The following is a 144,179-nucleotide window of genomic DNA, read 5'->3' on the forward strand; positions in this document are numbered from 1 at the left end:
AACAATGAGGAAGTCTAGTGGAAGAGGTCGTGGCCGTGGGCGGTCATTGTCAGCTGGTAATGATGGTAGTGGTGGTGGAGCATCAGGTGGTCGTGGTAAAAGCAGTACAGCACCTAAGTCTCGAGTTGTTGAGCCAGGTGCGTTGTCTGGCTACACAAGTCCTCGAACGCTCTCTTTTCTGGGAGTAGGAAAACCACTTTTGAAGCCGGAGCAGGAGGAACAAGTATTGGCTTTCATTGCTGACTCTGCCTCTAACTCTTTCGCCTCCTCCTCGGAAAGTGCCAAATGTCAGAGCAGTGCATCGTCAGTGGATGCTCCCGGTCAGGAACAAGTCGCTTCCTTGTGTCCTTCACTAAAAACAACAGTTAAGGATGCGTCAGTCGACACAACAGGTTACTCCATGGAGCTCTTTACACATACCGTTCCTGGGTTACACAGTGAAACAGTTAACAGGCTATGCCCATTAGAAGTTGAATCGGACATGGAGTGCACAGATGCACAGCCACAGCCAGATTACTATGCTGTTCCTTTGACTCAGACCAGAACATTGCCCTCGCAGTGTACTGAGGCAGAATCAAAACCAGCGGAGACTATGGTGCTCCGTCACGAACGCAATACCACCGGCTTACACGGTGACACAGATGAAGTTGCACACAACATAGAAGAGGAGGTCATAGATGACCCAGTTGTGGACCCCGATTGGCAGCCATTTGGGGAACAGGGTGCAGGCGGCAGTAGTTCTGAAGTGGAGGAGGAGGAGCCGCAGCAGGCATCAACATCACAACAGGTTCCATCTACCGGGCCCGTATCTGGCCAAAAACACGTGGCAAAACCAAAACCAGTTGGAGGACAGCGTGGCCATCCAGTTAAAGAAGCTCAGTCTGCAATGCCTGAAAAGGTATCCGATAGTAGAAAGAGTGCAGTCTGGCATTTTTTTAAACAACATCCAAATGATCAGCGCAAAGTCATCTGTCAAAAATGTTCAACTACCTTAAGCAGAGGTCAGAATCTTAAAAGTCTAAATACAAGTTGCATGCATAGACATTTATCCACCATGCATTTGCAAGCCTGGACTAACTACCAAACGTCCCTAAAGGTTGCAGCACCCTCGGCCAATGAAGCTAGTCAGCAACGCTACATCCCTTCCCTCCCTGTAAGCCCACCATTTCTCGCGCCACCTGCAGTATCTGTGCAGCTTTCGTCGCCAGGCCAAAGCAGTCAGGGAATCACCAGGTTAGTAGTAGGAAACACTGCATGTAGGGCACCGGCAAGAATACCGTCTCCAACCCTCTCTCACTCACCCATGTCCACCGGCACCACCGTTAGTTCCACGATCTCCAGCTCTCCAGTCCAGCTCACCCTACATGAGACTCTTGTTAGGAAAAGGAAGTACTCATCCTCGCATCCGCGTACACAGGGTTTGAACGCCCACATTGCTAGACTAATCTCATTAGAGATGATGCTCTACCGGTTAGTTGAAAGCGAAGCTTTCAAAGCGCTGATGGACTACGCTGTACCACGCTACGAGCTACCCAGTCGGCACTTCTTTTCTAGAAAAGCCATCCCAGCCCTCCAACAGCATGTTAAAGACCGCATCGTCCATGCACTCAGGCAGTCTGTGACTACAAAGGTGCCCCTGACAACAGATGCATGGACCAGTAGGCATGGCCAGGGACATTACGTGTCCATCACGGCACACTGGGTGAATGTGGTAGATGCAGGGTCCACAGGGGACAGCAATATTGGGACAGTTCTGCCTAGCCCACAATCAAGGAAAGAGTTGGCTGTAGGCGTTCGCCCCCCCTCCTCCTTGTCCTCCTCCTTCTCCTGCAGAAGCGAGAGCTCGTCCACAGACCGCAGTCGCACATCCACTCCATCCGCAGCTGCCACTGTTGCACACCAGGTGTGCCATTATGGGACAGCTAGTGGCAAGCATCAGCAGGCTGTATTGGCAATGAAGTGTTTGGGCGACAATAGACACACCGCGGAAGTTCTGTCCGAGTTCTTGCAGAATGAAACTCAGTCATGGCTGGGCACTGTACATCTTGAGGCGGGCAAGGTTGTGAGTGATAACGGAAGGAATTTCATGGCTGCCATAGCCCTTTTCCAACTGAAACACATTCCTTGCCTGGCTCACACCTTAAACCTGGTGGTGCAGTGCTTCCTGAAAAGTTACCCGGGGTTACCCGACCTGCTCCTCAAAGTGCGCAGACTTTGCTCGCATATCCGCCGTTCGCCCGTACACTCCAGCCGTATGCAGAAATATCAGCGGTCTTTGAACCTTCCCCAGCATCGCCTAATCATCGACCTTGCAACAAGGTGGAACTCCACACTGCACATGCTTCAGAGACTGTGCGAACAGAGGCGTGCTGTTATGTTTTTGTGGGAGGATACACATACATGGGCAGGCAGTTGGATGGCAGACATGGAGTTGTCAGGTGTGCAGTGGTCGAAGCTACAAGACCTGTGTCAAGTCCTTCAGTGTTTTGAGGAATGCACACGGCTGGTTAGTGCAGACAACGCCATAATAAGCATGAGCATCCCCTTAATGCGTCTGCTGATGCAAAGTTTGACGCACATAAAGGAGCAGGCGTCTGCAACCGAGGAAGAGGAAAGCCTTGATGACAGTCAGCCATTGTCTGGTCAGGGCCGTGTAGAGGACGCGGTAGCGGGCGAAGAGGAGGAGGAGGACGAGGAGGATGATGGGGATGAGTACTTTTTGAATGAGGAAGCTTCTCCTGGGCCAACAGAAATTAGTGGCATTGCAAGGCCGGGTTCTGTTTTTTTAAGGGAGACAAGTGACGTAGATTTGCCTGTAACTGCCCCTCCAACCAGCACAACCGCAGATTTGACAACTGGAACTTTGGCTCACATGGCGGATTATGCCTTACGTATCCTCAAAAGGGACACACGCATTATAAAAATGATGAGCGATGATGATCACTGGTTGGCCTGCATCCTTGACCCTCGCTATAAAGACAAATTGCAAAATATTATGCCACATGAGAACCTCGAACAAATATTAGCAACCAAACAAGCTACTCTTGTAGACCGTTTGATTCAGGCATTCCCAGCACACAGCGCCGGTGATGGTTCTCACACAAGCTGCAGGGGGCTACATGGCAGAGGTGTTAGAGGTGCATAGATCAGAAGTGGCGTTGGACAGAGGGGTTTTCTGACCAGGTTGTGGAGTGATTTTGCAATGACCGCAGACAGGACAGGTACTGCAGCATATATTCCAAGTGACAGGAGACAACATTTGTCCAGTATGGTTACTAACTATTTTTCATCCCTTATCGATGTTCTCCCTCAACCGTCATTCCCATTTGATTACTGAGCATCCAAATTAGACACCTGGCCTGAATTGGCAGAATATACATTGCAGGAGCTTGCTTGCCCAGCAGCTTGTGTGCTATCAGAAAGAGTATTCAGTGCTGCTGGTTCAATATTAACCGAAAAAAGGACTCGTCTGGCTACCCAAAATGTGGATGATCTCACCTTCATTAAAATGAACCACTCCTGGATTTCAAATTATTTTGCCCCACCTTTCCCGGCTGACACCTAGCTTTCCTATAAAAATTGCTTGCTTGTGGACTAGTCTTACTGAGTGTTCCAATCTGTTAATTTGCAGCAGCTGTTTGTCCAGCATACGGCATGTTTACACCTCCCCCAATGGGAAAACTCCCCCCACGGGGCCGTGGTCTCGCCACTTGGCGCAAGCAACCGTTACAGTGCTGTTTGTCTGAAGAGGTGGGTGTGCCCGCTTTTGGTCGACGGCACTGCCACTGGGTCCCTCATAGTACAATGTAGTGTCTCTGGCGGTGATGGTGCGCACCCAACGTCAGACACACCGTTGTAACATGAGGGGCCCTGGGGCGGTACCGCCGGCCACAAGAGAGTTCCCCCCCCCCGCTCAAACTGTGCTCTACCACGTGCAAAATTATCTCGCACAGCTCCACCAATGTTTAGTCTATGCGCTGACATCATTCAATGCCTGGCACTGACAATCAATACCAATTTGTTGACATCTATGATGCTAGTTAAAGTAGTCTGGGTCAGTGTCCTATATTGACACCAGTAAATACTAATTTACTGCCAAATTACTTTGTCATAAACTCTGCAGATGAGCCCACCCCTGCACCTAAGCATGCCACCCTTTTTTTTATTTATAGTTGTTTTGCGAGACATTAACATCTATTTATTTTTTGGGAGTACTAACTGTGTCAGACACTTCTTGCAATACTCCTCCACTGACCACAATGCTGCCTGCCTGTGTATCCATGTAACCGATTTAAAACTGCCATGCCTGCCTATTGTTTGTTATTTTAGGCCTTTGATAGCCTGTCTGCAGCCCCTACTTGCAATACTCCTCCACTGACCACAATGCTGCCTGGAGTGTCTGCCTGTGTATCCATGTAACCGATTTAAAACTGCCATGCTTGCCTATTGTTTGTTATTTTAGGCCTTTGATAGCCTGTCTGCGGCCCCTACTTGCAATACTCCTCCACTGACCACAATGCTGCCTGCCTGTGTATCCATGTAACCGATTTAAAACTGCCATGCCTGCCTATTGTTTGTTATTTTAGGCCTTTGATAGCCTGTCTGCAGCCCCAACTTGCAATACTCCTCCACTGACCACAATGCTGCCTGGAGTGCCTGTCTGTGTATCCATGTAACCCATTTAAAACTGCCATGCCTGCCTATTGTTTGTTATTTTAGGCCTTTGATAGCCTGTCTGCGGCCCCTACTTGCAATACTCCTCCACTGACCACAATGCTGCCTGGAGTGCCTGCCTGTGTATCAATGTAACCGATTTAAAACTGCCATGCCTGCCTATTGTTTGTTATTTTAGGCCTTTGATAGCCTGTCTGCGGCCCCTACTTGCAATACTCCTCCACTGACCACAATGCTGCCTGCCTGTGTATCCATGTAACCGATTTAAAACTGCCATGCCTGCCTATTGTTTGTTATTTTAGGCCTTTGATAGCCTGTCTGCGGCCCCTACTTGCAATACTCCTCCACTGACCACAATGCTGCCTGCCTGTGTATCCATGTAACCGATTTAAAACTGCCATGCCTGCCTATTGTTTGTTATTTTAGGCCTTTGATAGCCTGTCTGCGGCCCCTACTTGCAATACTCCTCCACTGACCACACCAATGCTGCCCGTGTACCCCTGGAACCTATTTAAAAGTTCATAGAGCCTAGTTATATATTTTATTTACTATTAATAAGGCCATGATGGACTACGCTGTACCATGCTACAAGCTAACCAGTCGACACTTCTTTTGCGAGAAAAGCCATCCCAACCCTCCACCAGCATGTAGAAGACCGCATTGTCCATGCACTCTGGCAATCTGTGAGTACAAAGGTGCACCTGACAACAGACGCATGGACCTGTAGGCATGGCCATGGAAGATTACGTGTCCATTACGGCGCAATGGGTTAATGTGGTGGATGCATGGTCCACAGGGGACAGCCTAATAAGTCTGTCTGCAGTCCCTAATTCAAATTGTCCTCCACTGTCTAAATCGGAGCTTCCACCTTCTGGCTTTCGGCCTATAGTATCAGATATTAAACTGCATTTGGCCTTCAACTTTGGTTACGGCCTACTAACAGTGTCTGCCCCTGCCTGGTGTTTTTCCTCAACTGAATAAAGCTGAGCTTCAACCTTCTGGCTCTCATTAAGTGCTGTGTTTTTAAAAATTGGTGGTTAGGGCCTACTAACGGTGTCTGCCCCTCCCTGGTGTTTGCCCTCAACTGAATAAAGCTGAGCTTCCACCTTCTGGCTTTCGGCCTATAGTATCAGATATTAAACTGCATTTGGCCTTCAACTTTGGTTACGGCCTACTAACGGTGTCTGCCCCTGCCTGGTGTTTTTCCTCAACTGAATAAAGCTGAGCTTCAGTCTTAGGCTTTTGGCCTAAAGTATCAGATATTAAACTGCATTTGGCCTATTAGTGTGTTTGGGCCCTTAAAACAGTGTCTGCTGCTCCTGGGTTTGCTACTCCACTGAACAAAGCAATGCCGCCTGTTTAGTCCTGTTACCAATTTTGAACTGCATTTAGCCTACTTTATTCTTTGGCCCTATATCTGTTTCCTCCTCATCCTGCCCATTGCCCAGCCACTGCTAGTTGAGTCTGCTGGTACATTGACCTAGACCACTACATTCCCCTTGCACTCTACACAGCCAGAATCTGACCCTGCTGAAAGTAAGGTTCCCCTTCCCGCATGTTATACTACCTTACACAGGGACAAAGAGGAAGGTGCAGATGAAAGTGCAGGTTCCTTCATCAGGTGGGGGGGCATACTCGTTGGCGACGTCACTGGCACAGGGCCCCTCAGAGTACGCAAAAGTGTCGCTGCTGGTGGGAGGCGCCCCCGCCGTGCAAACACACCGCTGTACTTTGAGGGGCCCTGTGCCAGTGCCGATGCGAACAAGTGTGCCCCCCTGCTTGCTCAGGATCACAGCACTTGCAACGTTGAAATACTTACCTCTCCCTGCTCCACCGCCGTGACGTAGTCCATGATTCCTGAGCCCACTAAAACCTTGAACCAGCCCTACCCCCCACAACTTTTGCCAAATGACCCCCAAGTTCCATTGAACAACTATTATTATAAAGTTAATTAAGATTGACAAGCTTCAGAAACAAGAATGGATGTTTTTGGCATTAAAATGGGCACTGTAGGTGTTTTCCTGGCCTCCACTCACTGCCGACTATGCTTCCCCATTGACTTGCATTGGGTTTCGTGTTTCAGTCGATCCCCGACTTTTAGCGATAATCGGCTGACTGCACTCGACTCGACTCTGGACAAAGTCGGGTTTCACAAAACCCGACTCGATCTTTAAAAAATGAAAGTCGCTCAACCCTAGTCACGAGTCGCCATAAGTGGATTTGCCCATGCAAGAGCTCGGGAAGTGAGCAACATGATAATACATAAAACTTTAGATCAATCACTAAGGAAATGGGTGGCATGCACATCAAAATACAACAGGCATTGGTTTAAAAACCACGAAACTTGTATCAGTCCCCACTGAACCTAAATGGTGGTAACTTTGGAGGATTAATTGGCTGTGGCTGTACTGAGGGTGGAGGTTCCTGTGCAGTCATCTGCCCAGCTACCTGATTACCTTAGTCCTGAAGAGCCTGTCCAAAATGAGCCTCCCAGTTAGCAACCTTGTTTTGCAGTGCCTCAATATCCCCTTGTAAAGAGTGGATCATAGAGAATAACTGATCCATCTTTGTCTCAGTCAATATTTTCCCAGCATATTCCTCTAATGGCCTGAGTATCCTGTAATAATTATATGGGTACTACAAAATCTGATATCTGATAGCATGGGATAAAGCCAGTCTGGGAGCAAAGTTGCAGCAAAAGATGTATTTACTCAAAAACAGAAATGATGTAAACAGAACTAACACAGATATTTCTGCAATTGAAATGAGGTCCTCAGCTCTATATAGAAAATAGCCAACAGGATAGTGAACAAAACATAGTACAGATATTCCTGCAATAGTAACAAGGTTCTCAGCTCTATATAGAAAATCACAGCAAACTGCGGGGCACGACCACTAATGTGAACCAGTCCAGCAAGGAAAAGATGTGGAAGCAAACAAGACGCTTAAACGAGGAAGTCCAATAAGGTTATTAGTGTGAATGCACACAGTACTGAAATGATGAAGTCCAGCAAAACTTGCTCACATGTGCGCACAGTACTTGTCAGTAGGAGTCCAATAGTTCACAGATGGTGCGTTGTGTGAATGATGTCCTGGAAAAGAGAGGACGAGGGGAGAAAGAGGGAGAGCGCTATCTAAGCATAGTAGATGAGTAGATCTTTCTTGGAGAGAAAAGTGCAGCTTGAATCTTGCTCACCTGGTGTGGTTGTGCAAAGATGCACAACACTGGGAAAAGTTTTGTAAACAAAGGAGATCCTTCCACTTGTGTGCTGCCCATCGCAGCGGTTCCAGAGGCGAGAGGTAGCTGAATGGGGTGAGGCAGACCACCGAGCAGTGAGCAGCAGAAGCAGGGAGTTAAACAGCAAACAGGCAGATGCTCAGGAGCCAGCAGCACAAAATACTCAGGCACAGGTGAACACAATACCCGGACTTAAAAAATCAGGACAAACAGGAAGCTCCATGACAGGGCGAGATCCAAGACTCCATTTTGGATCAGGGCGAACAGACACCAGGAAAATCCGGAATCCTTACAATCAGCTTGAGCCAGATGCTGGGACCGACGTCTCTGCTGAGCAGGCTCCACTGCGGCTGGACGAGAATGAGAGACCGCAGCCTACATGGTTCGAGATTCCCCCTGAGCAGTGGTGGGAACTCGACACCTAACATATACCAGACTGATGTCTGCACTTGAATATTTGTTATTATTTATTTCCTCTAAATTACATGTCATGATTTTAACTCTTTCTCTTTGATTAGAGATGACCAAAATGAGAGGGTCTAACAAGAAAGAGGAAGACCTGTCCAGGATATATATATATATATATATATATATATATATATATATATATATATATATATATATATAATCCTTATTCAAAGCAAGAGATGGAGATAGGGGGAAGGGGAGGGGGCAGGGAATAAGCCAGATTGGAATTATCCATATTGTGACCCATTCTTTATTGTTCACTAGAATCTGAATAATATTATCTTTTGAAATGGGTCAGAAAGATTTAAGTGCGGCAGTGGCCACTACTTATCTTGATTAATCATGGTAGATTATGGAAATAGACCGTTTTAAAATGGCTGTACTCAAAATGGACAAGGCCAAGGCAAAAATCAATATTTTTACATAGCAAATGAATAACCAATGTATTTATAGTAGTTTAAATCATAGGCTTCAAAACAACTATATTGGCTAAGTAGTTCAACCTATGGGCAGATAAAAACCTATGGGGTAATCCAAGAAGGGCAGTGGGCAACCGTTATCTTCATTTTTTTGATTCACAAGAAATAGCTATAATTATGCTGTTCATCAGAACCATGGGGGTTCATAGGAAACAACTATAATTGAGTTGTTCATTAAGGCTATGTGGGTGGCAGGTGTTTAGACGAAAAATCCACCTGGATTCACTCTGTATTAATACTTTATCAAAGTCTCCCCCTCTTTATAAAGGTTTAACCTTTTCAATGCCCATGAAACGTATGTCTTTCAAATTACCACCATGTGAACCATTAATATGCCTCGCCAAATCTCTCTCTTATTCCGTACATCTCCAAGATGCTCACCAACTCTCCTCCTGAATTTTCTAATTGTTTTCCCGTTGTAGGATTTACCACAGTCACATGTAATTCTATATATAACCCCTTTTGTTTTGCAATTGATGAAATCTCTGATCTCAAAAGGATCATCCGTATCTTCATTGCAAAACCTTCTGCCTGGTAGGATATCTTCGCAGGCAACGCAATCTGCACATCTACTGTATAGCAGCCTTTCATTTTGACTGGTAACTATGTGTTTTTTGCCACAGGGGACATGAAGTGGCTATGTACCAGACGATTTCCGATTGTTTTACTCTTTTTATATATTATCTGTGATTTTTCCCCCACAAATTCCTTGATATCATCATCCATGCAGATTATGCCCCAGTATTTCTGGATAATCTCCCTAACCATAGGTGCCCCATTGTCAAATGTACAGATCAACCGTGCTCTTTTGTCCAGATCCCTAGTCCTTTCTCGTGGCACCATCAACTCCCCTCTCTTCTGTTGATTTGCATATTAAATGCCTTCCTTAATATTCGGTCAGGATAACCTTTTGAAAGAAATCTTTGGCGTGGATCAACTGCCTTGATTTTGAAATCTGTTGCATCTGAACAGTTTCGCTTAATCCTTACATATTGGCCCTTAGGTATCCCTTTCCTCAAGGAGTAGGGGTGGTGACTTTTCCACCTCAACAACAAGGTGGTGGAGGTAGGTTTACGGAACACAGTGGTGTGAAGAGTGTCCCCCCTCCCCGACCTCGTGATTAAGACATCAAGAAAATGGATGTTAGGGATCGAGTTTCCCCCTCTGCACAGGGGGAATCTCGGGCCATCTCTGCTGCGGTCTCCCATTCTTCTCCTGCCGCAGTGGAGCCTGCTCAGTGGAGTCGTCGGTCCCAGGCTGACTCTGTACAAAGAGTTACTGCTGCTTCTCCTGCTTCTGCCATTGAAGCCAGTGTTGGGCAGCAGCGAGCAGACACTTCTGGGACTAAGTCCTGCTTTTCTCATTCTGAGCATGCCCAGGGTAAGATCTCTCAGTGGAGATCGAGGGTCACATGTTCAGATACTGCAGTCAAAATCTATTGGTCCTTCTAGGAAGGTCCTGTAGGTGTGCAGGCTCTGTAGCAGCCTCTCATTGGTCTTCCTAGGAAGGTCCTGTACGTGCTGCAACTATTTAAGGCACACATGGCCGCACGGCCATCTAAAGTTATGTGCTTTGCGCCAGTGTGGTCATGTGAGTGTGTGTTCAGGGACCCGGCTGAAATAAGCCCCTAGAATGCTGGCACCTCCGGCGAGGAGATTGTGTGTGTATGTATTCAGGGACCTGGCCGAAATAAGCCCTTAGAATGCTGGCACCTCCGGCGAGGAGTTATGTGTGCATGCATGACCACTGACTGCTCTCATTTGGGTAGATAGCCTGTGTCTCTGTGAAGTCAAAAAGGACACAGAGCATTGCTTTTTCGACTACTCTGTGAAACTAACAGAGCTAGTTCATACCGCCATAAAGTGCCGCCGTTTACTAGCAGCAGGTTTTCCTGCACGGTGGACCACGGGCTGCGAACGCATCTACTTCAATAAAACATTTATATTTACTCCCTGCGTTCCGCTAGCCCTAACAGTACACTAACGCCAGGGTCTGGCTAGTAATGGCGGACGATCAGCATCTACAGCAGTACGTACAGCAGTTGGAGGGTAGGTTGGTGGCTCTAGAGCATACAACCTCAGCTGTGGACGTCACTGCTGTCGCTGTTCAGGCTGCAAGTGTAGCTGCAGCCAGTTTGTCCGCTGCCACCCCTGCTCCATCTATGTCCTGTCTCCCGCTTCCAGACAAGTTTGCTGGTGATAGTAAGCTATGTCGGGGATTCGTGAGCCAGTGCTCCATACATCTCGAGCTTCTGGCTGCATGTTTCCCTACGGAACGGGCGAAAGTGGGCTTCATAATATCTCTTTTGTCGGGCAGGGCGTTGGTGTGGGCAATGCCACTTTGGGAGCGTGATGATCGTGTGGTACAGAGTGCTCCTCTCTTCTTGGATGCTCTGAGGCAGGTCTTTTTGGGACCACGTGTCACCCACGATACCGCGCTCCAATTGTTGGCAATTACTCAGGGTTCGTCCATGGTCAGCCAGTTTAACATCCAATTCCGGACTCTAGCCTCTGAGCTAGGATGGCCAGATAAAGTCCTTATTCCGGTGTTTTGGAAAGGACTGGCAGATCATGTAAAGGACGCCTTAGCCACCAGGGAGATTCCTGTCACACTGGAGGAGCTCATTTCCATCTCTACCCGCATCGATCTCCGTTTTAACGAGCGGAGGTTGGAGCGGATCCAGTGTAGGCAGAGGTTTCTGGTGGCTCCCACCTTTGACAAACCTCTAGAATCTCCTGTTCTGGCATCTGACTCCCATGAGGCCATGGAGGTTTCTCGAGCGGGACCTAGGTCTCAGACCGCTCGAGTACCGGTGGTGTGTAAAAATTGCCAACAACTGGGACATTATGCTAATCAATGTCCACGGCGGTCGGGAAAACGATCACGTCTAGTGACCATAGGAGGGGGTTCACTAGACTCAGCGGCCTTTTCCTCCAAGTTGTCCTTTAAAGGGACAATCCTCTTAGGCTCATCCACTCAGACAGTTGAACTTTGTGTGGATTCAGGAGCAGAGGGAAATTTCATGTCCTCTGCTTTTGCTTTGCGCCATACAATACCTCTGGTGTTATGATCTGGTGGCCTAGGAGCAGCATGGACGAGCTCTGGAGTAGGTGGCCTCTATACTGACCGCAGACCCTGAACTTAACACCGCAACTATAAGTAGCCGTGGGATGTTCCTGTCACTCCCTCGACACCTCGTCACAGCCGGAGGACTAATTACCCCTAAAGAAAGAAACAGGAAAATTATTTTGCCTCAGAGAAAATCCCCAAAGGAAAGACAGCCCCCCACAAATATTGACTGTGAGAGGAGAGGGAAATTACAAATGCAGACTGAAAACAGAATTTAGCAAAGGAGGCCACGCTACCTAGAAAGAAAAGACAGGACAGAGTACTGTGCGGTCAGTATTAAAATACTACAAAAATCCACCACAGAGAATACAAAAATCTCCACACCTAACTAAAGGCATGGAGGGTAACCCTGCGACTCCAGAGCTTCCAGCTTGGCTGAATAAATCCTTACACAGACAAAGCTGGACAAGAAAAAACATAGCAATTCACTGAACTATAAAGTCCACCGCATGTGGACTGCAAAAACAAAGCCAGGACTTATCTTTGATGATATGGACAATCCAGCAGGAGAAACCAAGCAGAGATGTGAATCCTCCAGAAAAACAATGGACAACTGGCACTTACTAAAGGGTGAAGCTAGACTAATTAGCCCCGTCCAAAGTGGAAGCACCTGATGACTGCTGTGAAGGACAAACAACAGCACTACCACTTATAACCATCGGAGGGAGCCCAAGAGCAGAACCCACAACAGAATTCACAACAGTACCCCCCCCTTGAGGAGGGGTCACCGAACCCTCACCAGAGCCCCCAGGCCGATCCGGAGGAGCCAAATGGTAGGCACGAACCAAATCGTCAGCATGAACATCGGAGGCAACAACCCAAGAATTATCCTCCTGGCCATAACCTTTCCACTTGACAAGATACTGAAGCCTACGTCTTGAAAAACGAGAATCCAAGATCTTCTCCACAACATACTCCAACTCCCCATCAATCAACACCGGGGCAGGAGGATCAACAGAGGGAACCACGGGCACCACATATTTCCGCAACAAAGATCTATGAAAAACATTATGGATGGAAAAAGAGGCTGGAAGGGCCAAATGAAAAGACACTGGATTGATAATCTCAGAAATCCTATAAGGACTAGAGTTGAGCGATACCGTCCGATACTTGAAAGTATCGGTATCGGAAAGTATCGGCCGATACCGGCAAAGTATCGGATCCAATCCGATACCGATACCCGATACCAATACAAGTCAATGGGACTCAGGTATCGGACGGTATTCCTGATGGTTCCCAGGGTCTGAAGGAGAGGAAACTCTCCTTCAGGCCCTGGGAACCATATAAATGTGTAAAAGAAAGAATTAAAATAAAAAATATCGCTATACTCACCTGTCCGACGCAGCCGGGACTTCAGCGAGGGAACCGGCAGCGTTGTTTGTTTAAACTTCGCGCTATTACTTGGTTACGTGAATTCCCGGCTTGTGATTGGTCAGGTCGGCCATGTTGCCGGGACGCGGACCAATCACAGCAAGCCGTGACGAAATTACGTCACGGCTTGCTGTGATTGGTCCGCGTCCCGGCAATATGGCCGCCCTGACCAATCACAAGCCGTGACGTCACGGGAGGCTGGACACGCGCTCATTTTAAAATGGGCGCGTGTCCAGCCTCCCGTGACGTCACGGCTTGTGATTGGTTGCGCCGCGGTCAACCAATCACAAGCCGGGAGGCTGGACGCGCTCATTTTAAAATGGGCGCGTGTCCAGCCTCCCGTGACGTCACGGCTTGTGATTGGTTGCGCCGCGGTCAACCAATCACAAGCCGGGAGGCTGGACGCGCTCATTTTAAAATGGGCGCGTGTCCAGCCTCCCGTGACGTCACGGCTTGTGATTGGTCAGGGCGGCCATATTGCCGGGACGCGGACCAATCACAGCAAGCCGTGACGTAATTTCGTCACGGCTTGCTGTGATTGGTCCGCGTCCCGGCAACGTGGCCGACCTGACCAATCACAAGCCGGGAATTCACGTAACCAAGTAATAGCGCGAATTTTAAACAAACAACGCTGCCGGTTCCCTCGCTGAAGTCCCGGCTGCGTCGGACAGGTGAGTATAGCGATATTTTTTATTTTAATTCTCTCTTTTACACATTTTAACATTAATGTTGTTGCGATACCCGATACCCGATACCACAAGAGTATCGGAATCCCGGTATCGGAATTCCGATACAGCAAGTATCGGCCGATACCCGATACTTGCAGCATCGGAATGCTCAACACTAATAAGGACCAATAAACCGAGGCTTGAACTTCGGGGAAGAAAGCTTCATAGGAACATGACGAGAAGACAACCAGACCAAATCCCCAACCCGAAGCCGGGAACCCACACGCCGACGACGGTTGGCAAAACGCTGAGCCTCCTCCTGAGACAACACCAAATTGTCCACAACATGAGCCCAAATCTGCTGCAACCTGTCAACCACAGAGTCCACCCCAGGACAATCAGAAGACTCAACCTGCCCTGAAGAAAAACGAGGATGAAACCCAGAATTACAAAAGAATGGTGAAACCAAGGTAGCCGAACTAGCCCAATTATTAAGGGCAAGCTCGGCCAATGGCAAGAAAGCCACCCAATCATCCTGATCGGCAGACACAAAGCATCTCAAATAAGTTTCCAAAGTCTGGTTAGTTCGCTCGGTTTGGCCGTTTGTCTGAGGATGAAATGCGGAAGAAAAAGACAAATCAATGCCCAGCTTAGCACAAAAGGACCGCCAAAACCTAGAAACAAACTGGGAACCTCTATCGGACACAATATTCTCCGGAATGCCATGCAAACGAACCACATGCTGAAAAAACAAAGGAACCAATTCAGAAGAGGAAGGCAATTTCGGCAAAGGTACCAAATGAACCATCTTAGAAAACTGGTCACAGACCACCCAGATAACAGACATCCTCTGGGAAACAGGAAGATCCAAAATAAAATCCATAGAAATATGCGTCCAATGCCTCTCAGGGACCGGCAAAGGCAAAAGCAACCCACTGGCGCGGGAGCAGCAAGGTTTGGCCCACGCACAAGTCCCACAGGACTGCACAAAAGAACGCACATCCCGTGACAAAGAAGGCCACCAAAAGGACCTACTAACCAAATCTCTGGTACCAAAAATCCCAGGATGGCCAGCCAACACAGAACAGTGAACCTCAGAAATCACTTTACTAGTCCATCTGTCAGGAACAAACAGTTTCCCCGCTGGACAGCGATCAGGTTTATCAGCCTGAAACTCCTGAAGAACCCGTCGCAAATCAGGGGAGATGGCAGAAAGAATCACCCTCTCCTTCAGAATACCAACCAGCTCAAGAATCCCAGGGGAATCAGGCAAAAAACTCCTAGAGAGGGCATCAGCCTTAACATTCGTAGAACCCGGAAGATATGAGACAACAAAATCAAAACGGGAGAAAAACAGGGACCATCGGGCCTGTCTAGGATTCAGCCGTTTGGCAGACTCGAGATAAATCAGATTCTTATGATCGGTCAAGACCACAATACGGTGCTTGGCCCCCTCAAGCCAATGTCGCCACTCCTCAAATGCCCACTTCATAGCCAACAACTCACGATTGTCGACATCATAATTGCGTTCTGCAGGCGAAAACTTTCGACAAAAGAAGGCACACGGTTTCATCAAGGAACCATCAGAAGTCCTCTGAGACAAAACGGCCCCTGCCCCAATCTCAGAAGTGTCAACCTCAACCTGAAAAGGAAGAGAAACATCCGGCTGACGCAACACAGGGGCAGAAGTAAATCGGCGCTTAAGCTCCTGAAAGGCAGAAACAGCCTCAGAGGACCAATTAGCTACATCAGCGCCCTTCCTCGTCAAATCGGTCAGGGGTTTAACCACACTGGAGAAGTTGGCAATGAAACGGCGATAAAAATTAGCAAAGCCCAAAAATTTCTGAAGGCTCTTCACGGATGTGGGCTGGATCCAATCATGAATGGCCTGAACCTTAACCGGATCCATTTCTATAGATGATGGAGAAAAAATGAAGCCCAAAAAAGAAATCTTCTGTACTCCAAAGAGGCACTTAGACCCCTTCACAAACAAGGCATTATCACGAAGGACCTGAAATACCATCCTGACTTGTTTCACATGAGACTCCCAATCATCTGAAAAAATCAAAATATCATCCAAATATACAATCATGAATTTATCAAGATAATTCCGAAAAATATCATGCATGAAGGACTGAAACACAGATGGGACATTAGAGAGTCCGAATGGCATCACAAGATATTCAAAATGGCCCTCGGGCGTATTAAACGCAGTTTTCCATTCGTCACCCTGCTTAATACGAACAAGATTATATGCCCCTCGAAGGTCAATCTTAGTAAACCAACTAGCCCCCTTAATCCTGGCAAACAAATCAGAAGGCAAAGGCAAAGGGTATTGGAATTTGACCGTGATCTTATTCAAGAGGCGATAATCAATACAGGGTCTCAAGGAGCCATCCTTCTTGGCAACAAAAAAAAAACCTGCTCCCAATGGAGAAGAAGATGGTCGAATATGCCCCTTCTCCAAAGACTCCTTTACATAGCTCCGCATGGCGGCATGTTCAGGCACAGACAGGTTGAAAAGTCGGCCCTTAGGAAACTTAGAGCCTGGAATCAAGTCAATAGCACAATCACAGTCCCTATGCGGTGGAAGGGAACTGGACTTGGGCTCATCGAAAACATCCTGGAAATCTGACAGAAACTCAGGAATTTCAGAAGAGGGGGAGGAGGAAATTGACATCAGAGGAACGTCATCATGAACCCCCTGACAACCCCAACTAGTCACAGACATAGATTTCCAATCCAACACCGGATTATGTACCTGTAACCATGGAAACCCCAGCACAATAGCATCATGCAAATTATGCAACACCAGGAAACGACAATCTTCCTGATGGGCTGGCGCCATGCACATGGTTAACTGTGTCCAAAACTGAGGTTTATTTTTAGCCAATGGTGTAGCATCAATACCCCTCAAAGGGATAGGACTCCGCAAAGGCTGTAAGGGAAAACCACAACGTCTGGCAAATTCTAAATCCATCAAATTTAAAGTGGCGCCTGAATCCACAAATGCCATGACAGAGAATGACGATAATGAGCAGATCAGGGTCACAGATAACAGAAATTTAGGTTGTACAGTACTGATGGTAACGGAATTAGCGATTCTCTTGGCACGCTTAGGGCAATCAGAAATAACATGAGCAGAATCGCCACAGTAAAAGCACAACCTATTCTGACGTCTGAATCCCTGACGTTCAGCTCTAGACACAATCCTATCACACTGCATAGGCTCAGGACTCCGCTCGGAAGACAATGCCATAGTGTGCACAACTCTGCGCTCACGCAAGCGCCGATCAATTTGAATGGCCAGAGACATAGAATCACTCAGACCTGCAGGCGTGGGGAAGCCCACCATAACATCTTTAACAGATTCAGAAAGACCCTTTCTGAAAATTGCCGCCAAAGCATCCTCATTCCACTTAGTAAGCACAGACCATTTTCTAAATTTCTGGCAATATGATTCTGCCGCTTCTTGACCCTGACACAGGGCCAACAAGGTTTTCTCAGCATGATCCACAGAATTAGGTTCATCATACAATAACCCAAGCGCCTGAAAAAAGGTGTCTACGTTAAGCAAGGCCGGATTCCCAGATTCCAGGGAAAATGCCCAATCCTGCAGGTCGCCACGCAACAGAGAAATGACAATTTTTACCTCCTGGATGGGATCACCAGAGGAATGGGGCTTCAGAGCAAAAAACAGTTTACAGTTATTTTTAAAGCTCAAAAATTTGGACTTATCTCCCAAAAAACAGATCGGGGGTAGGAGTTCTAGGCTCTAAAACAGGAGTCTGCACGATATAATCAGAAATACCCTGTACTCTAGCAGCAAGTTGATCCACCCGAGAAGCAAGTCCCTGAACATCCATGTCAGCGCCTAACTCTTGAGCCACCCAGAGATGAAGAGGGAAAAAAAAAACACAACAGAGTACAGAAAAAAAAATGGCTCAGCACTTTCTTTCCCTTCTTTTGAGATGCGGTTAACTTATTGTTGGCCAGTTGTACTGTTATGATCTGGTGGCCTAGGAGCAGCATGGACGAGCTCTGGAGTAGATGGCCTCTATACTCACCGCAGACCCTGAACTTAACACCGCAACTATAAGTAGCCGTGGGATGTTCCTGTCACTCCCTCGACACCTTGTCACAGCCGGAGGACTAATTACCCCTAAAGAAAGAAACAGGAAATCTATCTTGCCTCAGAAAAAATCCCCAAAGGAAAGACAGCCCCCCACAAATATTGACTGTGAGAGGAGAGGGAAATTACAAACGCAGACTGAAAACAGAATTTAGCAAAGGAGGCCACGCTACCTAGAAAGAAAAGACAGGACAGAGTACTGTGCGGTCAGTATTAAAATACTACAAAAATCCACCACAGAGAATACAAAAATCTCCACACCTAACTAAAGGCATGGAGGGTAACTCTGCGACTCCAGAGCTTCCAGCTTGGCTGAATAAATCCTTACACAGACAAAGCTGGACAAGAAAAAACATAGCAATTCACTGAACTATAAAGTCCACCGCATGTGGACTGCAAAAACAAAGCCAGGACTTATCTTTGATGATATGGACAATCCAGCAGGAGAAACCAAGCAGAGATTTGAATCCTCCAGAAAAACAATGGACAACTGGCACTCACTAAAGGGTGAAGCCAGACTAAATAGCCCCGTCCAAAGTGGAAGCACCTGATGACTGCTGTGAAGGACAAACAGCAGCACTACCACTTATAACCACCGGAGGGAGCCCAAGAGCAGAACCCACAACAGAATTCTCAACACTCTGGTAGTGCTTGCTAAACCAGTAACAGTTAGAGTGGTGAATGGGTCAACACTTCCATTACAAATCACACATCAGACTGTCCCTTTCATGTTAGCCATGTCTCCATTCCACCAGGAGATAATTTCCCTTCTTCTCCTTCCCGAGGGAATGGATGAGATTCTGTTGGGGATACTCTGGCTCCGTTTCCACTCCCCACATATTGAGTGGACCTCAGGGAGGATATTGGGTTGGAGTGAGGCTTGTAAGTACAGATGTGTGAAAGAGTGCGTTCAGGATTCCACCACTGAGATACCTGCAGATCTCTCTTCTCTTCCCAAATGCTATTGGTCCAATGCAGACGTCTTCTCCAAAAAGGCTGCGGAGACCCTTCCACCTCACCATCCCTATGACTGTCTTATTGATCTCTTGCCTGGAGCAGAACCTCCTCGGGGACATGTCTATCCCCTCTCTCTCCCGGAAACAGAGGCTATGTCCCAATACATCCAGGAGAATTTGGCAAGAGGGTTCATTAGGAAGTCAGTGTCACCTGCAGGGGCGGGGTTCTTCTTCGTGCAGAAGAAGAATGGAGAGTTTCGTCCTTGCATAGATTATAGGGGTCTTAACGCCATCACCGTAAAAAATAAGTACCCGCTGCCCCACATTTCTGAGCTTTTTGATAGGCTTTGGGGAGCAAGGGTATTTACCAAATTAGATCTGCGGGGTGCGTATAACCTGATTCGCATCTGTGAGGGGGACGAATGGAAGACGGCGTTTAACACCAGAGATGGGCACTATGAGTATCTGGTGATGCCCTTCGGGCTCTGTAATGCCCCAGCCGTCTTCCAAGACTTTGTCAACGACATCTTCCGGGATATGCTCTCCACCTCGGTCGTAGTCTATCTGGATGATATTCTCATCTTCTCTCCAGATATTGACTCCCACCGGAGAGATGTTGGCAGAGTCTTCGACCTCTTATGGGCAAATTCTCTTTATGCAAAGTTGGAGAAGTGTATGTTTGAGCAGGAGTCTTTACCTTTCCTGGGCTATATCATCTCAGCCCAGGGATTGGCTATGGATCCTGCCAAACTACAGGCTGTGATGGACTGGCAAGAACCCCATTCTCTTAAAGGGCACCTGTCACCTCGTTTTTTCAGTATGAGATAAAAAATACTGTTAAATAGGGCCTGAGCTGTGCATTACAATAGTGTATTTTGTGGACCCCGATTCCCTACCTATGCTGCCGAAATACGTTACCAAAGTAGTCATTTTCGCCTGTCAATCAGGCTGGTCTGGTCAAAAGGGCGTGGTGTCTTCCCCCAGATCTTGCTTAGTTTTCCGTTGGTGGCGTAGTGGTGTGCGCATGCCCAAGGTCCCAAATCCACGTCACAGGGGAGTGAAAAGATCGCGATGTGCTGTATTTCATTGGTGATCGGTGGGCGCGGCCATCTTCCTTGGCCGCGCGTGCGCAGAAGCGGTGCTCTGCTGGCCGCGGCTTCAGGAAAATGGCCGCGGGATGCCGCGCGTGCGCAGATGGAGATCGCAGCGGCCATTTTCCTGAAGCAGAGTTCGCATCTCTGCTTCAGGAAAATGGCCGCCGCGATCTCCATCTGCGCACGCGCGGCATCCCGCGGCCATTTTCCTGAAGCCGCGGCCAGCAGAGCGCCGCTTCTGCGCACGCGCAGCCAAAGGAGGATGGCCGCCCCCACCGATGACCTATGAAATAGTGAACATCGCGCTCTTTTAACTCCCCTGTGCAGTGGATTCGGGACCTTGGGCATGCGCAAACCACTACGCCACCAACGGAAAACTAAGCAAGATCTGGGGGAAGACACCACACCCTTTTGACCAGACCAGCCTGATTGACAGGCGAAAACTACTACTTTGGTAACGTATTTCGGCAGCATAGGTGGGGACTTTGGTAGCTCCCTTGGTAGCCCTCACCAAGAAAGGAGCAAATCCCAAATTGTGGTCTGAAGAGGTCTCCAGGGCTTTTTGTTCTATTAAATCTAATTTTGCTAGCGCTCCCATCCTACATCGTCCCGATGTTGATAAGCCGTTCATAATGAAGGTGGATGCCTCTTCCGTTGATGCAGGAGCAGTCCTCTTCCAAAAGGATGCTCAAGGTCGGAAGCATCCGTGCTTCTTCTTCTCTAAGACCTTCACACCAGCGGAGAGGAATTATTCCATCGGGGACAGGGAGTTGCTGGCAATGAATTTGGCTTTCTCGGAGTGGAGACATCTCTTGGAGGGGGCTCGTTTTCCCTTTCAAGTCTTCACAGACCACAAAAACTTGTTATATTTGCAAACAGCCCAACGGCTAATTTCTCGCCAGGCCAGATGGTCCTTGTTCTTCTCTCGGTTCCACTTCACCCTCCATTATCTCGCCGGGGAGAGGAACATTCGTGCTGACGCCCTCTCTCCCTCGTTGTGTCATCTGAGGAGGAGGAAGGAGAGCCTCGGCTTATTGTCCCTTCGGAGAGCCTGAGAACCATAGCTCCGGTTTCGCTAGAGTCTGTGCCTCCGGGCAAGACTTTTGTGCCCATTAATTTGCAACCGGAGGTTCTCTCTTGGGCTCATTCGTCCAGGGTGGGTGGACACTTTGGGACAAAGAGGACATCTGAGCTGCTGGCGAGGATGTACTGGTGGCCACATATGGTCCAAGATGTCAGAGAGTATATTCAGGCGTGTGTCTCCTGCGCCAAAAATAAGTCTCCTCGACAACGGCCAGCTGGGTTACTCTCTCCCTTGCCGGTGGCAGACAGGCACTGGGGGATGATCGGGATGGACTTTGTAGTGGGTTTCCCAAGTCTCGTGGCTGCACCATCATTTGGGTCATCACCGATCATTTCTCGAAAATGGTGCATTTGGTGCCGCTACCATGGTTACCTTCTGTACGGGCTTTGGCAGCGTTGTTCATAAAACACATCTTCCGCCTACACGGTATGCCGGACAAAATTGTCAGTGACCGGGGTCCCCAGTTTGCCTCTCAGTTCTGGAGAGAGCTTTGTCGTCTTCTCAGCATTGAGTTAAATCTCTCCTCCGCATATCATCCCAAGATGAATGGGTTGGTGGAGAGGGCCAACCAGACCTTGGTCACATATTTGCGACATTTTGTCTCTGTCAGGCAGGATGACTGGGCATCCTTGCTATCATGGGGGGAGTTCGCACTGAACAATGCCGTAGCCGACTCCACTGGACAAACCCCATTCCTCCTCAACTATGGTCAGCATCCGCAGGTATCTGTGCCTATGCTCGTGTCTTCTGCTGACTCCAGGGTGGCAGACTGGGCTGTGGAGGCACGGGATATTTGGGATCACACTCAGGATGCCATTCTGGCTTCCAAGGAGAGAATGAGGTCCTCCGCCGATGCACATCGGCATCCCGCTCCGACCTTTGCTCCTGGCGACTTGGTGTGGCTCTCCGCCCGTAACATCAGGCTACGAGTTGAGTCCACTAAGTTTGCACCTCACTACTTGGGTCCTTTAAAAGTCCTCGAGCAGGTTAACCCTGTGGTCTATCGTTTAGCCCTTCCGCCATGCCTGGGTATCACTGACACCTTTCATGTGTCCCTCTTGAAACCTGTATACATGTCCCGGTTTTCCGAGTCATCTGCTGGGACATCGGGTTCGTCTATGGACGATTACGAGGTGAATGCTATTTTGGGGTGCAAGGTGGTACGTGGCAAAAAATTTTATTTGGTGGACTGGAAGGGTTATGGCCCTGAGGACAGGTCCTGGGAGCCTGCTGAGCACATTCAGGCTCCGCAGCTCATTGCTGCCTTCGAGCGTAGCGAGGTCCAAGGAAGGGGGGGCCCTAGGAGGGGGGTGATGTTAGGGGTCGATTTTCCCCCTCTGCACAGGGGGAATCTCGGGCCATCTCTGCTGCGGTCTCCCATTCTTCTCCTGCCGCAGTGGAGGCTGCTCAGCGGAGACGTCAGTCCCAGAGTCTCGCTCAGGCTGACTCTGTACAAAGAGTTACTGCTGCTTCTCCTGCTTCTGCCATTGAAGCCAGTGTTGGGCAGTGGCGAGGAGACGCTTCTGGGACTAAGTACTGCTTTTCTTGTTCTGAGCATGCCCAGGGTAAGATCTCTCAGTGGAGATCGAGGGTCACATGTTCAGATACTGCAGTCAAATCTATTGGTCCTTCTAGGAAGGTCCTGTAGGTGCGCAGGCTCTGTAGCAGCCTCTCATTGGTCTTCCTAGGAAGGTCCTGTATGTGCTGCAACTATTTAAGGCTTGCATGGCCGCACAGCCATGCGCTAGCGTCTTTCTAAAATTATGTGCTTTGTGCCAGTGTGGTCATGTGAGTGTGTGTTCAGGGACCCGGCTGAAATAAGCCCCTAGAATGCTGGCACCTCTGGCGAGGAGATTGTGTGTGTATGTATTCAGGGACCTGGCCAAATAAGCCCTTAGAATGCTGGCACCTCCGGCGAGGAGTTATGTGTGCATGCATGACCACTGACTGCTCTCATTTGGGTACCATACAATCTACAAAGAGATTTCCGTGGCCAAAACGGAATTTTAACCCCTTAGGCCAATCATATTTACCAAACAACAATGCTCAGCAAGAGCAAAACTACATTTGGGTCCATGTAATGGTTATGCTGTGCAAAGATGATGCACAACACTATAGTTGTATAAAGTCTATACTAGGGATACCCAAAGAAAGCAAGGAGGGGTTAATGTGATTAAACAGTATACTTTTATTAAACATGTATCAAAGATATAACAGGAATACAAAAGAGGGGTATAATTGGTCAAGTGCAGCTAAAAGATTATTGACACCATAAAGATGGCAATATGTGGTGCCAGAAAGGTGAGAAAATAGCGTTTAAACGTGTCTCAATAAACACAGCCACATATGATATCCAGAGCAATAAACCAAATAGTAAGCTCCAATTGGAAGCCTGCCATTATATAGTTAAATTAGCACAGTCAGCTGGGTTAATAAGGGCTGACATCCAGCCAGTATCTCGCAATGAAGGGCTGCTGGTGTCTGAAAATAACCCGTTACAAAATAATAGCAGTAGTTGTTACCTGACAGTTGTAACGATCTAAAGCTCTAGAACAAGGTAACAAGCTATAATAACATACCTTGGGACATGGTGTTCCTTATGTGCTGCTGTGTATGTGAGACTCACTAGCCTCGACACGCGTTTCACCTCCTACGGCTTTGTCAGGAGGCGTGGTTAAAATGTGGGGGTCAGAAGTATATATAGGGAAAAGTGAGGGCCAATCGACATATCAGTGTGCATTATGCGTGAAGTCCCGCCCCATAATGGGATGGCTCGGCGCACAACGCAGGCAGAGGGAGGGAGGAAATACGTCATCATCCTCCCTTCGCAATAGCGACGCGTCCCGGTTCGCCCCAGCGCCGGATCGATGATGCGCATGCGTGAAGCACGTCCCTACCTAAGAGCCCAAGGAGAGACGACAAATCGGCGCGCTATCGCGAGTGATGCTCCGCCCCTCGAGGAGGCGACCCAGTGCATGACGTGACTAATAGGGAGGAGGACAGCCGTCATCACTCCCCATCACCACGGCAATGCACATAGGATCGCTCCCACACTGGGCCGGTGCAGCGCATGCGCGAGGCGCGTCTATGCCAGAATCCGTGCTGTAGCACCTACAAAAAAGCAGAAGTTCCTTAATAATACCGCAGGATAATATGCTTTATATTCCGCAGTAAAAGGCTAGACAAAATACCTATATATATTCCAAAAAGTAATAAAATGCGTTATGTGATAAATTAGTACATTCCCAGTACTGAAATCTCAGAAAAATTGTCAAAGTTAGATATCAATTAATCCAATTGGTAACATCATAGATATCAGACATATATAAAGGGAGAATAATTCATGCATGTCCCTAAAATAAATAAAACATGGTTTATGCTCAAAAGCAATTTATCTATAAAGTCAGAGTAAGTTATTATATCATAGCTATAACCATATTTAAGGGGAGTGCATGAAAGGATAGCGTATAAATAGAAACAAAATACATGCATCAAACATATTATTAACGGTGTTACAACATTGGGTTCAGGTCCATAATATTTATCACGACTCGTCCTTAGTCCGTATGTTTATTAGATTTTTGAATCATCCTCTTGATGCTTTCAAACGTAGTATAAATGCGGCCGGTCCTCATGAAGATGCAATATGATAAATAACGACACTTTGAAAAAATATCTAAAACATAAAATGAAAAGTAAATATCTAAAAGAAGAAAAAGGATAGACAACAACAATCAACACCCAGTTAAAATGGCGCACAGATGAAATTTAAACAAAAGGCTTGAAACTGATGGCTTCATTGAGGCCGCTAGGCATCATAGTATTAAGCATGACAATCCAGCGTGTCTCTTTCTGCAGCAGTTTTTGTTTTAAATTACCGCCACGGATCCCCATATAGACATGATCAATGCCCCGGGCTATTAAGCCTTTTGGGTTGCCTTGATGGACCTCCAAAAAATGTTTTGGGATAGTTTTTAAAAGATGTGTCTCTGGGCATTCTGCTGCATTTTTAATGTCCCTGACGTGTTCTTGTATTCAAATCTTAAATTGCCTTGTCATGCCTATATATATGAGGCCGCAGGGGCAACTGATGTGGTAAATAACTGCCTGTGTGTTGCACGTGATGTGATGCACAATTTTATAGATCTTGTCTCCCTTTGAATTTGAGAATTCCTTTGTTCTTATAATATTAGGACATGCTGTGCAATTACCACAGGGGAAACATCCCCAAGGTGGCCCTTTATTGTTATTGCTCTTGGGAGGTATGTAGTGACTCCTACATAGTGTATCGCCCAAGGTCTGAGATGTCTGCCAGGTAATTGAGGGATAGGGGGTTAATTGTTTTCGCAGGTCTTTATCCGTTAGTAGAATAGGCCAGTGTTTTTTGAAGATTTGATTGATCTCATTCCAGTTTGAATTGAATTTTGTAATAAATCTCGGCCGTGTGTCTGCTGGTAAAGTCTTCTTACGGGGGGGTTTTGATAAAAGACTGGCTCTATTCTCTCGTAAAGCACGGGAATAACCTTTTGCTATGTCCTTAGATGGATACCCTCTATTTTTGAATCTATGTTCTAAATCCTTAGCTTGTTTGTAAAAAGTTACATCATTTGAGCAGATGCGGCGGGCTCGCAAGAATTGTCCTATGGGAATTGAAGTCTTGAGTTTAGGTGGATGCGAAGATGAAAAATGTAGTAATGCATTAGTTGCAGTACTTTTTCTAAAAATGTCTGTACAGATCGTACCGTCATCAGATTTCAAAATTTGTAAATCAAGAAAGTCAATTGCTGTTTGACTATACTTTCAGGTAAGTTTAATATTGAATGGGTTGATATTGAGGAGGCCAAGGAACTGTTCGAGTCGCGACGTGGAGCCCTGCCAGATGAAGAATACATTGTCGATGTACCGCAGCCACGAGACGATGGAGCCGTGACCAACTGTGTCAAGGACTGTACCCCTCTCCCACAGCCCCAGGAACAGGTTAGCATATGAGGGTGCACAAGACACCCCCATTGCTGTTCCCTGGAGCTGTAGGAAGGGGCGGTCCTTGAACACAAAAAAGTTATGAGTAACTATGAAAAATAATAAGTTAAGGATGAACTGTACAAGCTCAGAATCAAGATTGGTCATGTTGAGAAAAAATTTAACAGCCTGGCTGTGGTCAATCAACGTGTATAAAGACTCCACGCCACAAGTCACCATCCACATGTCCTCCTCTAAAATGAGACCATCCAGTCTTCTAAGAACATCTGTAGTATCCTTAACGAAGGACGGTAAGGTCTCTACACATCTCTGCAGGTAATAATCATTTGGGTAGTTAGCCTGTGCCTCTGTGAAGTCAAACAGGACACAGAGCATTGCTTTCTCGACTACTCTGTGCTGCATAGGCAGCATCAATAGTAAATAGTTGGGGACACACAGGGTTAATAGCAGCGGTAACGGAGTGCGTTACACCGCGGTCCGTTACTGCTGCCATTAACCCTGTGTGAGCGGTGAGTGGATGGGATTATAGAGCGTATGCCGGGCAGTGAGTGCAGGGGAGTAGGGGAGGGACTAATCAGACTGTGGCCGTTGCTGATTGTTCACGGCAGCCATGACAGGCAGCTGCTGAGACAAATCAGCGAATGAATAACCGTGCCAGAAGGGCACACAGACAGACGGAAGTACCCCTTAGACAATTATGTATATAGATTTTTATCAAAAATTATAATACAGAAGTGTATTTTAATTTTTTGTCATTTTAGTTACAATTAACTCTTATTTTTATCTTTCAGGTCAAATAATAATACTGAGAATGCCATCTTGCATTGTTAATGGCTGCGTTTTAAAACGTGACAGTATTGACCAGGCCACTCGTTCAATATTACACACTTTTCCAAAGGATATAGTACTAATAAAGGCATGGCTTGGCGCAATGGGCCAGGAATTTGAAAATATTGATGTCTTAGCACAAAAAATTTTAGATGGACAAAAAAAAACACCTATAGATTATGTTCGAGTCACTTTGATGCAAATTGTTATATTGTTGATCAGAGAGGAAGAAGATTGAGACCAGATGCAATACCTTCCATATTCCCTGTGTTACAAGAGGGAGAAACTGTAATTTTTGAAAGTTTAGCAAGGAAAAAGTTTGTTACGTGGAAAAGGCAACGTCAACAACTTCAACCAACACACTCTGTGTCACATGATATTACTGCAACTGTAAACGTGAGTGAAGAATCTGCATGTTCTGATGTTAGTGGTGCTAAATATGTTAGCATTGGCATACAGACCGATTACTCTTTGGGAAATTCAACTATATCATACACAAACAAAGAAGATATTACACCGCATCTCCTACCACAAAATGTTGACTATGGCACTCCAGAAAAGTGTCAACAAGCGCTTGCTATTTCTACTCCGGATCAATCTAATGATTTCAGTTCTCCAAGAAAGAAAAAAACAACTTTATCGCACACCAAAAAAAAATAATTAGAATTTGAAACAGACTTTTTTGGAGGAAATTCAACGCTATCACCATTACCAAAGTTATCCCAAACATTACACACTGTGTATGAAGAAGTTTCAGAAAGCATGGATGATAGTCCTTCCTATAATGATGATTCTGATTTTATTCCAAATTTTACAAGTTTGAATGCATCCGACGTCTGTACTTTGACATCTGTCAGTGGACTTGAGAATATGACGGTTGGAGACGAGGAAAAAACAGCAACTTTAAAAGAAACTGTTGTTGATAGAAAAATACTTGTGTTTGAGTCTTGTTTGGATATTCTACTTAAAAAAGTTAAATGTCAGTATAAATATGGATGCAACCATACTGTTATTTCATTCCAAAAACTGGTTGATGGATGCTGCATCACAGTTACTGGATATTGTTCTGTTGGCCACAAGTTCAAAATTTTTAATTCGCAACCAAAAGTTGGAAGATATGCTGCTGGAAACATTTTGATGGCTTCATCTATTATTTTCAGTGGACTAAACTTCGAAAAAGTAAAAGAACTATTTAACATTTCGGGATTGCTGTCAATATCTTCAAAAACATTTCATAGGTACCAAAATAAGTTCATTTTCCCTGTCATTGATCGTGCATGGAAAGAAGAACAAGAGAAAAACATAAATGACTGTAGAGGCAAGAGCTTAGCCATTTCTGGTGATGGACAATGTGACAGCCCGGGTCACAGCGCCAAATACTGCGTTTACACAAAGATGGACACGATAACGGACAAGATTGTAGACTTTGAAGTAGTACAATGATCACAATGTACATCGTCAGTTGCCATGGAGAAATTTGGTTTCAATGTAACCATGAATCGTTTGCTAAATTATGGTCTGCGCATCAAGATTATTGCCTCTGATCGCCATGTCGGGATACAAAAAAAAATGCGAGAAGATTATGCAAACATAAATCATCAATTTGATGTTTGGCACTATGCTAAATCCATTAAGAAGAAGCTACAACAAGCAAGTAATCAGAAGCTATGCAAGGAAATAACACCATGGATAGACAAAATAGCTTTACACTTCTGATGGTGTATCAAAACGTGTGACAACAATACCGAATTACTTGAAGAGAAATGGCTTTCCTGCTTGGAACACATTACCAACAACCATCAGTGGGAAGGCAGGCTTTACAAACAATGCAGCCATGGTTCAGTGTTTGAGTCAGGTGATGAGGGGCGTATACTATGGTTAAAAAAAGGAACACCGCCATTCCTCAAGATCAAGGAAATTGTGTCTAGCCAACAGATACTAAAAGATTTGCCACACTTGGTGCATAATTGTCACACTGGTTCACTGGAGAATTTTCACAGCCTTGCCTTGAAGTACAGGACCAAGCGCATACATTTTGGTATAGATGCAATGGAGGCTCGGACAAAGCTTGCAGCATTGACACACAACTTTAATGTTGGTAGACCGATAGCAACAGTCAAAGTTGAAAAGAAGAATACAGAGTCTGTCGGAACAAAACAGACTACATTAGTTTGTCCTAAGGGAAATTCAAGGTGGATAGTTCGAGATGTATTTGAAAAAGTTAATGTGGAATACCTGGAAGACTTGTGTGTGACTGTATTGCAGCTTGTAAAGGGTGACATACAATCAGAATGGATGTCCAGAGCTCCCACACTTCCAAAAAATCTCAGCAACTTAGAGCGACCACAAAAGGAAGACATTAAAAGAAGACGTATTGGCAGATTCAATTTGAAACAAACCAAAAAAAAAAAATAAAAAAAAAATTTAGTTTGGAGCAAATAATGTCCAAACAGCATTTTTACCAAAAGTTACATACATTGTCTGTAAAATGTATTTTAAATCTAAGTTGTTTAATTAATAAATAATTTTAGTTTTTTCATCCTTTTTGGTTTAGTAATCTTATTACGCAACATTGTGTAATGCACCACCCATTGTCAGACTCTATAGCACAAGTCAGCCCCTACCATATTAATATAATAAATATTATGCAGACACCACATATGCAGATAATGTAGCACCAGGGTCGTAACTACCGCGGTTGCAGCGGTCGCCAGTGCGACCGGGCTCAGCAGGTCAGGGGCCCGGTCCTGGCAGGTCAGAGGCACCCAACACCGTCCATGTTGCAGTGCAGGAGATTTGCTATCTAATTATTCTCACCTACTGCTGGCGCGCTCCCTGCACATCCCTGCTTCTTCCAGCACTGCATATTCTTCCTGTACTGAGCGGTCACATGGTCCCGCTCATTACCGAAATGAATATGCGGCTCCACCTCCCATAGTGGTGGAGCCGCATATTCATTTCGATAATGAGCGGTAACTGTGACCGCTCAATACAGGAAGAAGATGCAGCGCCGGGGAAGAAGCAGGGACACGCAGGGACCGCGACAGCAGTAGGTGAGTATACAGCGCTGCGCGATATTTACCGCTCCTCGTTCCAGTGCGGTTCCATCATCAGCGTCCTCTGGCTGTGATGCTCAGGTCAGAGGGCGCGGTGACGTAGTCAGTGCGTGCCCTCTGCTGAGCATCAGTGCTGGAGACGGAGCCGCACGAGGAGCAGGTAAAGCGCAGGCGTCCAGAGCGAAGAGAGGTGAGTATGTGTTTTTTTTTTATTATTGCAGCAGCAGCAGCATTATATATTGCACAGCTTTATATGGAGTATCTATGGGGCAATAATCAACGGTGCACAGCATTATATATGGCACAGCTTTCTATGGAGCATCTATGGGGCCATAATGAACGGTGCAGAGCATTATATATGGCACAGCGTTATATGGAGCATCTATGGGGCAATAATCAACGGTATGGAGCACTATGAGGGGGGCTGCGTTGTATTCTATGGGGGTTACATTGAGTTGTATGGCAGGGCTGCAGGGGGGGGGCCATTTGGAAGTTCGCACCGGGGCCCATAACTTTGTAGTTACGCCACTGTGTAGCACTAGAGGTTGGCCCAATTGTAACGCATCAGGTATTATAGAATAGGCATGCCCACGTACTATATTGCCCAGTGAAGTAGTATATTGCACATCAACGAAGTATGCAGCACTGAGCCATGTAGTATATTGACCAATGACCTAGGATACTGTCCAGCCATGTAGTATATTGCCTCGCCACGTATGGCAAATTTAAATAATAAAATAATAAACATACTCACCAACGGATACAAGGGACCCTTGTTGCTTAACATACTCACCATTCTCAGCGCTGCTCAAAAGCGTCCCGTCACTCTTCGCCTCATGGTATCCAACGTCGCTGTGCCGATTGGCACACGGCTGCCACCCTCTTGCTTTCCCAGGTTTGATTGCTAAAATAACCAAGTAAACGCTTGGTTTTCGTGGAAAATTCGAAATGCATAGCTGGGAAAGGAAGATGGCGTCACCTGCCAGCGGCTAAGCGTACAACGGAGTATGAGTATAGCATGTTTATTATAATTTAACATTTTTTTTTTTTACATTCCTTTTTTTAATATTGATGCCGCATAGCCACCATAAATCTTACAAGCTTGGGGAAACACACGGTTAATATCGGTGGTAAGGGATTGCATTCCCCGCAGCATAAGGCCGGCGTCGCACAACCGTGTTTTGAGGCCGTAAGATAGATGCTGAAAATATGGATTGCATACGGTACAATGATTCTCTATGCCCCAGCTCCTATCAGCCGTATTTTACTAATCCGTATTATAAGTTCTTCTACTGCCGTAGAAAAAAGCAGCATGCTGTGTTTGCCACCGTACTGCGCAAAAAGAAACGCCAATGAAAGTATATGGGGCCAGAAAAATACCAATTACACACGGACCAGCAGTGTGACTTGGGAGAAAAACGCAGCGGTGTTACAGAGAAAAGACAGCAATTCAGTGCGGTGTACATTAAAATAACTCAGACAGCTTACAATAGAATAGGTAGAATAAGGCCTCTCTTCCACTTGCGAGGAAAAGGGACGAGTGCAATCAGATATAAAATCGTATTGCACTCGGAACAATGTTATTCAATAGATGACATTCCATTTGTGATTTTTTTCTCATCCTACTTCGGACTGAGAACAAAAATCTCAGCATGCTGCGTATTGCTGCTATTCTCGGACGAGACTCGCCAATGCAAGACAATGGGTGCGTGAAAAAAAAAAAAGGAAAGCACAGCGCTCGTACCATGCTAGTTATGTCCGATTTTTACCCACCGTTGTCCTTTCAAAAGCCAGTAATTCATTGCGGTGTACAGTAAAATCACACTGACAGCTTAGATTAGACAAAATAGAAACAAATAGAATAGGTATATGTAAATATATATGTCAGTGAGACACCTATATATATGTATTGATATTTAATGCAGCGCTAGATAGCTTAAAAGCCAGTAATTCCATTGTCGGCTTTTCATTTCTCCTTTACAAACCAGACATGATATGAGACATGTTTTACATACAGTAAACCATCTCATATCACCTTTTTTTTTCATATTCCACACTACTAAAGTTTGTAGTGTGTATGTCCAAAATTTGGGCTCTATAGCTATTATATGTAAGGTTTAAATCGGTGAAAAATGTGGCGTGGGCTCACGAACAATTTTCTCCACCAGAGTAGTAAAGCCAGTGACTGAGGGCAGATATTGATAGCCAGTAGAGGGTCCAGGGTTATTGCCCCCCCGGCTAAAAACATCTGCCCCCAGCCACCCCAGAAGAGGTACATCTGGAAGATGCGCCTATTCTGGCACTTGGCCACTCTCTTCCCACTCGCGTGTAGTGGTGGGATATGGGGTAATGAAGGGTTAATGCCACCTTGCTATTGTAAGGTGACATTAAGCCAGATTAATAATGGAGAGGCATCAATTATGACACCTATCCATTATTAATCCAATAGTATGAAACGGTTAAGAAAACACACACACATTATTACAAAGTATTTTAATGAAATAAAGACACATGAAAATATCGCAGTACGGATGCCATACGGATTAAATATGGTGGATGCCATGTGCAAAAGACGCTGCCACACCCTGCCTACGGATGACATACGGATCACTATTTTGTGAACTTTTCTGCGTATTACGGCCGTAAAAAAAGGACTGTATTTACATATGCTGAGTGTGACGCCGGCCTTATTTTGTAGAATACCCGATGCGTTAGAATAGGGCCACCATCTAGTATACATATACATTTCAAAATAGATGTTGAAGTATACAGATAGTTATGTATATATATAAGTAGGCATATATCGTTGTATCTTTATGTATAAAAGTATATATAGAGATAGAAATAAATATAAAAAAAAAAAAGTGGACATTACCAACATCATAGCATCAACCTAAGTGAATGGGCCACCACATTGTGTTATGCATCACATTGCTTTTGTAATGTTCCCCCAACAACGTATATCGATCTTTAGTACGGTATAACGCTCCCACATCTCCGTTTATTGATCTACAGTGTGGTATAATGCTCCCACATCTCCGTATATTCATTTGCAGTGTGGTATAATGCTCCCACATCTCAGTATATTCATGTGCAGTGCGGCATAATGCTCCCACATCGCCGTATATTCATTTGCAGCGCGGTATAATGCTCCCCCCTCTCCGTATATTCATTAGCAGCGCAGCATAATGCTCCCACGTCTCCGTATATTCATTTACAGTGCGGTATAATGCTCCCACATCTCCGTATATTCATCTGCATTGCGGTATAATGCTCCCACATCTCTGTATATTCATCTGCAGTGTTATATAATGCTCCCACATCTCTGTATATTCATTTGCAGTGCGGTATAATGCTCCCACATCTCCGTATATTCATTTGCAGCGCGGTATAATGATCCCCCAGCTCCGTATATTCATGTGCAGTGCGGCATAATGCTCCCCCAACATCTATGTACATTCAGCTGCATTGCGGTATAATGCTCCCACGTCTCCGTATATTCATTTGCAGCGCGGTATAATGCTCCCCCCTCTCTGTCTATTAATTTGCAGCGTGGTATAATGCTCCCACTAGTGTTGAGCATTCCGATACCGCAAGTATCGGGTATCGGCCGATATTTGCTGTATCGGAATTCCGATACCGAGATCCGATACTTTTGTGGTATCGGGTATCGGTATCGAAACAACATTAATGTGTAAAATAAAGAATTAAAATAAAAAATATTGCTATACTCACCTCTCCGACGCAGCCTGCACCTTACCGAGGGAACCGGCAGCGTTGTTTGCTTAAAATTCGCGCTTTAACTTCCTTACGCGAAGTCCCGGCTTGTGATTGGTCGCGCGCCGCCCATGTGGCCGGGACGCAACCAATCACAGCAAGCCGTGACGTAATTTCAGGTCCTTCAGGATTTTAAAATTACGTTCCGGCGTTGTGATTGGTTGCGTCGCGGTCACATGGGCGACGCGACCAATCACATTTTAAAATGCGCGCGTCTCCTGCCTCCCATGACGTCACAGCTTGTGATTGGTCGCGTCGCCCATGTGACCGCGACGCAACCAATCACAACGCCGGAACGTAATTTTAAAATCCTGAAGGACCTGAAATTACGTCACGGCTTGCTGTGATTGGTTGCGTCCCGGCCACATGGGCGGCGTGCGACCAATCACAAGCCGGGACTTCGCGTAAGGAAGTTAAAGCGCGAATTTTAAGCAAACAACGCTGCCGGTTCCCTCGGTAAGGTGCAGGCTGCGTCGGAGAGGTGAGTATAGCAATATTTTTTATTTTAATTCTTTATTTTACACATTAATATGGTTCCCAGGGCCTGAAGGAGAGTTTCCTCTCCTTCAGACCCTGGGAACCATCAGGAATACCGTCCGATATATGAGTCCCATTGACTTGTATTGGTATCGGGAATCGGTATCGGATTGGATCCGATACTTTGCCGGTATCGGCCGATACTTTCCGATACCGATACTTTCAAGTATCGGACGGTATCGCTCAACACTAGCTCCCACATCTCCGTATATTCATGTGCAGTGCGGCATAATGCTCCCCCATCTCCATATATTCATTTGCAGTGCGGTATAATGCTCCCCCCTCTCCGTATATTCATCTGCAGTGCGACATAATGCTCCCACATCTCCGTATATTCATTTGCAGCGCGGCATAATGCTCCCACGTCTCCGTCTATTCATTTGTAGCGCAGTATAATGCTCCCACATCTCCGTATATTCATCCACAGTGCGGTATAATGCTCCCCCCTCTCCGTATATTCATCTGCAGTGCGACATAATGCTCCCACATCTCCGTATACTCATTTATAGCGCGGCATAATGCTCCCACGTCTCCGTCTATTCATTTGCAGTGCAGTATAATGCTCCCACATCTCCGTATATTCATTTGCAGCACGGCATAATGCTCCCACATCTCCGTATATTCATTTACAGAGCGGTATAATGCTCCCCCAGCTCTGTATATTCATGTGCAGTGTGGCATAATGCTCCCCCAACATCTACATACATTCAGCTGCATTGCGGTATAATGCTCCCCCAAAAAACAATATAGCTCCACACAGGGCCGGCTCCAGGTTTTTGAGGGCCCCGGGCGAAAGAGTCTCAGTGGGCCCCCCCCCCTTTAAAATATATCACGATTCATGATGCCCAGATACAGCGGAGAAATATAGGTATAGTACAATGCCAGATTTCACTTCTTACATGAGTGATAGCTATTGTAAATTCTGCAGTGTATATATACAGGGGAGAGGTACTGTGCAGTGTATATATACAGGAGGAGTGGTACTGTGCAGTGTATATATACAGGAGGAGTGGTACTGTACAGTGTATATATACAGGAGGAGTGGTACTGTACAGTGTATATATACAGGACAGGAGGAGTGGTACTGTGCGGTGTATATATACAGGAGGAGTGGTACTGTGCAGTGTATATATACAGGGGAGTGGTACTGTGCAGTGTATATATACAGGAGGAGTGGTGCTATGCAGTGTATATATACAGGAGGAGTGGTACTGTGCAGTGTATATATACAGGAGGAGTGGTACTGTACAGTGTATATATACAGGAGGAGTGGTACTGTACAGTGTATATATACAGGACAGGAGGAGTGGTACTGTGCGGTGTATATATACAGGAGGAGTGGTACTGTGCAGTGTATATATACAGGGGAGTGGTACTGTGCAGTGTATATATACAGGAGGAGTGGTGCTATGCAGTGTATATATACAGGAGGAGTGGTACTGTGCGGTGTATATATACAGGAGGAGTGGTACTGTGCAGTGTATATATACAGGGGAGTGGTACTGTGCAGTGTATATATACAGGAGGAGTGGTGCTATGCAGTGTATATATACAGGAGGAGTGGTACTGTGCGGTGTATATATACAGGAGGAGTGGTACTGTGCAGTGTATATATACAGGGGAGTGGTACTGTGCAGTGTATATATACAGGGGAGTGGTACTGTGCAGTGTATATATACAGGAGGAGTGGTACTGTGCAGTGTATATATACAGGGGAGTGGTACTGTGCAGTGTATATATACAGGAGGAGTGGTGCTATGCAGTGTATATATACAGGAGGAGTGGTACTGTGCAGTGTATATATACAGGAGGAGTGGTACTGTACAGTGTATATATACAGGAGGAGTGTTGCTATGCAGTGTATATATACAGGAGGAGTGGTACTGTGCAGTGTATATATACAGGAGGAGTGGTACTGTACAGTGTATATATACAGGAGGAGTGGTACTGTACAGTGTATATATACAGGAGGAGTGGTACTGTACAGTGTATATATACAGGAGGAGTGGTGCTATGCAGTGTATATATACAGGAGGAGTGGTACTGTGCAGTGTATATATACAGGAGGAGTGGTACTGTACAGTGTATATATACAGGAGGAGTGGTGCTATGCAGTGTATATATACAGGAGGAGAGGTACTGTGCAGTGTATATATACAGGACAGGAGGAGTGGTACTGTGCAGTGTATATATACAGGACAGGAGGAGTGGTACTGTGCAGTGTATATATACAGGACAGGAGGAGTGGTAATGTGCAGTGTATATATACAGGACAGGAGGAGTGGTACTGTGCAGTGTATATATACAGGACAGGAGGAGTGGTACTGAGCAGTGTATATATACAGGAGGAGTGGTACTGTGCAGTGTATATATACAGGACAGGAGGAGTGGTAATGTGCAGTGTATATATACAGGAGGAGTGGTACTGTACAGTGTATATATACAGGGGAGTGGTACTGTGCAGTGTATATATACAGGACAGGAGGAGTGGTACTGAGCAGTGTATATATACAGGAGGAGTGGTACTGTACAGTGTATATATACAGGGGAGTGGTACTGTGCAGTGTATATATACAGGACAGGTGGAGGGTACTGTGCAGTGTATATACAGGAGGAGTGGTACTGAGCAGTGTATATATACAGGACAGGAGGAGTGGTACTGTGCAGTGTATATATACAGGACAGGAGGAGTGGTAATGTGCAGTGTATATATACAGGACAGGAGGAGTGGTACTGAGCAGTGTATATATACAGGAGGAGTGGTACTGAGCAGTGTATATATACAGGACAGGAGGAGTGGTACTGTGCAGTGTATATATACAGGACAGGAGGAGTGGTACTGTGCAGTGTATATATACAGGAGGAGTGGTACTGTGCAGTGTATATATACAGGAGGAGTGGTACTGTGCAGTGTATATATACAGGACAGGAGGAGTGGTACTATGCAGTGTATATATACAGGACAGGAGGAGTGGTAATGTGCAGTGTATATATACAGGACAGGAGGAGTGGTACTGAGCAGTGTATATATACAGGAGGAGTGGTACTGAGCAGTGTATATATACAGGACAGGAGGAGTGGTACTGTGCAGTGTATATATACAGGACAGGAGGAGTGGTAATGTGCAGTGTATATATACAGGAGGAGTGGTACTGTACAGTGTATATATACAGGGGAGTGGTACTGTGCAGTGTATATACTTCAACAGCCGCCCAGCCCAGGCCCCCAGCACCTGTCCTGTATATATATTATATACACTGTATCTATACAGGCTGTGCTGGGGGCCTGGGCTGGGCGGCTGCTGTAGTATATATATATATATCAGCTGCAGCCGCCCAGCCCATGGCCGCCCCAGGTCACCCAGTCCCAGACTGTCAGAACATACAGCGATATAGCATTGCACTCACTCAGGTGCTGGTAGGAGCTCCATCTCCTCCATAAGTTCAGCAGTGCACACAGTCAGGAGATACAGAGCAGGAGAACTCTCCGCCCACAATGTCACGCTGGCTGTGTCCTTAATTAACCCCTATGTGTGCCTGGCCCTGCACTGACAGTGAGAAGATGCTTGTGCCAGCGCAAATTGAAAGGGTAGAAAGGGTTAAAGCAGCCAGATGGCTCTATGACTGTGTGAGTGGGCCCCCCTGTCTCGTCAGGGCCCCGGCAATTGCCCGGCTAGGCCGGGTGTTGACGCCGGCCCTGGCTCCACATTGCGGTATAATTGATGGCCACATCATTACATAACTTTCCTGCTAGCTGGGTAAAGATCACCCCCAATTTATTAACAGATCCAGACATAAATAACACACCTAGACACAACACACACCACCTAGCAGGCAAGTTTCCAAAGTTGCTACTTGCCCGGCGATTGCTAGGAGGAGGAGGCACGATCAGCTGTATACTGTATCCAGACGCAGTAAGGCGGGGGACCGGGCTGACAGGATGAAACACGCCGTGCGCATGCCCAGGAATCCCAGCCCCGCACTGTGCATAATGCATAACACAGTGCGGGGCTGGGATTTCAAAGGTGGGTGGCCGCACTGCCGCGCAGGCGCAGTGTGCAAGCCTGGCTTGGACGGCAGACGGCCAGAGCTTACTGCGCCTGCGCAGAACAGTACTACACAGCGCAGGTGCCGGTTTGAAAACGTAAACAGCGCTGAGGGGGCAGCGCAGAAAGACCAAGAAGATGTGAGTGACGGCAGAGGAGCGTTTCAAGCTGGGGAGTGAGGAGCCGCCTACCTGGCTAGAGACAGGAATTGTGGCTAAGTATCAAATCGCTTTTTTGGGGGTATACTTGAAAATAAAACTAAAAGAGCCACCTTGTTAGAACGCAGCATTACTGCTGCACAAGGTGGCTCTTTTAGTTTATAACGGCTGGAGGGGGGTGACAGTGGCTCTTTAAGAGCTTTGCCTTGTCTCTGATATAGGACGGAAGAGAGCTCACAAATGGTCTAAGGACTTCATCGAGATATATGCCTACATTGTGACTTATACTACCAATGCCTGATACAACGGGCCTCCCTTTTAAAAGGGGTTAGCCCTTTGTGTATCTTGGGTAGTGCATAGAATGTCACTGTGACCGGATGTTTTGTGAGGAGGTAGGTGTATTCATCCTGACTAATTAGGTCCTCTGCCTTAGAATGGTTTTAAGCTCATCTCTTATTTCCTCAATTGGATTTCTTGGTACCCGTGCATTTGTAGTTTGATCATCTAGAAGAGAGAGACACATGTTTCTATACCCATCTACATTCATGATTACAATATTACCTACTTTGTCAGAGGATTTCACAACTGTAGATGTATCTGTCTCTAAATCACGGAGCGCCTTAATTTGGTCACTAGTAGAGATGAGCGGTGTTCGAGTCGAACTGTTCGCCAATTTCAAATTCGAGCTGTTTTGGGCGGTGTTCGAGTCGTTCGACGAACCCGAACAATTTGCTTAAAATTCGACTGATCGAGTTTCTGTTCGATAACTGTTCGTTAAAACTGTTTATCATTGTTAATGGACTGTTTCAGTGTAAAGTGGGCGGGGGATAGATCTGTGCTAAAATAACGCCGATGTCCATTTTTTTTCTTTCCCACATTTACAGAGGGGCATTGCAGTCGCTCAGCCTATAAGCAGTGCACACACACAGCAATGTGCATGTGATGCACACAAGCAAGGGCATGTGTCATTGGCTGTGTATGTCACATGTCCTTGCCCTATAAGAACCAGCCATTTGCCCCGTCGCCACCATTTCCTCACTGCTGCAGCTTAGTGTTAGACGGCACCGCTGCTGCTGTGGGCGCAATACAGACTAAGGCCATGTTCACACAGTGCGTTTTTTACTGCAGAACCGCAGCGGTTTTGCCGCTGCGGTTCCGCAGCTGTTTTCCATGCAGGGTACATTACAATGTACCCCTATGGAAAACAGGAACCACTGTGCACACGGTCCTGAATTTCCCTTAAAAAGCCGCGATGAATCGGTGCGGGAAAAAAGAAGGAGCATGTCACTTCTTTCCCCGAAACTGCAGCGGTTCTGCACCCATAGACCTCCATTGTGAGGTCAAACCCGCAGTAAAACCCGCAGATCAAAAATATATCTGCGGGTTTTATTGCGGTTTGTGGTGCAGAACCGCTGCAGCCGGAAGTGCGGGGAAGCGGCCGGAAGTGCGTCGGCGGAAGTGCTTGGGCGGAGAGACATGGAGGCGTACCGTCGCATGGGGATCGTGTCGGCCGTTTGATTGAATTGGTATGTGTGTGTGTGTGTGTGTGTATATATGTGTGTGTGTATGCGTGTGTGTGTGTGTGTGTGTGTGCGTGTCCCCATGCGACGCTAGTGCCACCATTGTGCTAAGTCGCCGTATGGGACTACTACTCCCATCCGGTATTAGGATGGGAGAGTTGTCCCTGTGTCCGGCGACTTAGCACAATTGTAAAGTTACACAAAACACCTACACACAATACACATACATGACACACAGTACAGTACATACAACACATAACATAGAGTGTATACTCACCAAAGGCCCAAGTAAGGGTCGAAACGTTACCTCTACAATACCTACCTCTACAATACCTGAACAATTGATTGTAATCACTGTGGTGTCCCTATTAAATTCTTTACACTTATGATGCAAATCTACATTTCGAGTGCGGTTGTTTTCTTCTAAAATTATACTCACCAACAGCACACTTGTAGGCGAAGCCCTCGATCCTCCAGGAAAAAATCACAAAATAAAAAATCAAATTCATACTCCCTGTCCGCAGAATCCATAAAACGAGTGTCCCACGCCGATCCCCTGCTCTCCGGCGATACACTGCCAGGAGCGAAGCTCCTAGCAGTGTATCGCGTACTGTTCCGGAGTTCAATGACTCCGGCGTCTCGGTTAACAGCAGTACAGCTGCGTTGAACTTTCCCACGCAGCACTGCCGTTAAGCGAGAGTGCCGGGGTCAATGACCGCCGGTAAACTCGCTTGCGCATGCGCAGTGACACACCGACAGGAACTATGGCTCCTGTCAGTGTGTTGCTGCAGCCGTGGAGAGCAGACATGTCTCTGGATGTCTGTTCTCCATGGAAAATCTTCGTGGGATACGTGGCACTTAAATACGTGGCAATTAAATACGTGACACGTGGCACTTATACGTGATACGTGTCACTTAAATACGTGATACGTGTCACTTAAATATGTGGCACGTGGCACTGAAATACGTGATACGTGGCACTGAAATACGTGGCACTTAAATACATGGCACTTAAATATGTGGCACGTGGCACTGAAATACGTGATACGTGGCACTGAAATACGTGGCACTTAAATGCGTGGCACGTGGCACTTAAATACGTGGCACGTGGCACTGAAATACGTGATACGTGGCACTGAAATACGTGGCACTGAAATACGTGATACGTGGCACTGAAATACGTGATACGTGGCACGTGGCACTTAAATACGTGGCATGTGGCACTTAAATACGTGGCACGTGGCACTGAAATACGTGGCACTTAAATACGTGGCACTTAAATACGTGGCACTGAAATACGTGGCACTGAAATACGTGGCACGTGGCACTGAAATACGTGATACGTGGCACTGAAATACGTGGCACGTGGCACTTAAATACGTGGCACGTGGCACTGAAATACGTGGCACTGAAATACATGGCACTTAAATACGTGGCACTGAAATACGTGGCACTGAAATACGTGGCACGTGGCACTGAAATACGTGACACTGAAATACGTGGCACTGAAATACGTGGCACTTAAATACGTGGCACTGAAATACGTGGCACTTAAATATGTGGCACGTGGCACTGAAATACGTGACACTGAAATACGTGGCACTGAAATACGCGGCACTGAAATACGTGGCACTGAAATACGTGGCACTGAAATACGTGGCACTGAAATACGTGGCACTGAAATACGTGATACGTGGCACTGAAATACGTGGCACTGAAATACGTGATACGTGGCACTTAAATACGTGGCACTTAGGCTATGTTCACATTTGCGTTGTGCACCGCAGCGTCGGCGCCGCAACACACAACGCAAACAAAAACGCAGCAAAACGCATGCACAACGCTGCGTTTTGCGCCGCATGCGTCCTTTTTTTGATTGATTTTGGACGCAGCAAAAATGCAACTTGCTGCGTCCTCTGCGCCCGGATGCGTGCGCTGCAGTGACGCATGCGGCGCAAAACGCAAATGCGACGCATGTCCATGCGCCCCCATGTTAAATATAGGGGCGCATGACGCATAGCTGGATAGAGCTGGATCCGCGGGCTGTGATCTGGCCTACGCTCCGCACTCTGCGGAGCGCTGTCATTCAAAACACGTCCACTCATTTTGGTGTTTAGTCCCAAAATGGAGGATGGAAGAAGAAAAGGGTTGGACAAGGAAATGACATCATTTCTTTTTTTTTTTCCCCCACTGCAGTTAAAGCTTTATTTGTGTCAAACACAGACAATCTGCAGAGAAAACTGCATAAAAAACCGCACTAAAAACCGCATCAAAAACGCACCAAAAACGCACCAAAAACGCACCTGCGTTTTCTGCCAAGAGCTGCGGTTTTTGTCCTGAAAAAAAAAGGATTGAAATCAGGATCGTGTGAACATACCCTAAGAGTGTTTTTTTGGAGCGAATTGTCAGAGAGATAGGTTTAGGGAGTCAGGAGGAGTCGGGACTAGTTGTAATATCAGCCCTTTTCAGGGTAGGTTACAGCAGTTCATAGCACTGTTTGCCAGGCAGGTCTGAGCCAGTGCTGCGCAAGTGTTTGTCACAGCGTTTGGTGTAATCTAGCTCAGCCAATCCTTTTGGGCTAGTAGCATTGTCTGATAGTGATCTGAGTAGCCCACCTGTGAAGCTAGCTACACCGCCTGTGTATCTACATTTTTACTGCATCTAATCCAGGTAATAGTTTTGGGCTTAGTAGCAGCGTCTGCACGTCAGCAGAGTAGCCCGCCTGTGAAACTAACTATACCGCCTGTGTATCTCAATTTTTACTGCATCTAATCCAGTAAATCGTTTTGGGGTTTGGGGCTTAGTAGCAGTGTCTGCATGTCAGCAGAGTAGCCCACCTGTGAAACTAACTACACCGCCTGTGTATCTCTATTTTCACTGCATCTAATCCAGTTAATAGATTAGGGCCTAGGAGCAGTGTCTGCACGTCAGCAGAGTAGCCCACCTGTGAAACTAACTACACCGCCTGTGTATCTCTATTTTCACTGCATCTAATCCAGTTAATAGATTAGGGCCTAGGAGCAGTGTCTGCATGTCAGCAGAGTAGCCTGCCTGTGAAACTAACTATACCGCCTGTGTATCTCAATTTTTACTGCATCTAATCCAGTTAATAGTTTTGGGCCTAGGAGCAGTGTCTGCACATCAGCAGAGTAGCCCGCCTGTGAAACAAACTGTACCGCCTGTGTATCTCAATTTTTACTGCATCTAATCCAGTTAATAGTTTTGGGCCTAGGAGCAGTGTCTGCACATCAGCAGAGTAGCCCGCCTGTGAAACAAACTGTACCGCCTGTGTATCTCAATTTTTACTGCATCTAATCCAGTTAATAGTTTTGGGCCTAGGAGCAGTGTCTGCACATCAGCAGAGTAGCCCGCCTGTGAAACTAACTATACTGCATGTGTATCTCTATTTTTACTGCATCAAATACAGTTAATAGTTTTGGGCCTAGGAGCAGTGTCTGCACATCAGCAGAGTAGCCCGCCTGTGAAACTAACTACACCGCCTGTGTATCTCTATTTTTACTGCATCAAATACAGTTAATAGTTTTGGGCCTAGGAGCAGTGTCTGCACGTCAGCAGAGTAGCCCGCCTGTGAAACAAACTATACCGCCTGTGTATCTCAATTTTTACTGCATCTATTCCAGTTAATAGTTTTGGGCCTAGGAGCAGTGTCTGCATGTCAGCAGAGTAGCCAGCCTGTGAAACAAACTATACCGCCTGTGTATCTCAATTTTTACTGCATCTAATCCAGTTAATAGTTTTGGGCCTAGGAGCAGTGCCTGCACTGTCCGATGAGCCCTGGTGCAATATGTTATGACGTATAGCCTGGGCCAACGAGCTCAAGAGGTGGGGCAAATCACGCTGCAGGAGTGGTCTCAGATCAGGGACCTATGCACCCTTCTCCACAGTTTTGAAATAGCAACGAAGATGTTTAGTGCTGACGGTGCCATTATCAGCATGACCATTCCGGTGATTTACATGGTGGAGCACACCTCACACAGTGTTTGGTGTCAAGTGGTGGAACAAGAGGAGGAGGAGGAACAGGAGGAGTCGTATGCGGAAGGGATCATATCTCCAAGGTCAAGAAGGTTGGCAGCACCAAGGCAGCTGGCATTGGAGGCTGGGGGAGAGGGATTACCGAGGGCACATGTTAGCAGCCAAACTGTTGAGGAAGGTGCAGGAGGCGAGGAAGAAGTGGAGTATGAACTGGCGCTGGGCATGGAAGACTCATCAGATGAGGGAGACCTTGATCAAATTTCTGTTGTGCGAGGTTGGGGGGAGAGGGCAGATGAAGGAAGCATGATTCTCACCTCGCCACCACCAAGACAACAAGAACTTGGTCCTCCTGGATGCGCAAGACACATGAGTGCCTTCTTGCTGCACTACCTGCAACATGACCCTCGGATTGTCAGAATCCGAAGTAATGCCGACTACTGGGTTGCCACACTCTTAGATTCCCGGTGCAAAAGCAAATTTGGCAAAATAATTCCTGCCATAGAAAGGGATTCACGCATAAAGGAGTATCAGCAGAGACTGTTACAGAATCTAACATCTGCTTTTCCACAAAACACCAGTGGTGCACGTAGTCAATCTCTGAGTTCTAACTTGCCAACCATGGGACTATCGAGTCATCACTCTAACCATAACAGTAACATCGTATCTGGTGGTAACAGCAATTTTTTCCAATCATTTCAAGATTTTTTTAGCCTATCCTTTGCAAGGCCACAGGAGACAAGAAGTCTGATGCACAGCCAACGCCTAGAGAGGATGGTACAAGAGTATCTCCAAGTTAACATCGATGTCATGACTGTTGAACTGGACCCTTGCTCATTTTGGGCTTCCAATCTTGAAAAATGGCCTGAGCTTGCCACTCATGCCTTGGAGATCTTGTCGTGCCCCGCAGCCAGCGTTCTCTCTGAACGTGTGTTCAGCACTGCTGGTGGTGTGCTGACAGATAAGCGCACGCGGCTGTCCAGTGACAATGTAGACAGACTAAAGTTCATCAAGATGAACAAATCCTGGATCCACAAGGACTTTTCTACCCCTGTGTCATCTTGGAGAGACTAAAAGCTTGATGAGTTTTGAAAATCACCTCACTAACCGTTTTAAAAGACTCTGGCGAAATTGATGCCACTTAAGTGGTGTCTGTGGCCGAATTTTTTGAAAAAATTGAGACTCTTTTATTTAGTCCCCTTGCTGAGTTTTACATGATGCTGCCATCGTCAATTCCAGGTGGGTGGAGTCGTCCGCAGAGTTGTTTACTCATACTATGGCCTGGGATTCAGAGGTCTGCTCCAAAGATTCAGTATCTGCTAGTCAGCAGAGTAGCCCAGCCACCAGCTGCCTGTTTACCTAAGTACTATTTTTAATGACATCTGGCCCAGGAAATCGTTTTGGGCCTAGTAGAATTTGGTGCTACTTAGCATCGTACCCCACCCTTGAAGCAAGCTACACCGCCTGTTTACCTAAGTACTATTTTGTAACGGCATCTAGCCCAGGAAATCCTTTTGGGCCTAGTAGAATTTGGTGCTACTCAGCAGCGTACCCCACCCATGAAGCAAGCTACATCGCCTGTTTAACTAAGTACTATTTTTAACGGCATCTGGCCCAGGAAATCCTTTTGGGCCTAGTAGAATCTGGTGCTACTCAGCAGCATACCCCACCCATGAAGCAAGCTACACCGCCTGTTTACCTAACTACTATTTTGTAATAGCCTCTGGCCTGGGAAATCCTTTTGGGCCTAGTAGCAATTTCTGCTACTCAGCAGAGTACCCCACCCATGAAGCAAGCTACACCGGCTTCTTTCTTATTCAATCTAACCCCTCGGCTCTGGGGTGTCCACTCTCCCTCCAGCTCTCTCCTTCTCACAGGTGGACTACCGCGTGTTTTCACACTGTGGCGAATCTTTTGGGCCCAGGCATATGAAGTCGTCGAGGTAATGATAATATGTGCCGCCTTAGAAATGTCCATGACGACCTATTCGAGAAAGCAACTAAATGCCTCAAATAGTGAGCAGGATATGGAGCACCCCGTGGGCAAACAGCGATCTATGTAGTATGCTCCTTCACAGAAGCAGCCCAATGGAAGGACACTATTTGGAGGCACAGGTAGTAACCGGAATGCCCCCTCAATGTCTGCTTTGGCCATTAGGGTGCCCCTTACCAACTTCTTGACCCGCCTGATTGCCTCGTCAAAGGAGGTACAGTACATAGTACTGTACTTGGTTCCGCGTCGATGTTGTCGTTTACTGACCTGCCCCTTGGATATGACAAATGGTGGATTAGTCTGAATGTATTGGGTTCATTTTTTGGCACAACTCCCAACGGGGGTACCACTATGTCTTCTAAGGCAGAGGTCCCCAACCTTTTTTGCACCAGGGACCGGCTTTAAGCCAGACCAGTTTTCCATGGCCCGGTGGGGGTGGGGCAGGGGCGGGGCTTTGGTCATATGGGGGTGGGGTTATGGAGGGATGGAGCTTAGTGCATACTTATCATATAATTATGACATTTATAATGAGAATGTGATTCAACTTACCATAGGTTCAGAATGAGTGGGAGCACCATGCTTGTTTCCCTGGTGCTCTGCACCATTATTGCCCCATAGCTGTGCCATATAGTGCTCTGCACCATTATTGCCCCATAGCTGTGCCATACAGTGCTCTGCACCGTTCATAATTGCCCCATAGCTGTGCCATATAGTGCTCTGCACCGTTCATAATTGCCCCATAGCTGTGCCATACAGTGCTCTGCACCATTATTGCCCCATAGCTGTGCCATACAGTGCTCTGCACCATTATTGCCCCATAGCTGTGCCATACAGTGCTCTGCACCGTTCATAATTGCCCCATAGCTGTGCCATATAGTGCTCTGCACCATTATTGCCCCATAGCTGTGCCATACAGTGCTCTGCACCATTATTGCCCCATAGCTGTGCCATATAGTGCTCTGCACCATTATTGCCCCATAGCTGTGCCATACAGTGCTCTGCACCGTTCATAATTGCCCCATAGCTGTGCCATATAGTGCTCTGCACTGTTTATTATTGCCCCATAGCTGTGCCATATAGTGCTCTGCACCATTATTGCCCCATAGCTGTGCCATATAGTGCTCTGCACCGTTCATAATTGCCCCATAGCTGTGCCATACAGTGCTCTGCACTGTTTATTATTGCCCCATAGCTGTGCTGCTGCTGCTGCAATAAAAATAATAAAACACATACTCACCTCTCTTGCAGCTCCTCGGCGCCATCTTCCCGGCGTCTCCCTGCACTGACTGATCAGGCAGAGGGCGGCGCGCACATTATATACGTCATCGCGCCCTCTGCCTGCACAGTCAGTGCGTGAGGAGAGAGAGACGCCGGGAAGATGGAGACAGCGGCGCCCGGCGTGTGGAACCAGGACAGGTGAATATGACATACTTACCTGCTCCCGGCGTCCCGCTCCTTCCCCCGGACAGCTGCTCTTCGGTGCCGCAGCCTCTTCCTCTATCAGCGGTCACCGGCACCGCTTCATTAGAGAAATGAATAGGCGGCTCCGCCCCTATGGGAGGTGGAGCAGCCTATTCATTTCTCTAATCAGCGGTCCCACGTGACCGCTGAACAGGGGAAGAGCTGCGGCGCCGCGGACCGGCTGAAAAACCCCAACGGCCCGGTCCCGGTCCGCGGACCGGCGGTTGGGGACCTCTGTTCTAAGGAAAGTGTTCTGAAAGGACCCACCGCCATTCTACCTAAAGATATTTCTTTTTTTTTTTTTTCAAGATGTCTGGGTGTTGGTAGAGTCAGTTTAGATTTTTACTCCAGCCTTTCCTGATTTTAGAAGGGCATGACATGCCTATATCTGTGTCTCCTCCTCCTTTTACTCCTCCACCTCTTTTCTTTTTGCTATACTATACGTAGTTGTGACTTTTCCATGTGTTTGTTGTGTCTTCTGAGCAGTTTGTCAGCTTTTGGACACCTTTTAAGGTGTTTTCTATGTGTTTTCCATGTGTTTGTATGTGTTTGTGTTTGCCTGCCATTGGTTTCAATGGGGTTCGACGGTGGTCGTCGAACGATCGACGAACAGTTCATCGAACACGTCCCTGTTTGACGAACCAAACTGAACCCAAACACTAGGGAGGTGGCTCATCTCTAGTCACTAGATAAATTATGTCTAGTATGTGTCACTTCCCTCCTTCTGATTTCATCAGGTGTCAAATTCAGAAAAGCGTCTATGGCCGAGACATCTCCACCTTGTGGCAGAATTTTTGTACTGGAATATTTTAATGACGAAAAAGGACCAAACCCCATAGATGAACATGATGGCTGATCCAAGTTGGCTAGCAATTGAATGACTTGATATAATTCTGGTGGAATGTCTAGATCTGCACATGTCTTTCTATTCTGTTGTTTGAAAAATTTGTGCCACCTTAATTTTCTAACAAACAGGTTAATGTCCTTGATACAGTCAAGAAGTCTGTTGTCGGTATAAAGGATAACCCCTTGCTAAGAACTACCATTTCAGAATCACTGATAGTTCTGTATGAAAGGTTAACTACCTGTAAATTTAGTCCCTGTTGAAGGGGTTCTGATTTCGCAAGGGGTAAGCTCTGTCCTAAAAACCTGGTCTAGTAGATGAATGGAAATTGCCCCCCTTGGGTAACCCCTACTTCTACCCCTTTGTCTCCCATGTGTGGTTCTTAAGGTACCTTCACACGAAACGACTTTGTAACGATATCGCTAGCGATCCGTGATGTTGCAGCGTCCTCGCTAGCGATATCGTTTCGTTTGACACGCAGCAGCGATCAGGATCCTGCTATGATGTCGCTGGTCGCTGAATAAAGTCCAGAACTTTATTTGGTCATCCGATCGCCGTGTATCGTTGTGTTTGAAAGCAAAAGCAACGATACCAGCGATGTTTTACACTGGTAACCAGGGTAAACATCGGGTTACCAAGCGCAGGGCCGCGCTTAGTAACCCGATGTTTACCCTGGTTACCAGCGTAAAAGTAAAAAAAACCAAACAGTACATACTCACCTGCGCGTCCCCCAGCGTCTGCTTCCTGACACTTACTGAGCGCCGGCCCTAAAGTGAAAGTGAAAGCACAGCGGTGACGTCACCGCTGTGCTGTTAGGGCCGGAGCTCAGTCAGTGTCAGGAAGCAGACGCTGGGTGACGTGCAGGTGAGTATGTACTGTTTGTTTTTTTTACTTTTACGCTGGTAACCAGGGTAAACATCGGGTTACTAAGCGCGGCCCTGCGCTTAGCAACCCGATGTTTACCCTGGTTACCCGGGGACCTCGGCATCGTTGGTCGCTGGAGAGCGGTCTGTGTGACAGCTCCCCAGCGATCAAACAGCGATGCTGCAGCGATCGGCATCGTTGTCGCTATCGCTGCAGCGTCGCTTCGTGTGAAGGTACCTTTAGTCTAGTTTCTGTATCTGATAGATCAGTCTCTGTTGAGGAAAGGTCAGTCACTTTCCCTTTGTTCTGAGTGGTCTCCCAGGACCTGATAGATTTTGTTATCCTTGAAGTCCTAGAGCTCTCTAAGCTATTGCTTGTGCTTTCTTTCTTTTAAATTATATTGAAACTTCTCAATAGAGTTTTGTAGTTGAGTTTCTTTCACACTAAAGTCACTCTCCCCCTTTAATTTATTTACTAATTCTATTTGTTCTTTTAATTTATTGTTCAATTTCGCAAAATTATTTTTTTCCTCATTAATAAGTAGATTCATAAATCTGAGGGAACTGTTAGTCGCCTCTTTTCCCAATTACTGAGGAGTTGGGGGTTTCGACAATGTGGGGCTGGTAGAAGGGTAATCCGTAGTCCCCTTGGGACTATACCATTCTTAGTGTAAGTTTCCAGACTCTGGATTCCCCACTAAGAGCTTGTATGTTCTTTATACAGTTAGTTAAGATCCTTAAATGACGTTGTATATGTTGGAGTATATTTCTTTTGGGCACAGGTTTTCTCAGAAAATATCTCCTTGGCCTCTGTGAGCCAAAAATCTGTGTCCGGACCTGCCAACAGAAAGCCAGCCAAAGCAAATATTTGAGCAGCCAAGGTCACACAAAGGCGACGGCGGGGAAAGTGTCACAAGAGGTGGACGATGATGAGACACAATTGCCAGAAAGTCAGGAGGAGGTCCAGGGTGGAGATATGGAAGATGAGGTGGTGGATGATATAGTAAATTACCCAACCTAGCAGGAGGATATGCAGAGCGAGGACAGCAATACACAGGGGTAGGGAGGCATTGCACCCCAATAGGCATGAAGTAGCAGAGTGGTGGCCACAGACAGAAGGCGGGCAACCGTTCCCTGTAACACCAAAACAACAGAAGCTGCCAAAACAACTGTTAGGTCTTCCCAAGTCTCGTTAAAGACTCTGCCAATAACCCCAAAAAGGCCATTTGCACCACTTGCCAGGCTAGCATCAGCAGGGGTAGCAAAACTACCAGCCTGACCACCACCAGCATGATTAGGCTCATGGCAGCAAAGAACCCGACTTTGTGGGCCAAACCCCAGGGTCCAGGAACAGTGTCTGCGTGTGACATCATTGCTTCTTCGGCTGTTGTGCATGCAAGCCAATCTCCTGTCCATGATGCATGAGAAGATGCCTCCTGCCCTGCACCTGTCGTTGCACACACTCTACTAGCAGCATCAACAAGCACGTCCACATCCTTATCCCAGTGCAACTTTCAGCTATCCATACCCCAGTCCTTAGAAAACAAGCGCAAATAGGCAGCCAATGCCCCACAGGACACAGTACTAAATTCCCACATTTTGCTACTGCTTGTGCTCAAAATGTTGCCTTTTAGACTCATGGAGACAGAAGCTTTCTGCAACCTGATGGTGATGGCTGTCCCATGGTACTCGATCCCCAGCCGCCACTATTTCTCCCTGTGTGCCATCCCAGCATTACACAAGCACGTGTCCCACAACATTACCCGTGCCCTCAACAATGCAGTTACTGGGAATGTTCACCTAACCAAGGACACGTGGACAAGTGCTTGTGTGCAGGTATGGTAAAGCACACTGATGGCACATTGGGTTAACATAGTGGAAGCTGGGACCCAGGTGAACCTTGGGATGGAACACATCATTTCAATGCCGAGGATTGTGGACCCTGGGTCAATCAGGGTTGCACCCAAAGTCTACAGCTCCTGCACCTCATCCTCCTCCTCCTCTTTCGCCTCCATCTCCGAAATGACCATATCAGTCAAAAGCTGTAAGCACTACAGCACTGCTTCAGCCAAGCTGCAACAGGCTGTGCTGGAGCTAATATGCTTAGGTGACAAACTGCACAATGCTGAAGAGTTGTGGACAGCTCTGAAAGAGCAGGCAGATCTGTGGCTGACACTGCTAAACCTACAGCCAGGCATGGTCATGTGTGACAATAGCCGGAACTTGGTGGTGGCTCTGGGGTGAGCTCACACATGTACCATGCCTGACCCATGTGCTTAACTTCATGGTTCAGAGGTTTCTCAAAACCTACCCAGAGCTGTCAGATCTTCTTGTCAAAGTACGCTGCATGTGTGCCCATTTTAGAAAGTCAACTATAGCTTCCACCGCCCTTACCATGCTTCAACAGCATTTTCAGCTTCTGGCTCACCAATTGGTGTGTGATGTCTCCACGCATTGGAACTCTACACTGCAGATGTTGGGAAGGATTCGTGAGCAGAAGAGGGTGGTTGTTGACTACCATCATCAACAAGGCTGTCGGTATTCAGTTCTGACTCCACACATAAGACCTCAGGCGTGGACATGGATGTCAGGCATATGTACCATCCTCCAAAACTTTGAGTACTCAACCAAGATGGTGAGTGGCGATGACGCCATAATTAGTGTCATCATCCCGCTTCTCTGTGTTCTGAAATGCTCTTTGCTCACAATAAAAGAGGATGCATTGCAGGTGGTGCAAGATGAGATGGAGCAAGGAATCAAACAGGGTGATTACACACAGCCCAGCCTCATCTCATCCCAACGTGGATTGGGTGACAATGAGGAAGAGGAGGAGGAAGAACAGGAGCAAGTTTCATGCACTCTAGATAGTACTACCTGCACAACTGTCATAACGTTTGTTCATCGTGGATGGCCTGAGGACAGAAAGGAGGAGGAGGTGGAGACCATGGTCAGTAGTCCTCTTAGTGAGGACACGAAAGTCTAGCCTGTTAGCAGTCTGGCACACATGGCTGAGATTTGGTACGCTGCCTTTCCCATGACCCTCATATTCTCAAAATTTTGAGTGACAGTCAATATTGGTTGGTGACACTTCTAAACACCCATGCTACAAAAATAAATTTATATCTCTTATTTGCGAGGCAGACAGGTCTACTAAATGGGGCAGTACCAGAAGGCCCTTGTTGCAGAATTATTAAAGAAGTTCCCATCTGAAAACGCTGGCAGCAGAGGTCACAGTTCGTTGGACAACCAAGGAGTACAGGCGAGAGAGACACAACTCCAATCCAGTAAAGGCATGGGGACACTGGCAAAGTTATGGGAGACTTTTCACAGACCCTCCCATCACACAGGAGTGGGGTACTCTCACAAGGAGTGCAAAGCTTGGGAAGATGCTGAGGGAGTACCTTGCTGACCATACCAACATTCTCAGTGATTTTTCTGTGCCTTGTAATCAATGGGTATCCAAGCTGGACACGTGGCATGAAAAGGCTCCCTATGCATTGTAGGTCCTGGACTGCCCTGCCGCTAGCATTTTGTCAGAATGGGTTTTTAGTGCTGCTGGTGGAATTATAACTGATAAGTGCATCCACCTGTCAACTGAAAATGCTGACAGGTTGACTCTTATAAAAATGAACATGGTCTGGATTGGGTCAGACTTCTCAACACCACCAAATGATAGCAGTGTAACATATACTCAAATCCAATGACTTTTTTAGCGGGTCTACTCGCATGCACCTCTTTACACCCACACATGGGTATACACTTCCTGATTTTAGCTATTTGCTGTTGTCCTCCTCCTTCTCCTCATCCTCATCGTCCACCACCATCTCACCAGGGTGACCATGGTTCATGATGCAACACCCACAAAACTTTTTTAAAGGGTGTTTATGATGCCCGTAAAAAAAAATTGTTATAGAGTATGTTCATGTATACCCCCTGGGGTAAATGTTTTTCGGTGCATACACTTGGGGTGCATGGGCATTACAAGTATAAGAGATCTGCTTCTTTCTAATGGGAACATTTTTTATGAGGTCCTCCTCCACGTCTCTTTCAAGGGGCATTGGAGTGCCTCCAAATTTTTGTCAGCCTTTGCATTCATTGCATAGGCAAACAGTATGGGAGACTCACTTCCTAATAATGGGTACATTGTTTTCAGGAGGCCCTCCTGTATGTCTCTTCAAAGGGCTATTGGGGTGCATCCAAATTTTGGGCAGCCCTGCCACTCACTGCATATGCAATAACAGTATAGGAGACCCACTGTTTAATAATGGGAACAACAAAGCATAACAGGCTGATCACTTTCTAAGAATATTGAGAGTTGACTACTGGCCCTTAAGAATAGTAAAGGCTGCCTGAAGGCCCTATAAATATAGGCTTTGTGACTTTCAGAGTCCCTCCTTTATAAATGAAGCAGAATGAGTCTGATGATGTGTCACACACCACATGGCCAAATAAGGTTGTAAAATGTTACAATGACATTTCCCAGTGAATGCATTTGTCTTGGTTGAAAGCAATGCTAAAGTTCAAAAATGCATCAAAAACTCTACATGTGAACATAGCCCAAGGTGTGGATGAACATTTTTGTTTTTTGCTAATTATTTTGCCTTATATACAAGTTGTTACCCTGGAAAGAATGTTCCTTAACATATTTCCCAGGAAAATTCATTTTGGTTTCGTGTTTGTATGTTTTATTGTGAGTCTGTAAAAATGGCGTAAGACTCTGACAACATTGTTCACAGCAGTGACCTGGGAGTCAGAAATGCTTCCAGGGGTCTTCCCCATACTGTTCACATGTCATTTGAGCACTGTTCCCATCAATTTCTGCAATTTCTAGTCCCTCTGCACACCGCCGGAAAAATGCTCGAGTTTCCCATAGACTTACATTGGGCTCATTGCTTGGGTCGAGCACTCGAGCATTCCAATTTGCTCCACCCGAGTATTGAGCCCATGAGCATTTTAGTGCTCGCTCATCAATGCTAGTTATTATTGGTTATCTGAGGAATGTTCTTCACACTGAATGCACTTGAACACGTAAATCAGAAAAATTAGAGATGAGTGCATCAATTCTCAGAAGATGAAGTTCTAGTCAATTTTCCTGAAATTTGCGGTTTCACGCAAATTCAACAATCCTCTGATTTGATTTGCAGTTTGCAAAAAACCTTGCCCAACTCCATTTCACTAACTGCTTAAGCATTGTAAAGAAGGATAAACTAATTTTGCATTGTTGCTCAGGCCTGATCTAATTTCATTGCAGCTATGACATCTCTCATACCCATATGTAATACCTTGTATAGTGGGTAAATTTCTTCTGTAGAGTGTACGCTCTTATGGTCATGGGGTGCTCTCTCTTCTGTAGAATATAAACTAAAATGATCAGTAGGCTAATAATCTCTCTTTTTCTCTCAACTGCAAAATGTAATCTCTTATGGTCAGTGGGGTTTTCTCTTTCACTCACTCTCTCTTATCTCTCTCATCTATCCACCTGGTGTATTTTCAAGCAATTACAAGATTTTCAACATTAAGATTCATGCAAATTTATTTGTCGCACATAAATATTTTGGGGTAAAATTCAGCAAAATCTTCGAATTCTAATTTCAAAAGATCAGTTCATCCCTAGTCGAGATCTCTACTGTCAGCTCCCTTTTGCAATTGCCAATCAATAATGTCCAAGATTTGCTAAATGGAGAAAAGTCTGGATTGCTGCCGGTCATAGTAGCACATTTTGACAAAGAGGCTGCGCAAACAAGCAAGAGCAAAATTCAACTTGGCACTTTCATGTTGAAAATCAGCTTCTGGGACCCTTTGGGTGAATAGCCATACCACTAGTTCCACCAACAAATCAATGTAATGCTGAGTATAAGGAAGTAAGACTAGAGGGATCAGTGTGTCATACATTATGCCACTACTCACCATAATCTTGAGATTCTTTATATATTCCATATCTTTGTGGCGTCTCTGTGATTTTTGACTCAACACTAACCTGTTGGCTTCAAATCGTCTGACAATTCTTGTATTGTATAATGTATTCACTATTTTATATATTCATTTTTTTTTGTTTATGAATTGTTTGTATAGCCTTCAGCACACTCTTTTTTCCTATAATACTTTAAATAGACACAACACTAAATTTCTCATTTTACAATAGTAACTACCTGCCTGTCCGGATGAAACAGAACTAATGACAGTGGATTTGGAGTATTTTTCTGTTTTAAGTGTACTATATGAGCTGTTCATGTCTCGGTGCCAAAGCCCACATTTTCCACTGAGCGATCACAAGCCATAAAACCCCAGGCTGCCCACAACAAACTGTTCTACTGAACTGAAGAAGCATCTGCCCTCATTGAGCACTGAAAAGCATCAGCACCATTTGTTCTTAGGAGAGACTCTGACTGCGCTGTTGTCCTCATTACAGGTTGTGCTTAATGAAGCAGTGCAAAGGTGAGTGTAGTTATGCATTTGTTTTCTGGAGTTCCTTGACTTTGAGAAGAAATAAGTCCTTCTATTGGGTTCTTGCCACCTGCTGCCTATAGCAGTTTAAATGCCTTTTTATTATAATTAATTCTATGGGCACGGATGGCTGCATTTAATTGGTTTAAACAGGGCCAGCGTGCCTCCTGTACAGCTGCTTCAGAGGGCAAAGCCCAACCAGAGTGCAGTAAAGAGAAAACAATAGCTTGGGCAGTAGAGTTAAACTAGGGAAAAAAGGAATGTTGGAAGTAGTTTACATACATTTTTTCCCTCATTAATGGAGGATGAGGGACATAACTATACAGAAAACATGGGCAGTCCTCTGTGTATTATTCCTGATGTCATTCATTTGTGTCAATATTCTCTCTCCTTTTGGAACAAAACCACAAGCTAGGCTGCATAGAAAAAAAGATTTTGATAACTTGCATGTAGAGATGGGCGAACCCGAACAGTAAAGTTTGGGGTATGTATCAAACATGTTACTGTTTGGCTTCGGAAGTATTATTATTATTATTATTATTATTATTATTATTTATTTATATAGCACCATTGATTCCATGGTGCTGTACATGAGAAGGGGTTACATACAAGTTACAGATATCACTTACAGTAAACAAACAATGACGGACTGATACAAAGGAGCGAGGACCCAGCCCTTGCGGGCTTACGTTCTACAGGATTATGGGGAAGGAGACAGTACATTGGGGGTTGCAGGAGCTCCGGTGTTGGTGAGGCGGTAGCTTTGATAGTGATGAGGCGGCAGCATTGTCAGTGCAGGCTGTAGGCTTTCCTGAAGACATGAGTTTTCAGGTTCCGTCTGAAGGATCCGACTGTGGTTGATAGTCGGACGTGTTGGGGCAGAGAGTTCCAGAGGATGGGGGATATTCGGGAGAAGTCTTGGAGGCAATTGGATGAGGAGCGAATAAGTGTGGAGGAGAGAAGGAGGTCTTGGGAGGACCGGAGATTATGTGAGGGAAGATATTGGGAGATTAGTTCAGAGATATATGGAGGAGACAGGTTATGGATGGCTTTGTAGGTCAGTATTAGTAATTTGAACTGGATACGCTGAGGGAATGGGAGCCAGTGAAGAGATTTGCAGAGGGGGGAAGCGGGAGGAGCAGCGAGGAGAGATATGGATTAGTCGGGCAGCAGAGCTAAGGATGGACTGCAGAGGTGCAAGGGTGTTAGCAGGGAGGCCACAGAAAAGGATGTTGCAGTAGTCAAGGCGGGAGATGATGAGGGCATGCACAAGCATTTTATAAGATTGAGGGTTGAGGAAAGGACGGATTCTGGAGATATTTTTGAGCTGGAGGCGACAGGAGGTGGAAAGAGCTTGGATGTGCGGTTTGAAGGACAGGGCAGAGTCAAAGGTTACTCCGAGGCAGCGGACTTCGGGTACGGGGGAAAGCATGATGTCATTGATTGCGATAGATAGGTCAGGTAAGGAAGATTTGTGGGATGGAGGAAAGATGATGAGTTCAGATTTGTCCACATTGAGTTTGAGGAAGCGAGAGGCTCAGAAGTCTGAACATTAGGTATTTCCCATGCTGTCATCTGCATAACAGTGTGAGAAACACCTGCGACTCTGATTAGAGGTAAGACCATTACCGCCCGTCAGAGCTCTGCGATTCCCAGCTGTAACCAGAGGTAAAAAGTTTACCTCCGGTCACAGGCATCGGCTGATGGGACTACTGCTCCCATCAGCCTACTCCTGTTGTTGCTGATAACAGTAAGAGCAGGTGCTGCTGATGGGAATATTCATCAGCCGGCGCCTGTGCTATAAATAAATAATGACTTGGGGTATATTCTATTTTTGTTAATGAGCTCAAGCAAAACTGACAGCTACAGGCTGCAACCCTCAGCTGTAAGCCACCCCGGCCTAAAGATAGCAGCATGCAGCTGCCCCAAAAGAGATGGCAACGTAGCCCGATTCTACTCACTTACCCTGGTTGCGGGGTTGTTGCCAGCTCTTTACTTTACTAACCCCATAGTTAGATTGTAAAAAAGACAAAGCCAGAATAATATCCTTTAAAAAAATAACGACACAAACACCATTATTTGAAATAAAAATTAAAAAAACAAAGTTGAAACTCAAACAGCTTATGAACCCTCTATTCTTGATAGCCAGTCATGATAAAGGTGACAGTTGGGGGCTGCAGCCTGCAGCTGTCAGTTTTGCCTGCACTGATTATCAAAAATAGCAGAGACTCCACAACATTTTTTTATTTATTTATTTATAGCACAGGCGCCGGTTGATTAATACTTCAGCGGTGTCTGCTCTCCCTGTTATCAGTGGCAGCAGGTGTAGGCTGATGGGAGTATTACTCTCTCATCAGCTGATGTCTGTGACCATCACTAACCTTTTTACTGCCAGTCACAACTTCTGGCTCACGCTGTCATCTGGCAGCATGGGAACTGCAGCTGTCTGACCGATGGTAATGATCTTACCACTGATCAGAGCCCATGTTTGCCATGCTGTCATGCAGATGACAGCATAGCAAACAATGGATGTTCTGGTCCCCCGTTGATCTGAATGGTGTTCGTGTTCAGGTTCAGATACCAATGTGGTACCTGAACTGAACTTTTTTTAGATGCTCGTCCGAACCCGCTGGACCTGAAGATTCATGACTTCGCCCATAACTACTTGCATCACAATGGATCTCTTCTTGGTGTTTTAGGGATATTTCTTGGTACAATGTACATAGGAAACTGTTACCAGATTTTTGCCAAATTTTCTGAAAGTAGCGTATATAGAGACCCTAATTCCAGAAATATTTTACATTCTGGGCTGCTACTTTAGTTTTGATAAAGTCACTGTTTTATCAGTAAGTTATTATTATTAGAAGACTAGAAAACCTACTGCCATGTAGTCCTCCATATTCATGACCTATGAATAACTTCCCACTAGGGTTGAGCGAAACGGATCGGTCATTTTCAAAAGTCGCCGACTTTTGGCAAAGTCGGGTTTCATGAAACCCGATCCCATCCCAGCGTGGGATCGGCCATGCGGTACATGATCTTCGCGCCAAAGTTGCGTTTCCTATGATGCTTAAAGCGCCATTTCTCAGCCAATGAAGGTGCACGCAGAGTGTGGGCAGCGTGATGACATAGGCCCTGGTCCCCACCATCTTAGAGAAGGGCATGGCAGTGATTGGCTTGCTTTCTGCGGCGTCACAGGGGCTATAAAGGGGCGTTCCCGCCGACCGCCATCTTACTACTGCTGATCTGAGCGTAGGGAGAGGATGCTGCCGTTTAGTCAGAAGCAGGGATAGCGTTAGGCAGGGTAAATTGACCCCAAAACCGCTTGTGCTGTAGCGATTTCCACTGTCCAACACCACCTTTTATTTGCAGGGACAGTGGAGGCTAGATTTCTCTTCATCAGCTCTGTAGGTTATAAGGCTCCCTGATAGCTGCGTTGCTGTGTGTACGCCGCTGTGCAAACCAACTGCTTTTTTCAAAGCACAAATTCTGTTGCTCCTTCCTTTCTGCACAGCTATCTTGTTTGTTTGTCCACACTTTTGACTTTTGTGTGCAGCAGTCCTTTTAATTGCTGCCTGCCACACTTTTCTGAGATTACCATAGGGAGATAGTAATTGTAGTACAGTCCCTTTTTTTTTTTTGGCATATCTCTTCAACCCACTTTCTGCCACAGAAAATATACTGTAATACAGTGGCCCAGATTTATTCACTAGTCTCCCTGAAACAAAAAAAAGGGGCAGATTAAAATTGGCAAATCTGCATTAGTGCCAGTCCTGTGGGTGGCATCTGTCTTTGTTTTGCTGCCACAGAAAACCTATTGTATAACAGTGTGCCTGATTTCTTCCTAATTCTCCCATAAAAAAAAAAACAAGTGGGAGATTAAGATTGGCAAATCTGCATTAGTGCCAGTCCTGTGTGTGGCATCTGTCTTTCTTTTTCTGCCACAGAAAACCTACTGTATAACAGTGTGCCTGATTTTTTCCTCATTCTCACATAAAAAAAAAAAAATTGGGAGATTAAGATTGGCAAATCAGCATTAGTGCCAGTCCTGTGTGTGGCATCGGTCTTTCTTTTTCTGCCACAGAAAACCTACTGTATAACAGTGTAACAGTGTGCCTGATTTTTTCCTCATTCTCCCATAAAAAAAAAAAAAAAAATTGGGAGATTAAGATTGGCAAATCTGCATTAGTGCCAGTCCTGTGTGTGGTATCTGTCTTTCTTTTTCTGCCCCAGAAAACCTACTGTATAACAGTGTGCCTTGATTTCTTCCTAATTCTCCCATAAAAAAAAAACAAGTGGGAGATTAAGATTGGCAAATCTGCATTAGTGCCAATCCTGTGTGTGGCATCTGTCTTTCTTTTTCTGCCACAGAAAACCTACTGTATAACAGTGTGCCTGATTTTTTCCTCATTCTCCCATAAAAAAAAAAAAATTGGGAGATTAAGATTGGCAAATCTGCATTAGTGCCAGTCCTGTGTGTGGCATCGGTCTTTCCTTTTCTGCCACAGAAAACCTACTGTATAACAGTGTAACAGTGTGCCTGATTTTTTCCTCATTCTCCCATAAAAAAAAAAAAAAATGGGAGATTAAGATTGGCAAATCTGCATTAGTGCCAATCCTGTGTGTGGTATCTGTCTTTATTTTTCTGCCACAGAAAACCTACTGTATAACAGTGTGCCTGATTTCTTCCTAATTCTCCCATAAAAAAAAAACAAGTGGGAGATTAAGATTGGCAAATCTGCATTAGTGCCAGTCCTGTGTGTGGCATCTGTCTTTCTTTTTCTGCCACAGAAAACCTACTGTATAACTGTGGGCCTGATTTTCTCCTACTTCTCCCATAAAAAAAAAAAAATTGGGAGATTAAGATTGGCAAATCTGCATTAGTGCCAGTCCTGTGTGTGGCATGTGTCTTTGTTATTCTGCCACAGAAAACCTACTGTATAACTGTGGGCCTGATTTTTTCCTCATTCTCCCATAAAAAAAAACAAGTGGGAGATTAAGATTGGCAAATCTGCATTAGTGCCAGTCCTGTGTGTGGCATCTGTCTTTCTTTTTCTGCCACAGAAAACCTAATGTATAACAGTGTGCCTGATTTTTTCCTCATTCTCCCATAAAAAAAATACAAATTGGGAGATTAAGATTGGCAAATCTGCATTAGTGCCAGTCCTGTGTGAGGCATCTGTCTTTCTTTTTCTACCACAGAAAACCTACTGTATAACTGTGGGCCTGATTTTTTCCTACTTCTCCCATAAAAATAAATAAATTGGGAGATTAAGATTGACAAATCTGCATTAGTGCCAGTCCTGTGTGTGGCATCTGTCTTTATTTTCCTGCCACAGAAAGCCTACTGTATAACAGTGTGCCTGATTTTTTCCTCATTCTCCCATAAAAAAAAAAAAATTGGGAGATTAAGATTGGCAAATCTGCATTAGTGCCAGTCCTGTGTGTGGTATCTGTCTTTGTTTTTCTGCCACAGAAAATCTACTGTATAACTCTGGGCCTGATTTTTTCCTCATTCTCCCATAAAAAAAACAAGTGGGAGATTAAGATTGGCAAATCTGCATTAGTGCCAGTCCTGTGTGTGGCATCTGTCTTTCTTTTTCTGCCACAGAAAACCTACTGTATAACAGTGTGCCTGATTTTTTCCTCATTCTCACATAAAAAAAAAAAATGGGAGCTTAAGATTGGCAAATCTGCATTAGTGCCAGTCCTGTGTGTGGCATCGGTCTTTCTTTTTCTGCCACAGAAAACCTACTGTATAACAGCGTAACAGTGTGCCTGATTTTTTCCTCATTCTCCCATAAAAAAAAAAAAATTGGGAGATTAAGATTGGCAAATCTGCATTAGTGCCAGTCCTGTGTGTGGTATCTGTCTTTGTTTTTCTGCCACAGAAAATCTACTGTATAACTCTGGGCCTGATTTTTTCCTCATTCTCCCATAAAAAAAACAAGTGGGAGATTAAGATTGGCAAATCTGCATTAGTGCCAGTCCTGTGTGTGGCATCTGTCTTTCTTTTTCTGCCACAGAAAACCTACTGTATAACAGTGTGCCTGATTTTTTCCTCATTCTCACATAAAAAAAAAAAATGGGAGCTTAAGATTGGCAAATCTGCATTAGTGCCAGTCCTGTGTGTGGCATCGGTCTTTCTTTTTCTGCCACAGAAAACCTACTGTATAACAGCGTAAGGCCGGTTTCACACGTCAGTGGCTCCGGTACGTGAGGTGACAGTTTCCTCCCGTACCGGAGACACTGACACACGTAGACCCATAAAAATCAATGCATCTGTTCAGATGTCATTGATTTTGTGCGGACCGTGTGCGGACCGTGTCTCCGTGTGCCAAACACGGAGACATGTCAGTGTTCGTGGGAGCGCACGGATTACACGGACCCAATAGAGTCAATGGGTCCGTGTAAAACACGCACCTCACACGGACATTCTCCGTCTGGGGTCCGTGTGGCGTGCCGGAGACAGCGCTACAGTAAGCGCTGTCCCCCCCACATGGTGCTGAAGCCGCCATTCATATCTTCCCTGTAGCACCGTTTGCTACAGAGAAAATATGAATGATAGTGTTTAAAATAAAGATCCATGTGTCCGCCGCCCCCCCACCCCCTGTGCGCCCCCCCCCGCTGGTCAGAAAATACTTATCCGGGTCCCCCGTCGGCAGTCGCTCCTTCCTGGTCTGGCCGCGCCTCCTACTGTATGCGGCCGATTACACTCATGAATATGTGGCTCCACCTCCAATAGGGGCGGAGCCGCCTATTCATGAGTGTAAATGAGCGGCCCCACGTGACCGCATACAGTAAGCCGCGGCCAGACCAGGAAGGAGCGACTGCCGACGGGGGATCCGGGTGAGTATTTTCTGACCAGCGGGGGGGGCGCACAGGGGGTGGGGGGGCGGCGGACACATGGATCTTTATTTTAAACACTATTCTTCATATTTTCCCTGCAGCAAACGTTGCTGCAGGGATGATATGAATCGCAGCTTCAGCACCATGCAGAGTGGGTACCACACGCTCCGTGTGGTACCCACTCGCCATACGGGCGGCACACGTGTGCCGCAGGTATGGCCTCCGTGAGTTCCCAGGCACACGGACACGGATAACTCCGGTACCGATTTATTCCGGTACCGGAATTATCTGGACGTGTGGGACAGCCCTAACAGTGTGCCTGATTTTTTCCTCATTCTCCCATAAAAAAAAAAAAATTGGGAGATTAAGATTGGCAAATCTGCATTTGTGCCAGTCCTGTGTGTGGTATCTGTCTTTCTTTTTCTGCCACAGAAAACCTACTGTATAACAGTGTGCCTGATTTCTTCCTAATTCTCCTATAAAAAAAAAAAATTGGGAAATTAAAATTGGCAAATCTGCATTAGTGCCAGTCCTGTGTGTGGCATCTGTCTTTCTTTTTCTGCCACAGAAAACCTACTGTATAACAGTGTGCCTGATTTTTTTCTCATTCTCCCATAAAAAAAATAAAAATTGGGAGATTAAGATTGGCAAATCTGCATTAGTGCCAGTCCTGTGTGTGGCATCGGTCTTTCTTTTTCTGCCACAGAAAACCTACTGTATAACAGCGTAACAGTGTGCCTGATTTTTTCCTCATTCTCCCATAAAAAAAAAAAAATTGGGAGATTAAGATTGGCAAATCTGCATTTGTGCCAGTCCTGTGTGTGGTATCTGTCTTTCTTTTTCTGCCACAGAAAATCTACTGTATAACTCTGGGCCTGATTTTTTCCTCATTCTCCCATAAAAAAAACAAGTGGGAGATTAAGATTGGCAAATCTGCATTAGTGCCAGTCCTGTGTGTGGCATCTGTCTTTCTTTTTCTGCCACAGAAAACCTACTGTATAACAGTGTGCCTGATTTTTTCCTCATTCTCACATAAAAAAAAAAAATGGGAGCTTAAGATTGGCAAATCTGCATTAGTGCCAGTCCTGTGTGTGGCATCGGTCTTTCTTTTTCTGCCACAGAAAACCTACTGTATAACAGCGCAACAGTGTGCCTGATTTTTTCCTCATTCTCCCATAAAAAAAAAAAAATTGGGAGATTAAGATTGGCAAATCTGCATTTGTGCCAGTCCTGTGTGTGGTATCTGTCTTTCTTTTTCTGCCACAGAAAACCTACTGTATAACAGTGTGCCTGATTTCTTCCTAATTCTCCTATAAAAAAAAAAAATTGGGAAATTAAAATTGGCAAATCTGCATTAGTGCCAGTCCTGTGTGTGGCATCTGTCTTTCTTTTTCTGCCACAGAAAACCTACTGTATAACAGTGTGCCTGATTTTTTCCTCATTCTCCCATAAAAAAAATAAAAATTGGGAGATTAAGATTGGCAAATCTGCATTAGTGCCAGTCCTGTGTGAGGCATCTGTCTTTCTTTTTCTGCCACAGAAAACCTACTGTATAACTGTGGGCCTGATTTTTTCCTACTTATCCCATAAAAAAATAATTGAGAGAATAAGATTGGCAAATCTGCATTAGTGCCAGTCCTGTGTGTGGCATCTGTCTTTCCTTTTTTTCTGCCACAGAAAACCTACTGTATAAAAGTGTGCCTGATTTTTTCCTCATTCTCCCATAAAAAAAATAAAAAATTGGGAGATTAAGATTGGCAAATCTGCATTAGTGCCAGTCCTGTGTGTGGCATCTGTCTTTGTTTTTCAGCCACAGAAAACCTACTGTATAACTGTGGGCCTGATTTTTTCCTCATTCTCCCATAAAAAAAAACAAATGGGAGATTAAGATTGGCAAATCTGCATTAGTGCCAGTCCTGTGTGTGGCATCTGTCTTTCTTTTTCTGCCACAGAAAACCTACTGTATAACAGTGTGCCTGATTTTTTCCTCATTCTCACATAAAAAAAAAAAATGGGAGCTTAAGATTGGCAAATCTGCATTAGTGCCAGTCCTGTGTGTGGCATCGGTCTTTCTTTTTCTGCCACAGAAAACCTACTGTATAACAGCGTAACAGTGTGCCTGATTTTTTCCTCATTCTCCCATAAAAAAAAAAAAATTGGGAGATTAAGATTGGCAAATCTGCATTAGTGCCAGTCCTGTGTGTGGTATCTGTCTTTGTTTTTCTGCCACAGAAAATCTACTGTATAACTCTGGGCCTGATTTTTTCCTCATTCTCCCATAAAAAAAACAAGTGGGAGATTAAGATTGGCAAATCTGCATTAGTGCCAGTCCTGTGTGTGGCATCTGTCTTTCTTTTTCTGCCACAGAAAACCTACTGTATAACAGTGTGCCTGATTTTTTCCTCATTCTCACATAAAAAAAAAAAATGGGAGCTTAAGATTGGCAAATCTGCATTAGTGCCAGTCCTGTGTGTGGCATCGGTCTTTCTTTTTCTGCCACAGAAAACCTACTGTATAACAGCGTAACAGTGTGCCTGATTTTTTCCTCATTCTCCCATAAAAAAAAAAAAATCGGGAGATTAAGATTGGCAAATCTGCATTTGTGCCAGTCCTGTGTGTGGTATCTGTCTTTCTTTTTCTGCCACAGAAAACCTACTGTATAACAGTGTGCCTGATTTCTTCCTAATTCTCCTATAAAAAAAAAAATTGGGAAATTAAAATTGGCAAATCTGCATTAGTGCCAGTCCTGTGTGTGGCATCTGTCTTTCTTTTTCTGCCACAGAAAACCTACTGTATAACAGTGTGCCTGATTTTTTCCTACTTATCCCATAAAAAAATAATTGAGAGAATAAGATTGGCAAATATGCATTAGTGCCAGTCCTGTGTGTGGCATCTGTCTTTCCTTTTTTTCTGCCACAGAAAACCTACTGTATAAAAGTGTGCCTGATTTTTTCCTCATTCTCCCATAAAAAAAATAAAAAATTGGGAGATTAAGATTGGCAAATCTGCATTAGTGCCAGTCCTGTGTGTGGCATCTGTCTTTGTTTTTCAGCCACAGAAAACCTACTGTATAACTGTGGGCCTGATTTTTTCCTCATTCTCCCATAAAAAAAAACAAATGGGAGATTAAGATTGGCAAATCTGCATTAGTGCCAGTCCTGTGTTTGGCATCTGTCTTTCTTTTTCTGCCACAGAAAGCCTACTGTATAACAGTGTGCCTGATTTTTTCCTCATTCTCCCATAAAAAAAAAAAAATTGGGAGATTAAGATTGGCAAATCTACATTAGTGCCAGTCCTGTGTGTGGCATCTGTCTTTCTTTTTCTGTCACAGAAAACCTACTGTATAACAGTGGGCTTGATTTTTCACTGCATTCTGCCACACATAAAAAAGGGAGATTTACATACACAACAAGTTCACGTACACCTTCTACCTGGTTTTACAGGACCACCTAACGGTTGTTAGTTACGTTACATTTTTCAAATAATGAGGAAGTCTGGTGGAAGAGGTCGTGGCCGTGGGCGTTCATTGCCAGCTGGTAATGATGGTAGTGGTGGTGGTCGTGGAGCATCAGGTGGTCGTGGGAAAAGCAATATAGCCCCTAAGTCTCGAGTTGTTGAGCCTGCGTCATCGTCAGGCTCCACAAGGCCTCGAAGGCTCCCATTTCTGGGAGTAGGAAAACCGCTTTTGAAGCCGGAGCAGCAGGAACAAGTATTGGCTTTCATTGCTGACTCTGCCTCTAGCTCTTTCGCCTCCTCCTCGGAAAGTGCCAAATGTCAGAGCAGTGCGTCGTCAGTGGATGCTCCCGGTCAGGAACAAGTCGCTTCCTTGTGTCCTTCACGAATAACAATAGTGAAGGATGCGTCAGGCGACACAACTGGTTACTCCATGGAGCTCTTTACACATACCGTGCCTGGGTTAGAAAGGGAAATTGTTAACAGGATATGCCCATTACAAGATGAATCGGACATGGAGTGCACAGATGCACAGCCACAGCCAGATTATTATGCTGTTCCTTTGACTCAGATCAGAACATTGCCCTCGCAGTGTACTGATCCAGAATCTGACCCCGATGAGACTATGGAGCCCCCTTAACGAACGCTATAGCACCGGCTTACACGGTGACCCAGAGGAAGGTGCACAGAACATAGAAGAGGAGGTCATAGATGACCCAGTTGTTGACCCCGATTGGCAGCCATTGGGGGAACAGGGCGCAGGCAGCATTAGCTTTGAAGCGGAGGAGGAGGAGGAGCCGCAGCAGGCATCAACATCGCAACAGGTTCCATCTGGCAGGCACGTATCTGGCCAAAAACGTGTGGCAAAACCAAAACCAGTTGTAGGACAGCTTGGCCATCAGGTTAAAGTAGCTCAGTGTGCAATGCCTGAAAAGGTATACGATAGGAAGAGTGCAGTCTGGAATTTTTTTAACCAAGATCCCAATGATCAGCGCAAAGTCATCTGTAAGAAATGCTCAAGGACCTTCAGCAGAGGTCAGAATGTTAAAAATTTAAATACAAGTTGCATGCATAGACATTTAACCACCATGCACTTGCAAGCCTGGACAAACTACCAAACGTCCCTTAACGTTGTAGCACCCTCTCACAATGAAGCTAGTCAGCAACGCGACATCCCTTCCCTCACTGTAAGCCCACCGTTTACCACACCATCTGCAGGTAATGTGGGGGTTTCGTCGCAAGGCCAAAGCAGTCAGGGAATCACCAGGTTCGTGGTCGGAAAAATTGTATGTAGGGCAACATCAGGAATACCATCACCAACCCTCTCTCAGTCACCCATGTCCACCGGCACCCCCGCTAGTTCCACCATATGCAGCTCTCCAGTCCAGCTCACCCTACATGAGACTCTCATTAGAAAAAGGAAGTACTCATCCTCGCATCCGCGTACACAGGGTTTGAACGCCCACATTGCTAGACTAATCTCGTTAGAGATGATGCCCTACCGGTTAGTTGAAACCGAAGCTTTCAAAGCCATGATGGACTATGCTGTACCATGCTACGAGCTACCCAGTTGACACTTCTTTTCGAGAAAAGCCATCCCAGCCCTCCACCAACATGTAAAAGACCGCATTGTCCATGCGCTCAGGCAATCTGTGAGTAGAAAGGTGCACCTGACAACAGATGCATGGACCAGTAGGCATGGCCAGGGGCATTACGTCTCCATCACGGCACACTGGGTTAATGTGGTGGATGCAGGGTTCACAGGGGACAGTAATATTGGGACAGTTCTGCCTAGCCCATGGTGTAGGAAACAGTTGGCTGTAGGCGTTCGTCCCCCCTCCTCCTCCTCATCCTCCAGCAGAAGCGAGAGCTCGTCCACAGACCGCAGTCGCACGACCACTCCATCCGCAGCTGCCACTGTTGCACACGAGGTGTCCAATTATGGAACAGCTTGTGTCAAGCGTCAGCAGGCTGTATTGGCAATGAAGTGTTTGGGCGACAACAGACACACCGCGGAAGTTCTGTCCGAGTTCTTGCAGCAAGAAACTCAGTCATGGCTGGGCACTGTACATCTTGAGGCAGGCAAGGTAGTGAGTGACAAAGGAAGGAATTTTATGGCTGCCATAGCCCTTTCACAACTGAAACACATTCCTTGCCTGGCTCACACCTTAAACCTGGTGGTGCAGTGCTTTCTGAAAAGTTATCCGGGGTTACCCGACCTGCTGCTGAAAGTGCGCAGACTTTGCTCTCACATCCGCCGTTCGCCCGTACACTCCATCCGTATGCAGAACCATCAGCGGTCTTTGAACCTTCCCCAGCATTGCCTAATCATCGACGTTGCAACAAGGTGGAACTTCACACTGCACATGCTTCATAGACTGTGCGAACAGAGGCGTGCTGTTATGTATTTGTGGGAGGATACACATACACGGGCAGGCAGTTGGATGGCAGACATGGAGTTGTGAGCTGTGCAGTGGTCGAAGCTCCAAGACCTGTGTCAAGTCCTTCAGTGTTTTGAGGAATGCACACAGCTGGTTAGTGCAGATAACGTCATAATAAGCATGAGCATCCCCCTAATGCGTCTGCTGATGCAAAGTTTGACGCACATAAAGGAGCAGGCATCTGCAGCCGAGGACGAGGGAAGCCTTGATGACAGTCAGCCATTGTCTGCTCAGGGAAGTGTACAGGACGAGGTGGCGGGCGAAGAGGAGGAGGACGAGGAGGGTGATGGGGATGAGTATTTTTTGAATGAGGAAGCATCTCAGGGGGCAATAGAAAGTGCTGGCGGGGCAAGGCTGGGTTCAGGGTTTTTGAGGGAGACAAGTGATGTTAATTTGCCCGAAAGTGCTCCTCAACCCAGCATATGCACTGACTTGACAACTGGAACATTGGCCCACATGGCGGATTATGCCTTGCATATCCTCAAAAGGGACCTACGCATTATAAAAATGTTGACCGATGACGATTACTGGTTGGCCTGCCTCCTTGATCCTCGCTATAAAGGCAAATTGCTAAATATCATGCCACATGAGAACCTCGAACAAATATTGGCAACCAAACAAGCTACTCTTGTAGACCGTTTGATTCAGGCATTCCCAGCACACAGCGCCGGTGATGGTTCTCACACGAGCTGCAGGGGGCAACAGGGCAGAGGTGTTAGAGGTGCACAAATCAGAAGTGGCGTAGGACAGAGGGGTTTTCTGACCAGGTTGTGGAGTGATTTCGCAATGACCGCAGACAGGTACTGCAGCATCAATTCAAAGTGACAGGAGACAGCATTTGTCCAGTATGGTTACTAACTATTTTTCCTCCATTACCGATGTTCTCCCTCAACCGTCATTCCCCTTTGATTACTGGGCATCCAAAATAGACACCTGGCCTGAATTGGCCGAATATGCATTGCAGGAGATTGGTTGCCCAGCAGCTAGTGTGCTATCAGAAAGAGTATTCAGTGCTGCTGGTTCTATACTGACCGAAAAAAGGACTCGCCTGGCTATCCAAAATGTTGATGATCTAACCTTCATTAAAATGAACCACTCATGGATTTCTAATTATTTTGCCCCACCTTTCCCGGCTGACACCTAGCTTTCCCGTAAAAAGGTCTTGCTTTGGGACTGGTATTACTGACTGTTCCAATCTCATAATTTGCTGCTGCTGTTTGTCCAGCATACGACATGTTTACACCTCCCTAAATGGCCTAACTCCCCCCACGGGGCCGTGGTCTTGCCACTTGGCGCAAGCACCCGTCAGAGTGCCGTTTGTCTGAAGAGGTGGGTGTGCCCACTTTTGGTCGACGGCACTGGCACTGGGTCCCTCATAGTACAATGAATTGTCTCTGGCGGTGGTGGCGCGCACCCAACGTCAGACACACCGTTGTAACATGAGGGGCCCTGGGCTTGTACCGCCGTCCAGGAGAGAGTTTCCCCCACCCAGGTCAAACTGTGCTCTACCACTTGCAAAATTATATCTCGATGCTCCACCACTGTTTAGTCTATGCGCTGAAATCCTTCAATGACTGTCACAGACAATAACAATTTGTTGACATGTATGATGCTAGTTAAAATAGTCAGGGGCCCTGTCCTACATTTACACCAGTAAATACTTTGCGCCAAATTACAATGTCAGAAAGTCAGCATAGGAGCACACTCCTGTACCTAAGTATGCCACCCTTTTTTGGGGGGGTTGTTTTTTTTGGGAGACATTAACATCTATTTTGTTTTTGGGAGTACTTAGTGTGTCAGACACTCCTTCCAATTGTCCTCCGCTGACCACACCAATGCTGCCTGTGTACCCCTGCCACCTAATGGAAGAATAGAGCCTATTTTATTATTTTAGGATTGGAAGTCTGTCTGCGGTCCCTCCTTCCAATTGTCCTCCGCTGACCACACCAATGCTGCCTGTGTACCCCTGCCACCTAATGGAAGCTGCATAGAGCCTATTTTATTATTTTAGGCCTAGGAAGTCTGCCTGCGGTCCCTCCTTCCAATTGTCCTCCGCTGACCACACCAATGGTGCCTGAGTACCCCTGCCACCTAATGGAAGCCGCATAGAGCCTATTTTATTATTTTAGGCCTAGGAAGTTTGTATGCGGTCCCTCCTTCAAATTGTCCTCCACTGACCACACCAATGCTGCCTGTGTACCCCTGCCACGTAATGGAAGCTGCATAGAGCCTATTTTATTATTTTAGGCCTAGGAAGTCTGTCTGCAGTCCCTCCTTCCAATTGTCCTCCGCTGACCACACCAATGCTGCCTGTGTACCCCTGCCACCTAATGGAAGCTGCATAGAGCCTATTTTATTATTTTAGGCCTAGGAAGTCTGTCTGCGGTCCCTCCTTCAAATTGTCCTCCACTGACCACACCAATGCTGCCTTTGTACCCCTGCCACCTAATGGAAGCTGCATAGAGCCTATTTTATTATTTTAGGCCTAGGAAGTCTGTCTGCGGTCCCTCTTTCAAATTGTCCTCCACTGACCACACCAATGCTGCCTGTGTACCCCTGCCACCTAATGGAAGCTGCATAGAGCCAATTTTATTATTTTAAGCCTAGGAAGTCTGTCTGCGGTCCCTCCTTCAAATTGTCCTCCACTGACCACACCAATGCTGCCTGTGTACCCCTGCCACATAAAGAAAGCTGCATAGAGCCTATTTTATCATTTTGGGCCTAGGAAGTCTGTCTGCGGTCCCTCTTTCAAATTGTCCTCCGCTGACCACACCAATGCTGCCTGAGTACCCCTGCCACCTAATGGAAGCTGCATAGAGCCTATTTTATTATTTTAGGCCTAGGAAGTCTGTCTGCGGTCCCTCCTTCAAATTGTCCTCCACTGACCACACCAATGCTGCCTGTGTACCCCTGCCACCTAATGGAAGCTGCATAGAGCCTATATTATTATTTTAGGCCTAGGAAGTCTGTCTGCGGTCCCTCCTTCCAATTGTCCTCCGCTGACCACACCAATGCTGCCTGTGTACCCCTGCCACCTTATGGAAGCTGCATAGAGCCTATTTTATTATTTTAGGCCTAGGAAGTCTTTCTGCGGTCCCTCCCTCCAATTGTCCATCGCTGACCACACCAATGCTGCCTGAGTACCCCTGCCACCTAAAGGAAGCTGCATAGAGCCTATTTTATTATTTTAGGCCTAGGAAGTCTGTCTGCGGTCCCTCCTTCCAATTGTCCTCAGCTGACCACATCAATGCTGCCTGAGTACCCCTGCCACCTAATGGAAGCTGCATAGAGCCTATTTTATTATTTTGGGCCTAGGAAGTCTGTCTGCGGTCCCTCCTTCCAATTGTCCTCCGCTGACCACAGCAATGCTGCCTGAGTACTCCTGCCACCTAATGGAAGCTGCATAGAGCCTATTTTATTATTTTAGGCCTAGGAAGTCTGCCTGCGGTCCCTCCTTCCAATTGTCCTCCGCTGACCACACCAATGGTGCCTGAGTACCCCTGCCACCTAATGGAAGCCGCATAGAGCCTATTTTATTATTTTAGGCCTAGGAAGTTTGTATGCGGTCCCTCCTTCAAATTGTCCTCCACTGACCACACCAATGCTGCCTGTGTACCCCTGCCACGTAATGGAAGCTGCATAGAGCCTATTTTATTATTTTAGGCCTAGGAAGTCTGTCTGCAGTCCCTCCTTCCAATTGTCCTCCGCTGACCACACCAATGCTGCCTGTGTACCCCTGCCACCTAATGGAAGCTGCATAGAGCCTATTTTATTATTTTAGGCCTAGGAAGTCTGTCTGCGGTCCCTCCTTCAAATTGTCCTCCACTGACCACACCAATGCTGCCTGTGTACCCCTGCCACCTAATGGAAGCTGCATAGAGCCTATTTTATTATTTTAGGCCTAGGAAGTCTGTCTGCGGTCCATCTTTCAAATTGTCCTCCACTGACCACACCAATGCTGCCTGTGTACCCCTGCCACCTAATGGAAGCTGCATAGAGCCAATTTTATTATTTTAAGCCTAGGAAGTCTGTCTGCGGTCCCTCCTTCAAATTGTCCTCCACTGACCACACCAATGCTGCCTGTGTACCCCTGCCACATAAAGAAAGCTGCATAGAGCCTATTTTATCATTTTGGGCCTAGGAAGTCTGTCTGCGGTCCCTCTTTCAAATTGTCCTCCGCTGACCACACCAATGCTGCCTGAGTACCCCTGCCACCTAATGGAAGCTGCATAGAGCCTATTTTATTATTTTAGGCCTAGGAAGTCTGTCTGCGGTCCCTCCTTCAAATTGTCCTCCACTGACCACACCAATGCTGCCTGTGTACCCCTGCCACCTAATGGAAGCTGCATAGAGCCTATATTATTATTTTAGGCCTAGGAAGTCTGTCTGCGGTCCCTCCTTCCAATTGTCCTCCGCTGACCACACCAATGCTGCCTGTGTACCCCTGCCACCTTATGGAAGCTGCATAGAGCCTATTTTATTATTTTAGGCCTAGGAAGTCTTTCTGCGGTCCCTCCCTCCAATTGTCCATCGCTGACCACACCAATGCTGCCTGAGTACCCCTGCCACCTAAAGGAAGCTGCATAGAGCCTATTTTATTATTTTAGGCCTAGGAAGTCTGTCTGCGGTCCCTCCTTCCAATTGTCCTCAGCTGACCACATCAATGCTGCCTGAGTACCCCTGCCACCTAATGGAAGCTGCATAGAGCCTATTTTATTATTTTGGGCCTAGGAAGTCTGTCTGCGGTCCCTCCTTCCAATTGTCCTCCGCTGACCACAGCAATGCTGCCTGAGTACTCCTGCCACCTAATGGAAGCTGCATAGAGCCTATTTTATTATTTTAGGCCTAGGAAGTCTGCCTGCGGTCCCTCCTTCCAATTGTCCTCCGCTGACCACACCAATGGTGCCTGAGTACCCCTGCCACCTAATGGAAGCCGCATAGAGCCTATTTTATTATTTTAGGCCTAGGAAGTTTGTATGCGGTCCCTCCTTCAAATTGTCCTCCACTGACCACACCAATGCTGCCTGTGTACCCCTGCCACGTAATGGAAGCTGCATAGAGCCTATTTTATTATTTTAGGCCTAGGAAGTCTGTCTGCAGTCCCTCCTTCCAATTGTCCTCCGCTGACCACACCAATGCTGCCTGTGTACCCCTGCCACCTAATGGAAGCTGCATAGAGCCTATTTTATTATTTTAGGCCTAGGAAGTCTGTCTGCGGTCCCTCCTTCAAATTGTCCTCCACTGACCACACCAATGCTGCCTGTGTACCCCTGCCACCTAATGGAAGCTGCATAGAGCCTATTTTATTATTTTAGGCCTAGGAAGTCTGTCTGCGGTCCATCTTTCAAATTGTCCTCCACTTACCACACCAATGCTGCCTGTGTACCCCTGCCACCTAATGGAAGCTGCATAGAGCCAATTTTATTATTTTAAGCCTAGGAAGTCTGTCTGCGGTCCCTCCTTCAAATTGTCCTCCACTGACCACACCAATGCTGCCTGTGTACCCCTGCCACATAAAGAAAGCTGCATAGAGCCTATTTTATCATTTTGGGCCTAGGAAGTCTGTCTGCGGTCCCTCTTTCAAATTGTCCTCCGCTGACCACACCAATGCTGCCTGAGTACCCCTGCCACCTAATGGAAGCTGCATAGAGCCTATTTTATTATTTTAGGCCTAGGAAGTCTGTCTGCGGTCCCTCCTTCAAATTGTCCTCCACTGACCACACCAATGCTGCCTGTGTACCCCTGCCACCTAATGGAAGCTGCATAGAGCCTATATTATTATTTTAGGCCTAGGAAGTCTGTCTGCGGTCCCTCCTTCCAATTGTCCTCCGCTGACCACACCAATGCTGCCTGTGTACCCCTGCCACCTTATGGAAGCTGCATAGAGCCTATTTTATTATTTTAGGCCTAGGAAGTCTTTCTGCGGTCCCTCCCTCCAATTGTCCATCGCTGACCACACCAATGCTGCCTGAGTACCCCTGCCACCTAAAGGAAGCTGCATAGAGCCTATTTTATTATTTTAGGCCTAGGAAGTCTGTCTGCGGTCCCTCCTTCCAATTGTCCTCAGCTGACCACATCAATGCTGCCTGAGTACCCCTGCCACCTAATGGAAGCTGCATAGAGCCTATTTTATTATTTTGGGCCTAGGAAGTCTGTCTGCGGTCCCTCCTTCCAATTGTCCTCCGCTGACCACAGCAATGCTGCCTGAGTACTCCTGCCACCTAATGGAAGCTGCATAGAGCCTATTTTATTATTTTTGGCCTAGGAAGTCTGTCTGCGGTCTCTCCTTCCAATTGTCCTCCGCTGACCACACCAATGCTGCCTGAGTACCCCTGCCACCTAATGGAAGCTGCATAGAGCCTATTTTATTATTTTAGGCCTAGGAAGTCTGTCTGCGGTCCCTCCATCCAATTGTCCTTCACTGACCAGTGACCACACCAATGCTGCCTGTGTACTCCTGCCACCTAATGGAAGCTGCATAGAGCCTATTTTATTATTTTAGGCCTAGGAAGTCTGTCTGCGGTCCCTCCTTCCAATTTTCCTCCACTGACCATTGACCACACCAATGCTGCCTGTGTACCCCTGCCACCTAATGGAAGCTTCATAGAGCCTATTTTACTATTTTGGGCCTAGGAAGTCTGTCTGCGGTCCCTCCTTCCAATTGTCCTCCGCTGACCACACCAATGCTGCCTGAGTACCCCTGCCACCTACTGGAAGCTGCATAGAGCCTATTTTATTATTTTAGGCCTAGGAAGTCTGTCTGCGGTCCCTCCTTCCAATTGTCCTCCGCTGACCACACCAATGCTGCCTGAGTACTCCTGCCACCTAATGGAAGCTGCATAGAGCCTATTTTATTATTTTGTGCCTAGGAAGTCTGTCTGCGGTCCCTCCTTCCAATTGTCCTTTGCTGACCACACCAATGCTGCCTGAGTACCCCTGCCACCTAATGGAAGCTGCATAGAGCCTATTTTATTATTTTAGGCCTAGGAAGTCTGTCTGCGGTCCCTCCTTCCAATTGTCCTCCACTGACCACACCAATGCTGCCTGTGTACCCCTGTAACTAATTTAAAAATGCATAGAGCAAACTTTATTAGTTAACACACACTACCTTTGTCTGTCTGCGGCGCCACTCAATCACGCTGTCCTCCACTGAAAAAGCTGAACTTCAACCTTCAGGCTCTCATTAAGTAGTTGTTTATATAAGACAGCAGTTGCCTTACTACTTTGGTTGGGGCCTAGTAATGGTGTCTGCAGCTCCTTGGTGTTCTCCTCCAGGTTTCCTTGTCTGAGCTTCAACCTTCAGGCTCTCATTAAGTATTTTTTAATGTCACACTGCAGTTGCCCTACTACTTTGGTTGGGGCCCAGTAACGGTGTCTGCCGCTCCTTGGTGTTCTCCTCCTCCTTGGTGTTCTCCTCCAGGTTTCCTTGTCTGAGCTTCATCCTTCAGGCTCTCATTGAGTATTTTTTAATGTCACACTGCAGTTGCCTTACTACTTTTGTTGGGGCCTAGTAACGGTGTCTGCCGCTCCTTGGTGTTCTCCTCCTCCTTGGTGTTCTCCTCCAGGTTTCCTTGTCTGAGCTTCAACCTTCAGGCTCTCATTGAGTATTTTTTAATGTCACACTGCAGTTGCCCTACTACATTGGTTCGGACCTAGTAACAGTGTCTGCTGCTCCTTGGTGTTCTCCTCCTCCTTGGTGTTCTCCTCCAGGTCTCCTTGTCTGAGCTTCAACCTTCAGGCTCTCATTGAGTATTTTTTAATGTCACACTGCAGTTGCCCTACTACTTTTGTTGGGGCCTAGTAACGGTGTCTGCCGCTCCTTGGTGTTCTCCTCCTCCTTGATGTTCTCCTCCAGGTTTCCTTTTCTGAGCTTCAACCTTCAGGCTCTCATTGAGTATGTTTTAATGTCACACTGCAGTTGCCCTACTACTTTTGTTGGGGCCTAGTAACGGTGTCTGCCGCTCCTTGGTGTTCTCCTCCTCCTTGGTGTTCTCCTCCAGGTTTCCTTGTCTGAGCTTCAACCTTCAGGCTCTCATTGAGTATTTTTTAATGTCACACTGCAGTTGCCCTACTACATTGGTTCGAACCTAGTAACGGTGTCTGCTGCTCCTTGGTGTTCTCCTCCTCCTTGGTGTTCTCCTCCAGGTCTCCTTGTCTGAGCTTCAACCTTCAGGCTCTCATTGAGTATTTTTTAATGTCACACTGCAGTTGCCCTACTACTTTGGTTGGGGCCTAGTAACGGTGTCTGCCGCTCCTTGGTGTTCTCCTCCTCCTTAGTGTTCTCCTCCAGGTTTCCTTGTCTGAGCTTCAACCTTCAGGCTCTCATTGAGTATTTTTTAATGTCACACTGCAGTTGCCCTACTACTTTGGTTGGGGCCTAGTAACGGTGTCTGCCGCTCCTTAGTGTTCTCCTCCTCCTTGATGTTCTCCTCTAGGTTTCCTTGTCTGAGCTTCAACCTTCAGGCTCTCATTGAGTATATTTTAATGTCACACTGCAGTTGCCCTACTACTTTTGTTGGGGCCTAGTAACGGTGTCTGCCGCTCCTTGGTGTTCTCCTCCTCCTTGGTGTTCTCCTCCAGGTTTCCTTGTCTGAGCTTCAACCTTCAGGCTCTCATTGAGTATTTTTTAATGTCACACTGCATTTGCCCTACTACTTTGGTTCGTACCTAGTAACGGTGTCTGCCGCTCCTTGGTGTTCTCCTCCAGGTTTCCTTGTCTGAGCTTCAACCTTCAGGTTCTCATTAAGTATTTTTTAATGTCACACTGCAGTTGCCCTACTACTTTGGTTGGGGCCTAATAACGGTGTCTGCCGCTCCTTGGTGTTCTCCTCCAGGTTTCCTTGTCTGAGCTTCAACCTTCAGGCTCTCATTATGTATTTTTTAATGTCACACTGCAGTTGCCCTACTACTTTGGTTGGGGCCTAGTAACGGTGTCTGCCGCTCCTTGGTGTTCTCCTCCACTGAACAAAGCAGTGCCGCCTGTTTACTCCTGTTACCAATTTTGAACTTAATTTGGCTCACTTTATTACTTGGACCTACTAACTGTGTCAGCCTCTCCTTACAGTTGTCCTCCACTGAACAAAGCAATGCCGCCTGGTTAGTCCTGTTACCAATTTTGAACTGCATTTAGCCTACTTTATTCTTTGGCCCTATATCTGTGTTTCCTCCTCATCCTGCCCATTGCCCAGCCACTGCTAGATGAGTCTGCTGCTACATTGAACCAGACCACTACATTCCCCTTGCACTCTACACAGCCAGAATCTGACCCTGCTGAAAGTAAGGTTCCCCTTCCCGCATGCTATACCACCTTACAAAGGGACAAAGAGGAAGGTGCAGATGAAAGTGCAGGTTCCTTCATCAGGTGGAGGGGCATACTCGTTGGCGACGTCACTGGCACAGGGCCCCTCAGAGTATGCAAAAGTGTCGCTGCCGGTGGGAGGCGCCCCCGCCGTGCAAACACACCGCTGTACTTTGAGTGGCCCTGTGCCAGTGCCAATGCCAACTAGTGGGCCCCCCCTGCTTGCTCAGGATCACAGCACTTGCAAACTTGACATACTTACCTCTCACTGCTCCACCGCCGTGACATAGTCCACGTTTCCTGGGCCCACTAAAAACTTGAACCAGCCCTACCCCCCACAACTTTAGCCAAATGACCCCCAATTTCCAATGCCTATCTATTATTATAAAGTAAATTAAGATTGACAAGCTTCAGTAACAAGAATGGATGTTTTTGCCATTAAAATGGGCACTGTAGGTGTTTTCCTGGCCTCCACTCACTGCCGACTATGCTTCTCCATTGACTTGCATTGGGTTTCATGTTTCGGTCGATCCCCGACTTTTCGCGATAATCGGCCGATTTCACTCTACTCGACTTTTGACAAAGTCGGGTTTCGCAAAACCCGACTCGACCCCAAAAAAGGAAAAGTCGCTCAACCCTACTTCCCACCACTAATTAGCAGCTTTCCGCCTATGCACAGTCTACACAGAAAGCTGCCAATCAGTGGTGTGAGCAGGGTTATACAGAGCTCGGCATTTAGTGAACTGGTAGATCTGCTGCAGATAAAACAGCAATTTTAGCAAAACAGCAGCATGCAGCCCCGTAAGTTACACATCACTGTTATTGTGGCCTCTGTCCCTACATGAAGCTGCTCTCATGTGTGGTGGCAAGAACCTGATAATAGATTCCTTTAAAAGGCATTTTCTAGATGTAATTTTTTCCACTCTTACTCTAGCTAAAAAAAAGAAAATGTTCATGCTTCACAAGTCTTTATTAGGCTACGTTCACATTAGCGTTAAGCTAATGTGCGTCGGGTTTGCGTCGGCGACGCAGCGGCGACGCATGCGTCATGCGCCCCCTATACTTAACATGGGGGACGCATGCGTTTTTTTTTGTTGCGTTGTGCCACACATGCGTCTTTTTTGCCGCAAGCGTCGGACCAAGAAAACGCAACAAGTTGCATTTTTCTTGCGTCCGATTTTCGGCAAAAAACGACGCATGCGTCGCAAAACGCAGCGTTTTTGCGTGCGTTTTGCCGCGTTTTTGCGTGCGTTGTGCGTTGCGTCGCCGACGCAGCGGCGCACAACGCTAGTGTGAACTTAGCCTAAGATCACTCAGTGGTTGTGAGATGACTTGTAAGCCTGTTTAGTGTTTTACTTATATATTGCAATAATGTATTTAATGTGAATCATAAGAAATTGCAGTTCTTCATGAAAATGACAAAATGGTAAAAGTAGGCACATCTCTAATACACTGAAGGGGACTATCCATGAAAAAGACTGAGTACCAATTAATTATAGCATTTAACCCCTTCCTGACATCTGATGTACTATCCCGTCGAGGTGGGGTGGGCCCGTATGACCACCAACGGGATAGTACGTCATACGCGATCGGCCGCGCTCACGGGGGGAGCGCGGCCGATCGCGGCCGGGTGTCAGCTGCATATCGCAGCTGACATCCGGCACTATGTGCCAGGAGCGGTCACGGACCGCCCCCGGCACATTAACCCCCGGCACACCGCGATCAAACATGATCGCGGTGTACCGGCGGTATAGGGAAGCATCGCCCAGGGAGGGGGCTCCCTGCGGGCTTCCCTGAGACCCCCGAAGCAACGCAATGTGATCGCGTTGCTCCGAGGGTCTCCTACCTCCCTCCTCGCCGCAGGTCCCGGATCCAAGATGGCCGCGGCATCCGGGTCCTGCAGGGAGGGAGGTGGCTTACCGAGTGCCTGCTCAGTGCAGACACTTGGTAAGCCTGCAGCCCTGCACAGCAGATCGCAGATCTGGCAGAGTGCTGTGCACACTGCCAGATCAATGATCTGTGATGTCCCCCCCTGGGACAAAGTAAAAAAGTTAAAAAAAAAATCCCCACATGTGTAAAAAAATAAATAAAAAATAAATTCCTAAATAAAGAAAAAAATATATATATTATTCCCATAAATACATTTCTTTTGCTAAATAAAATAAAAAAAACAATAAAAGTACACATATTTAGTATCGCCGCGTCCATAACGACCCAACCTATAAAACTGCCCCACTAGTTAACCCCTTCAGTAAACACCGTAAGAAAAAAAAAAAAAAACGAGGCAAAAAACAACGCTTTATTATCATACCGCCAAACAAAAAGTGGAATAACACGCGATCAAAAAGACTGATATAAATAAGCATGGTACCGCTGAAAATGTCATCTTGTCCCACAAAAAAGGAGCCACCATACAGCATCATCAGCAAAAAAATAAAAAAGTTATAGTCCTGAGAATAAAGCGATACCAAAATAATTATTTTTTCTATAAAATAGTTTTTATCGTATAAAAGCGCCAAAACATTAAAAAAATGATATAAATGAGATATCGCTGTAATCGTACTGACCCGACAAATAAAACTGCTTTATCAATTTTACCAAACGCGGAACGGTATAAACGCCTCCCCCAAAAGAAATTCATGAATAGCTGGTTTTTGATCACTCTGCCTCACAAAAATCGGAATAAAAAGCGATCAAAAAATGTCACGTGTCCGAAAATGTTACCAATAAAAACGTCAACTCGTCCCACAAAAAACAAGATCTCACATGACTCTGTGGACTCAAATATGGAAAAATTACAGCTCTCAAAATGTGGTAACGCAAAAAATATTTTTTGCAATGAAAAGCGTCTTTCAGTGTGTGACGGCTGCCAATCATAAAAATCCGCTAAAAAAACCCGCTATAAAAGTAAATCAAACCCCCCTTCATCACCCCCTTAGTTAGGGAAAAATTAAAAAATTAAAAAATGTATTTATTTCCATTTTCCCATTAGGGTTAGGGTTAGGGCTAGAGTTAGGACTAGAGTTAGGACTAGAGTTAGGGCTAGGGTTAGAGCTAGGGTTAGAGCTAGGGTTAGGGTTATGGTTAGGGCAAGGGTTAGGGCTAGGGTTAGGGTTGGGGCTAGGGTTGGGGCTAGGGTTAGGGTTAGGGTTAGGGCTAGGGTTGGGGCTGGGGTTAGGGCTAGGGTTAGGGCTAGTGTTACGGCTAGTGTTGAGCATTCCGATGCTGCAAGTATCGGGTATCGGCCGATACTTGCTGTATCGGAATTCCGATACCGGGATTCCGATACTCTTGTGGTATCGGATATCGGGTATCGCAACAACATTAATGTTAAAATGTGTAAAAGAGAGAATTAAAATAAAAAATATCGCTATACTCACCTGTCCGACGCAGCCGGGACTTCAGCGAGGGAACCGGCAGCGTTGTTTGTTTAAAATTCGCGCTATTACTTGGTTACGTGAATTCCCGGCTTGTGATTGGTCAGGTCGGCCATGTTGCCGGGACGCGGACCAATTACAGCAAGCCGTGACGAAATTACGTCACGGCTTGCTGTGATTGGTCCGCGTCCCGGCAATATGGCCGCCCTGACCAATCACAAGCCGTGACGTCACGGGAGGCTGGACACGCGCCCATTTTAAAATGAGCGCGTCCAGCCTCCCGGCTTGTGATTGGTTGACCGCGGCGCAACCAATCACAAGCCGTGACGTCACGGGAGGCTGGACACGCGCCCATTTTAAAATAAGCGCGTGTCCAGCCTCCCGTGACGTCACGGCTTGTGATTGGTCAGGGCGGCCATATTGCCGGGACGCGGACCAATCACAGCAAGCCGTGACGTAATTTCGTCACGGCTTGCTGTGATTGGTCCGCGTCCCGGCAACATGGCCGACCTGACCAATCACAAGCCGGGAATTCACGTAACCAAGTAATAGCGCGAATTTTAAACAAACAACGCTGCCGGTTCCCTCGCTGAAGTCCCGGCTGCGTCGGACAGGTGAGTATAGCGATATTTTTTATTTTAATTCTTTCTTTTACACATTTATATGGTTCCCAGGGCCTGAAGGAGAGTTTCCTCTCCTTCAGACCCTGGGAACCATCAGGAATACCGTCCGATACTTGAGTCCCATTGACTTGTATTGGTATCGGGTATCGGTATCGGATTGGATCCGATACTTTGCCGGTATCGGCCGATACTTTCCGATACCGATACTTTCAAGTATCGGACGGTATCGCTCAACACTAGTTACGGCTAGTGTTAGGGCTAGTGATAGGGCTAGGGTTATTGCTCGGGTTAGGGCTAGGGTTAGGGCTAGGGTTGGGGCTAGGGTTGGGGCTACAGTTAGGGTTGGGGCTAAAGATAGGGTTAGGGTTTGGATTACATTTACGGTTGGGAATAGGGTTGGGTGTGTCTGGGTTAGAGGAGTGGTTAGGGTTACTGTTGGGATTAGGGTAAGGGGTGTGTTTGGATTAGGGTTTCCGTTATAATAGGGGGTTTTCCACTGTTTAGGCACATCAGGGGCTCTCCAAACGGGACATGGCATCCGATCTGAATTCCAGCCAATTCTGCGTTGAAAAAGGAAAACAGTGCTCCTTCCCTTCAGAGCTCTCCCGTGTGCCCAAACAGGGGTTTACCCCAACATATGGGGTATCAGCGTACTCAGGACAAATTGGACATCATCTTTTGGGGTCCAAGTTCTCCTGCTACCGTTGGGAAAATACAAAACTGGGGGCCAAAAAATAAGTTTTGTGGGAAAAAAAAGATTTTTTATTTTCACGGCTCTGCGTTGTAAACTGTAGTGAAACACTTGGGGGTTCAAAGTTCTCACAACACATCTAGATAAGTTCCTTGGCGGGTCCAGTTTCCAATATGGGGTCACTTGTGGGGGGTTTGTACTGTTTGGGTACATCAGGGGCTCTGCAAATGCAACGTGACGCCTGCAGACCAATCCATTTAAGTCTGCATTCCAAATGGCGCTCCTTCCCTTCCGAGCTCTGTCATGCGCCCAAACAGTGGTTCCCCCCCACATATGGGGTATCAGCGTACTCAGGACAAATTGGACAACAACTTTTGGGGTCCAATTTATCCTGATACCCTTGTGAAAATACAAAACTGGGGGCTAAAAATCATTTTTGTGAAAAAAAATAATTTTTATTTTCACGGCTCTGCGTTATAAACTATAGTGAAACACTTGGGGGTTCAAAGTTCTCACAACACATCTAGATAAGTTCCTTGGGGGGTCCAGTTTCCAATATGGGGTCACTTGTGGGGGGTTTGTACTGTTTGGGTACATCAGGGGCTCTGCAAATGCAACGTGACGCCTGCAGACCAATCCATTTAAGTCTGCATTCCAAATGGCGCTCCTTCCCTTCCGAGCTCTGTCATGCGCCCAAACAGTGGTTCCCCCCCACATATGAGGTATCAGCGTACTCAGGACAAACTGGACAACAACTTTTAGGGTCCAATTTATCCTGATACCCTTGTGAAAATACAAAACTGGGGGCTAAAAATCATTTTTGTGAAAAAAAAAAGAATTTTTATTTCCACGGCTCTGCGTTATAAACTGTAGTGAAACACTTGGGGGTTCAAAGCTCTCAAAACACATCTAGATAAGTTCCTTAAGGGGTCTACTTTCCAAAATGGTGTCACTTGTACAGGGTTTCAATGTTTAGGCACATCAGGGGCTCTCCAAACGCAACATGGCGTCCCATCTCAATTCCAGTCAATTTTGCATTGAAAAGTCAAATGGCGCTCCTTCCCTTCCGAGCTCTGCCCTGCGCCCAAACAATGGTTTACACCCACATATGGGGTATCAGCATACTCAGTACAAATTGCACAACAATTTTTCGGGTCCAATTTCTTCTCTTACCCTTGGGAAAATAAAAAATTGGGGGCGAAAAGATCATTTTTGTGAAAAAATATGATTTTTTATTTTTACGGCTCTGCATTATAAACTTCTGTGAAGCACTTATTGGGTGAAAGTGCTCACCACACATCTAGATAAGATCCTTAGGGGGTCTACTTTCCAAAATGGTGTCACTTGTGGGGGGTTTCAATGTTTAGGCACATCAGGGGCTCTCCAAATGCAACGTGGCGTCCCATCTCAATTCCAGTCAATTTTGCATTGAAAAGTCAAATGGCGCTCCTTTCCTTCCGAGCTCTGCCATGCGCCCAAACAGTGGTTTACCCCCACATATGGGGTAACAGCATACTCAGGACAAATTGTACAACAAATTTTGGGGTCTATTTTCTCCTGTTACCCTTGGTAAAATAAAACAAATTGGAGCTGAAATAAATTTTGTGTGAAAAAAAGTTAAATGTTTATTTTTATTTAAACATTCCAAAAATTCCTGTGAAACACCTGAAGGGTTAATAAACTTTTTGAAAGTGGTTTTGAGTACCTTGAGGGGTGCAGTTTTTAGAATGGTGTCACACTTGGGTATTTTCTATCATATAGACCCCTCAAAATTACTTCAAATGAGATGTGGTCCCTAAAAAAAAATGGTGTTGTAAAAATGAGAAATTGCTGGTCAACTTTTAACCCTTATAACTCCGTCACAAAAAAAAATTTTGGTTCCAAAATTGTGCTGATGTAAAGTAGACATGTGGGATATGTTACTTATTAAGTATTTTGCGTGACATATGTCTGTGATTTAAGGGCATAAAAATTCAAACTTGGAAAATTGCAAAATTTTCAAAATTTTCGCCAAATATTTGTTTTTTTCACAAATAAACGCAAGTTATATCGAAGAAATTTTACCACTATCATGAAGTACAATATGTCACGAGAAAACATTGTCTGAATCGCCAAGATCCGTTGAAGCTTTCCAGAGTTATAACCTCATAAAGAGACAGTGGTCAGAATTGTAAAAATTGGCCCGGTCATTAACGTGCAAACCACCCTTGGGGGTGAAGGGGTTAAACAGTTATGGCTGTTCTTTTTATGACCTTCACACTTTGAACTGCCTTATTGTTATCCTCGCTGCTTTTCCCTTAACATTCTGGGTAAGTTTACTTAACATAGTTTTCTCACACCGTGTTGATATTGTTGTACTCTAGTTCTCAAAAGCTTTAATAAAAAAATAAATGGATATTAATTCAGAACTTTCATAGGGAGCCAAAAAATGACATAAAATAGGACAGTTCATAGTGATTAATCAATTCAGACTCTGCTTTTTGCAAAGCCATAAAAGTCCTAGCATTATGGAGACAGGGCACCCAAAATGGATATATTTGTTCACACTGTCTGATGGCTACCTACTGCTGTCACTAGACCGAGTTCACTGTATAAAGAGTTTCACAGATTCTATAAAATTCAAGCATAAAGTGAAAAAATAGTTCTTTTAGCAATGTGGTCCTATGTTTTCGGTGAAGGTTCCACTAAGGTTTTCAAAACATCTCGTTTTCTTCAGTATGTAATATGAACACCATGTTCAGAAATATCAGCACTTACATGCCTTTGCCTCTGTCAATATATGTCTGAGGAATGTTCTGCCACGTTAAATGTAATTGGGAAAATCATCAAGATCTGCAGCTGGCAGCCAAGTTTTACAGTTGCCGGGCAACGATGTCCCAGATGTGCTCAACAAGAGACAAGTACGGAAGCACTGTAGGCCATGGTATCATGTTTAACTCACAATAGCATGAGCAGCAAGAGGTATTTCAGACTATAAATCCATCTGTCCAGATTAGTTAAATATACAAAATATATTTCTCTGGATTAATTCTACGTTGTAGCACTGCAAACCATGAGAATATATGAAACCATGTTGTTACACGAATTGTGCAATTTAAATTAATGATACCGATTGACATGAGAATTAATTTAGGGTCTCAGACCAAATCTACGATCCAAAAAGCCATAGTACATTACTATATTGACCTCTGGCTGTACATATTTGGGCAATGTTACATACATGATACAACTGCATTAAAGTAGTTTTCCTACTTTACCTTAAGGAGAATGAGATAAGGATCTCTCCCATATCTCCAATAGTCTCCTATTGGCATAATTGTGGTATATGGCGAGTGTAGCAGCTAGGCATCAGTCAGCAATAATTTTCTTTTAATCTGAGGCTTTGCTTGAACTTACCTAAGAACTATAGGAGCGCGGATCTTTTGAAATTTTGAATTCACCTGCTTTGCTGAATTTAGCACCAAAATTTCATTTGCACCGAATACTGTACATTTGTGAAAATCTCAATTGGAACGCTTGTAAGAAGCTGACTATAAGAGCTTACATTCTATAGGAAAAAGAGAGAGAGAGAGACGATTCAAATAACAACAAGAGCTTACACAGGAAGGAGAAAGAGATCGAGAGGACTCAACTGATCATAAGAGTTTACACTCTACAGGAGAGATAGGACCGCACTGATCATAAGAGCTTACACTCTACAGGAGAGAGAGGACCCCACTGATCATAAGAGCTTACACTCTACAGGAGAGATAGTACCCCACTGATCATAAGAGCTTACACTCTACAGTAGAGAGAGAGAGGACCCCGCTGATCAAAAAGAGCTTACACTCTACAGGAGAGATCGGACCTCACTGATCATAAGAGCTTACACTCTACAGGAAAGAGAGAGGACCTCACTGACCATAAGAGCTTACACTCTACAGGAGAGAGAGGACCCCACTGATCATAAGAGCTTACACTCTACAGGAGAGAGAGGGAATCCCACTGACCATAAGAGCTTACACTCTACAGGAGAGAGAGGACCCCACTGACCATAAGAGCTTACACTCTACAGGAGAGAGAGGGAATCCCACTGATCATAAGAGATTACACTCTACAGGAGAGATAGGACCCCACTGATCATAAGAGCTTAAAATCTACAGGAAAGAGAGTGAACCCCACTGATCATAAGAGCTTCTACACTACAGGAGAGAGAGAGGACCCCACTGATCATAAGAGCTTACACTCTACAGGAAAGAGAGTGAACCCCACTGATCATAAGAGCTTCTACACTACAGGAGAGAGAGAGGACCCCACTGATCATAAGAGCTTACACTCTACAGGAGAGAGAGGACCCCACTGAGCATAAGAGCTTACACTCTACAGGAGAGAGGGGACTCCACTGACCATAAGAGCTTACATTCTACAGGAAAGAGAGAGGACCCCACTGATCATAAGAGCTTACACTCTACAGGAAAAAGAGAGAGAACCCACTGATCATAAGAGCTTACACTGTTCTGGAGAGAGAGAGAAGATTCCAGCTGACCATAACTCCTTACACACTGTAGTGGGGAGAGAAACTTAACCAGTGACTCTGTATATGAAAAACAACTCTGCAGTACAAGCTATGCTCCACTGGAGTCCACTAACTTCTGATGGCCCAGTTAATGATCACCACTGTACAAGGTACGATAACCTATTAGATGTTATACCTCCAGGGCTTTATGGAGAACCTCACACAGCAGTGTGGAAAATGATGATTGGAAAGGTTTGGGATTTTTCTTATAAACAGTTAAATGAATATTAAAGTGTTCAAATTTGACTCTCCATGGATTGTTCTGCTCATCTCTACTATGGAATAATGTATATTAGGCATTCATGGCATACACCGTAGATTTGTCAAAAGTGGATAAGATAATAATACTGCATTTAAGTGCACCTTTCATTTCAAGACCCTTTTTACAATAATCTGCTATATGAGTACCGGTAGATGGAAAATAACACTATTTCTAAGCCATAAATTTGTATCCTGAAACTTTTATAACCAATTTTACTTTTTGAATCCTCTAATTCTATTATTCAGTAGTCTCTGAGCTAGTAGATATAGACTAGTTGCTATGATGTCTACGATGCACAGTTCACAAAGACAAGAGAGATTCCTGCTGCCTTGTGTAAATGTAACACATTTTCTGAAGTCACAGTAGCATGTAAGACATTATTGAGCAGAGCAGCTGTGAATCCAGCACTGTGATGAAATTAAACACAAAAATAAAAAGCATTAACAGGATTTCTCTATTTCTCTTTCACTGTGCTCATCCTTCTTCCTCCCACTCCCCTCTCAATAGACTTCAAAAGTTCCCTCAGTAAACTAGAAGTCCATGTTGTCTTGAACGAGATGGGATTTAGCTTAATTCAGGAGACCAGGGATAGGACTAAGTGACTCAAAAGTGGGGGCATGAACATATTTTCCCTAATAAGATATATTAAAAATAGTGTTTATATTTAGTTGTCCTGTTTAGTTTTGCTGTTTGTTGAAAGGACAGTGACCATTTGAGATATCTATTTATCCCATGTGCATTATATAAAGAGATCTTAGCTTTCTTGATTGTTTGAGGACCTGAAGCTCATATCACTATTTAGAATATATATATATATATATATATATATATATATATACAGTATATATATATACAGAGAGAGAGAGAGAGAGAGAGAGAGAGTGAAAAAAGGAACAGCACAATGCTCACCGGTGAGTGCTTAGCCTCCTGGATAGGATAGTCCATTCATCTACCCAAAATGTATACAAAAATAGAAGAAGAAGGCAGCACTCCAAGTCCTTATCAGGGTGAAAAAAATGTGCAGTTTATTTAGCCCACATCTCTGTGCGATGTTTCGGCTCACGCTGAGCCTTTCTCAAGCAGTGGGCATAGCATACAAATGTGCTTTATATAAGTATAATCCACACTCATTTACATAATAAAGTGGCCATCAATGAATAAATACTTTCTCATATTCTTTACAAAACTTATACACAACATCCATAGTATAATCTTCACATTATAAAGTGCTCTGTGCCAAAGTACCAATCCGGACTTGATTCTCCACATTTTTTTATCTTTTTACTTTTTCTTCATATGTGATCGTTATGAGCAAAACAGTGTCCCGTGTTATTTACATATATTATAGTTTATAGCCCTTACCCCGCTGTGTACAATCCAAACCGCATGGAGGACGCTGTAATTGCCGATAACGGCGTTCTAATGCTTCTACTGCGCATGTCTGCGCGTCATTTGATCATGTCATAGTCTGCCAGCCAATCAGGCTCAAGCAGGCAGTCCTTTCCTTAGCGCATGCGCTCTGCCAATATATCACTAACGGAACGCCATCTTGGATGTGGCAGAACGCTAGCTAATACATTTCTATATATAGCGGTGGACATTGCGGCGCCACTTTATATGTAGCTAATGTATCCGCACATTTTATCCACATATATAATGCTTCTCAAACATATCCTTCTTGTTTTTAGACACTTCATAGCTTCAGCGCTTAGAGCTCCACTCTGACTCAATGGACGACACCTTTTTCATCTAATCTCCATTAGTCAATGTATCCCCAAGCTGACGCATAACCTTTCCAGGCCACATCATCACCTAAGGGGAATCCATATAAGTGAATATATTTATAGCTATGTGTCTAAATATAGAATAAATTCTCATAGATACTTATTTTCTAACTGCAATTAGTTTATTTTAACAAATATTGTTGACTGACAATTATGACATTTCCAAATAGCTAAAAAAAAAAAAATAATAATTTTTAAATAAAGACAAAAAAAAATTAAGCAAAACAAAATTATGTCTTTTATGTCCTCCATGTGGTTGTTCTTCCACCAGCAGGTCGAGGGTAGCTTGTGCCTTATTAACCGTGAAGATATTTCTTAAAAAAAGAGAAGATTAAAAATAAAGTTAAAATTAGAGTACTGTACATAATCACAACACTCGTTTGTCACCAATGTACAGTACCCCACATATCAATTCTCAGGAGTCTATACACAACTAAATCACAGGCCCATTCTCATGAGGTAATTACATTTAGATTTTAAATTCTACATTTAATCCTTTTGGTTTTAAGGTATTGAGCTCATAAATCCATCTTAATTCAAATTTTTTTAAGAGTCTTGTTCTGTCTCCCCCTCTTCTTTGTACAGGGATCCGATCTATCACCCTAAATTTTAGATCTCTTTCTGTATGCTTTAATTCTGTAAAATGTTTCGAGACTGGGAGGTCTAGCCGTTTTTTTCGGATTGAGTGTCTATGATTGTTGATACGTACTTTCAACTCGCAGGTGGTCTCTCCTACATACCATAATTTACATGGGCACTCTAGTATGTAAATGACATGGTCAGAGTTGCATGTTAAGAACTGTTTCATTGGATATACCTTATTTGTATCTGGGTGTTTGAAGGTAGAACCCTTTGACATGTATGTGCAATTTACACACGACAAGCAAGGAAAACAGCCTGTCTGATTCATTCCTGTAATCGTTGTCTGACATAAGTTCTTTAAGGGACCAATGTCCGCTTTAATTACATAGTCTTTAATATTTTTGCCCCTACGGTGCGAGAAAAGAGGGGGCTCTCTTAGTTCTTTAATTCCTGGTAAGCAGTTACCTAACATTCCCCAATGCTTTTTAATGACACCCGCAATTTTTGCACTTTCTTCAGTGTATGTTGTCACACATGGTATCCTCATTAGGTTTTTTCTTTTATTTTGGGCATTTTTCCCCAACAGTTCCTTACGATCTTTTTCCATAGCCTTATGTTTTGCTATATTTATTATTTCTTGTGGGTACCCCCTATTCAGGAATTTTTTAACTAGTGTATCTAGAACACCTTCTACATCTCTATCCTCATTAACAATCCTCCGTACCCTAAGAAGTTGGCTGAGGGGTATTGTCCTCACCATGCTTCGAGGGTGTTGACTGTCATACGTGAGAAGATTGTTCCTATCCATCTCCTTGACATATAGGGTGGTTGTTAATTCACCATCTCTCAATCCCACAGATACATCCAAAAACTGTATATTGGATCTGGAGAAATTCAAAGTAAATTTGATAGTCTCGTCTATTTCATTTAAATAATTGTGAAAGTCTTCAAGTTCTTTTTCTGTGCCACTCCATAGGAGGAAGACATCGTCTATGTATCTCCACCACACACAAACATGCCGGAAGTGGTGGGACACATAGACGAGGTCCTCCTCCAAGACACACATGACAAGATTTGCATATGCAGGGGCCATATTGGCCCCCATTGATGTTCCACACTGTTGTGAGTAATACAAGTCCCCGAATAAGAAATACAGTAGCTCCACCTCAAAATTATTTCCAATAACTTTATTATGAATATTTTACCTTCCGGGGTCACCCCAATTGTATTTAGTTTTTTATCGACTGCTCTTTTTCCTGACTCATGTTGGATTGATGTATAGAGTGAGATGACATCAAATGATGCCAGAATTATATCTCCTTCCAATTGTATTGACTCCAATTTATTTAGAAAATCTGTCGTATCCTTTATATATGATTTTGACATTTTAGCAATGGGGTTGAGAATTTTGTCTAAGAAGATACCTATTCTACTGAAGACCGAGTCCACCCCTGACACAATTGGTCGCCCTGGAGGGTCGACCAATGTTTTGTGAATCTTTGGGGTTACGTATAGGACCGGTGTCCTAGGAAATTCTATGGATAGGTAATCTTTTAACTCTTGATCTATAATTCTGTTATTCAATGCTTCTTGCAAACAACCATTAATTTCTCCCATTATTTTAAATTTAGGGTCACTCTCCAATTTCTTATATACACTCTCATCTCTCAATTGCCGGTCTATTTCTGCAATATATTTAAGCTTGTCCATGATGACGACAGCACCCCCTTTATCTGCGGGTTTTATTATGATGTCGTCATCATGGACAAGCTCCTTCAAGGCTTTAAATTCCTCCCTTGTTACATTTGGATGTTCAAACCTATTGGGGACCTCACTTCTCACTTTTTCAATATCCCTTCTCACCACTCTCTCAAAGGCATCGATAATCGATGAATTTGTAGGTGGTACAAAATTGCTACTTTTTTTCAATTCCATATTTATATTTTACAAGGTGAAAAAGACAATCCTTTACTTAATACAGACACCTGTGGGGGGTTAATACCTTGTTAGAAATATTAATTTGCAGATTTGGATTGTACACAGCGGGGTAAGGGCTATAAACTATAATATATGTAAAAAACACGTGACACTGTTTTGATCATAACGATCACATATGAAGAAAAAGTAAAAAGATAAAAAAATGTGGAGAATCAAGTCCAGATTGGTACTTTGGCACAGAGCACTTTATAATGTGAAGATTATACTATGGATGTTGTGTATAAGTTTTGTAAAGAATATGAGAAAGTATTTATTCATTGATGGCCACTTTATTATGTAAATGAGTGTGGATTATACTTATATAAAGCACATTTGTATGCTATGCCCACTGCTTGAGAAAGGCTCAGCGTGAGCCGAAACATCGCACAGAGATGTGGGCTAAATAAACTGCACATTTTTTTCACCCTGATAAGGACTTGGAGTGCTGCCTTCTTCTTCTATTTTTGTATACATTTTGGGTGGATGAATGGACTATCCTATCCAGGAGGCTAAGCACTCACCGGTGAGCATTGTGCTGTTCCTTTTTTCACTCTATTTATTATGGTCTGGAAATTTTTGCACAATTTTTCTAACTTTTAAAATAATTTTGTATAATCTGCAAACTTTACCTTGCAAGCCATTTTTTTGTTACATGGATGGAAACACCATGGAACTAGGATTCTTTAATTACACACCTGAGGAGGAGGAGCGAATCCTTGGAGGTATTGATGGTGAAGCTTTTTTCTTAAAGGAAAGGTGCCGCATTTTATTTTTTGTATTAAAAATAATTGTTTATATAAACAATTATTTTTCATACAAACTTCCTTTTTTTAACTTTAACATTTTTTTTATTATTAAGTTTTTTTTTAAGCCACTGGGCGCCGCCATTTTGCTTTGCAGGAGTGTAAGTGAAGCTGCACGTCACTTACACTCTGCATTTACGGCAGCCCAGGGCATAGAGATCTGCGGTCGGGAGCCGACTCTATACCTACCATTATAAGCTGCTTTCTGCTGTGTCTGGCCACGCCCCCTGAGCCGTCCTGCACAGCAGAGGCAGGAGACCAGCGCCATTGTCCTGGAGCTCACACTGCAGCTGTGAGCTCCATCTCCCAGGATAATCGCAGGAGCCCTGCAGCTATAGGAGGAGGAGGAGAAGACCAAGGAGGGGAGGGAGAAGAAAGGACTCAGCAGGGAGCCGTAAGTATCAGTGGGGAGGGGGAGAGGGAATCTATTCCTATCCCTTGTGGTGCTGACTCTGAGCAGTGTATCTCCTCCCATGTGTGTTACTGTCTGCTGAGCTGTGTATCTAATCCTCTCCTGTGTGATACTAACTGAGCTGTGTATCTAATCCTCTCCTGTGTGATACTGACTGAGCTGTGTATCTAATCCTCTCCTGTGTGATAGTCTACTGAGCCATGTATCTAATCCTATCCTGTGTGATACTGTCTGAGCTGTGTATCTAATCCTCTCCTGTGTGATAGTCTACTGAGCCATGTATCTAATCCTATCCTGTGTGATACTGTCTGAGCTGTGTATCTAATCCTCTCCTGTGTGATAGTCTACTGAGCCATGTATCTAATCCTATCCTGTGTGATACTGACTGCTGAGCCATGTATCTAATCCTTTCCTGTGTGATACTGTCTGCTGAGCCATGCATCTAATCCTATCCTGTGTGATACTGACTGCTGAGCCATGTATCTAATCCTTTCCTGTGTGATACTGTCTGCTGAGCCATGCATCTAATCCTATCCTGTGTGATACTGTGCTGAGCCTTGCATCTAATCCTACCCTGTGTGATACTGTGCTGAGCCGTGTATCTAATCCTCTACTGTGGGATACTGTGTGCTGAGCCATGTATCTAATCCTATCCTGTGTGATACTGACTGAGCTGTGTATCTAATCCTCTCCTGTGTGATACTGATTGAGCTGTGTATCTAATCCTCTCCTGTGTGATACTGACTGAGCTGTGTATCTAATCCTCTCCTGTGTGATACTGACTGCTGAGCCGTGTATCTAATCCTCTCCTGTGTGATACTGACTGAGCTGTGTATCTAATCCTCTCCTGTGTGATACTGACTGCTGAGCCGTGTATCTAATCCTCTCCTGTGTGATACTGACTGAGCTGTGTATCTAATCCTCTCCTGTGTGATACTGTCTGAGCTGTGTATCTAATCCTCTCCTGTGTGATACTGTCTGAGCTGTGTATCTAATCCTCTCCTGTGTGATAGTCTGCTGAGCCATGTATCTAATCCTATCCTGTGTGATACTGACTGCTGAGCCATGCATCTAATCCTATCCTGTGTGATACTGTCTGCTGAGCCGTGTATCTAATCCTCTCCTGTGTGATACTGTCTGAGCTGTGTATCTAATCCTCTCCTGTGTGATACTGACTGAGCTGTGTATCTAATCCTCTCCTGTGTGATACTGACTGAGCTGTGTATCTAATCCTCTCCTGTGTGATACTGACTGCTGAGCCGTGTATCTAATCCTCTCCTGTGTGATACTGACTGAGCTGTGTATCTAATCCTCTCCTGTGTGATACTGACTGCTGAGCCGTGTATCTAATCCTCTCCTGTGTGATACTGACTGAGCTGTGTATCTAATCCTCTCCTGTGTGATACTGTCTGAGCTGTGTATCTAATCCTCTCCTGTGTGATACTGTCTGAGCTGTGTATCTAATCCTCTCCTGTGTGATAGTCTGCTGAGCCATGTATCTAATCCTATCCTGTGTGATACTGACTGCTGAGCCATGCATCTAATCCTTTCCTGTGTGATACTGTGCTGAGCTGTGTACCTAATCCTCTCCTGTGTGATACTGTCTGCTGAGCCATGCATCTAATCCTATCCTGTGTGATACTGTCTGCTGAGCCGTGTATCTAATCCTCTCCTGTGTGATACTGTCTGAGCTGTGTATCTAATCCTCTCCTGTGTGATAGTCTACTGAGCCATGTATCTAATCCTACCCTGTGTGATACTGACTGCTGAGCCATGTATCTAATCCTTTCCTGTGTGATACTGTCTGCTGAGCCATGCATCTAATCCTATCCTGTGTGATACTGACTGAGCTGTGTATCTAATCCTCTCCTATGCAGTCCTCTTCCCCGTTATGTGTGATCTATATGGCGGCATTCTGTGAGAAGTATATGGCGGTACTATGTGATGTATATGGTGGTATTATGTGTGATCTATATGGCGATATGTGAGAACACTGGTGGTATTATGTGAGATCTATATGGCGGTATTATGTGTGCTCTATATGGCGGTATTATGTGAGATCTATATGGCGGTATGCTCTATATGGCGGTATTATGTGTGCTCTATATGGCAGTATTATGTGTGCTCTATATGGCGGTATTATGTGTGCTCTATATGGCAGTATTATGTGTGCTCTATATGGCAGTATTATGTGAGATCTATATGGCGTCGTTATGTGAGAAGTATATGGCGGTACTATGTGATGTATATGGCGGTATTATGTTTGATATATATGGCGGTATTATGTGTGATCTATATGGCGGTATTATGTGAGATCTATATGGCGGTATGCTCTATATGGCGGTATTATGTGTGCTCTATATGGCGGTATTATGTGTGCTCTATATGGCGGTATTATGTGAGATCTATATGGCGGTATGCTCTATATGGCGGTATTATGTGTGCTCTATATGGCGGTATTATGTGTGCTCTATATGGCGGTATTATGTGAGAACACTCTGGCGTCGTTATTTGCGATGGTATTATGTGAGAACTATAGGACAGTATTATGTGTGCTCTATACGGCGGTATTATGAGTGATCTATATGGCGGTATTATGTGAGAACACTATGGAAGTATTATCTGCAGAAAGGGGACCAAATCTAGGGTGGTTCCGGTTGAGCAGCTGCACCCGGGTCTGGGGTAATAGAGGGGGCAGTATGACCTCCAGTTAGGTGCCTTCAGGGGAGGGTTGGTAAGGCAGCTGAAGAGAGAGGTCTCATGTTTATCGTTATGGCTACATTTCCTTCCCAGCATCACCCCGGACTGCGCCTGTCACCTCGCTTTCACACATCGCCAGGACAGGATCTGAGGAGGGGAATGGGGTCTTTGCATGCAAAGCCTGGATCAGAACAGGCCATCAATCAGCAGAAATGTTTCCTGGATTTCTGAGGAGACGGTCCATCCATGTGTATAAAAGACAGCGCTCTATGTACAATCCCTTGCTGCTCTGCGCACCAAACAGGGTGCCCCCCATAGACCAGCACACTGCTCTCCTGAAATACTCTGTGCTGCTGTCACCCTGCTCCCTCCACCATATATCTCCCAGAATCCTTGCTGCCTGCCATCTTCGGTGACTGTCTACTTGTCAGTATAACTTTGCAGTCACCAACAAAATGGCTGCACACTGTGTTCCTGAATCCTCTCATCCTCTAACAAACACCAGAAGGGGAGGAGAGGAGACATCACACACGTCATCAGACTCAGCCCATAATTACTGCAGTGCAGTAATGTGAGCTAGTTGTACACTAGGTTTTTGTCAAATTTCATTAGCTGCTCCCCCTAGTGTTTAAAAGTGGAAATGCCAAACCTTTTAAAATTATTTTTCATATTTTACTAAATTAAAAACAAATGATAATATTTTTTAAGAAAATGTAAACATTAATTCTTTAAATTTTTTCAATCGCTGGAAAAAAAATTTTTTTGATGGCACCTTACCTTTAAAGACACCATCTATAGTGGAACTAAAACGCAAGTATGAAAGTGATGTAAACCGTCTGGTAAACTTACAATTACATATGATGACTTTGGGGCAGTATTATAAAGAAGGTAAAATCCCCAGGGGATTGAGATCGGGGATACGCCCTAATTTATTCCAAGGGAATGCAGCGTATTGCGCACGTTTTGTCATGATATCTAACAAATACGCTATGGACACAATATTACTTAATATTGACTTTTTGCAAACTGAAATTAAAAAATTACAAGTGAATCTTAGTGAATTTGAAGGTAAAATACAAACATTAATAACAGTTGAAGAGTGGAAGTTGTTTAAAGATAAAGTGGACAAAGAGGGGACTAAACTGCGCAGCGACTTGGAGGAAATTAAAAGAAGAAAATGGAATAGAGACTTAGAGGACTATGAAACAGGACAAATATATGCATGGCAGAAGGACAATAGCAAACCTATTTGGAAAAAGAAAGGTGGCTTTGGGAACAGTAATTTATGTGGTGATAATGAAAGATACACTAATAATGTTGTTATTTCCTATAGACCAGGACAATATTACAGAAGCACAACCAAGCGGAAGAGGAGAGGAGGCAAACGTCACCACCGGTTCCAAAAGAAAAACAGAAAGGAACAGAATGCAACCGCAGAGACAAGTAACATTCAAGAAGAAAGATCAGACCTCGTGATTAATATTTCTAACAAGGTATTAACCCCCCCACAGGTGTCTGTATTAAGTAAAGGATTGTCTTTTTCACCTTGTACACATACAAATTGGTTTGATTTGCAAGTAGATCTGGAGAGATTCTTTAGGTCTATTAAATTAAAGGAGTGGTTCCAGGATAAGAATGTGGTAAATAAATTGGGAGGTGGTGAATTTAATTCCATAAATATGGAATTGAAAAAAAGTAGCAATTTTGTACCACCTACAAATTCATCGATTATCGATGCCTTTGAGAGAGTGGTGAGAAGGGATATTGAAAAAGTGAGAAGTGAGGTCCCCAATAGGTTTGAACATCCAAATGTAACAAGGGAGGAATTTAAAGCCTTGAAGGAGCTTGTCCATGATGACGACATCATAATAAAACCCGCAGATAAAGGGGGTGCTGTCGTCATCATGGACAAGCTTAAATATATTGCAGAAATAGACCGGCAATTGAGAGATGAGAGTGTATATAAGAAATTGGAGAGTGACCCTAAATTTAAAATAATGGGAGAAATTAATGGTTGTTTGCAAGAAGCATTGAATAACAGAATTATAGATCAAGAGTTAAAAGATTACCTATCCATAGAATTTCCTAGGACACCGGTCCTATACGTAACCCCAAAGATTCACAAAACATTGGTCGACCCTCCAGGGCGACCAATTGTGTCAGGGGTGGACTCGGTCTTCAGTAGAATAGGTATCTTCTTAGACAAAATTCTCAACCCCATTGCTAAAATGTCAAAATCATATATAAAGGATACGACAGATTTTCTAAATAAATTGGAGTCAATACAATTGGAAGGAGATATAATTCTGGCATCATTTGATGTCATCTCACTCTATACATCAATCCAACATGAGTCAGGAAAAAGAGCAGTCGATAAAAAACTAAATACAATTGGGGTGACCCCGGAAGGTAAAATATTCATAATAAAGTTATTGGAAATAATTTTGAGGCGGAGCTACTGTATTTCTTATTCGGGGACTTGTATTATTCACAACAGTGTGGAACATCAATGGGGGCCAATATGGCCCCTGCATATGCAAATCTTGTCATGTGTGTCTTGGAGGAGGACCTCGTCTATGTGTCCCACCACTTCCGGCATGTATGTGTGTGGTGGAGATACATAGACGATGTCTTCCTCCTATGGAGTGGCACAGAAAAAGAACTTGAAGACTTTCACAATTATTTAAATGAAATAGACGAGACTATCAAATTTACTTTGAATTTCTCCAGATCCAATATACAGTTTTTGGATGTATCTGTGGGATTGAGAGATGGTGAATTAACAACCACCCTATATGTCAAGGAGACGGATAGGAACAATCTTCTCACGTATGACAGTCAACACCCTCGAAGCATGGTGAGGACAATACCCTTCAGCCAACTTCTTAGGGTACGGAGGATTGTTAAAGAGGATAGAGATGTAGAAGGTGTTGTAGATACACTAGTTAAAAAATTCCTGAATAGGGGGTACCCACAAGAAATAATAAATATAGCAAAACATAAGGAACTGTTGGGGAAAAATGCCCAAAATAAAAGAAAAAACCTAATGAGGATACCATGTGTGACAACATACACTGAAGAAAGTGCAAAAATTGCGGGTGTCATTAAAAAGCATTGGGGAATGTTAGGTAACTGCTTACCAGGAATTAAAGAACTAAGAGAGCCCCCTCTTTTCTCGTACCGTAGGGGCAAAAATATTAAAGACTATGTAATTAAAGCGGACATTGGTCCCTTAAAGAACTTATGTCAGACAACGATTACAGGAATGAATCAGACAGGCTGTTTTCCTTGCTTGCCGTGTGTAAATTGCACATACATGTCAAAGGGTTCCACCTTCAAACACCCAGATACAAATAAGGTATATCCAATGAAACAGTTCTTAACATGCAACTCTGACCATGTCATTTACATACTAGAGTGCCCATGTAAATTATGGTATGTAGGAGAGACCACCTGCGAGTTGAAAGTACGTATCAACAATCATAGACACTCAATCCGAAAAAAACGGCTAGACCTCCCAGTCTCGAAACATTTTACAGAATTAAAGCATACAGAAAGAGATCTAAAATTTAGGGTGATAGATCGGATCCCTGTACAAAGAAGAGGGGGAGACAGAACAAGCCTCTTAAAAAAATTAGAATTAAGATGGATTTATGAGCTCAATACCTTAAAACCAAAAGGATTAAATGTAGAATTTAAAATCTAAATGTAATTACCTCATGAGAATGGGCCTGTGATTTAGTTGTGTATAGACTCCTGAGAATTGATATGTGGGGTACTGTACATTGGTGACAAACGAGTGTTGTGATTATGTACAGTACTCTAATTTTAACTTTATTTTTAATCTTCTCTTTTTTTAAGAATATCTTCACGGTTAACCCCTTAATCCCATATGACGTACTATACCGTCGAGGTGGGGTGGGCCTTAATTCCCGGTGACGGGATAGTACGTCATACGCGATCGGCCGCGCTCACGGGGGGAGCGCGGCCGATCGCGGCCGTGTGTCGGCTGCATATCGCAGCTGACATCCGGCACTATGTGCCAGGAGCGGTCACGGACCGCCCCCGGCACATTAACCCCCGGCACACCGCGATCAAACATGATCGCGGTGTACCGGCGGTACAGGGAAGCATCGCGCAGGGAGGGGGCTCCCTGCGGGCTTCCCTGAGACGATCGGTACAAGATGATGTACTCACCTCGTACCGAACGTCTTCTCCCTGCAGGCCCCGGATCCAAAATGGCTGAGGGGCTGTATCCGGGTCCTGCAGGGAGCACTTCCGGGTCGGAGCAGGCTGCAGATGAAAGCTGCAGCCTGCTCCGATGAAAGTATGATCGCAGATCTGATAGAGTGCTGTGCACACTATCAGATCTGCGATCTGTGATGTCCCCCCCTGGGACAAAGTAAAAAAGTAAAAAAAAAAATTTCCACATGTGTAAAAAAAAAAAAATAATAATTCCTAAATAAATAATAATAAAAAAAAAAATATTATTCCCATAAATACATTTCTTTATCTAAAAAAACAAACAAAAACAATAAAAGTACACATATTTAGTATCGCCGCGTCCGTAACGACCCAACCTATAAAACTGGCCCACTAGTTAACCCCTTCAGTAAACACCGTAAGAAAAAAAAAAAAAAACGAGGCAAAAAACAACGCTTTATTACCATACCGCCGAACATAAAGTGGAATAACACGCGATCAAAAAGACGGATATAAATAACCATGTTACCGCTGAAAACGTCATCTTGTCCCGCAAAAAACGAGCCACCATACAGCATCATCAGCAAAAAAATAAAAAAGTTATAGTCCTCAGAATAAAGCGATGCCAAAATAATTATTTTTTCTATAAAATAGTTTTTATCGTATAAAAGCGTCAAAACATAAAAAAATGATATAAATGAGGTATCGCGGTAATCGTACTGACCCGACGAATAAAACTGCTTTATCAATTTTACCAAGCGCAGAACGGTATAAAAGCCTCTCCCAAAAGAAATTCATGAATAGCTGGTTTTTGGTTATTCTGCCTCACAAAAATCGGAATAAAAAGTGATAAAAAATGGTCACGTGTCCGAAAATGTTACCAATAAAAACGTCAACTCGTCCCGCAAAAAACAAGACCTCACATGACTCTGTGGACCAAAATGTGGAAAAATTATAGGTCTCAAAATGTGGAGACGCAAAAACTTTTTTGCTATAAAAAGCGTCTTTTAGTCTGGTTTCACACTTGCGTTTTTATCTGCATGCATTTTTTAAAAAAACCGCATGTGTGAAAAAATGCATGTAAACGCGGTAAAACGCATGCGTTTTTATAGAAAAACACAAGAAAACAAGAAAAAAACAAAAAACCCTAACCCTACCCCTAACCCTACCCCTAACCTGAAATACGTGGCACTGAAATACGTGGCACTGAAATATACGTTTATATACGTATATACGTATATAAGTGCCACGATATTTCAGTGGCCACGTATTTAAGTGCCACGTATTTAAGTGCCACGTATTTAAGTGCCACGTATTTAAGTGCCACGTATTTAAGTGCCACGTATTTACGTGCCACGTATTTACGTGCCACATATTTTTCAGTGCCTGAAATACGTGGCACTGAAATACGTGGCACTGAAATATCGTGGCACTGAAATATCGTGGCACTGAAGTATTTACGTGCCACGTATTTTTCAGTGCCTGAAATACGTGGCACTGAAATACGTGGCACTGAAATACGTGGCACTGAAATATTGTGGCACTGAAATATCGTGGCACTTAAATACGTGGCACTTAAATACGTGGCACTTAAATACGTGGCACTTAAATACGTGGCACTTATATACGTGGCACTTATATACGTGGCACTTATACACGTGGCACTTATATACGTGGCACTTATATACGTGGCACTTATGACTGTCAGAAAATGTTCAGTAAACGGTTAGGGGTAGGGTTTCAGGTAGAATTGGGGAGTTTCCACTGTTCAGGCACATCAGGGGCTCTCCAAACGCGACATGGCGTCCAATCTCAATTCCAGCCAATTCTGCGTTGAAAAAGTAAAACAGTGCTCCTTCCCTTCCGAGCTCTCCCGTGCGTCCAAAAAGGGGTTTACCCCAACATATGGGGTATCAGCGTACTAGGGACAAATTGAACAACAACTTCTGGGGTCCAAGTTCTCTTGTTATCCTTGGGAAAATAAAAATTTTGGGGGCTAAAAATCATTTTTGTGGGAAAAAATATGTTTTATTTTCACGGCTCTGCGTTGTAAACTGTAGTGAAACACTTGGGGGTTCAAAGTTCTCACAACACATCTAGATAAGTTCCTTGGGAGGTCTAGTTTCCAATATGGGGTCACTTGTGGGGGGTTTGTACTGTTTGGGTACATCAGGGGCTCTGCAAATGCAACGTGACGCCTGCAGACCAATCCATTTAAGTCTGAATTCCAAATGGCGCTCCTTCCCTTCCGAGCTCTGTCATGCGCCCAAACAGTGGTTCCCCCCCACATAGGGGGTATCAGCGTACTCAGGACAAATTGGACAACAACTTTTGGGGTCCAATTTATCCTGATACCCTTGTGAAAATACAAAACTGGGGGCTAAATTTCATTTTTGTGAAAAAAAAAATAAAATTATTTTCACGGCTCTGCGTTATAAACTGTAGTGAAACACTTGGGGGTTCAAAGTTCTCACAACACATCTAGATAAGTTCCTTGGGGGGTCTAGTTTCCAATATGGGGTCACTTGTGGGGGGTTTGTACTGTTTGGGTACATCAGGGGCTCTGCAAATGCAACGTGACGCCTGCAGACCAATCCATTTAAGTCTGCATTCCAAATGGCGCTCCTTCCCTTCCGAGCTCTGTCATGCGCCCAAACAGTGGTCCCTCCCCACAAATGGGGTATCAGCGTACTCCAGACAAATTGGACAACAACTTTTGGGGTCCAATTTATCCTGATACCCTTGTGAAAATACAAAACTGGGGGCTAAAAAATCATTTTTGTGAAAAAAAAAAATAATTTTTATTTTCACGGCTCTGCGTTATAAACTGTAGTGAAACACTTGGGGGTTCAAAGCTCTCAAAACACATCTAGATAAGTTCCTTAGGGGGTCTACTTTCCAAAATGGTGTCACTTGTGGGGGGGTTTAATGTTTAGGCACATCAGGGGCTCTCCAAACGCAACATGGCATCCCATCTTAATTCCAGTCAATTTTGCATTGAAAAGTAAAATAGCGCTTCTTCCCTTCTGAGCTCTGCTATGCGCCCAAACAATGGTTTACACCCACATATGGGGTATCGTCGTACTCAGGACAAATTGCACAACAACTTTTGTGGTCTAATTTCTTCTCTTACCCTTGGGGAAATAAAAAAATGGGGGTGAAAATATCATTTTTGTGAAAAAATATGATTTTTTATTTTTACGGCTCTGCATTATAAACTTCTGTGAAGCACTTGTTGGGTCAAAGTGCTCAACACACATCTAGATAAGTTCCTTAAGGGGTCTACTTTCCAAAATGGTGTCACTCGTGGGGGGTTTCAATGTTTAGGCACATTAGGGGCTCTCCAAACGCAACATGGCGTCCCATCTCAATTCCAGTCAATTTTGCATTGAAAAGTCAAATGGCGCTCCTTCCCTTCTGAGCTCTGCCCTGCGCCCAAACAATGGTTTACACCCACATATGGGGTATCAGTGTACTCAGGACAAATTGCACAACAATTTTTGGGGTCCAATTTCTTCTCTTACCCTTGGGAAAATAAAAAATTGGGGGTGAAAAGATAATTTTTGTGAAAAAATATGATTTTTTATTTTTACGGCTCTGCATTATAAACTTCTGTAAAGCACTTGTTGGGTCAAAGTGCTCACCACACATCTAGATAAGTTCCTTAGGGGGTCTACTTTCCAAAATGGTGTCACTTGTGGGGGGTTTCAATGTTTAGGCACATCAGGGGCTCTCCAAATGCAACATGGCGTCCCATCTCAATTCCAGTCAATTTTGCATTGAAAAGTCAAATGGCGCTCCATTGCTTCCAAGCTCTGCCATGCGCCCAAACTGTGGTTTACCCCCACATATGGGGTATCAGCGTACTCAGGACAAATTGTACAACAACTTTAGGGGTCTATTTTCTCCTGTTACCCTTGGTAAAATAAAACAAATTGGAGCTGAAATAAATTTTGTGTGAAAAAAAGTTAAATGTTCATTTTTATTTAAACATTCCAAAAATTCCTGTGAAACACCTGAAGGGTTAATAAACTTCTTGAAAGTGGTTTTGAGTACCTTGAGGGGTGCAGTTTTTAGAATGGTGTCACACTTGGGTATTTTCTATCATATAGACCCGTCAAAATGACTTCAAATGAGATGTGGTCCCTAAAAAAAAATGGTGTTGTAAAAATGAGAAATTGCTGGTCAACTTTTAACCCTTATAACTCCGTCACAAAAAAAAATTTTGGTTCCAAAATTGTGCTGATGTAAAGTAGACATGTGGGAAATGTTATTTATTAAGTATTTTGTGTGACATATGTCTGTAATTTAAGGGCATAAAAATTCAAAGTTGGAAAATTGCGAAATTTTCAAAATTTTTGCCAAATATTTGTTTTTTTCACAAATAAACGCAAGTTATATCAAAGAAATTTTACCACTAACATGAAGTACAATATGTCACGAGAAAACAATGTCAGAATCGCCAAGATCCGTTGAAGCGTTCCAGAGTTATAACCTCATAAAGGGACAGTGGTCAGAATTGTAAAAATTGGCCCGGTCATTAACGTGCAAACCACCCTCGGGGCTTAAGGGGTTAATAAGGCACAAGCTACCCCCGACCTGCTGGTGGAAGAACAACCACATGGAGGACATAAAAGACATAATTTTGTTTTGCTTATTTTTTTTTTGTCTTTATTTAAAAATTATTTTTATTTTTTTTTTAGCTACTTGGAAATGTCATAATTGTCAGTCAACAATATTTGTTAAAATAAACTAATTGCAGTTAGAAAATAAGTATCTATGAGAATTTATTCTATATTTAGACACATAGCTATAAATATATTCACTTATATGGATTCCCCTTAGGTGATGATGTGGCCTGGAAAGGTTATGCGTCAGCTTGGGGATACATTGACTAATGGAGATAGCCTGAAAAAGGTGTCGTCCATTGAGTCAGAGTGGAGCTCTAAGCGCTGAAGCTATGAAGTGTCTAAAAACAAGAAGGATATGTTTGAGAAGCATTATATATGTGGATAAAATGTGCGGATACATTAGCTACATATAAAGTGGCGCCGCAATGTCCACCGCTATATATAGAAATGTATTAGCTAGCGTTCTGCCACATCCAAGATGGCGTTCCGTTAGGGATATATTGGCAGAGCGCATGCGCTAAGGAAAGGACTGCCTGCTTGAGCCTGATTGGCTGGCAGACTATGACATGATCAAATGACGCGCAGACATGCGCAGTAGAAGCATTAGAACGCCGTTATCGGCAATTACAGCGTCCTCCATTCGGTTTGGATTGTACACAGCGGGGTAAGGGCTATAAACTATAATACCGTATATGTTCATAGAAAGAGACCAGAGTTCTTTTGGGTATGCAAAGATAAAAGACAAAAGTTTATTGAAAGTTCACACTACATATTAATACCAATAGTATAAAGAGAAACCCAGTAAAGTGACATATGCGCAGAACAGCAACAGGGCAACCAGAAGCCCCCAAAAACTTAAGCCCCCTTGTGCCTCACATCATGATCATATATAAAGTGCACGTGCAGTGAGATCAAGCACAGGTAAGCTGGCATAGCTCATATATGTACCATTAGCCCCAATAGGGAAAGAATCATATATAATATAAACAGAGTAACAGTTCAATATCATACAGAGCCAGCCAGTACTCACCACGGGCAGAAGTAGGGAGGGTTCCGGGGCCGGGTGTAAAGAAAGCCCCCCGACGCGCGTTTCGCGTCCACAACAGACCGCTTTCTCAAGGGAGGTGAAAGGATCTATGCAGAAGGACCTTTTAAGGTCAAAGGTCTGGTCACATGTCTCGCTGGGGCCAATCGCGGGTGGTCAAAGCCGGCGCATGCGCACCGCAAGCCACAGGTCCTGGAAGTGCAAGGGGAGCGTCATGCGTTACTGCGCACGCGTGGGGAAATGCCCCAAGCGTGCGAGGAAGGCATATAGACGCGCCGCCGCATCCCAGGAATCCCGGGCAGCGGAGCGCATGCGCGCAACCACCCGAGGTCGGGCACAGGGCACGGACACTGTTATATATAGGACAATGGGTGAAGAAAAAAAAAAAAAAAAAAAAAAAAAAACACCCGCGATTGGCCCCAGCGAGACATGTGACCAGACCTTTGACCTTAAAAGGTCCTTCTGCATAGATCCTTTCACCTCCCTTGAGAAAGCGATCTGTTGTGGACGCGAAACGCGCGTCGGGGGGCTTTCTTTACACCCGGCCCCGGAACCCTCCCTACTTCTGCCCGTGGTGAGTACTGGCTGGCTCTGTATGATATTGAACTGTTACTCTGTTTATATTATATATGATTCTTTCCCTATTGGGGCTAATGGTACATATATGAGCTATGCCAGCTTACCTGTGCTTGATCTCACTGCACGTGCACTTTATATATGATCATGATGTGAGGCACAAGGGGGCTTAAGTTTTTGGGGGCTTCTGGTTGCCCTGTTGCTGTTCTGCGCATATGTCACTTTACTGGGTTTCTCTTTATACTATTGGTATTAATATGTAGTGTGAACTTTCAATAAACTTTTGTCTTTTATCTTTGCATACCCAAAAGAACTCTGGTCTCTTTCTATGAACATGTTGCTCTGAGTGGGTATATTTCTTCCTTGTATGGGCTAATCGTAGCCCATCAGGTGGATATAAGTATGTTTAAGAGGTTTCTTTGGCTACTAATATTTTCTGTGTTTTTCACAGTTTTCCTCTATGTCGATATGGACTTTCGTGCCTGTGACCAGACGTGGCGCGCATTAATTAATGACACTGTGCAGGACGACACACAGGGGTTTTCTGTAGGCACTGACAGGAGCACACAAGATGCTATGAATAAATTTAAGGACCTAATTAGGAAAAGGACACGTATCTGGTGGAATCATGCATTTCTAGAACAATACATACAAAAAGACTTAATACCCCGTGGCTTACGAGTGCAAGTCTTCCCTTCTTTCCCAGTCGAAGACGAAGCTTTTAAAAATAACTGGGAGACTCTGACCAATACATGTTCTAGAGGTTTCCTAGAACTATTAAAAAGTTTGAATCAGGACTCCCTAACCTCCCTGGAGGGGGAGATTGAGGAGCTACAGACCGTCTTACGTAGGGACATGACGTCTGACGCCCTCAAAAAATTCAATGAGGAAATGGATTCTCTCTGTCAGAAATGGGCGAACGAAATTCAGTCCACCAAAAGTAAGAAATTCCAGAGAGATGTGGAAGACAAGAGACTCTCACGGGTTTATCGATGGCAGAATAGTAACGATCGGTCAAGACCTCGATTTAGAAATTCGACATATTCCAGGTCACGATCAACATCTGCCAGATCCAATCTGTCTGTAGATGATGAAATAATGTCTAAGAATGCCAAGCAGAGTGGAGCTTCAGGAGGCACAGGAAATAATAAGCGAACAACTAGACAAACTGCTAAATCTAAAACTAATGTGGCAGTGTCATCTGACTCCCAGGGGGGGCTTCAGGTAGTCAATTTATCTTCTCACCAACTTACAGATGTTCAGTTACAGCTTTTATCTAAAGGATTTTCATTTTCTCCCACTAATTCATTTCATTATTTTACAGCGATAAAGGATCTGCACTTGTTCTCCCGGAAACTGCTGTTGAAAAAATTACATCAGAAAAAGAACTATGGTGAACAAATGAGCGAGGTCGAGAGAGAGACTCTCCAGAACTTGGAGGACCTTCTGAATGAACAGGTTGGTTCAGATACCAATATATTTCCTACTTCTTCTCTGCCCAGATCTACGAGGTTCCCCCCCTTGTCTCTGAGTCCGGCGATTGAGGTCTTCACCAAATGTGTTGGTGAGGACTTCAAAAAACTCTCAACAAGGAGACGCCATGATAACTTGACTCATAAGGAACGTTTAGCTCTATCTCAATTACAATCTTTACCAGATATTGTCTTTAAACCAGCAGACAAGGGGGGGAACATTGTGATCTGGCCACAGGAAAAATATGAGCGTGAGGCCCTCAGACAGCTGAGGAATCCTGAAACATATTCCAGATTATCCTACAACCCTCTGGCTGCTTTCTCTCTCGACCTACAAGGTATTTTGGTTCGAGCTCTGGATAAGGATATTATCACTAAACAGGTATTGGAGGGTCTTACGGTGAGATTCCCTAAAATTCCAACATTTTACCTACTTCCTAAGATCCACAAGAATGCCCTCGACCCCCCTGGACGTCCCATTGTGTCCGGTATTGGGGGTCTTTGCAATCCGATCTGCCAATTTATTGACTACTATCTTAAACCCCTAGTGGAAACACTACCGTCATATGTACGTGACACGACGGACGCCTTGGCGAGGGTCGATGGCATTCTTGTGGATCATAACACTCTGATGGTAACAGCCGACGTGGAGAGCCTGTACACCTGCATTGACCATCAACAGGGCATCGATGCGGTCCGCCTTTTTCTGGGGGCCTCCGGCCGCGACGGCCCGTTATGTGATTTGATCCTCGAGCTGCTGCACTATGTCCTTACCCACAATTTCTTTGTCTTCAAAGATCATTTTTATCTACAGAGGCGGGGCACAGCCATGGGCGCGGCCTGTGCGCCCTCGTATGCCAATCTCTTCTTGGGTTCCTGGGAGAGATCCATTTTTGGCGACGAGGGCCCACGGGCCGCCTCCCATGTGCTGTGCTGGCATAGATATATAGACGATGTTTTCTTTTTGTGGGATGGGACGGTGCAGCAGCTGGAGGAATTTATGGGGACGCTGAATCAAAATTCTTTGAACATTTTTCTGACTTACAGTTATGACCATAAAAGGGTCAATTTTCTAGATGTTGGCTTCGAAGTGGATCTTGATAGATCCATACAGACAGATGTATATCGGAAGCCAACATCTGTGAATTCTTTGATTCATGCGTCCTCAGCTCATATTCCTTCCACGATACGGGCCGTCCCGGTCGGACAGTTCCTCCGGATGAGGCGGATCTGTTCATCGGACGCAAGATTTGAAAAGCAGGCCTCCGATCTTAAATCTAGGTTTGCTGCACGGGGTTACTCAAACCGGTGCATCAAACAGGGTTACCGGAGGGCACGGGCGACTCCACGTGGCAACCTTCTCAGAGGTACCAGAGCTCGACCATCTACCACCAATAATGGACCAATTCGGTTCATTTCGACATTCAACCACGAGTGGGAGGACATGCGGCAGATCCTAGTTAAACACTGGTCCATTTTGAACGCTGAACCCTCCCTGGGAGAAGACTTGGGTGATTTCCCTTTGATGACTGCACGGAGATCCAAAAATTTAAAGGATCTTCTCGTTAGCAGTCACTATGTGCCTACCATGAAACACCCATTCTGCACCAGAGGCCCAATTTTAGGATGTATACCATGTGGTCGTTGTCTTGCCTGCTCAAATGTCCTGCGCTGCTCCACCTTTGACTCATCCGATGGTAAAAAGACCTTTGATATTAGACAACGGATTTCTTGTAGCAGTACAAATGTGATATATTATGCTACATGTGGGTGTCACAAAATCTACGTGGGACTCACATCAAGAGAACTTAGAGTCAGAGTACGGGAGCATGTGCGGGACATTTGTGCGGCCAAGACAGCGACCGACATCACTCTCCTCAAAACCATCCCCCGCCATTTTCGGCAGTACCATAATTGCGAGCCGTCTTCATTTAAGGTTAGGGGGATAGATGTAATTCATCTCGGTATTAGAGGGGGGGATTATAAGAAAAGGTTGGCGCAAGTCGAGACAAAATGGATCACGGTACTAGATACACTGACCCCTAAGGGTTTGAATGAATCTTTGTCCTTCTCCTCCTTTTTGGGATCATGATTATCCCTATTTTCCTGTGCTCCTGTCATAGTCCTGAGGACTTTCGCTTAGGGTGTTTTTTATTTGTTTTTAATTGTTTTTAATTTTGCTTTATTTATAATCCTTGCAGCAGGACCTACAAGCTGGAGCTAACGTCCATAATGTATGAATCAAGTGGACAATATGATATGGGCACAGACCCGGGATATTGGGATCATTATGAACTTGAAGATATCTGGGAGAACGAATATGCGGACACTTATGGAGGAAAAATTCCCACGGATCGATTCATGATTTATGATGATTTGATGTATTTGACCGGACCTTCGATCCTTATCACTCCATAAATGCTGCTGCATTTGCTTATATTTATGTCCCTTTCTTTCATTTTGTACCTCGTGTCCTTTCTCCCCACTTTTTTCTTCACCCATTGTCCTATATATAACAGTGTCCGTGCCCTGTGCCCGACCTCGGGTGGTTGCGCGCATGCGCTCCGCTGTCCGGGATTCCTGGGATGCGGCGGCGCGTCTATATGCCTTCCTCGCACGCTTGGGGCATTTCCCCACGCGTGCGCAGTAACGCATGACGCTCCCCTTGCACTTCCAGGACCTGTGGCTTGCGGTGCGCATGCGCCGGCTTTGACCACCCGCGATTGGCCCCAGCGAGACATGTGACCAGACCTTTGACCTTAAAAGGTCCTTCTGCATAGATCCTTTCACCTCCCTTGAGAAAGCGGTCTGTTGTGGACGCGAAACGCGCGTCGGGGGGCTTTCTTTACACCCGGCCCCGGAACCCTCCCTACTTCTGCCCGTGGTGAGTACTGGCTGGCTCTGTATGATATTGAACTGTTACTCTGTTTATATTATATATGATTCTTTCCCTATTGGGGCTAATGGTACATATATGAGCTATGCCAGCTTACCTGTGCTTGATCTCACTGCACGTGCACTTTATATATGATCATGATGTGAGGCACAAGGGGGCTTAAGTTTTTGGGGGCTTCTGGTTGCCCTGTTGCTGTTCTGCGCATATGTCACTTTACTGGGTTTCTCTTTATACTATTGGTATTAATATGTAGTGTGAACTTTCAATAAACTTTTGTCTTTTATCTTTGCATACCCAAAAGAACTCTGGTCTCTTTCTATGAACATGTTGCTCTGAGTGGGTATATTTCTTCCTTGTATGGGCTAATCGTAGCCCATCAGGTGGATATAAGTATGTTTAAGAGGTTTCTTTGGAAACTATAATATATGTAAATAACACGTGACACTGTTTTGCTCATAACGATCACATATGAAGAAAAAGTAAAAAGATAAAAAAATGTGGAGAATCAAGTCCGGATTGGTACTTTGGCACAGAGCACTTTATAATGTGAAGATTATACTATGGATGTTGTGTATAAGTTTTGTAAAGAATATGAGAAATTATTTATTCATTGATGGCCACTTTATTATGTAAATGAGTGTGGATTATACTTATATAAAGCACATTTGTATGCTATGCCCACTGCTTGAGAAAGGCTCAGCGTGAGCCGAAACATCGCACAGAGATGTGGGCTAAATAAACTGCACATTTTTTTCACCCTGATAAGGACTTGGAGTGCTGCCTTCTTCTTCTATTTTTGTATATATATATATATATATATATATATATATATATATATATATATATATATATATATATATATATATATATATATATATACACAGTATATATATATATATATATATATATATATATATATATATGTATATATATAATATTGTGATATTTTTGTTATAATTTTACTTTTATTTATTCATTGGTGTATTCAGGTAAAATGAAACCTATATTCCCTTTTTGTTTCTGAAGACAGTTAATATGTGCACCCTTTTTATATCAGGAGTCTATAAAACATTCTCTTCATGAAGTCACTTTCCCTCCATGACACGCTCTTATAATAAATCTTCTTTGTGTTAATGTACGTGGAAGTAGTTTAAATAAATGTAGCTATTTTGAACTTGTAGCTTTATTCGCAAGATAAATTACAACGCTGTTATTTTGCTGCAGTGTATAAACTCACCTTGTGAGTCTTCTTCACATCAACTAGTGAAATTGCTACATAGTTTCTCATACAAAATTACTTCATGTTCAAGGGCATGTGTCTACCAGTTTCCTACTGTCTTTTATTTCCTTGGTAAAAAAGTATGTGTTTTTGTTTTCATTAGTATTTTTGACCTTATAATATCTTATGATATTGTCCATGATTAAATTCATACTTACATTTTTTGCAGTCTTATTAACCCTTTTCTGACATGTGGCATGGCAGTACGCCCATGTCGGACTCCCCCTGTTTGTTGCCGGCTCCGACGCTGAGCCCACACCTATCCGTGCGCATGACAGCTGACTTGTGACAACAACAGCTGAGGGTGGAATCGTGATTCACCCACGGCTGTTAACTAGTTAAATGCCGCTGTCAATCTCTGACAGCGGCATTTAGCTCACACTTAAAAGAAGCACGTCACTAATCCTGCCCATCGGTGATCCCTTCACATGATCGCGGGTCGGCATGACAGCCAGAGGTCTGCAGCAGACCTCTATGGTTGTCTGTCATGGTTCCCAATGGCAAGGGAACGTAAGAAACATATAAATAACGAACGAGCTCTCGGGTGATGGAAACTCGAGTTGACCGTGAGCTAAATCTACCACACAACTAATAGTAGCCAGGGAGCATACCTACGGCTTCCTAAATGCCACGCGCCAGCCGGAGGACTAACTAAGCCTGGTAGAGGAAGAAACAGACCTGGCTTACCTCTAGGGAAATACCCCAAAAGATGATAGCAGCCCCCCACATGTAATAACGGTGAAATAAGAGGAAAAGACATACACAGTATGAAAGTAGATTTTAGCAAAGAGAGGTCCACTTACTAGATAGCAGAAGGATACAAAAGAGGACTTCACGGTCAACTGAAAACCCTTTCAAAAACCATCCTGAAATTACTTTAAGACTCCTGTGTCAACTCATGACACAGGAGTGGCAATTTCAGCCCGCAAGAGCTTCCAGCTACAGAGAATTACAAAAACTGCAAACTGGACTAAAGATACAAAACAAAAGGACAAAGTCCACTTAGCTGATCAGCAGACTAGTAGCAGGAACATGCAACCGAAGGCTCTGGTTACAATGATGACCGGCAAGGAAATGACTGGAGAGCAAGGCTAAATAGGAAACTCCCAAACGCTGATGGAAGCAGGTGAACAGAAGCAGCAAAGTGCAAACAAGTCACCAGTACCACCAGCAACCACCAGGGGAGCCCAAAAAGCAGATACACAACAGTACCCTCCCCTTAAGGAGGGGGCACCGAACCCTCACAAGAACCGCCAGGGCGATCTGGATGAGCCCTATGAAAGGCACGAACCAAATCCGAGGCATGAACATCAGAGGCAGTTACCCAAGAATTATCTTCCTGACCATAGCCCTTCCATTTAACCAGATACTGAAGTCTCCGTCTGGAAATACGGGAGTCCAAGATCTTTTCTACCACGTACTCCAATTCACCCTCCACCAGCACAGGAGCAGGAGGTTCAGTAGAAGGAACCACCGGTACCTCATATCTCCGCAACAGCGACCGATGGAACACATTATGGATAGTGAAAGATGCCGGGAGGTCCAAACGAAAGGAGACAGGGTTAAGAATCTCCAAAATCCTATAAGGACCGATGAACCGAGGCTTAAATTTAGGAGAAGAAACCCTCATAGGGACAAAACGGGAAGACAACCACACCAAATCCCCAACACGAAGGTGGGGGCCAACACGACGACGGCGGTTAGCAAACCGCTGAGTCCTCTCCTGGGACAATTCCAAATTATCCACCACTTGTCCCCAAATCTGATGCAACCGATCCACTACCGCATCCACTCCAGGACAATCCGAAGATTCAACCTGACCAGATGAAAAACGCGGATGAAACCCTGAATTGCAAAAGAAAGGAGAAACCAAAGTGGCAGAACTAGCCCGATTATTAAGAGCAAACTCCGCCAACGGCAGAAAGGCAACCCAATCATCCTGATCCGCAGACACAAAACACCTCAAATAAGTCTCCAAAGTTTGATTAGTTCGTTCCGTCTGGCCATTGGTCTGAGGATGGAATGCAGACGAAAAAGACAAATCAATGCCCAACCTGGCACAGACTGCCCGCCAAAATCTAGACACAAACTGGGTACCCCTGTCAGAAACGATGTTTTCCGGAATACCATGCAGGCGAACCACATTTTGAAAAAACAGAGGGACCAACTCAGATGAGGAAGGCAACTTAGGCAATGGCACCAAATGAACCATTTTAGAAAAACGGTCACACACCACCCAGATGACAGACATCTTCTGAGAAACAGGGAGGTCCGAGATAAAGTCCATAGAGATGTGCGTCCAAGGCCTCTTCGGAATAGGCAAGGGCAACAACAACCCACTAGCCCTAGAACAACAAGGCTTGGCCCGAGCACACACATTGCAAGACTGCACAAAAACACGCACATCTCGAGACAGGGAAGGCCACCAGAAGGATCTAGCCACCAAATCTCTGGTGCCAAAAATTCCCGGATGACCTGCCAGAGTAGAAGAATGAACTTCCGAGATGACTCTAGTGGTCCACTCGTCAGGAACAAACAGTCTACCAGACGGACAACGATCAGGTCTATCCGCCTGAAATTCTTGCAAAGCACGTCGCAAATCTGGAGAGACAGCAGACAAAACCACTCCATCCTTAAGGACACCAGCAGGTTCAGAATTCCCAGGAGAGTCAGGCTCAAAATTCCTAGAAAGAGCATCTGCCTTCACATTCCTAGAACCCGGTAAGTACGAGACCACAAAATTAAACTGGGAAAAGAACAACGACCAACGTGCCTGTCTAGGATTCAGGCGCCTGGCAGACTCCAAATAAATTAAATTCTTGTGATCAGTCAAAACTACCACCTGATGTTTGGCACCCTCAAGCCAATGACGCCACTCCTCAAATGCCCACTTCATGGCCAAAAGCTCCCGATTACCAACATCATAGTTTCGCTCGGCGGCCGAAAATTTTCGCGAAAAGAACGCACAAGGTCTCATCACTGAGCAGTCGGGACCTCTCTGCGACAAAACCGCCCCCGCTCCAATCTTGGAAGCATCGACCTCAACCTGAAAGGGAAGAGAAACATCAGGCTGGCGCAACACAGGGGCAGACAAAAAGCTGCGCTTAAGCTCCCGAAAGGCCTCCACGGCAGCAGGGGACCAATTGGCAACATCAGCACCCCTTTTAGTCAAATCCGTCAGAGGTTTAGCAACGCCAGAAAAACCAGCTATAAATCGACGATAAAAATTAGCAAAGCCCAAGAATTTCTGGAGACTCTTCAGAGAAGTAGGCTGCGCCCAGTCGTAAATAGCCCGAACCTTGACAGGGTCCATCTCAATAGAAGAAGGGGAAAAAATGTACCCCAAAAAGGAAATTTTTTGAACCCCAAAAACACACTTTGAACCCTTTACACACAAAGAATTCTCCCGCAAAACCTGAAAAACCCTCCTGACCTGCTGAACATGAGACTCCCAGTCATCAGAAAAAATCAAAATATCATCCAAGTACACTATCATAAATTTATCCAAATATTCACGGAAAATATCATGCATTAAGGACTGAAAGACAGAAGGTGCATTAGAAAGGCCGAAAGGCATTACCAAATACTCAAAATGGCCCTCAGGCGTATTAAATGCGGTTTTCCACTCATCCCCCTGCTTAATTCGCACCAAATTATACGCCCCATGAAGATCAATCTTAGAGAACCACTTAGCCCCCCTTATGCGAGCAAACAAATCAGTCAGCAAAGGCAACGGATACTGATATTTGACTGTAATTTTATTCAGGAGTCGATAATCAATACAAGGCCTCAGAGAGCCATCCTTTTTAGAGACAAAGAAAAAACCGGCTCCTAAAGGTGATGAAGAAGGACGAATATGTCCCTTTTCCAGGGACACCTTAATATACTCGCGCATAGCAGCATGTTCAGGTACAGATAGGTTAAACAAACGACCCTTTGGAAATTTACTGCCAGGAATCAGATCTATGGCGCAATCACAATCCCTGTGAGGAGGGAGTGAACCAATCTTAGGCTCTTCAAAAATATCACGATAATCAGACAAAAATGCCGGAATCTCAGATGGAATAGATGACGAAATGGACACCATAGGAGTGTCCCCATGAGCCCCCCGACATCCCCAGCTTAACACAGACATAGCTTTCCAGTCAAGGACTGGGTTATGAGACTGTAACCATGGTAATCCAAGCACCAAAACATCATGTAAATTGTACAACACAAGGAAGCAAATCACCTCCTGATGGTCTGGAGTCATACGCATAGTCACTTGCGTCCAGAACTGTGGTTTATTACAAGCCAAAGGTGTAGAATCAATACCCTTCAGAGGTATAGGGACTTCCAGAGGCTCTAAATCAAACCCACAGCGCCTGGCAAAGGACCAGTCCATAAGACTCAGAGCGGCACCAGAGTCCACATAGGCATCCACGGTAATAACTGATAATGAACAAATCAAGGTTACAGACAAAATAAATTTGGACTGTAAAGTGCCAATTGAAATAGACTTGTCAACCTTCCTAGTACGTTTAGAGCATGCCGATATAACATGAGCAGAATCACCACAATAGAAGCATAACCCATTTTTACGCCTATAATTCTGCCGCTCGCTTCTGGACATAATTCTGTCACATTGCATTTTCTCTGGCGTCTCTTCAGAAGATACCGCCAAATGGTGCACGGGTTTGCGCTCCCGCAAACGCCGATCAATCTGAATTGCCATTGTCATGGACTCATTCAGACCTGTAGGCGCAGGGAACCCGACCATAACATCTTTAACGGCATCAGAAAGGCCCTCTCTGAAATTTGCCGCTAAGGCGCACTCATTCCACTGAGTAAGCACAGACCATTTACGAAATTTTTGGCAGTATATCTCAGCTTCATCTTGCCCTTGAGATAGGGCTATCAAAGCTTTTTCAGCTTGAATCTCCAAATTAGGTTCCTCATAAAGCAACCCTAAAGCCAGGAAAAACGCATCCACATTGAGCAACGCAGGATCCCCTGGTGCCAATGAAAATGCCCAATTTTGAGGGTCACCTCGCAGCAAAGAAATTACAATCTTAACCTGCTGGACAGGATCTCCTGAGGAGTGAGGTCTGAGAGAAAGGAATAATTTACAATTATATTTGAAATTCAGAAACCGAGATCTATCTCCGGAAAACACCTCTGGTGTAGGGATTTTAGGTTCAGAAATAGGAGTATGCATAACAAAATCTTGTAAATTTTGAACCTTCGTAGCAAGATTATTTAAACCTGCAGCCAAACTCTGAGGATCCATCTTTAAACAGGTGAGCTCAGAGCCATTCAAGGATTATAAAGAGAGAAAGGCAAAGGCAGTAATTAGAGCTGAAATACAACTGATCCAACTATGGAGCAAGCATAGGGAAAAAGAAAAAAAAAAAAATTTACAGACTTCTTTTTTCTCTCCTTTCTTCTGCCAATAAGTTTAACACATGGCCGGTCATACTGTCATGGTTCCCAATGGCAAGGGAACGTAAGAAACATATAAATAACGAACGAGCTCTCGGGTGATGGAAACTCGAGTTGACCGTGAGCTAAATCTACCACACAACTAATAGTAGCCAGGGAGCATACCTACGGCTTCCTAAATGCCACGCGCCAGCCGGAGGACTAACTAAGCCTGGTAGAGGAAGAAACAGACCTGGCTTACCTCTAGGGAAATACCCCAAAAGATGATAGCAGCCCCCCACATGTAATAACGGTGAAATAAGAGGAAAAGACATACACAGTATGAAAGTAGATTTTAGCAAAGAGAGGTCCACTTACTAGATAGCAGAAGGATACAAAAGAGGACTTCACGGTCAACTGAAAACCCTTTCAAAAACCATCCTGAAATTACTTTAAGACTCCTGTGTCAACTCATGACACAGGAGTGGCAATTTCAGCCCGCAAGAGCTTCCAGCTACAGAGAATTACAAAAACTGCAAACTGGACTAAAGATACAAAACAAAAGGACAAAGTCCACTTAGCTGATCAGCAGACTAGTAGCAGGAACATGCAACCGAAGGTTCTGGTTACAATGATGACCGGCAAGGAAATGACTGGAGAGCAAGGCTAAATAGGAAACTCCCAAACGCTGATGGAAGCAGGTGAACAGAAGCAGCAAAGTGCAAACAAGTCACCAGTACCACCAGCAACCACCAGGGGAGCCCAAAAAGCAGATACACAACAGTTGTCATTGCCAGATTGCTATGAGCCCTGCCCCGTGGTCATCGCTCATAGCAAGTGAACATTTCTGCTACACACAGGAGATCTGATCATTGCCTGTGTGTAGCAGAGGCGATCAAAGTATTTCAGCTTCTAGTCTCCCATGGAGACTATTGAAGCAAGTAAAAGGTAAAAAAAAATGTTTTTAAAAATCTAAAAAAAATAAAAGTTCAAATTACTCCCCTTTTGCCTCATTCTAAATAAAGTAATACAAATAAATCTAATTTACAAATATTTGGTATCACCTTGTTCAGAATCACCCAATCTATCAATATAAAAAAAAGAATTAACCCGATCACTAAACGGCATAATGAGAAAAAAAATTCAAAATGCCAAAATAAGTTTTTTGATCGCCAATAAAATTAAAATGTAAGATGATCACAAGATTCTATCTACACCAAAATGTTATCAATAAAAATTTCAGCTTGGTGCGCAAAAATAAGCCGTCACCCAGCCCCAGATCATGAAAAATGGAGACGCTACAGGACTTAAAAAATAATTAAACTAATTTTGGATTTTTTTTTTTCACCGCTTAAATAAAAAAAGAACCTAGACGTGTTTGGTGTCTGTGAACTTGTAATAAACATAAGGATGAATGACCTCGGGGAGATCAAAACATGCAACACCGCGGAGACACCATCACGTGTTTCTCAGCGCAGTGATCCAGAACACTGCCCCCATCCCTTATGGGAAATATGCAAATGCATGTAGAAAAGCCGCGGAGACACCATCACGAGTTTCTCAATGCAGTGATCCAGAACACTGCCCCCATCCCTTATGGGAAATATGCAAATGCATGTAGAAAAGCCGCGGAGACACCATCACGTGTTTCTCAACGCAAGCAATGAATAGCCAGGTCTTTCACTGGGAAGGAACAACCACGGGAAGGGCAGCATCCAAAAAAAGGAAAACCACCTATGCCAAAACATGGTTTCCATCCACAGACAGCTGTTTCGGGGTATTTACCCCTCATCAGTGTGGAGTAGGAAACTGGCTATTAAGAGCAGTGCCTGGTGAAAAGACTATAAACATAAGGGTGAATGACCTCGGGGAGATCAAAACATCCAACACCGTGGATACACCATCACTAGGGTTGAGCGAAACGGGTCGGCAATTTTCAGAAGTCGCCGACTTTTGGCAAAGTCGGGTTTCATGAAACCCGACCCGACCCCTGTGTGGGGTCGGCCATGAAGTCGGCGATCTTCTGAATCTGGAATCGGAATTCCGATACCGATTCCCGATATGTTTAAGATATCGGGAATTGGTATCGGAATTCAGATTTAAGTGTAGAATAAAGAATTAAAATAAAAAATATCGCTATACTTACCCTCTGACGGGCCCTGGTACTAACCGGGAACCTTCCTTCCTTAGAATCAGCCTTCCAGGACCCTGCGGTGACGTCACGGTGACGTCGCGGCTTGTGATTGGTCGCGCGGCCGCCCATGTGACCGCTCGCGCGACAAATCACAAGCCGCGACGTCACCGTGACATCACCGAAGGTCCTGGAAGGGCTGATTCTTAGGAAGGAAGGCTGCCGGAATGAAGCCGAGGGTGAGTATATTCCTATTAGTTATATACTCACCCTCGGACATGCCCTGCTTCTTTCCGGCAGCCTTCCTTCCTAAGAATCAGCCCTTCCAGGACCTTCGGTGACGTCACCGAAGGTCCTGGAAGGGCTGATTCTTAGGAAGGAAGGCTGCCGGAACGAAGCCGAAGGTGAGTATATTCTTATTAGGTATATACTCACCCTCGGACACGCCCTGCTTCTTTCCGGCAGCCTTCCTTCCTAAGGATCAGCCCTTCCAGGGCCTTCGGTGACGTCACCGTGACGTCGCGGCTTGTGATTGGTCGCGCGAGCGGTCACATGGGCGGCCGCGCGACCAATCACAAGCCGCGACGTCACCGTGACGTCACCGCAGGGTCCTGGAAGGCTGATTCTAAGGAAGGACGGTTCCCGGTTAGTACCAGGGCCCGTCAGAGCGTAAGTATAGCAATATTTTTTATTTTAATTCTTTATTTTACACTTAAATATGGATCCCAGGGCCTGAAGGAGAGTTTCCGCTCCTTCAGACCCTGGGAACCATTGGAAACCCAATGCACTGCATTGGGTTTCGAGTTTCGGCCGACCCCGACCCCGACTTTTTTATAGGATCGGCCGATTTCACTCGACCCGACTTTTGAAAAAGTCGGGTTTCGTGAAACCCGACCCGATCCTATAAAAGTAAAGGTCGCTCAACCCTAACCATCACGAGTTTCTCAATGCAGTGATCCAGAACACTGCCCCCATCCCTAAATGGAAATATGCAAATGCATGTAGAAAAGCCGCGGAGACACCATCACGTGTGGATACCATGTTTCGGCATAGGTGGTTTCCTTTATTGGATGCTGCCCTTCCCGTGGTTGTTCTTTCCCGGTGAAAGACCTGGCTATTCATTGCTTGCGTTGAGAAACACGTGATGGTGTCTCTGTGGCTTTTCTACATGCATTTGCATATTTCCCTTTAGGGATGGGGGCAGTGTTCTGGATCAATGCTGTTGTGAATTCCGTTCTGGAGCTCCCTCCTGTGGTTGCTAATGGTATTTTTGTGAGTTCTGCCCTTGGGCTCCCTCTGGTGGTTTCGAGTGGAACTGCTGCTCCTTTCGGTGGCTGTAGCAGCTGCCTTCACTAATCGCCTTGCCTGGGTTTGTTATTTAAACCTGCTCTGGGCTTTAGTTCATGCCAGCTGTCAATGTTCTTTGTTGGATTTGGTTCTCTCCTTGGATTTCTCATATGGCCTGTCCTTGTCAGCAAAAGATAAGTTTTTGCTAGTCCTTGTTTGTCCATTTGTTTTGGACTTTATTGCTCTGAAAATATGTCTCTTTTTGTCCAGCTTGTCACTATGTCATATTCAGGCTAGCTGGAAGCTCTGGGAAAGCAGATTTGCCCCTCCACACCGTGAGTCGGTGTGGAGTTCATTTTTGTAAACTCTGCGTGGATTTTGTAGTTTTTAATACTGACCGCACAGTATCCTTTTCTCTCTGTCTATCAAGTTTAGTACTGGCCTCCTTTGCTGAAACCTGATTTCATTTCTGTGTACGTCATTTCCCTCTCCACTCACAGTCAATATTTGTGGGGGGCTATCTTTCCTTTTGGGGTTTTCTCTGAGGCAAGATAGCTTTCTATTTCCTTCTTTAGGGGTAGTTAGTTCTTAGGCTGTGAAGAGGTGTCTAGGGAGAGTCAGGAACATCCCACGGCTATTACTAGTGTTGTTGTTAGGATTAGGGACTGCGGTCAGTAGAGATACCACCTTCTCAGAGCTCGTCCCATGTTGCGTTTTAGCCACCAGGTCATATCAGTGCGGCCTCTTAACCACCAGGTCATAACAGTACAGCTGGCCCACAATGTGTTAAATGCATCTCAAAAGAGGGAAAAGAAAGTTCTGAGTCATTTTTTTTCCTTTGTAGCTTGTTTTGTCTTTTTTTTCCCCTTAATCTCTGGGTGGTTCAGGATTTTGGTGCTGATATGGAGGTTCAGGGTCTGTCCTTGCGCGTGGATCAACTCGCTGCAAGGGTACAGAGTATCCATGATTATGTTGTCCAGACTCCGGTATTAGAGCCTAGAATTCCTATTCCTGATTTATTTTCTGGGGATAGATCGAAATTTTTGAACTTTAAAAATAATTGCAGATTGTTTTTTGCTCTGAGACCCCGTTCCTCTGGCGACCCGCAGCACTGGGCATTCTCCCTTGAGCCAGGAAATCCTGCATTGCTCAATATTGACGCATTTTTTCAAGCGCTTGGATTGCTGTATGACGAGCCTAATTCTGTGGATCTGGCAGAAAAAACTTTGCTGGCTCTGTGTCAGGGTCAGGAAGCAGCAGAAGTATACTGCCAGAAATTTAGAAAGTGGTCTGTGCTCACAAAATGGAATGAGTATGCCCTGGCAGCGATTTTCAGAAAGGGTCTTTCTGAAGCCCTTAAAGATGTTATGGTGGGGTTTCCCACACCTGCTGGTCTGAATGAGTCAATGTCTTTGGCCATTCAGATTGATCGGCGCCTGCGTGAGTGCAAGGTGGTGCACCATATGGCAGTGTCCTCTGAGCAGAGTCCTGAGCCTATGCAATGTGATAGGATTTTGATTAGAGCAGAAAGGCAGAAATTCAGACGTCAGAATGGCCTGTGTTTTTACTGTGGTGATTCGGCTCATGCTATTTCTGATTGCCCTAAGCGTACTAATAGGGTCCCTAGGTCTGCTACCATTAGTACTGTACAGCCTAAATTTCTCTTGTCTGTTACCCTGATTTGCTCATTGTCGTCCTTTTCTGTTATGGCATTTGTGGATTCTGGCGCTGCCCTGAACTTAATGGACTTAGAATTTGCCAAGCGCTGTGGTTTTTCTTTGGAGCCTTTGCAGAGTCCTATTCCCTTAAGGGGGATTGATGCTACGTCATTGGCCAAGAATAAACCTCAGTACTGGGCACAGTTAACCATGTACATGGCTCCAGCACATCAGGAAAATATTCGCTTTTTGGTGTTGCATAATTTGCATGATGTTGTTGTGCTGGGTTTTCCATGGTTACAGGTACATAATCCAGTGCTGGATTGGCGATCTATGTCTGTAACTGGTTGGGGTTGTCAGGGGATACATAGTGATATTCCTTTGATGTCCATTTCCTCGTCCCCTTCTTCCGAAGTTCCTGAGTTTTTGTCGGATTTCCAGGATATATTTGATGAGCCCAAGAAAAGTTCCCTGCCTCCTCATAGGGACTGCGATTGTGCCATTAATTTGATTCCTGGCAGTAAGTTCCCTAAGGGTCGACTTTTCAATCTGTCTGTGCCAGAGCATGCCGCTATGCGGAGTTATGTAAAGGAATCCTTGGAGAAGGGGCATATTCGCCCGACTTCGTCACCGCTGGGAGTGGGATTTTTTTTTGTTGCCAAGAAGGATGGCTCCTTGAGACCCTGTATAGATTATCGCCTTCTCAATAAGATCACGGTCAAATTCCAGTACCCTTTACCTTTACTTTCTGATTTGTTTGCTCGGATTAAGGGTGCCAGTTGGTTTACTAAAATCGACCTTCGAGGGGCGTATAATCTCGTGCGTATTAAACAAGGTGATGAATGGAAAACAGCATTTAATACGCCCGAAGGCCACTTTGAATATCTTGTGATGCCATTCGGGCTCTCTAATGCTCCATCGGTATTTCAGTCCTTTATGCATGATATCTTCCGGAATTATCTGGATAAATTCATGATTGTGTATTTGGATGATATTTTGGTGTTTTCCGATGATTGGGAGTCTCATGTGAAGCAGGTTAAGATGGTATTTCAGGTCCTTCGTGCTAATGCGTTGTTTGTGAAGGGGTCTAAGTGCCTCTTTGGAGTTCAGAAGGTTTCTTTTTTGGGTTTCATTTTTTCTCCCTCGGCTATTGAAATGGTCCCTGTTAAAGTCCAGGCCATTCATGATTGGACTCAACCCACATCTGTAAAGAGCCTTCAGAAATTTTTGGGCTTTGCTAATTTTTATCGCCGCTTTATTGCTAATTTTTCTAGTGTGGTGAAGCCTCTGACCGATTTGACGAGGAAGGGCGCTGATGTGATGAATTGGTCCTCTGCGGCTGTTGAGGCCTTTCAGGAGCTTAAACGTCGTTTTACTTCTGCCCCTGTGTTGCGTCAGCCAGATGTTTCTCTCCCTTTTCAGGTTGAGGTTGATGCTTCTAAGATTGGGGCAGGGGCCGTTTTGTCTCAGAGAAATTCTGATGGCTCTTTGATGAAACCATGTGCTTTCTTCTCCAGAAAGTTTTCGCCTGCTGAGTGTAATTATGATGTCGGCAATCGGGAGTTGTTGGCTATGAAGTGGGCATTTGAGGAGTGGCAACATTAGCTTGAGGGAGCCAAGCATCGCGTGGTGGTCTTGACTGATCATAAGAATCTGATTTACCTCGAGTCTGCTAAGCGGTTGAATCCTAGACAAGCTCGGTGGTCTCTGTTTTTCTCCCGTTTTGATTTTGTGGTCTCGTATATTCCAGGATCTAAGAATGTAAAGGCTGATGCCCTTTCTAGGAGTTTTTTGCCTGATTCTCCGGGAGTTCTTGAGCCGGCTGGGATCCTCAAGGAGGGGGTGATTCTTTCTGCCATCTCTCCTGATTTGCGGCGGGTACTTCAGGAGTTTCAGGCTGATAAACCTGACCGCTGTGCAGTGGGGAAACTGTTTGTTCCTGATAGATGGACTAGCAGGGTAATTTCTGAGGTTCATTATTCGGTGTTGGCTAGTCACCCTGAGATTTTCGGTACCAGAGATTTGGTGGCTAGGTCCTTTTGGTGGCCTTCCTTGTCGCGGGATGTGCGTTCGTTTGTGCAGTCCTGTGGGACCTGTGCTCGGGCTAAGCCTTGCTGTTCCCGTGCCAGTGGGTTGCTTTTGCCTTTGCCTATTCCTGAGAGGCCCTGGACGCATATTTCCATGGATTTTATTTCTGATCTTCCTGTTTCTCAGAAGATGTCTGTCATCTGGGTGGTTTGTGACCGGTTTTCTAAGATGGTCCATTTGGTACCGTTGCCTAAGTTTACTTCCTCCTCTGATTTGGTTCCATTATTTTTTCAGCATGTGGTTCGTTTGCATGGTATTCCGGAGAATATTGTGTCTGACAGAGGTTCCCAGTTCGTTTCTAGGTTTTGGCGGTCCTTTTGTGCTAGAATGGGCATTGATTTGTCTTTTTCTTCAGCATTCCATCCTCAGACAAATGGCCAAACGGAGCGAACCAATCAGACCTTGGAAACCTATTTGAGATGCTTTGTGTCTGCTGATCAGGATGATTGGGTGACCTTTTTGCCGTTGGCCGAGTTTGCCCTTAATAATCGGGCTAGTTCGGCTACCTTGGTTTCGCCTTTCTTTTGTAACTTTGGTTTTCATCCTCGATTTTCTTCGGGGCAGCTTGAGCCTTCTGACTGTCCTGGTGTGGATTCTGTGGTGGATAGGTTGCAGCAAATTTGGACTCATGTGGTGGACAATTTGACGTTGTCTCAGGAAAAGGCTCAACGTTTTGCTAACCGTCGTCGGTGTGTTGGTCCCTGGCTTCGTGTTGGGGATTTGGTCTGGTTGTCCTCTTGTCATGTTCCTATGAAGGTTTCTTCCCCTAAGTTCAAGCCTCGCTTTATTGGGCCTTATAAGATTTCTGAAATTATCAATCTGGAGTCTTTTCGTTTGACCCTTCCAGCTTCTTTTTCCATTCATAATGTGTTCCATAGATCCTTGTTGCAGAGATATGTGGTACCTATGGTTCCCTCCGTTGATCCTCCTGCTCCGGTGTTGGTTGAGGGGGAATTGGAATATGTGGTGGAGAAGATTTTGGATTCTCGTTTTTTGAGGCAGAAGCTTCAGTTTCTGGTCAAGTGGAAGGGTTATGGCCAGGAGGATAATTCTTGGGTTGTTGCCTCCGATGTTCATGCTGCCGATTTGGTTTGTGCTTTCCATTTGGCTCGTCCTGATCGGCCTGGGAGCTCTGGTGAGGGTTCGGTGACCCCTCCTCAAGGGGGGGTACTGTTGTGAATTCCGTTCTGGAGCTCCCTCCTGTGGTTGCTAATGGTATTTTTGTGAGTTCTGCCCTTGGGCTCCCTCTGGTGGTTTTGAGTTGAACTGCTGCTCCTTTCGGTGGCTGTAGCAGCTGCCTTCACTAATCGCCTTGCCTGGGTTTGTTATTTAAACCTGCTCTGGGCTTTAGTTCATGTCAGCTGTCAATGTTCTTGGTTGGATTTGGTTCTCTCCTTGGATTTCTCATATGGCCTGTCCTTGTCAGCAAAAGATAAGTTTTTGCTAGTCCTTGTTTGTCCATTTGTTTTGGACTTTATTGCTCTGCAAATATGTCTCTTTTTGTCCAGCTTGTCACTATGTCATATTCAGGCTAGCTGGAAGCTCTGGGAAAGCAGATTTGCCCCTCCACACCGTGAGTCGGTGTGGAATTCATTTTTGTAAACTCTGCGTGGATTTTGTAGTTTTTAATACTGACCGCACAGTATCCTTTTCTCTCTGTCTATTAAGTTTAGTATTGGCCTCCTTTGCTGAAACCTGATTTCATTTCTGTGTACGTCATTTCCCTCTCCACTCACAGTCAATATTTGTGGGGGGCTATCTTTCCTTTTGGGGTTTTCTCTGAGGCAAGATAGCTTTCTATTTCCTTCTTTAGGGGTAGTTAGTTCTTAGGCTGTGAAGAGGTGTCTAGGGAGAGTCAGGAACATCCCACGGCTATTACTAGTGTTGTTGTTAGGATTAGGGACTGCGGTCAGTAGAGATACCACCTTCTCAGAGCTCGTCCCATGTTGCGTTTTAGCCACCAGGTCATATCAGTGCAGCCTCTTAACCACCAGGTCATAACACACTGCGTTGAGAAACACGTGATGGTGTCTCCGCAGTGTTGGATGTTTTGATCTCCCCGAGGTCATTCATCCTTATGTTTATAGCCTTTTCACTAGGCACTGCTCCTAATAGCCAGTTTCCTACTCCACACTGATGAGGTGCAAATACCCCGAAACAGCTGTCTGTGGATGGATACCATGTTTTGACATAGGTGGTTTTCCTTTATTGGATGCTGCCCTTCCCGTGGTTGTTCCTTCCCGGTGAAAGACCTGGCTATTCATTGCTTGCGTTGAGAAACACGTGATGGAGTCTCCGTGGCTTTTCTACATGCATGTGAACTTGTAATGACCTGGAGAATCATAATGGCAGGTAAGTTTTAGCATTTAGTGAACATGGTAAAAAAAACCCACTATGGATTGCACTTCCTTTTTGCAATTTCACCCCCCTTGGAATTTTTTCCCCTTTTCCAGTACACAATATGTTAAAACCAATGGTGTTGTTCAAAAGTACAACTTGTCACACAAAAAAACAAGCCTCATATGGCTATATTTACCAAAATGTAAAAAATATTATCGCTCTGGGAAGAAGGTCAGCCTAAAACAGAAATTCAAAAACTGAAATATACCTGGTCGTTAAGAGGTTACATTTACATTCATGTACTAGATACATGTGTTCGAACTATATAGTTATTTTTACCTGTACTTATTAGTGAATAAGGATCATTTAAAAAAAAAATACACTGCTACATTTTGGTTAATTTAGATAGTTGTTTGGCTGCAGGTATAAAATTATGAATGGATTAAGAATTTAATATTTAACCCTTTTTATTGAAGATAATCCAATTCATGTATCAAACTTAAATTCTTCCTTTAACAGCAATCCTAGTCTATCACCTCTCTCCCACTCCTGGATATCGGCACGTTATCAATATCCCTGAACTGTATTAATGTGTGGTAATTAATATGCCGTAATGCAGCTCTATTCTGATTGGATGACATATCTGGTCTTCAAGGGCTATGTTCCGATTGGCTCTCTGTCTACCGGACAACAAGAATGCCAGGATATGATTGGATGAGGTTGATACACCCCCTTCCTTCCCCACCATATCCATTTAAAATGTGATATTCCAGCAATTATTATGTAAATCTTTTATATTCTGCTTTGTATATGTTATATAAACATGTGGATTAATGCTTTGTTATATATTTTGCACTGGGACTTTGCATGTGTTTTGGGGCTTTTAAGATTTACTTGGATGGGATGTTCTGTGGTTGGGGTGTTATTTGATTGGTGTTATCTTGATGATTTATGCTATTTATGTGACACCATTTTGTATGCTTGATAATGACTGATGGCAGGTCGAAATGTTGAACTTTATGGCCAATTTTGGATGCTGTCTACCTTTTTTGAGATAAAGGTCTCAATCTGCGCTTGTGTTTTGCCTCTGGCAGTCATTTTCCCGAAGTCTTTAGCAGTGAAAAAATGAGAAGTGAGTGGACTCCAACAACATTTTGTGAAAGCCCGGGGCCCAACTCAGCCTCGCACCACCGAACACCTCTCCTCCTGACCTGGAGGCTGCAGCATCACCCCATTCCTGCCACCGCTGTCATCCCCCTGCAGCAAGAACCCTGGACACGGCTCCAGTGCAGCCTCTCCCCCGGTAAGCGTAATTAGTTTTATAAGATGCACCTCCATTTTCCCCCTAAATTTTGGGGGAAAAAAGTGCTTTTTATAGTCCCAAAAATACGATAATGACATATGAATTTGGTAATACCCCTTTGAATTATATATTTTCCTATAAAATTGTGTTAGGATTTTAGCAAAGAAATTGTACTTATAAGGGCTCATGCAGATGACTGTATTTTTGGTCCAAGAGCAATCCAACAAAACATTGGATCGCATTTGGACCAATGTTATTCTATGGGGCTACACATATATCCAGTTTTTTCCTTGGACATAGTCCCTCCAAGGAAGAATCTCAACATGCACGATTTACATTCGATATTTAGATTGCACTCCTTGGCCATGCAAGTCAATGAGTCCGTGGAGAAGAATCAGACTGCACTCGATTGAATGACATTGACTGACATAAGAGAGAAGGTGGAGAATTTTCGCTTATCAAACTCTGATCACAGTATAATTAGCATAATCCGCCTTATTCGCTCTGCTAAGAGTTAGTACGGTGGCGTGACCCTTGCCTAAAAGTTAAACAATTATAAAAAAGTTATACAATTATAAATTCAATATAGAACTGATAAAAAAATCTGTTTCAAAATCTCTTCTTGAAGTCATTCAGTTGAAGCCAGCAATGATAATTTCCTTTTGTTGGCCAAGCCCACTGGTGCATGGTTCGTTACATTTACAGTACAGACATCAGAGCTCTGTCTCTTCCATGTGCCCATCATATAACAGTGATTTATATTCACTGGAATAATAAAGATTCCAATCAAGTAGCAGTAAGCAAAAAAATAGAGGAAGAGATACAAATGAATGACCATAATATAGTTTTATTCACGAGAGCATATATAATTTATTTTATTATTTCAGCTCATACATACAGTCATGGCCGAAAGTGTTGGAACCCATGAAATTGTTCCAGAAAATAATTGCAAGTACACGAGAAATAAACATGTGTATAACAAAACATCCATAATTGCAATAATTTTTTGTAAGAAATTCTTCCTTTTCTGGAACATTTTCAAGGGTGTCAACACTTTTGGCCCTGACTGTATCTAAGTGATGAATTCTATAGTGCAACAACAAATACTACAGCTATGAATGGCAAATGCTTTGATAATATAGAACATATTCAAGCTATATCCATAAAATGGTGACATTATATATTGAAAATATTGGAGGATATATTATATAACTATTATAACCTCATGTAAATGATGAATTCCCCTCTATTAGAGATGTTTGTGCCTCACACGGGGACCGATGAATTAGAATCGAGACAGAGTAATGACATTGTATTCCTTTGACTTTTGCCAGAGTTGTTGAGAGAAGGAGAGAGATCTGCATGAAATTCCCCAATGTCACACTTCACAGCTAAATTTAGTGATGCCAGCTGGAAACAGCTTCTTAAAGTGCAGTCATTTTAATATCTTAGCTCTCACTTTGATAGGGTAAGTGAAATCTCCTCCATGTATGTATTTATGAGCTCATCCTCTCAAACCGCCATAAAAAACACCTTAAATAAACATTTTAGAACCCAACGTGTTTACTGGAATTTTCTTATTATAAACTGATGTCGGATTACTGATATTATATTTCATATTTCTTAACAACCTGCCAGTTTTATCAGCTGCTTCCAAATTGTAAGCTTTACATACCTGAGGTTATCAGCAGAACATTTCATTTTCCTTTTTTTTCACCTGCTATGAATAATTCATTAGATTTACTTTCTTACTTTAGACATGGAAAGTGTGTGTCTTACAGAAAGCTTAGCATTGTTAAGAATGGCAACATTTTCACTGGATCAGAAACCACAGCTTAACAAGGCTGCTGGAAGCAGATAATATAGAAGAGGCACAATAGAGACTGGATTAAAGATGGATCACATTAGAAGAAGGGTCAGATGGAACTGGAAAGAACTTCCGCCACTTGTCTGCCAGTAGACCTCCGGAAAAAATGTCACTTGATCTCATTTTTATTACTTTTTTATATTTTGAAAAGTTTCATAATTTAAAGAAAGTTCAAAAGGCATTTAAAATAACAAAAAATATATTTGTATAAAAATATAAATGCTATTCAGTTTTCATAATGACATAAAATACATAAAAAGAAAGAATCGTTGACAATATTACTTGAATGACCAGACCAGAGTGTTCAAGGAGACTAGTTTGAAAAAAAGACTACTTTTGATTTAATTAAAGGGAAAACCTCCTTCAATTATCCAGAGCATTCATCAACACCTGTGTTTTGCATGTCTTGATCAAGGATATGAAGGAGCAAGATGCATCAGGGAGGAGAATGCCTCTTCAAGGGTTTGTCTTGTCTTGTGAAATTCTGCAGTCACACTGTGTGACTACATACTTTTGAATCCTTTTAGCTTACACATTGCACGCTGCCAAGATTCTCCAGTGCCACTGGCAAGACTGTGTCCCATTCATGGCCTCACTCGATTCCCTTGTAATGAGTGAGGCCAAGTATTTCTGATTGGCACGTGACCAAATGTATGCAGATCCGATGTTTGTGGTCATTTGATTGACTGTTCTAGACACCAGAGAATCCTGACAGCTTACGTTGCGCGTGCTACAAGGATTCAAAAGTCTGTAATCATAAACATTATGAGGAAGAAAAGATAATCCAGGTTTGTTGTTAAAATAAAAAAGCCTTTATTTAAAAAAAAATGTAAAAAGAAAAGGATAGCGTAGAATACAAAATCAATTGTAAATGCAGATGGATTGGCAGGTACAGAAAAAACGTAGAAGAAACCGGATGCGCCTTGAACACTGTGAAGTGTTCTTAAACTCGGTATACACCGAATAACAAGTCACAGGTCACTTATAGGAGTTACACCTCAATCGATAATGTCGGATGAAAATCACCTGAGAAATAGAGGCGAGGTTATCTCTGACAACATGGAGTAAAATACTAAAATCAACCATAGAAACGTAGAAAAGACAAATAAAAAAAATATATCTTTAAAACAACCATCATGTGATATAACAAACATATTCAATAATGCAACATAATTCCTCTTTTAAGGTTTAAGCCTGTGGGAAGTTGTGTGTTTAAAACAATAATCAAAAATGCCTCCCTGTTACGGAGAGCTTTTTCCCTATCACCAACTCTAATATTTCTGGGAATGTGTTCAATAGCATAAACCAAACAATCTAATATTTGTCTGTTATGTACTGTGATAAAGTTATTGGAGATGTTAGATACTACAATTAGTTGGTTAGGATATGTCATATAAGTGTTCCCGTATCCTAGTTTTTATTTTGCATGTGGTAGATCCAACGTACTTGAATTTACAGGCAGGGCATCCAATAATATATATGACATATTCAGAGATACAGTTAAGAACATTTTTTATTTGAAAAGTCTTGGAGTCATCTGAGTTGGAAAATATTGTAGCCTTTAGGGACTGAACAAAGGTTTTACATGGATATTGTCCACATTTAAAATACACTTTTTGTAGAAAGCCAGTTGTGTGCATTGGAATTTTTCTGTGAACAATACAAACTAGATGATAAAGAGTTTCCAATTGTGGGGGATGCCTAGAGTCTATTCTAATACCATCTTGTGAAACGGTGTCCATGATGTGATCATCCTCAGGATGGTAAGATTATGGTGTACAATGTTAGAAATGGTTTTGAAATGAGTGCTGTAAGTGAGAAGCAAAGTAGGTTTTTGTCGTGAGAAAACATTATCACAGTGTGTTTTTTCTGCATTAAATCCTGCCTATTTTTCTTCTGAGCAATTTTAGAAACACGTTGAGCCCAATTCGTTATGGAAAAGGACAGAATTACTACAACTTTGTTTGGCTCTCAGAACTTCACCCACAGGAATGGCTTTGATAACATGTGACAGGTGAAAACTGTCAGCATGAAGAATAGTGTTCCCTGCTGTTTTTTCGCGGTAAGTGCAGCTGATGATGGGTGCACCATGTTGATCTGTCAGGGATAAATCCAGAAAAGAAATGGTTTAATGGTGGAAGGAATCAGTGAATTTGAGATTATATGGATTTTTGTGTACATACTCCAAAAAGGAAGATATCAAAGAAATGTTGTTACAAATGATTAATATGTCATCTGTATATCTAAAGTACCAATGAATGGAATTATAAAACAGATTGTTGGTATTGTAGATATAAGATTCCTCCCACCACAACATTATCAAATTGGCTACAGATGGAAAGAATTTTGCCCCTATCGATACTCCGCTCTTCTGCAAAAACAAAACATGGAGTGGTTATGGGCAGGTACAGACTGGGGCCGAAATTCAGCCCTGGCATTTGAAATCACACAGGCCCATGTTGTCCTTGTTTCCAAGTACCAGATGGTGATATATTACTAATATTACCCTGGATGGAGGAAAGCAATATTTACTACAAGTCAAATATTTCTAACGATACCTGTGGCCTGCTGGGGTAAGTGACTTGGTGTTCTGTCACAACTCTTAACAGTATGCCTCAAACAATCAGACACATGGGTGGAGTAGTAAGATTTTTGTGAGTTTTTGGAAGAGCATGCATAATTGGGATTGTAGGATAGTCCACTATGAGAAAATCTTTCTGATTCTGAGAAAAATATCCTTGAGAGAAACCCTCAGGAATAATACATTCATATAGGGAGGAGAAAGAAATGGTGGGATCCTGTTTAAGATGAGTGTAGACACTTTTATCTCAGAGCATATCTTCAATTGCAGACACATAAAAACTCTCATTCATAACAACAACAGATCCACCTTCTTCCGACATCTTTATAATAATGTCTGAATGGGAGAGTAGCATCAGACGTGGATAATTTTTTTGTTTTAGAAGAAATGTCGGTGTCAGATAAATGTTTTTTAAGATCTCTTTCTACATTCTCCTGAAAACGATCCATGGCGCTAGTACACATCCGAACAGGATCAAACAGAGGATACTTGATGTTAAAATAAAGAGTATTAACATCTTGGGTGGATACTGCATTAGAATCCAAAATCATTAATTGAATGAGATGATTCTGTTCTGCAACATTTTGTGATGCAAAGACATTAGTAGGTGGATCAGATGTGTGAAGTTCACATGGGCTGTTATCTGTGAAAAAATGCCTTTTAAAAGTCAGATCACGGACAAACTTGTTGATCTCTTTAATAATGGAAAAAAGTTCAGACTGGTGTTAGTAGGTGGAAAGTTTAGTCCACATGATAATAATTTAACCTCGGCACTTGATAGTGGTGTGGAGGAAATATTTATAACATCTAATGTTAGGTTCTGTTGTGACTCTTCAAACGATTTTTGAAGAAAGCTGGAGTGATTTCCGTGTTTGCGACGACCTCTTCTCCTCTGTTTTTTGGAAACGCTTTATAATGTTTGGGTTTCATGTAATAGTTGGATTGAGATTTGGAACCTTTAGTTTTATTAAGGGATGAAGCATTGATAGGAATCAAACAATTCGAGGAATCATAAAGATTGCCTGCACACTTTCACCACAAGACCAGACATGAATTTAGTGCATCTTTCAGCTTCCGTCCACCACATGAAAAAGAGACTGAATTACGATTCCATCATAATTTACGCCACTTTGTGCTAAAGGTTTTAATAATAATAATAATAATAATAATTATTATTATTATTATTATTATTATTTTAATTTATATAGTGCTGACACATTCCGCAGCACTTTACAATTAAGCGGGCACATTTACAAACAATAAAAACAATGCAATGTAACACATTTCAATAGTTATAGGAAGAGTAAGCACCCTGCTCGCAAGCTTGCAATCTATAAGGATATAGGGGGACACAAAAGGTAGAACGTACTGAAATGTACGGTCCAGCCAACATTATTATAATAAAGGTTTTCATATTAAGCTGCGTGATTGGGAGCTCAACCAGTATCTGTCTTAGTGGAGTTACTGTGTGCTGTTGAGTGCATTGAGGATGTGGAGACAGATTAATAAGCAGGAGCAGATTATGATTAACATTTAGAAGGAGGGAAGAGGGGGAGTTAGGTTAGTGAATTGAGGTGATAGGCTTGACTAAACAGATGTGTTCTTAAAGCAACTTTAAAAACATGGGTGCTAGATATCAGTTGGATTGTTTGAGGTAGTGCCTTCCAGTAGACTGGCGCAGCACAAGAGACGTCTTGGAGATGGAAATGCGAGGTTTGGATTATGGAGTATGTTAGTCTTAGATCAGTTGCAGAACAGAGGGCAGGGTTGAGGTCGTAAACAGAAATAAGGGAGGAGACTTAGGGCAGTGCATAACTATTGAGAGCTTTGTGGGTGGGAGAGATGACTTTATATTGGATCCTACAATGAGTGAATAACCAGTGTAGTGACTGGCACAGGGTAGGGGAGTCAGTGAAGTGACTGGACAAAAAATGTGATCCTTCCTGCTGCATTCAGGACGATTTGGAGAAGAGAAAGTTTGGTTAGAGGGAAACCGATCAGAAGAGAGTTGAAGTAGTCCAGACAAGAGTGAATAAGAGTGATACTAAGAGTTTTTGCAGTTTCAATTGTGGGAAAAGGTCAGATTCCGGAGATGTTTTTAAGGTGCAGGTTACACAAGCCAGTGAGTGATTCAACATAGCAATTAAAGGTAAGTTTTGTCTCAAATATGACTCACAACAGTGATCTTGCTGCTTAGGAATTATGGTTGCACCACCCAAAGAAATTGAAATGTCGGGTATAGGCAGGTTAATAGAGGGAGGAAACACATGGAGTTCAAGTTTGGAGAGATTCAGTTTCAGATGAGGGAGAACATAATATTAGAGACTGCAGAAAGACAATTCCTGGTATTTTGTATTAAAGTGCAGGTGAAGAGGTGTAAAACTGGGTGTCATCAAGATAGTGATGACTCGGAAACCAATAGGGCAGTATATATTGAGAAGAGGAGAACAGCTAGGACTGGGAACTCTGATAGTAAGGGGAAGAGTAGAGGAAGAAAAGCAGGGAAAATATACTGTGAAGGAACAGTTAGAGAGATAGGAGGAGAATCAGGAGAGAACAATGTCCTTGAGACCATTTAAGTGGAGCATAGTGAGGAGGAGCTGGTGATCCACAGTGTCGAATGCTGCAGAGAGATCCAGGAGAAATAGCATGGAGTAGTGACCATTAGATTTTGCTCTTAATAGATCATTAGAGACTTTAGTAAGGGCAGTTTTAGAAGAGTGTGAAGGGTGGAAACCAGATTTTAAAGGGTCCAGAAGAGCATTATCTGTGAGATAGCAGATGAGAACCAACCGTTCCAGGAGTTTGTAGATAAAGGGAAGATTATGATGAGTTTTCAATCCACACTTCGCCACGTCCCCTCCACACTAAGCTCCATCTGGTTTTTGAAAAGTTGAAAAAGCGACAAAAAGAAGCATCATTTTTGTGCAGCTACAAGTTATGCAAAAAAATTTATATAGTTCAACATTTTTATGACATAAATCTAGAGAACTGAACTGTTGAATTGGAGTCAGAATGTCTCTGGGGGTCTTAGCTCATCTGATCACTAGAATGACAAGCTAATAGGGGAATCATGCAATTATTTGTTTTACCCAGGTTATTGTTGCAGGGAAGTTTGATAACTGGTTATCTCACCAATTGTGACAGATTATTTGGGGGCTGGAGAAACTTTTCATGAGTTATTTTGGCATTCCTATTGGCTCCATGTGATGGCTTATTTCCCCTTTGTTCAATGTAAAAGGAATCACAGCACCATAGAATGGTTTAAAAAATACAGGATGTCTATTCACCAGAAACACATTAGGCTTTCATCATTAATGATCTTTGCCATGCATAAAATCTCAGAATTTGCATGGGAAGGTTTTCATCTCCTTCTAAACATACAATGTACTATTATTATGTAGGTCCCAATCTTTGCTACAAACTGAGAAACTTAGTTTGCATCTTTCATGGCAGGTAATGGCTGTATATGTTTTTATGGCAGCTAGGGGACTGATGAGGGCTCAGGTAACTGCCATTATGGCACTCCTATTAAGACCAGCCAGTAACTAGCATTCTTTATTATTTGACACTAATTTATTCAACAAAATGGTAAACTTTTCAAGCAACAAAGATACTGTCATCTAACCCGGGATAATTGTAGAGCCAGAACTACAAAATTGAACTTCATCAGTTGAATGAAAAAGGCATCAATGTGACTGGGTACAATGCATTAGGAGTAGTGTTGAGCATTCCGATACCGCAAGTATCGGGTATCGGCCGATACTTGCGGGTATCGGAATTCCGATACCGAGATCCGATACTTTCGTGGTATCGGGTATCGGTATCGAAACAACATTAATGTGTAAAAGAAAGAATTAAAATAAAAAATATTGCTATACTCACCTCTCCGACGCAGCCTGGACCTCAGCGAGGGAACCGGCAGCGTTGTTTGCTTAAAATTCGCGCGTTTACTTCCTTACGTGAAGTCCCGGCTTGTGATTGGTCGCGTCCCGCCCATGTGGCCGCAACGCGACCAATCACAGCAAGCCGTGACGTAATTTTAGGTCCTTCAGGATTTTAAAATTACGTTCTGGCTTGTGATTGGTCGCGTCGCGGTCACATGGGCGACGCGACCAATCACAAGCCGTGACGTCACGGGAGGCTGGACACGAGCGCATTTTAAAATGCGCGCGTGTCCTGCCTCTCATGACGTCCCGGCTTGTGATTGGTCGCGTCACCCATGTGGCCGCGACGCGACCAATCACAAGCCAGAGCGTAATTTTAAAATCCTGAAGGACCTGAAATTACGTCACGGCTTGCTGTGATTGGTCGCGTCGCGGCCACATGGGCGGCACGCGACCAATCACAAGCCGGGACTTCACGTAAGGAAGTAAACGCACGAATTTTAAGCAAACAACGCTGCCGGTTCCCTCGCTGAGGTCCAGGCTGCGTCGGAGAGGTGAGTATAGCAATATTTTTTATTTTAATTCTTTCTTTTACACATTAATATGGATCACAGGGCCTGAAGGAGAGTTTCCTCTCCTTCAGACCCTGGGAACCATCAGGGATACCGTCCGATACTTGAGTCCCATTGACTTGTATTGGTATCGGGTATCGGTATCGGATTGGATCCGATACTTTGCCGGTATCGGCCGATACTTTCCGATACTGATACTTTCAAGTATCGGACGGTATCGCTCAACACTAATTAGGAGATAAAAAAAAAATGCTTGACCTTTGCTACTCCCACTCATGTATTAAATATGATGCAGACCCTAGAAAGCAAGCATGTACAGTATAACCCTACTTATGAAAAAAAAAATACCAAGAGATACGGGAAGCACAAAATAACATGGCCCACAACTATGAAATATAACCTAATGTTTTACATAATTGTTTTATTATTGCAGAACTTAATTCCAAAATAATTTAAACAGAAGTCTTTATATTTTTATATTTTTAAAATACTTAGAAAACTTAGAAATATGTTGTGAATTCCGTTCTGGAGCTCCCTCCTGTGGTTGCTAATGGTATTTTTGTGAGTTCTGCCCTTGGGCTCCCTCTGGTGGTTTTGAGTGGAACTGCTGCTCTTTTAGGTAGCTGTAGCAGCTGCCATCACTGATCGCCTTGCCTGGGTTTGTTATTTAAACCTGCTCTGGGCTTTAGTTCATGCCAGCTGTCAATGTCTTAGGTTGGATTTTGTTCTCTCCTTGGATTTCTCATATGGCCTGTCCTTGTCAGCAAAAGATAAGTTTCTGCTAGTTCTTGTTTGTCCATTTGCTTTGGACTTATTGTTTTGCAAATATGTCTCTTTTTGTCCAGCTTGTCACTATGTTATATTCAGGCTAGCTGGAAGCTCTGGGAAGCAGATTTGCCCCTCCACACCGTGAGTCGGTGTGGAGTTCATTTTTGTAAACTCTGCGTGGATTTTTGTAGTTTTTAATACTGACCGCACAGTATCCTTTTCTCTCTGTCTATCAAGTTTAGTATTGGCCTCCTTTGCTGAAAACTGATTTCATTTCTGTGTATGTCATTTCCCTCTTCACTCACAGTCAATATTTGTGGGGGGCTATCTTTCCTTTGGGGGTTTTCTCTGAGGCAAGATAGCTTTCTATTTCCTTCTTTATGGGTAGTTAATTCTTAGGCTGTGAAGAGGTGTCTAGGGAGAGTCAGGAACATCCCACGGCTATTACTAGTGTTGTTGTTAGGATTAGGGATTGCGGTCAGTAGAGATACCACCTTCTCAGAGCTCGTCCCATGTTGCGTTTTAGCCACCAGGTCATATCAGTGTGGCCTCTTAACCACCAGGTCATAACAGAAATACTTAGAAAATACTTAGAAAATCATATATTACTTCTTTTACACTTCACAAAAACTTGCTACTTTATGTTGGTATATCTCAAAAAATTCCAATAACATATTTTTTAATTTGTGGGTATAACATGAAAAAAATTGATCATTAGGAATCAATTCATAAATCAAACATTTCTAGACTCCTACTTTTTCTTACCTTTGATTCGGCAAAAACCCTTACTATTGCCCGTATTCATCCTCGCCTGGCCTACTACAACTCTTTAGTAACCGGTCTCCCTCTTACTAAACTCTCCCCTCTCTAGTCCATCCTGAATACAGCAGCCAGGATCATATTCTTTTCCAACCACTACACTGATGCCTCTACCCTGTGCCAGTCGCTGCACTGGTTATCCATCTGCTCCAGAGTTTGATATAAGACCCAAAAGAAAAACAAAGCTAATGCAGCAAGGTAATAAAAATTGTGAATTGTGTTAAGTCATTATTATGAGCAATTATAAAATAGGGAGCATAATGATAGAGACCCCACAAATCCAGAAAACAGAAGAAAATAAGTGATAGAGCGTATGTGCACTGGTAAAGCATAAAGGGTCTAGTGGATACACATGTAAGTCATAAAATCCAAACAAGGTATCAATATAGTATGGTAACAATACAAAAAAACAATACATTGTAAAAAGATAAACATGACAGAAATCCTCATGAAGATGCTAATGAGTATTACACAGTGTCTGTCTAGTATTAGGTAATTAGCTACAATAATGAATAAAGTGCTTGGTAGTATCAAATGATCAGACAGATCGATAATACAATGCAGTGACACATGCAATCTTATATAATGTCCAATTTGGTGCACAGCTATGTGGAGACTGGTGTGGACCAGCCAAGAGATATCCTGATGGCAAAAAAAACAAGCTAGGCACAAATAGTAAATGAGTGTACAACTTTATAGACACATATGGAATGTAGTCATCTGAACTACCTGGATGGAGTGAGGATAGGTACCCCAACAAGCGTTTTGCGTTAGCTTCTTTGGGGGAATATCAAGTTCAATTTTAAGCTTTCCAATTGCACCCAAAAAGTGCTCCACAGTTCAGCACCACTCTGCATCTACTCCCTTGTCTCAGTCTACCACCTACCCATGCTGTTTGTTCTACTAATGACCTAAGACTAACAACCTAAATAACTCAAACCTCCCTCTCCGGTCTCCAAGACTTCTCACTTGCTGCACCAATTTTTTGGAATGTATTACCCAGGGCAAGTCAATTAATTCTCAATATCAATAGTTGTAAGTGTGGCTTAAAATGCTTTTATTTAGACTGGCCTATCACATTTCCTCACTTATCTAACTATTCCCATTTTCCCCATACAAAATTGTCTTCAAAATCAGGACTCTAGTAGCATCTGTTCACACACCCTCCTTGCACTTAATAGCCCTCTGTATCTGCACTGTACACATATTGGCTGATGACCTGTTCATGCAGCATTAAGTGAATGCCCTATTTAATATACACTACTCAAAAAAATAAAGGGAAAACTACAATCCCACATCCTAGATATCACTGAATGAAATATTCCAGTTGTAAATCTTTATTCATTACATAGTGGAATGTCTTGAGAACAATAAAACCTAAAAATGATCAATGTAAATCACAACTAATGTCCCACGGAAGTCTGGAGTTGGAATGATGCTCAAAATCAAAGCGGAAAATGAAGTTACAGGCTGATCCAACTTCAGTGGAAACGCCTCAAGACAAGAAAATGATGCTCAGTAGTGTGTGTGGCCTCCACGTTCCTGTATGATCTCCCTACAACACCTGGGAATGCTCCTGATGAAGCAAGGGATGGTCTCCTGAGGGATCTCCTCCCAGACCTTGACTAAAGCATCTGCCAACTCCTGGACAGTCGGTGGTGCAAATTGACGGTGTATGGTGTGAGATATGATGTTAAAAATGTGTTCAATTGGATTCAGGTCTGGGGAACAGGTGGGCCAGTCCATAGCTTCAATGCCTTCATCTTGCAGGAACTGCTGACACACTTCAGCCACATGAGGTCCGGCATTGTCCTGCATTAGGAGTAACCCAGGGCCAACCGCACCAGCATATGGTCTCATAAGGGGTCTGAGGATCTCATCTCAGTACCTAATAGCAGTCATGCTACCTCTGGCGAGTACATGGAGGGCTGTTTAGCCCTCCAAACAAATGCCACCCCACACCATTACTGACCCACTGCCAAACTGGTCATGCTGAAGGATGTTTCAGGCAGCAGATCTCTCTCCACGGCATCTCCAGACTCTGTCACATCTGTCACATGTACTCAGTGTGAACCTGCTTTCATCTGTGAAAAGCACAGGTCACCAGTGGTGAAGTTTCCAATCCTGGTGTTCTGTGACAAATGCCAAGCGTCCTGCACGGGGTTGGGCTATGAGCACAACCCCAATCTGTGGATGTTGGGCACTCAGACCATCCTCATGGAGTCAATTTTCAACCGCTTGTGCAGACACATGCACATTTGTGGCCTGCTGGAGGTCATTTTGCAGGGCTCTGGCAGTGCTCCTCCTTTTCCTCCTTGCACAAAGGCTGAGGTAGCGGTCCTGCTGCTGGGTTGCTGCCCTCCTACGGCCCCCTCCACATCTCCTGGTGTACTGGCCTGTCCCCTGGTAGCACCTCCAGCCTCTAGACACTAAGCTGACAGACACAGCAAACCTTCTTGCCACAGCTCGCATTGATGTGCCATCTTGGATGAGCTGCACTGCCTGAGTCACATGTGTGGGTTGTAGAGTCCGTCTCATGCTACCACGAGTGTGAAAGCACAACCAACATTCAAAAGTGACCAAAACATCAGCCAGAAAGCATTGGTACTGAGATGTGGTCTGTGATCCCCACCTGCAGAACCACTCCTTTATTGAGTATGTCTTGATAATTGCCAATAATTTCCATCTGTTGTCTATTCCATTTGCACAACAGCATGTGAAATTGATTGACAAACAGTGTTGCTTCCTAAGTGGACAGTTTGATTTCACAGAAGTGTGATTAAGTTGGAGTTATATTCTGTTGTTTAAGTGTTCCCTTTATTTTTTTGAGCAGTGTATTAATGGCTGGACCATATAATACAAGCACTCTTTATCATTCATCTTTCATGCCTCCCCTATTTCCTCATAGATTGTAAGCTTGCAAGCAGGGCCCTCAATCTTCTTGATATCTGTTGAGTTTTGTGTAACTCTGCAATGTCTTTATTGTCTGTACAAGTCTTTGCTAAAATGTAACGTGATGCAGAATATGTTGTGCTATAGAAATAAAATTATTATTTTTATTATTATTATTATTATTATTAATCAATCCAACATTGTATCCATATGGATCCAATGTATTATTTTGGATTTACAAAAACAGAATATTTGAATATATCATCAAATTCTTGATCATGATATTACTTTAACTGCAAAAAAAAAAACAAAGAAAAGATAATCTGGCACATCCAGCACTTAGGAGTGTAGGTAGGACTATTAAGACTGGACTAGTCCAAGGAAGATAGAAAACACTATAAATGGGGATATTCAAGCCTCATGCTGGCATTAGCTAATGTATTATGTTCTTATGTGATATTCCTTTTTTGAAGGTCAGATCTATAAAGTGTGAAAGATAAGATTTTGAAGGCCAAGAAAAAGAAGCAGCACTCTTGGTCAGATTCTGGATCATCACACATAAAATGAGATACCTGAGGAAGACTGGGTACAACCGAAACGTGTTGTTAGGTGTCGAGTTCCTTCCACTGCACAGGGGGAATCTCGAACCATGTCTGCTGCGGCCTCCCATTCTACATCAGCCGCAGTGGATCCTGCTCAGCGGAGATGTTTGTCCCAGCGTCTCGCTCAATCTGATACTGTGCAAAGGGTTACTGCTGCCTCTCCAGGCTCTGCTTTTGTGGCCAGCACTGTTCAACGGCGAGCAGGCTTTTCTGGGACTAAGTCCTGCTTTGCACACACTGAGCATGCCCACGGGAGGACCTCTCATTGGAGGTCGGGGGTCACACGCTCAGGCCCTGTAGCAGCTCCCATTGGTTCTCCAGGAAGGTCCTGAAGAGCTGCAACTATAAAAAGTTTGCATGGCTGCATGGCCATGTGCTAGTATTAACCTATGTTATGAGCTTTGCTACCTGGTGGTCGTGGTTGTACGTGGTCAGGTTTGGCTGAAATAAGCCCCTAGAATACCGGCACCTCCGGTGAGGAGTTTTGTGTGTGTGAATTCAGGGCTGGCGTAGAGCCACTAGAATTCCGGCTCCACCGGCAAGGAGTTGTTGTGTGCTTTGCTGACTGCATGACCACAGTTTGCTTTCGGCTCTATTAGGTAGCTGTTATCCTCTGTGAGGTTAACAGGGAACAGCCTTTTCCTACCTTGCGATTCTCTGAAGTAACAGACTTTGCTTATACCGCCATATAGTGCCGCCTTTTCCTAGCAGCAGGTTTCGCTCCTGCACGGTGGACTCTGGGTTGCGAACGCATCCATTATTACATATATACACTCACTGGCCACTTTATTAGGTACACCATGCTAGTAACGGGTTGGACCCCTTTTGCCTTCAGAACTGCCTCAATTCTTCGTGGCATAGATTCAACAAGGTGCTGGAAGCATTCCTCAGAGATTTTGGTCCATATTGACATGATGGCATCACACAGTTGCCGCAGATTTGTCGGCTGCACATCCCTGATGCGAATCTCCCGTTCCACCACATCCCAAAGATTTCATGTTGTTTACGCCAAATTCTGACCCTACCATCCGAATGTCGCAGCAGAAATCGAGACTCATCAGACCAAGCAACGTTTTTCCAATCTTCTACTGTCCAATTTCGATGAGCTTGTGCAAATTGTAGCCTCAGTTTCCTGTTCTTAGCTGAAAGGAGTGGTACCCGGTGTGGTCTTCTGCTGCTGTAGCCCATCTGCCTCAAAGTTCGACGCACTGTGCGTTCAGAGATGCTCTTAGGCCTACCTTGGTTGTAACGGGTGGCGATTTGAGTCACTGTTGCCTTTCTATCAGCTCGAACCAGTCTGCCCATTCTCCTCTGACCTCTGGCATCAACAAGGCATTTCCGCCCACAGAACTGCCGCTCACTGGATTTTTTTTCTTTTTCGGACCATTCTCTGTAAACCCTAGAGATGGTTGTGCGTGAAAATCCCAGTAGATCAGCAGTTTCTGAAATACTCAGACCAGCCCTTCTGGCACCAACAACCATGCCACGTTCAAAGGCACTCAAATCACCTTTCTTCCCCATACTGATGCTCGGTTTGAACTGCAGGAGATTGTCTTGACCATGTCTACATGCCTAAATGCACTGAGTTGCCGCCATGTGATTGGCTGATTAGAAATTAAGTGTTAACAAGAAGTTGGACAGGTGTACCTAATAAAGTGGCCAGTGAGTGTATATATACTCGGTGCGTTCCGTCAACCATAACACGCGTTGTATTTTTAATACATTTGCATTAATTCTGGTGAATTATTTATTTTTTGTCTTTGGGAGCGCAAAGTATTATCATCTTATGTGACACTCCCTTTCAAAGGTCAGATCTGCAAAGTGTGGGAGATAACATAAAAAGCAATAGATGTAGACTTTCTAGTGTGCTGATTTTGGAAAATATTGAGAGATGGTTTGTTCCCTTAGGTGTGCAGTCAGGAATACTCTTAGGGGAAGATGACTGGCTAATTGTGAGAAGAGATAATTCAAATGTGGAGGTGAAATAAAATTTTACTGTCATGACTTTAAACAATTTTAAAATAATTATTTATTTTTTTTAATATCTTAAATTTGAAATGGATTTACAATTCATGTAGCCCTAAATCATTTAAAAACAAATACATGCCCCCATCTTAGTAGGAGGTGAAGGGGTAATAGTTCCATTTAGTGTTTTCAAAAATGCCATAATATTATTTTGCAGATCATTCCTTCTTTCGAGACTCTACGTTCTTATTGAAACTCTTTCCAAACAGAAATAAAGAATCTCTTCCTTGATAAAACCCATTTTGTATAAGTATGACAGCTT

Source organism: Ranitomeya variabilis, chromosome 2 (assembly GCF_051348905.1).
Source record: "Ranitomeya variabilis isolate aRanVar5 chromosome 2, aRanVar5.hap1, whole genome shotgun sequence".
Classification (NCBI taxonomy): Eukaryota; Metazoa; Chordata; class Amphibia; order Anura; family Dendrobatidae; genus Ranitomeya; species Ranitomeya variabilis.